At 37.3% G+C, this 133,206-nt stretch overlaps 3 protein-coding genes across 5 annotated transcripts; 2 read left to right on the top strand and 1 right to left on the bottom strand.

Moving 5' to 3' along the window:
- The first annotated feature begins 26,916 nt into the window (after positions 1-26,916).
- PLA2G10 (phospholipase A2 group X) lies at positions 26,917-39,569 on the top strand. Its single transcript, XM_059826254.1, has 4 exons — positions 26,917-26,980; positions 33,144-33,309; positions 35,726-35,832; positions 38,412-39,569. The coding sequence occupies exons 1-4, from the start codon at positions 26,917-26,919 to the stop codon at positions 38,555-38,557; spliced, it is 483 nt and encodes a 160-aa protein (XP_059682237.1). The 3' UTR covers positions 38,558-39,569.
- Positions 39,568-47,167, bottom strand: BFAR (bifunctional apoptosis regulator). The gene is made up of 8 exons (XM_059826253.1): positions 47,131-47,167; positions 45,265-45,595; positions 44,220-44,421; positions 43,674-43,843; positions 42,876-43,020; positions 42,453-42,623; positions 41,732-41,934; positions 39,568-40,835 (listed from the first exon to the last, which is right to left on the bottom strand). The coding sequence occupies exons 2-8, from the start codon at positions 45,528-45,530 to the stop codon at positions 40,643-40,645; spliced, it is 1,350 nt and encodes a 449-aa protein (XP_059682236.1). The 5' UTR covers positions 45,531-45,595; positions 47,131-47,167; the 3' UTR covers positions 39,568-40,642.
- Positions 47,168-51,509: 4,342 nt separating this feature from the next.
- On the top strand, positions 51,510-114,769 carry PARN (poly(A)-specific ribonuclease). 3 transcript variants are annotated; one of them, XM_059826208.1, is made up of 24 exons: positions 51,510-51,536; positions 51,930-52,007; positions 52,904-52,983; positions 54,764-54,831; positions 54,926-55,007; positions 55,746-55,806; positions 56,513-56,678; positions 56,891-56,956; positions 57,795-57,833; positions 59,728-59,770; positions 60,443-60,523; positions 63,420-63,476; positions 64,504-64,581; positions 65,768-65,811; positions 66,284-66,326; positions 68,038-68,113; positions 70,383-70,493; positions 70,579-70,648; positions 77,317-77,372; positions 82,022-82,108; positions 89,561-89,635; positions 104,678-104,867; positions 111,686-111,879; positions 114,617-114,769. In XM_059826208.1, exons 4-24 carry the CDS (start codon positions 54,770-54,772, stop codon positions 114,667-114,669), a joined length of 1,734 nt encoding a protein of 577 aa, XP_059682191.1. In that variant the 5' UTR covers positions 51,510-51,536; positions 51,930-52,007; positions 52,904-52,983; positions 54,764-54,769; the 3' UTR covers positions 114,670-114,769. The 3 variants fall into 3 exon arrangements, with proteins under 3 accessions (XP_059682191.1, XP_059682189.1, XP_059682190.1); XM_059826206.1 differs by having other exon boundaries at positions 51,510-51,549; XM_059826207.1 differs by lacking the exon at positions 54,764-54,831 and having other exon boundaries at positions 51,510-51,549; positions 52,904-52,964; positions 54,977-55,007.
- The last annotated feature ends 18,437 nt before the right edge of the window (positions 114,770-133,206 follow it).

Raw genomic sequence — 133,206 nt, 5'->3', positions numbered from 1 at the left:
AGCCCCAGGTCAGAACCAACCCCCCCCCCCCCGCCCCCGTCAATGCCCAGTTACATAACACTTCTACAGAAAACCTTTCTTACGATTTCTACTCTCTCTTTGGTTTTCCGTTTATTTACTCTAGATGATGCAGCGTCATGTTAGTGAAACTAAACCAAACTACATGCATTACCACTAAACCAAGCTCAAGTTCCACTTTGTCCCCTTTTAATAGCTTTATACTTCTTTTATTTGTTTGTTGAACTAGAAATAAACTCAAGACCTTGGTATATTTATTAATAAAACCCAAACTAATTAGAAAACTACCATTAAGTCTAATTCTAGAGTCTCTCTAGAGAACCCAACCACTAAGGTGTAATTAGAAGCAAAACACTACTGCTTTAATAATATCTGCCAGTTGACCAAGGTGAAAATCTTAGAAACTTCACCAGTAGCAAAGACTACCTAGTTCATTTGAAAAACTGAATTACTTTAATGTAATTTCACATTGTCGCCTCAACATTTCAATCCAATTTAAGTAGTCTGATTCAGTGATTTTTTTTCTTCATGTCTTTCATTTACTGTTTCGTTCAAGTTAAACAGGCTAAAACAATCTGTATAACCTTCAAGTTAAGGCTATTTGAAGTATGGTTTCACAGGTGCATGCAGTTGTGACTAATTGCAATACAACAAGAAAACTTATTTTTACAGAAAAGATCAGTAGGACAAAGTGTTATTCTGAAAATACTGAAATTCAGAAAAAGCTTTTAGATTGAAGAAATACATATTTTTTTGTGAACAAAATTACTTTTTGTAGGAATTTATAATTTAAAAATTGAACTGCATGCAGTACATTGATGTTAGTCTTGAAACCAAGCTAGAAAAGGCCAGTGTTTTGTGCCAGGTTACCATTTCGCATCAATGACGAAAGAATGAAAACAAAGTAAAATGAAAAACAAAGTAACGCCCAGCAAACTCAACAAAATCCCAACTGAGAATAGAAACTGGCTGGAGAAGAAACTCTACTTTCTCCAAATGATTTGGAATAATGAAACAATCTGAAGACCCTTCAGCTCTAATAATGATTACAAACCTTTCCAAAGCATCTTAAACGAACATATGAAGTCTACACCATTTCAAGAAGTCATTAAGAGTTAGTCTTATTGTAACACATTCCTAAAACGAGCATAAGAAACTGAGTAATTTTCTTAAGGTCACTAAGTAAACTAATGGAAGCACTCCAAGGTCCCCAGTTCACCTCACTTCCCACTGTGACCTCTAACATCAACAAACTTTAAAAAAAAAAAAAAAAAAAAAAAAAATCAGTCTGTAGATAAATATCACGGACAGCTACAATAGTTCACCAACATGAATTGTTCAGATATTGCTTGTTTAGGTATATAAATAGCATTCAGTAATCTACTCTCCGGAGAGGAAATAACCATGAACACCTTTTGTAACTGTTTTTCGGGTTATTTTATGCATCACCTTTTCTTCCACAAGTTAGTAATACATACTTTGCTTTGGCATATATATGAAAGACTTTCATTGTAAGGTAAATGTTTTAATGAATTACAATAGCATTTCTATGAAGAAATCTAAATATAAATGCCAAAAGGAAATTTATTGGGCATCTGAATATTTTTTTATTTTATCATTCATGGTTTAGGATTTAGAATTCAAACAAGGGCTAGTAAGAATAAGAAATTCTCACACTAACCTAAGACAGCAGCAATATCACAGCATATGCTTTTCCACAAAAATACGTAAGCTACATAAAACATTTTAATCCCTGAATTAACAACTGGCAAAATAATACCTTGCCAACACAGGAGTCTTGCATATGTCAAGATCTGGGCAAGTATTAAGATCAGCTTTACTCTACTAATTTTAAGCAACCCCAATACTCCACACCAACAGCTTGCAAAGACATGAAAAAATTCCAACACAGTAACAATTGCTTTTATTTATCACCTCTAGCATAAATATTAAAGAATAAATCACAGAATCATTAAGATTGGAAAAGACCTTTAAGATCACCAAGTCCAACCATTAACCCAACACCACCATGCCCACTAAACCATGTCCCACAGTGCCACGTCTACACGTTTTTTGAACACCTCCAGTGATGATGAGTCCACCACCTCCCTGGGCAGCCTGTTCCAAAGCTTCACCGCTCTCTCAGTAAAGAAATTTTTCCTAATATCCAGTCTAAACCTCCCCTGGCACAACTTGAGGCCATTTCCTTTCGTTCTATCGCTAGTTACATGGGAGAAGAGACCAGCACCCACTGCTCTGCAACCTCCTTTCAGGTAATTGTGGAGAGCGATAAGGTCTCCCCTCAGCCTCCTCTTCTCCAGATTGAACAACCCCAGCTCCCTCAGCCGCTCCTCGTAAGACTCGTCTTATGAGATATGATATATTCAAATGATACACTGAAACTTGAGGATGTGCAGATCCAATTTCTCCACAACAATGAAGTTAATGGAAACGTTACAAACCGGCATCACAGACAGATGAATAGCTAGCAAATGATGAACACATGTGAGTGGTGTAATTTATAATTCAAAGCAGTTTTCTATTTTTTTCCTACTTACTCATTTGCATCCATAAGATGTTCAGGCAAAAATTGTCTTTCCTTAACATAGTTTGACAGTCACATTGCCCCAATATTTGATGATTTTGCAAAGGATTTAAAATTGTTTCAGATAGCACCTCTAACAGCATCTCTCCCATCCAAATTATCCTTAGATCCTCTTAAGCAACCAGAGACACGTTAGACTCAGTTATATACAAGGCAAATAACAATCATGTCTTGACTTTTAATGTCATCCACCCACTTTCAAAGTTTAAAAAACCCACCCGTTTAGCAACAGCTTTTCTCCTCCATCTGCAGGGACAGAATTTAAAAAAAATATACGTATGTACATACATAAAAAAAGTTAAAATGTTGCTTTGTTGCTTGTAACTATTACTAGAAAAGCAAAGCCTTTACTATTGCTTTACTCCTGCAATTCACTGAAAGAGACAAGCTAAAGGAAAGGAAAGAAAAAAAATAGTATGGGATCTGAAAAAAAAAAGCAGACTAATGTATCAGTAATTAAGGTCATAGGCAGAACTGATTGTTGCATTAAACGTAATATTTCTACAACTGCTGCTACATGACCAATACAAGCTCAATTTACTAAATCTAGTAAAGCAAAAAAAAAAAAAAAAGCTGCCTAAACCCAAACAAGTTAAAGAACAATTCATTCTGTTTTATCTCTATCACAGGCTTCAGCTCATCCTGTTCCACAAAAGCCGAAGCCAAGTGACAGAAAGTACACAGCCAGCAGCCAATGTCACCTTTTCTGATAGATGCTGGTCCAGTTATACAAATCGGAGATACGGAGGAAAGCAGGTTTGTGCCAGCTCTGGCAGACAGGAATACCTACACTTGCCTCTTATACAAAGCCACTTACGCCTCTTACTGGTTATTTGCTTTCCTTCCAGCACAGGGCAAGAGAATTTTCTTGTTTTCTACATTTTGGCACTTCTGAGGCATTCAAGATAAGTTTTAAAGGACACGCACAACATTTAGGATATGCCTGGGATAATTCTTCAGGTACAAGGCCTTTGAACACAACTGTGAGACTATCTTGCAAAGCAAAATTGATCTTTGGAATGCAAGTCAATAAATCCTATAGAATGCAGAGAATTGTTTTCCTGTAGAAGGAATACAGGCCTTGGTTATTCTGAAAAGGAGGGTCACACTGCTTAAAACTTGGGATAGGCTGGCCTTTCTGTTTCTAAATTGCAAATCCAGGGAGCAAGTATCTACAGTTCATCATGCACACAAGTTCCCCCAGTTGAAAATTCAGTCCCAAAGGATAGGAAACTGGGCAGGACTAATCCTTTCTCCTGCTGCATACAGTTGTGCAGACAGCTTATTTACAGATGAATGGAGAATAGAGGAAAAATGCGTTATTTGGGGACCAGAACTACTACCACTGGGAATTAATGACCTTCAGCTGACCAAATAATTCTGTTATTGTTCGTTATTGACATTAATGGTTCCAGCTATTGTAAATACTTCAACTAAGCATTCTCTGCACCTTCAGGCCTAAATGCTGAAAACAACTGGAAGTCAGTGGTCCTCAACTGCAATTCCTTCTCCACACAGCTAAAACTTAAAAACTAAGTGCAGTGTATAGATGTGTCCTTTTAAGATACAGAAGTATATCCTCTTGCCATGCATCGCTGAGTTCACTATTAATACGATTATTGAGTTACAGGAATCTCAGGTTAGATCTTTGTAAAGTACAAAGCACATTGAAAATTTTATCATGATTGCTGCCGATAGATCTCTACCAGCCTCAGTGGTTCTGCTGAATTATGAACCTTAACCAGGATGCAAGTCTAGTGAAAATCACACTTAGGGAAGAGACCCCCTTTTGTATTCTATCATCAGCTTTCTCCCCCTCTTTATGACACAGGCAGGAGAGAAGGTAACAAACTCAAAATATTAAGTCAATCAAAAATTAAGCCACCATCTATACCACCATATGTCAAAACTTTGATGAGTAATCAGAAGTTGTGAAACCAGAAGTCTGTGTATAAAATGAGAACATGAACAGTTCACCGATGTTTCCATATAGGAGAACTGTACTCCAGAAGAGAGAAGTTACACCCTGGGTCCTAGAATAAAGGGAATACTGCAAAGAGAACGGAGAAAACTGAAACAGAACAGTAGGAGCGAATATATGACTAAAAGGCAGGCAGTATAAATCCCTTTTGTCTTTAAGAAGCAAAAGCCCATCTCTGCTGCTACCTCCTGCACCACTAACAGCAGCAACAAGCATAATGTGTTCAGGCATCTGGATCCAAAAAGCTATATAGATATAATTCCCACCCCAGGGGCACAAGAAAGCAGGCCTCTACCTCAACAGAGACAAGTGAGAGAAGGAAGTGGCACACATGCAGCTATACCCTAACTGCTTCCTAGAGAGATGTCACTGACAACATCATCTCCATTTCCCCCAGTTCGAACCCAGCCAATAATCAAACTCGACATCAAGCACCTGCCCGACATAGAACAAGCCTGACCCAAAGCAGACTTCTCAAAGTAACTTTATTGCCCATCCTAACCATCCAACAGTTTAAATGAGCAATTACAGATAATAAACTACAGTGCAAATTAAAGCATGCTTTACAGAGTTTGTAAACTGCTCAACAGACTTGGACTGGCATCAAGATAAGGAAGGGAAAATACAAATCTTGATAGAAAACCTTTTTAAAAATATCTTCCTCAGATAGCAAAGGCACAAAAGATTTAATATTCATGCTCATGCATCACTGGGCTGTTACATAAGACATTTCAAACATGTAACACGCTGGGGGGGAACAGGGAAAACAGTACACGACACATGTTTCAATAGTTTCGAGTTCATTCCTCTGCTTAATCTAATACTTCTGATCACAATCACACAATTCTGTTATGCCAGCTGAAAAAGCCACTTAGTAACACAAACATAACTGAGTTTCAGTCTTTATTTCTGTGAAGACAAACAAAATTGACTGTAGTTGAAATGAAATATCTAAATAAAACAAATGAAACAGAATATATAGCAACAGTTTAACACCTATTCATTCCACATTCTTTATTTACCTTAGGTATTTAGTTGCATCTCCTCCCACTCATTCCCTACCCACAAAATAATAAGATACTGTTCAAGGTTTGTTTTCTATTTTCATAGCTTTCCTACACTTTTTTTTTTTTTAATCCATGAAAGAAACAGGAGAGAACAAAAGACACTTTGTAAAATCGCTTCATTTCCCTAGGAAATTAAGGAGTGGGGCTGGGTTCCCTTAGACAATTCAGTAAAGAACAGATCCAAAATTCAAGCTGAAGAAGGAGCATCTTGGCAATAAATTCAGATTTATCAACAGAGGTTACACCAAAATAAGCTTTGGCAATGGATTTTGATGACTGCAATTGACAGCCTTTGGGTGGTTTTTTGTTTTTACTTCCTGTAATACAGTTATGACTTTCTGTAACAAAACAGGAACAGCGCTGCCTAACCGGGAATACTGTCGCAACGAATTAAAGAAACGGAAAACGGGCACCGTTTTTCCCTTTAGTTGGATGGACGAGAGCAGATGTCACAGCGCGCACTTCTCCGCGCTGAAAGCCCGAAAAACCCGTCACGCGCGAAACGCGACGGCGGCGGCCCGGGAGGGACACCGGCCCGCTCCCGGCCCCGGCCGCCGTCAGCGCCTCGCTCTCCGCTTTCCCTGCCAAGCGCCGGGGTTTTGTTCCACTCACGAAGCAACAGGAGAGCGGCCGCGGCAAACCCGCCGGCCCCGCGGAGCGCACCCGCCAAGCCCGGGCCAGGCCGGGGCTGAGCGGGCCCCGGGCCCGCCGCCGGCACCCTCAGCCCCTCGGCGCCGCCGCCCGCGCCGCGCCGGGCCGGGCCGGGCCGGGCCCGCCTGCCGCCGCCTTTGTTCGCGCCGACCGGCTCCCAGTCGCCGACGGAAAGCCCTCTCCAGCGGCACCCGCCGCCCGTCCCGGCCAACTTCGCCGGCGGAACCGACAACGGCCGTAACCGACCGCGCCCGCCGTCCCCCGCGCCGGGGAGGCACACGCGGCGGGAGGGCCGCTCCGCTCCCCCGGGAGGGGCGTGACGGCGGACCCCGCGGCGCGGCCCCACCCTCAGCCGGGGAGCGGCTGGCACCCGCGGCGCGGGGAGGGGCGGGAGCGGCTTCCCCCGCCCGCCCCGCCGAACGGGGCGGAAAGCGATCGGGCCAGCCAGGCGGCGCCGCCCGCGCCTGGGCGCTCAGGCGGAGGGGCCCCGCCGCGGGCGGGGGAAGCGGAGCGCGGTTCCGCCCCTCCCCCCCTGCCGCGCAGCCCCCTACCTGCTCCTCAGGCCCGCGGGAGCGCAGCGCCGCGGAAGGCGGAGCCAGCGAGCCGGGCGCGCGACAGCGGCGGCGGCAGCGACAACGACGACGACAACGACGACGACAGCACCGCCTCCCCCGCTCCGCCCTCGGCAGCGCCGCCGCTGCCGCCCTCTCCCGAGCGCGCCCTCTGCTGCCGGGAGGCCGCGGGCACCGCCGACGGGCGGCCTGACTCGATTGGCCGGAGAGCTAGCACTGCGGGCTTTCCCATTGGCTCGTCACCCTTGTTTTGGAAACCTGCACTTCTGATTGGTGGCGACTGGGAAACTATTTGCTGCTGATTGGCTGACTGCCTACGCGCCCCCCCCCCCCTTTTTTCTTGTCAGCTGGTTGGAGAGCGTAGCCCGCCCTTAGGCCTCTCCATCACCCTGTACGAACTGTGGCTGGTTGAACAGAGAACGTCCGCGCCACCAGTGAGCCTGTCGGGTGCTATCGCCCGGAGATGCCGCTCCGGGCAGCCCGACGCTGCGGACTTTTAAGTCTCCCACGGGTTCTCCCGGAAGCAGCCGAACGTGGGCAGCCTGCTCGCAGCGCCCCATGGGAGTCCTCGCGCAGTGACGTCACCCTCCTCCTTCCGCTCCGACGGAGGGGCTACTGCGCATGCTCCGGGCTGGCGCGGCACCGCCCCTCCCGCCTTGCGCGTGCTCCGGTGCGCTTGCGCCCTGAGCGGCCGCCGCCCGTGAGGGAGTGTGAGGCGGCTGTGCCGCCGCCGGTGTTGGGGCGGGGCGGTGTCCTCCGGGATCCGCTAACGGCCTTCGTCTCGCTGGGACTGGGCGCGGGAGAGGCGGCAGTAAGTGGGCCGAGGGTCGGTGTTGGGCGCTGCGCCGTCAGCCGCGTTGAAACGAACGCGGGGCGGGCCGGCGGGTGTGAGAGCCCGGCGGGAGCGGCGCTCGGTTCTGGGAACGGCCGCCCGGACGCTGCCTTGGGGCGTACGGCTTCCTCTGTTCCCACACCGCGGCACGGCCCGAGGTTTTCTCCGTCGCTCGCCTGGGATGAGAATTTGTGAGCCCGGGAGCTCGTTACATCTTCTGACTCTTCATGTGGGATCTCACAAAACACGTTTACGAACACTTTCGCCAAGTAATAAAACACGAGTACGCAGAAGCTAAAGGAACGTTGTTTCGCCGTTGCTTTGTCTGGCTGATCTCGCCCGAGGCGGGTGAAGGCAGCGACGCCCCGGGCGGTGTGCGCGGGCAGGCGTACGGCGTACCGGGCCTCGGGCGTTGCTGAATGGCACGTACCTCGAGTGCTCTCTCAGATGGGAAGGGCTGGGGTTTTTTCCTCTCTTACGGTGGACATAATTGACGTTCTAATAATACTATTTCCTTTTTTCCAGTAGCGTTAGTGATGGCAATGCCAGTAGTGCAGCTGGCCAGTCTTGTGCAGATGTTCCCGCTAATAATGTGATAAAAAACATTTGAGACGCTCATGTGGCGTGTATGGTAGAACTGTATGAAGAAAAGCTTTCCAGGTTTTAACATAGTATACAAATCATACTACCATTAATTGAGACTGAAAGGAATTCAGCCAATTAGTAGTTTTTCAGGTAAAGTTATGCTGATGGGAGGTTCCCTGACCTGGTGAAGCATACCTGTATTAAACAGTGTTCCACATTCAAGGATGCATTTAAACTGAAGAACTGACTCCTGCATTCCGAGAACACACAAACCACAGTCTAAGATTCAGTCACTGAAATATGCCCTTGTTGCTCTGCTGCTGGTTCATCGTATCTTCCAACCTTGCTATGTTTCTGTCTGTTTTCAGATTCAGCCAAGCTACAGCCTGAAAAACATGCAATCGTAGATTTATTTTTTTTTAATAGTAGTTATTAAGACAGAAGAAAATACATATTCTATCATTTCCACTGCTTTACAAGTAAATGTGTTCCTTGTTGTTAAATTATTATAATATCTTAAGATTTGTGATTGAGTAGTTAATTTTAAAAAATCCCTCATGAATTCCCTTGTTTAAGTAAAGTGATATTTTGAGCCAAGGAAGAGTTGGCACTTACAGAAAAAAGAAATTAAGGTATTTATGCAGATGCCTTTTTCAAAAACATGGCCAGCTTTTTAAACATTTTTTTCCACAGTAAGCTTATAAAACAAAACAAGCAAAGGGACTTCTCTTGAACTTTAAAAAAACTTCTGGAGAGGAAAAAAAAACTAGCCTGATTTTTATAATTAAAATGTTATAAAGTAAATTGCTTTGGAACCCATATTTATTATGTGCTCACTGAGGGTTACAGGGGGGTTATATAGCTGTGAATGATAGGTTTAGACAGATGGAAGACAAATAAGTTTTTTCAGTGCATTCTTTTATCTGCAGCATCTGAAGTCCTTATCATGCAACACTTTCTGACATTAGCATTACGGTTCACTGGAATTTCTGACGTAAATAAGTTATTTATGTGTAGAGATAATTCCAGGAATGTATTCCCTTCAAAACTGTTTTGGTTTTGCTGTTTTGAAAAAGAGTCCTTGATTCTTTCCCAGACCCAGAATTCTATCTCTCTCACATACATATCTGTATGATGACATTGCTTTCTTTCCTTAAACAGTGTTTATGGAATGTAACTACATATGGAATATATGGTTATTCCAGCTCCACGTATATTTTGGGGAGGAAAAAAAAGCATATATCTCCCTGAATAATTAAACCAGGAAATTTCAAAATATATTTAACATCTGTAAACCCAGTCAGACCCGAATATGTTATGTTTTAGCTACTACCAAAGGAAATATTCAACAACAAAGAATGTATACATAAGTTCTAGAAATACTTCACCAAGATAGAGCTGTATACAAAACAACAGTATGAAATACAGAACTCCTTCAATGAAGCCATGCTTAGGAGTATTAACCTGAATTAACCAGATTGAAACAGTTAGGCCATATTATATCTTTACAAGAAGAGAAACCTGCAGAATTAAACTGAACTAAATTAAGATTATGAACAATTCCCTTCCAAAGGCAAGTGACTTAACCAAAATAATGTCCTTTACTTTAAACAATAGTGTAGATTAAATACAGTTTAACGTAATCCATTCTAAAAGTCAGTCTGCAGTTGGTGTGTTTTTTGCTTGTTTGTCTGGGGTGCCCACACTATTATTTTTCTATTTTCTGCCAGTACTTGACACCCCTCTTTTTGCTTAGGATACCCAGAGATGAGTGAGCGTTGCTCTGACCAAAATAGGAAGACCTATTGCACCTTTTTGTAGCTGGCCAGCGTATGAAGGAGGCCTCCTGCTAAAGGTATTGCCAGTCTTAGGTTTTGTTTCTGTTTTTTTGTTGTTGGTGGTGGGTTCTTAATATCTTCATGACAAAACACTGAGTATTGCATGCGAGTTACACTCTCTGTGTTTTTTTATCTGTTCTGTCACGTGCGTACCATGCTGTTGAAAACCCTAACTCACTGCATTACTGAAACAGTAAAAGCTTTTCCTTTACAAATGTTTATGAAATTGTACATTGTCATTTCCAGGAGTTACTGGTCAAATTATGGGCTTGACCCTTGAAAATAAGATGAACTTCTTTTTTTTTAAAACAGCAACTACATCAGTCTTTTTTGAAAGCCATGCAAGAAAAGAATACCCTATACTAGACAACACATCTCTGTAGAAATAAAAAGGGTTTTCGTAGGGTTTTTTTTACTTTTTTGTTTCTTAAATGTTTCCATATTATTATTTAATTGCCCTTGGAGTTGAGCTAAACAGCATAACAGTATCTTCCTACACAGATGGCATGTTGCAAAATTGTGTTTGTGACTTGGTCCTCTAACAACGGTTTTTCGGATATAGTTAATTTACTTTTCTGCGTACAGGGGTAATGCCTTGGCAGAGAAGCGATTTCTGCTATCACTAAGAAATTGATGGTGGTGAAGGGGCAGCGGAGATTTGGAGAACAGCTACAAGGCAAGTTAAACTGTAATTTCTATGATACGAGCCTGATGTTAGCTATGAACATTTGTAATTTCCTTAGGAAACTACTTAGCTTTTTTAAAATTAATTTAAGATTTCTTGCTTGTTAGAACACTGTTGGAAATGGTTTAAGACAGTGAAACACCTGTGGGTTTTTGCACAGGAGTTTGCGCAGAAATCCATCCGTTCCTTGACATAAAAATGAAGTATTAGAATACAATAGAGAGTATCTTGGTTTTGTTTCAATGCCTCAGTCGTAATCCGCAGCAAAAATTAAAAGCTAGCGACCAGCCGCCCCGCAACGCCTCGCCGTGACTTCTGGTTGCTTCACTGAACGGGAGTCAGCGCTTCGCCTCCGCCGCAGCGGAGTCGCGGTCCGACAGGCCAGCAGAGGGCGTAAGTCCCGCTCCTGCGCTGCTGGGGCGTGGCCAGGCCCGCGGCCCGTGGGAGCGGAGCGGCCCCCTGGCGGGCAGCTGGGAGCTGAGGGCTGAGCGGAGCCCCGCAGAGAGCAGGCAGGCCAGGGTTCTCTTGGGGGGAAGGGTTCAACATGAGAAAGCGCTTCTGGAGTTAAAAGAAAAGCCCGGCCATTTCACTGCAGTATTTTAGCCCACAGAAAACTAATGCATTAAGCGGGGCTAGCTGAGATTTGTTAATGCCGGCCACCATCCTTCAGGCATCAGCTTCAGGCCTCTGAATAGCCTCTGAGGATAATCATGAGTAAAATACGTTGCAGCGTGACAAAGTTGTGGATGACTGGTCAAAGAGGATGTGAATGGAAAAGATAGCCATTTTCCAAAATGGGTGACCTGTTAGAGATCTTCTGTTAGCCAGAAAAAATAAGGGGGGGAAGTGCCTGTTCCTGCTTTTAACCTTCTCTTAAGAGTATTAAGGGTTATAATGAGCAGGTGGGAGATGGATCTTGGGGTTTTTTTCCCCCAGCTAGCTTTACTCCTTAAGGTATCTAAGTTACTCAGACCTCTCTTAGTATGTTTGGAAACAAATCAAAATGCACCACCTCGCTTTGGCCGGGGGAAGAAAAGGAACAAAAAAAAGAGACATGCTGGTTAGGCTGTCAGTGGTATTACAGTTTAGACTATTTCCTGATGTTGTCACACACATTTAAACAGGAAGAGTGGCAAAACTGGAACCACGTGAAGCCATACCTGAAAGTGCCACTCTTCAAGCACACTGTCCCAAAAATGCAGTAGTTAAATTTTTAATCATTACAATCAAGGTGCCTAGCTAAGATATCCTTCCTAAGTGTTAGTTGTCCAAAGTGTGTAAAAGTATGCAAATAAAACTTGTTGCTGGACTAGAAAATTCAATACTCATTTGCAGACCACACAGAGAGCTCTGAAAATGTGATTTAAAAATGGAATGGAAGACATAGGGCATTCTGTATTAATTCAGACAAGAAATACTGAACAGTAAATAAATTTGAGAGACTGACACAAGTAGAAGTTCTGCCCTGTAACCTCTCAGTAGATTAACTTCAGTTTTCCAGCTTGCTGAGCCTTGACACTGCCTACCCTTAAGATCTGCAAATCTTTTAAGGTGCTTTACCATTTTCTCAAGGGAGTCACAAATTTGCAAAATTTCTTATGATCAGACAAATGTATCTGTCTGGACATAAGGGCTGTATTTCAATAGGAAATTTTCATTTTGTTAAGCTTCTTAGAAAGAAGAGAATTGACAAATTAATACCTTCATGATGTGCTTTCCTTGAATCTCTGAAGTAAGGTAGTCCTTCCAGTTTCCCTAAAGAAAAGAATATCAGAACTTTTCCTACCCTTTAGAAATAATCTTTTTCTTATTATTTATTGTGGTTGAGAAGGTTTATATGTAGCAATCTATGTCCACTTAATTTATTGGATTATTTTATTCTATTCTATTTTCTCTATACTCTTGTCTTACTCATTTGTACGTTATAAATAGGCATTGAAGATTAAGATGAGGTAAATTACATCTATTTTCTGACCTGTTTGCTAATATAATATTTGCATCACTGTTGTAACTAGGTAACACATTATCATGAGCTTCAGCTGTTTACATCAGGTCTTAATTTTATCATTTTCTTTTCTGTAACTATGTCTGCACTGATTAATTTAACAATGTAAGGTGTGTCTGATTACTTCCTTTGGAAGACAGAGAATGTCACTGCATCCACTGTTAGCATGACTCTTAGGAAGTGTTTTATTCAATGTATCATGCTTGTTGTAGCTGTACTTTAGAGCTATACATTTTTGTTAGATTCAATATCTTGATTTTTCATCTCGGGAGTCCTGTCTTTATTTGCTTGGCTTTATATTTAGAGGTTAACTACAACAGGTGTTTAATGCTAGAGAATTCTAGTGTAACTGGTGTATGTTTCTTTCTCTGTCACTAAATACGAAACACTCTAATTCTTTTCACAATTTCAACAAAAAGAGTAGAGGCAGTATTTGCTTACAAACCTCTAAGCTGGCAATCAGATTATCCTTTTCGTAGGTGAGCTAAGTAGGTTAAATATTTTCAAAGCCTCTAAACTATCTCTTATATCCTGAAAGCTATTAGCACATCGGCACTGTGTCTACTTCCCTGCAGTCTTAGGTAAAAATGGCTAAACGTTACGCCTCTCTGCCTTGCTCAATCATATCCATGTGGCTAAAATAGAAAGTCCCCAATCATCATATTGGCTCTTATGATTTCTTGACTTTCTCCATATACTATGGAGGAAGCTCAGGCCCTTCACATAGAGAACCAGGCATCGCAATGCTCATTTATAGACCAATACCTTAATTCCTGCAGACAGTATAAGCAGTTATTCACCAGCTGATCTTAACTGTCATCCTTATTCCAAAAGGTCAAGCAGTCATCCAAAACTCAGATTTATAAGCACTAGTAAAAATGGCAAAGCATTTTCAAGCTCAGTATAAAAACACACTTAGGGAATTCTTCAGGTTTACCTCTGACACATTCCAAGGAATTGAAGTTTCAAGTCCTTGACAGTAGTGTTTACTTTTTGCTTTATATATATATCATTCTATTTCATGTTGGAGAACATACTGAAAAACAAAACCGTTTTAATAATGTCTCCTAAAACGTAGTGAAACAAAAGCCACATGACAAAACTAACAATTTTACATATGCACTGAAAAACTCTGGGTGAATTTAAATAAAAATTTAAGTGAGAAGTGGCCAGACTTGACTAGATTCTTTCAAAGAAAATACTTTTGACAGAAAAACAGGAGAACAAAGTTAGCTGATGCATTTGATCTATCTCATTTCTGTTTATTCCTGTTTTTATATTGCTGAGCATCAAACTGATGAGAGGCTTTTCTGTTTTCTTTACAATCACTACTGAAATTCAGGATTCAAAATACAACTTTTTCAGAGGGCGGGGAGAGAAGAGTCTTCCCACCCACCTCTCTGGATAAAATTTGCTTGTAGTATTCACCTTTTATTTCTTCCTGGCAAACTTCATTTCAATTCTTGATTTTTCTTGAGCAACAAACTATCTTAAAATACAAAGAGGCAATTACTTTTTTTTTTTTTTAAACTGCAGAAATTACTGATAAGTAATGCTGCTGTGTATCAAGAATTATAAATGGATACAGGAATATTTTGGCAATGTGTAGATCAGTTGTCATCAAAGGTCATTTCACTAAGTGATCTAGCCAGCAACTGAAACTTTAAAAATGTGTCAAAACTAGATACTAGAAACTTGTACATCTTCCTTTCACCTCTCACTTCTTTGGAGAAGCAGATTCTTTGCTTCAAATTAGAAAAAAGTAATAATACTTCATAACTGGGATTCTATCAAAAGAGAAATATTTTAAAACAGTATTTTAATTGTTGTTTGTCAAACTGGAAAGATTAGCATTTTAAGGAAATCATAGAGGTGGAGCAGAAAAGCATGAGAATGCTTTGGACAGGACTTTGAGTGGCCTGATCTGGTGAAAGGTGTCTCTGCCCATAGCAGGGGTGTTGGAACTATATGGTCTTTAAGGTTCCTTCCAACGCAGACCATTCTATGATTCTATAAATGCTGCCATAAACACCCTAAGAAACTATTTTCTTTAAAGAATCATACATTGTATCCCTCTGTCCAGCATCTTGGTATTCAAGCCGGTATAACTCTAAAATTATAAAATCTCAGGGATTTAATTGATTCACCACTAAAGTTGCTATGTAAACGACACAATCATTGGAAGTTAATGATTCCACAGGGAATTCTGAAGAAATTAATATCTGGAAAAATAAGGTTAGCGCATTTTCTTCTTATCTGAAAGAGTCAGTATTCCCCAGTATGCATACTGCTCAAGAATTTTGGGAAGCACGTGTAAACTACTGTGCTACTGCTGCCTAATTCAGTAGTGCTGACAGAACTTCTGCTGTGAGCCATATTGTAAGCATCTAGGTATATACAAATTACTCCCATAAATATATGCAATTTCAGAAGTGATAAGAGTTCCATGACAGTGGACCAAAACAATATACTTAGTTTCACGGAGTTCCAATTCTGAAGTATGGAAGAGAATCCATATGAATAGGCAGTTTACGGTGGCCATTACAAATAATGGCACTGATGGAACAGCAAGACCTTTCACAACAATCTCAGTCCACGTGGGTATTACAAGGCAGGATATAGGATACATGAAGTAATGGAGGAATGTTTTTAGGAAACAATTGCAATTGCAACAGAATTGCACTGCCATTAATGTAGAAGTTGCTACAACAGGCAGAGTCTGCTGTTTCTCATACCTTTGTGCTAATCAACTTTTCATTTATTTCATGTCTTTTAATCTGTTTTATAAAGCCATTTTTGTGTTTCTAACCACCTGTGCTTTCACTAAATTTGAGTTTTGAGGTCGTATGCTGTAAGACTCAAAACAAACCTTAGATGGTTGGTTTTTTAACTTGAATGCTTAATTCCAAAATGTGGCACTCCACCCATTGGCTGTATACAAAAGGAGGTTTTAAATTGACAGGAGAGTTAACATTTCTTCCAAACCTCAGTCTGGAGCATGTATAATTATGCTAAATCATTGTTAGAAGCTATTTTAAAAGGAAATGTTGCCTGCCTTCTGAGGTTTTTCTCTATGGATATAGTTTGGGCATGTCAGCCTCTCTTTAAAACTACAGCATTATTATTCTTGATAGAATAAGCAGCACTAACACACTTTAAAGCACGGAAAATAAGACAAGCAGCTAGGCTCTTCCAAGTTTATATCTCTACCTTGCCACTGATTTTTTATAGAGTTTCAGTTATCCTGGGTCTCATTATTTAAATTTGTAAAATTGAGCTTTCAGTTTTTAAACCTACGCAAGCTGTTGCAGTGATTATTTGTTTACATAAAAACGTACTTTCTTCTCTAAACTGCTGAATCTCAAGTATTAGATAGTTTTATACGTTTTTCTTTGTTACCTTTTAGAGATAGTAGGAATGTACTGGTTTAACTGAGGACAGAACCTAACCTGTAGGAAATACTGTTTACACTTTATTTACATTTTCTCAAGACTAAAGTTTCTCTGGCTGTCAGTTGAAACATTTCAGTATTAAACTTACTGCCATTCCTTCCTTTTCTCAGAGGCTCTCTCAAATTATTACCTCTAACAAATATTTTAGAGAATGAACCACCTTTTTGTTACTGAGGAAGAAACGTTGTCTTTATTAAATTTTATTTTTACTATAAAAACATGACCCACTTCAAATGTGTGTAGTCCCATCTTACTGTAAGTCAGTTTTAAATTAACCCTCTCGTAACTAGGCTGTCCCATCTCTACTTCTGGTGCCTACTCTTGATTCAACTTTTTTCCAGCCACAGGCCCCTTACAAGACGTTCTTCTGTTAACAGAACAGGAAGTTCCTTATCTTCTAAAATTGCATGACTCCAAATTTAATTATATGCTTTAAAGTGGATAGAAAATATGCCTTGCTCAAAGAGAAATGACTTGGGCTGGTACGAGAAATTTCAGGGCCTATGGCATACAAGTCAGATGAGATGATCTGAGCTTCAACTGTTTGAATAAACGACAAGTGACTTAAGAAGCTGAAGAAGGAAAGATGATGGGCAGAGGCCGAAACAAAGTGATGAAAAACAAAATTCAAAGACCCAAAAAACTTGAAAGAAGCAGCCTACCGGTAAGCAGTTAGACTTGTTTCAATGGCGACCCTTCTCTAAGGGATTGTGCTACTCAGTGTTCTCACATGTGTTCTAAGTCCAATATTTCGAGTAAAATTAGGACTGCTGCAGCTCTTCCTCTTCCTTCAACTTGCAGTCATAGTGATCATAAAAGGACCCACCTAATTCCAGTCCTTCCAGTTGTGGGGTAATCAGCTAATTATGCAGATTACAGAAAACTGAAGAGGGGATGCAATTTATGTGCTATGGTACAAATATTTCTTTCTTTATATTTTAGTGCTTCATTTCTATCCAAAGGAAGCATTTCCTTCCCTAGGATCAGGGGTGAAATCATTACAGAGAATTAACTACTTTGCTTTACATTTTAATTCTACTTCATTGCATGCATATGCAAAACACGTTTGCACACATCCATAGGCAAACTATTTGTTGCTTCAACAAAAATTAATAAATTAAAAATACTGCTTGATTGGAAGTGGAGAAAATGAACCTTCAGCAGCATCTCAACACACAATTATCCTTGAACATCCATACATTTGAAAGAGTGATGTACAGTATTGATTTTTGGTTTTTAAAATAAATCCTATACAGGTATTTTCTTTGGTGACTATCAGAAAGAACAAATGTAAACAAAAATTCAGTATAATATTTTACAGAATAAATATTAATTAGAATTGTTTATGTAATTAAGTTTGGGTATGCCTCCCCTTGACCCTCCATTCTAAATGAGACTTGGAAACAAGCAAAGATTATCTGTTCCCGGCAAATCCTTCCTAGGGATTAGGTGGTGCATAAACTAATAAAGGTTTATCTTTTCTTCTTTCTGAGCGAGGAAATGACTAGAGCAACATTAAAACATTCATGTGGCATTAAAGAATTCCAAACAGAATTAGGAAATTAAAAGGTTAGGATTCTCACAGCAATATCAAATCACCATTAAGTTTAAGTATGCAGATCTTATGTGCTGACCACACATAAAATTCCGAATACTCCATGTAGGCGCTACTGTTTTGCTCTGTGGAGTAAAAATGTCAAGTATGCATAAGCTGTTTATTTTCAAAGATAATCTGAATATGGTCAGCATAAAATTTTGTATGCAGCACCATATTATTCCTATTTTTTGGGGTCCTATAGTCACAAAGCAAAGCTAGACAAAATTTCTACAACATAATTTAAATGAAAATACTTAAGTAAGGTAACTGAGACACAATTAGAATGTGCTAAGTTTTACACCATAAGAAGGTAAAAATGTATTTAGTACTTGCCATCTGGAAGAGTTTGATGATCACTGTAAAATGGCTATCTGGGAATACGTTTTTATCTGTTTATTTCTGCAAGCTTTGGAAGGCTAATCAGTGAAAGCTACAACATAACTTTGAAACTAGGAAGTTACCAAATAAGGCCTCAGAGGAATGAACTACTTCGTTACTAATCACCTTTTGACTGCTGGTTCTTGAGATCACCTTTGACTTGATGCTATATATATATTTTAGGATAACTGCTTTAAAGAATTTAAATCCATTTAGCAAGATTCAGACCTCTAACAGTTGAAGAGAAAACTCTTCTTTTTAAAGCTTTGCTATGACTGATTCCTTGTTCCCCTGTTTTTTCTTGCTATCTTGCACATCCTGATGCCAGTTTGCAAGGCCTATTACATGCAGTGTAGCAAATTCCCTTATTCTGAAAATAAATGCAAAGAGAATGACAGTTCCATCATTGCTAGTACAAATGGGGTAGTTCATGGCATTTGATATATTAATTTTATGATGGCATCTCATATGCAGTTAAAACTTTTTCTCCTTTATACATAGGAACAAGATTCTTCATACATGTTACTTTAAAGCATACAGCCCTTGTACATGTTTAGGATGGTATGAACTTTACTAGTTACAGGACCTGTAGACAAGAGTTTTTCTAGATGGCTCTCTATGAAATTCAGTAGATACAGTATCACCATTAGGAATTTGTTATATTTAAAACCAAGGAAGCAATTTATGTATTTGGATCAGGTCATCTTCCTTGGTTTAAAATAAAACCAAAAAGAACAACCAAGGCTTAAGACTGCCAAACCCATTGGTGTCCTAGTTTTCAATTTGTACAGTGGAAATGATGCAACATTTCTGTATGTCTTTGAAGATTCAGTGAACTCTAAGAGTTACGTATCATCATCTTCCCTGAGCACTGTCATATTTACAAGGTACTGGGACTTCACTTCAGCAGCAGCATTCAGACTTAACTGTTTTCTTAGCTGTTTCTGACGAGTCTACAAGTCTTCTTTTCGTAAGTGTCCTGAACTTGTCTTCTCTCATCCATAACTGATCACTTTTAAGGGAACATAAAGCCCATAGAATCATAAACTCTTTCTTAGTTTTAGGAAAAAGTATTCTTAAGCCAGTAATTGATACTGCAAAGAAGCATAAGCTTAAGTCTTTATAATTACAGGGTATACAAATTGTTCTAAATTGTTTATATTATGTAGTACCCATGGCATTTGTTGCCTTCCAAATGCAGTGGAAAATAGGCCTACATAGAAAACTTAATAATATGTTTGTCATGACGGCACAGATTTGAGAATACATTTAAACTCTTACCTTTTATTGAGATGAGAGTCCTCCCTTCTCACTGGAAATCAAAACAGCAGCTAGTGCCAAAACAATAGCAGCTAAGCAAACGTTTTACTGAACACTGGCCTGCATGTTGTGCACTTACACTTTATGCATACTCCTCAGCAAATGACTATTACATCTTTTGGCTGATTTGGAAGTATCTGGTTTGCTTCAGGTATAGCAAATCATGATGTTAGTGCTGACAGTTCTCTGATTCAATTACTCTTAATCCCAACCACAGTGCAAAAGCAAAGAGTAAAGATGGGAGACAATCCAACAGCAAAGAAAGATATCCAGAGCCTGCTTGACAAGTGAGACATACTCAGTTCTTCAACACTATCGAGCCCCTTTTTGATCCCACATGTCTTAAGATACCAGATTTTGGGTATTCACTTTTTTCCTACTCATTAGTTCTCTAGCTATTCCCAACGTTCCCCATCCCTCAGTACTTCCGGGGGTATTTTGTCTCTCAACAATACATTCAGTAACTTCACAGTTCCCAAAGCAGTCTGGATGGCATTTAAGCTGTTTAAGGATAGATAGCTCTTGTACCGATTAGTCTGGAACAGACAAGGGCTACATTCTACTCACCTTTCCTTTGATGGACACATAACTTAGGGGTTTTATCCTCTGCCAAGTGTCCAATTGCCATAAAACTCTTCACAGCTGAGGAAGCAGACATCATGAACAGAAAGGTCATGAAAGAAAGCTGTAGCACAAGCAGACCACACCAATAGGGTGTTGCATCATTGATAGGATGAAGAACAAAACAATGAGAGGTGAACAAATAAACAGATAAGAAAAATCTGCATTTTATTTTTAAGCAATTTAAAAAATTTAGAGACAACGAAGAGCCAGTAGACATACTAAAAGGAAAAGTTACACAAAATCATGATATATGCACCTCTGTGTCTTCCCTCTTATTGGAATGTAGTCTGCACAGTCTCTATAAATCCATGGTCTATCTTCACCTTGAATACTGCATACAATTCTGCAGCTTCTGCCCCATCTCAGTAAAAATAGAACTGGAAGAAGATTCAGAAATGGTCAACAAGGACAAAGGCATAGAAATGGAATTTCAGAACAGTGAGTTAAAATGGTAGAAAAGTAGTTCTTTATGAAAAGGGCACTGCTTCTGTTTATGACAAAACTGTCTAGATAATAAATGTAGGCAAACAAAATCTCAACTCTCTTTGAATTCAGTACAGATTATTTCCCCTGTGCATTTGCACAGCTTAGCTGGTGATACGTGGAAAAAATAATTATCAATGAATTTGTTATTGCAGTAGAACAGGCCTCCTGCCTTCCCTGCCTGCCAAGCATAGTTTCATGAAAACTTATGGGCAAAAGGAAAGTGGTGTTGGAGCCTCATTCCCTGGCAGGGTGGAACAGCTATTTTGAAGGTATCTGCTATCACATCACAAAATCATAGAATCATGTAGATGATAAAGGACTTCTGCGAGTCTGAAGTCCAACTTTCTGCTCAAGGCAGGTTCCATTAAAGCAGGTTGCTTTGGGCCATGTCCAGTTGAGCTACGAATATCTCTTAAGGATGGAGTTTCCATAGCCTGTCTGGGCAAGCTGTTTCATTATTTGACTGTCCTTTGTTAAAAAAAAAAGTTTCCTATATTGAATTTCCCATGTTGTAACTTGTGCTCATTGCCTCTGGTACACCTCTGGGAATAATCTGGCTCTATCTTTTCTACAGCCTTCCATTAGGAAGCGGTAGACCGCAGTATGACCTCCCCTCGCCATCATCATCTTTAAACCTGAGTGAATCCAGCTCTCTTGGCTTCTTCTTGTCTGTCATGAGCTGCAGCCCCCTGCACAGCTTGATGGCCTTCACTAGCCTTGCTTTAGTATGTCAATGCCTTTCTTAAAACAAGACATGGAACTCCGGATGTAGTCTCACAAGTTTCAAATAGAGGGGAAGAATCACTTCCCTCCAAACCTACCAGTTATACTCAGCCCAGTATGCAGCTGGACACATTTGCTGCGAGAGCACACTGTTGACTCACATTCAACTTGTCCATCATGACCCCCAGCTTCTTTTCTACAAAGCTGCTCTCTATTCAGTAAGTTCGCAACCTGTCCTGCTGCGTGGGGTTATGCCAGCCCAGATGCAGGGCTTTGCATTTGCCTTTACTGAACTTCATGAGGCCCCTAACAGCTCATTTTTCCAGTCTGACTAGGTCCATCTGAGTAGCAGCCCTGCCCTCCAGTGTATCAACCACTCCCCCCAATTTGGTATCACCCACAGACTTGCTGAGAGGTCACTCTATCCCATCATCCTGGTCATTACATCAGCCATTTCAAGAATCCAAGTTGATGTAACCTACATAAAAGAAAGCAAGACAGACATCCTTCAAGAGATGTGCTAGAGACTTTAAATTTTGTTTTGCAAAAATGCAAGAGTTGCATTGCAAAGTCTCTTCTTCCCTAGATACAAAAATAAAAAATAGCCCTAGGTTCCACAGGAAGCAGGCCCTGGGTCTTTTATTGGGTGCAAATGCTAAAATGTGTAACTTGACTTACAGTGTGTAAGAAATCTTTTGGAAAGCAGAGATGACTGTAGAAACTTTAGAGCTAAGCAAGCCAGAAATTATTTATAGAGTCCTTCCCCAGAATCTTCCAGTCTGTGGCTTTGCTCAAAGAGAGACTATGAATTTCCACGTCATAAACATGGACAGAGTTGCACCAGTATATACATGGTACTCCAAGAACATACTTGCAATCTTGTTATTATACTTAAGGAGCAGAGGGTAGGATCTGGAACAGAACAAAACAAAACCAAAAAAAGACAGATGAAAGACAGAAAACTATAGGAGTAATTTAACTCCTCTGCATACATTATAACTGTAAACCAGTTTCAAGAACATTTACGTAATAACAACCTGTCCAGCACACAACTGTCTGTTATGGGCAGCTACGCACTAGCACAGTATTTTTGCAGAATGGACAGAATAACATTGCTGCCAAAGGGCATATAAAGGACAACGCTACAAACATGGTTCCCAAAATTCTCTCAGAACATATTATGCTACTCATAGGCTTGCTATTACCAGAGACATTACAAGTTATACGATAGGCTGGTGTATTCTTAAATGAAAGTTGGATTTTGTTCTGTATGCTAGAAAAAGATTTGAGATAATACCAACTACATTGGAAAATACTATAAATGGCTTAGCAGAATGTTTTCTGATCTTCCACATGGAGCTTGTCTCTCCAAACTATGCTCTATAACTCTCGTAGTTTTTGGAACAACATCTCCAACAACATGAGCTGAAGATTGGTAAACAGGAAGCATTGGTTTTGAAAAGGAACTAAGACAAGATGGAAAGATGTGAAAGAGAAGAAAGCCAGCCAAACCTCTAAAAATGGGAACAAAAGCACTGAATGTTTCCAAACAAATGCTTGAGTAAGTAAGGCTGGGGTTTTTTTAATGAAGACAACAGTGATAAAGAAGTTGATTGTGTGCTACTTGGACATTCAGTATCTGAAGGAACATATACTTGTAAGGGATGTATTCCAGGCCAGACCTGTGTCCCAATCCAATATTTAAGAAAATGTGGGGTAATTTAGGGACATTTGCCAAGTATAGCAATCAAGTAAATACAGTCAGTTGACTTACTGCTGGGAAGCAGCTCTTCAGTTCTAATTATTCCGATACCTTCACAGTGAAGCATGTGTTTTCTTTCTTTATTTTATTTCAGAGTCAGTGCCACAGAAGAACCCAATCTGGGACTTAAGCTGGGATGCAGAACACCAAGGTGCAGTTTCCCAGCTCTGCTACAACCATCATATAACTCCTTGAGCTAATCACCCCGCCTCCATTCCCATCTCTAACAATGGGAAAATAATTTCTTTCACCATTCTTTATTAGTTCATTAATTCAGTGGGGTAGCAAATATGCCATATAGCTTAATTGTCACATGTTTAATGCAGAAGGATCCTAATTTTGTAGGACTTTGTTTAGATACTTACAGACCCTAGTACTTCTATACTCATCATCATTACTACAGATCTTCGTAACAGCTGAATGCAGAGTATATATAAATTTGACCAAGGTAGGTGGTCAGTGCTTTTTCATTTCTCAGTAAAAATAACTGCTCTTACTAAATAAAAAGTGTTAATGGAACCAATTTCTTCTATTACTAGAAAAATACAGCTTTGCTGCTGTTTAGTCAGCAGTAAACATACTGTTACACTGCTCTCAAAATCACTACCTTCACCTGCTCACAGGGAAGTGGGTACCTTGCACTTACATTAACCATATTTTAGACTGTTCTAGCACTTTCCATCAACATTTTAACATTTTGGATTAATATACTCTCTGATCTTCCTGCATGTACAGAATCACGGACACTGAGAAGCCAGGATTTTACAACTAACTTAACAAGTTTGCCCGTAATATTGTTGTGCTGTGAGAATGTTCCTCAGTACAACGATGTGTCTCAATTATATTAATCTATTCCTCAAATTTAAAACAAACTTAATTAAAGCAACAATTGAGCACATGCAACCTTGTTTGAGAAAGTATATATGAAAAGCAAATGCTTCTCCCCACCCCTGCACAGCGCCAGTTGACAAAAAGAACTAATTCATCAGTAAGAAGGAAAATGCCATTTGTCACATATGACTTATACCAGTTACGAAATACTTCAGATAAAAGAAAACTACAAAAAGCAAATATGACAGGCCTGCACTGCCACATAAGTTTTTATTTAAAAATTTAAAGGGAATTTTAAATCTTGTAAAAAAAAAAAAAATCACTATATTGTTGTAATCCATATTAACTTCCAATCTGTTACTAGTATATTTTCTTAGCCATATACCATGGCAGTTAACTGGACAACCTAACTCCCCCTCGATAGAAGTATTCCCTTCTATCAGATTTCTACACCACCACCACCCCAATTTCACTAGATGTTCTCCTTTGAACTTTTACTGCAACTTACAGGAAACAGAACTCCTGACTTGCATTCCTTACTTCATCACTTCGTATAGTTTTTGTCACTTCACATCTTTGTCTGCTTTCTAATAGAAGCAGCTGTAGTCTGAACATTTCATTCTCACTTGATTTTTCAGTGGTTTTAAGAAGATTACTTTCCTTCCTTCAGAGAAAAACATAACAACTGCACTAATCCAACATCAAGTGCACTAACACGTTGCATCAGTCAGTCTCCTGAAGAACAAACATGAAATGTAATTCATGTTGCTCCCCTGGATACAGTTTTCATTGTCATATCCAATGGTATGCTGGATGGGATACTGTTCAGCTGGAAGTTTCACTAAACTGCTGTTGAACACTATTAAAACGTTCTAATAGGTGTGACTTATTGACCGGAAGAGTCGGTAAACAAATGCAGTATAAGTGACAGTATGAAAATAGAGTAACAGTAATTAGCGATGTGACTCCATGAGTAATAGGAAAATTGCTTTGACCCACTTGATGGCAGTAGAAACAAAATCTTAAAAAAAAAATTTTTAAATCTATCCCAAATAGATGGGTTTTCTATTATGACTTACTTGTACATCACCAAGACTTCTCAGGGTCATTGACAACATTTATGGTTGCCACAGATCCTATTTCGCTAGCATTCTAGTCCATCTCTGTTGGGAAACACAGTGGTAGCTGTGGTCCACTACGTTCGTAGCACCCAAAAGACGGGGATAGAAAGACTAGCCGGCAGCGTATCACAGCACACTGTATCAGAAGCTACTCGCTCTCTGTCAGCAGGAAGTCACAGTCACACACCAAGCCTTCAACGACTTCCATCCCTTTGCAGAATACAAGCTCTCGAGCTGGAAACCCTGCTGTCTTCTGGTTTGTCAAGTTCATACCATGATCCCATCTGCTTGTTCAAGCACCATGCACAGTTTTGACTGGGCTAACGTACCATTTCTGGTGTTCTGCATGTAGTTGCACAAAGGCATATCAGGTGTACAAAGGCCAATCAACATCCTACCTTAAACCGTTGTGCTTCCACATTTATCCCACGCTACCCTAACTTCAGTGCCAACACAAACATTTCATAGAGCGTGGATTAATGAGAGCATAACAAAAACAAATCTGATCTGTCTGTGCATCCTTTTTGTCTTTTGGAATTGGACCACATACGATTTTCTACTTCTGATTAAAAAGGAATGATATAACACAGAAATCAGCACATTTTAATGCAAAAGTAGAATTATCCTTCAGTATGCATATGAAAAAAACATTTTATTTCTTTGATGAAAATATCATTCACTACAAAAAAAATCCTACCAGCTGCTCTCCAGTAGTAAGATGACATGACCAAGAACCCGTTCTTGGAAAGTTCCGTAAAAAACCTCCTTCCTTATCCTAGCAGCGTAGGCCTCAATGGGATCCAATGGGGGTCATATCCTGGAATAAAATAATGCCAAAAAAAAAAAAAAAGGAAGAAAACAAAACAAAACACAGACACACAAAAGAAAAAAAAAATCAATACCCAAAATTTCAGGGGTCCTGATTGCTTGAACGACTGACAGGAAATACACTGGTTTCAGTGCAATAATAAAAGGTCTGATGAAATACTTGGAACACGTGAGCAAGGAAAAAGTAAATGGTGTTGTCTTGTGTTGAGAGGGGCAATGAAACTGTGATTGCAATATGGCATCTAGTTGTAGGTTTTACAAAATAATACAAGAGTTGGAAAGGGAATGGAAAAAATATGCAAAGATTACAGAATGTACAAAAAAATACTCAGTGTAAGACTCTATTTTGGTTGAGGGAAGGTTAAAAAGCTATTTTGATCAAGCTACAAATATCCATAACCAGTTTAGCAGTTGGTTGTCCTTTAGTCCTCCAAGAAAAGTAGCAATCGGGAGATGAAGTTCGGCAAATTCAGACTACAGGTACAGTGCATGGATTCAGTGCTGGTTATAATTAACCACTGAAATAACTTACAACACAGTTCACTGCTATCTTAACTCTTCAGATCTAGATTAAGTTATCTAGGAAGTGCTGTAATTCAAAGAGAAATGATAGCTACCAGAGCAGGACAGTCCTGGAGGAGCGGAGTGGCGGCCCCCTCATCAGAGACCGGCAGACAACCTGACTACAGGGTTCCCTCTGTGCCTGCACGGCGCTTCGCTGCCCGAGTGGCAGGTCCCAGCGCTCCCCAGCCCTTCCAGCGGCAGCTCCTCCCTTTGGCCAGACGGACAGCACAGCATGGTCTGCAGCTCCGGCTCCGGGGGACCTGACTCGGGGCAGAAAGCAGCCTTTTATAGCCGGCACGCAGCTGCCCTGGCTCACACCTACACGCTCCGCTCCCCGAGCAAGGCACTTCTGCCAGGAGCCCGCATCCCTGCCTGCCCCCGGGAGCTGCCCATGGGACCCCGCCGCCCGGTGCTGCCCCTGCGGCCGCCCCTGCTGCTGCTGCTGCTCGCGGCCGGTGAGTAGAGCGTCTGCGGGCGCGGCGCCGGGGCTCAGCCTGGGGCAGGCGGGGGGCTCAGCCTGGGGCAGGCGGGGGCTCCGGCGCCGGACGAGCGGGGCACCGGCGAGCCGGTCCTTCCCGGCCGGCGCCTCCCGGGCCGTGGCTGCTGGACGCGCTCGCCCCTCTCCGGGCGCTCCGCACCCTGAGGGACGGGGCTTGGTTGCGTCGGGGGAGTGGTAGGAGGGAAAGGGAGAGGAAAAGAGCGTTGGGAGAAATGATCACGGCAAGCGAACACCTTCACCCTTGAAACGAAGTACTTCGAAAGACTGCCTAACGCGCCTGGGCACAGCCTGGGTGTCCCTCGCCCGAACGGCGACCGCCGAGATGCCGGCGGCAGCTGCACAGCACGGCTGCGCTGCCAGCCCCGCCCCTTCTCGGCGTGCATGGGCGACGGGGGCGTCGGCGGGAGGGTCGCGCTGTACTTTTTTAAAGTGCAGCAGGAATGTGCAAGTGCGTTAAAAAGTTCAGTATTTTAAAACAGTCTGCAGAGTGCCTGTGAAATAATAATCCTTCTACAAAGCCAATACATTTACCCACGCTCTTCTCATGGGTATTAGAGAGAGCGATCTCGGAGCACTTAAGTTACAAAGCAGCTCAAAAGCTGGGAACTGCTAGAACTGAGATTGCCTACAAAACCATAACAGGGTTATTCTGAAAGAATGAGTCAGTCTTTATGAATAAGTTATGATGTGAGAAGGTAATTAAAGGACCCCTGCCTCATACCTGAGCATAGCTGACTACTCACTTTGCAAGTATTTAATTATTTTCTTTGTCTCCTATGTCCTATTTATTAAGTAGTATTAAAGACCAGTTGTAATAATTTACAGTCCATTTCCTCATAGGTTTTCTGAGGTATTCATCAGTACAGTATCCGAATGTACTTATTTCTTTCACACTTCTGTGACACTGTATTATCATCCCTCTTTTTCAGATAGGTAGGTGGGCTGACACAAAAAAGCATCTACTGATTTTAGGTTCCCATGGTGACATGTTAGAACCCGATTTTACCTATGACTACTTAAAATTACATGAAACTTCAACTATCCAAAGCCTGGCTCTCACTGAGTATTGCAGTAGTTTGGTACTCTAACCCCTGGATATTCAGCAGGCTGGGAGCATACTATTAGTAAACATTGGCAGGCATTGTTTTAAAGTGATTAAACTAACCTCACGCTGAACCTTTGTGACAGCTGTAAGGATAAAATCCAGTTTTCCAGAATAGCACTCAGCTGCCTTAATTAAGAGATTCTCTTTTGTCTTCTTGCACTTTTTTTATACATTCCTACACAGCTTGCAGATTCCCCAAACCAAATCTTGCAAATAGGAGGATCCTGAGGACAAGAGCCTCAATTCATTCTTGTAACAAATTCTATGCACATAATGAAGCAGGGTCGGGGGGGGGGGGGGGGGGGAGGCAATCGCACGATTAAAGACCACAAGGTAAGGTGCTTGCATAATGGGGCCAACTTAAGGTGCCACCAAGCTCGCTGCCCCAATTCTACTTCCTGACCTCAGCATGCCGCTATTATTCCTTCTGCATTTGATCATCCTCCAGACTTCATCCGTTGCACGGCACAAACCTCAGCAAGAACATTAAAGAAAGCAATGAAAGACTGTTCCACTGCTTCTGCCAGCCTAGAGTGATCATTCCAGAGATCCTGGCTTCAGTTGGGTAGCTTTGAGTCAGGCATCACAGTCACCCAGTCTGTAGGCAGCGAGGAGGAAGGGAAAGCAATTTACCTATTTCTCAATGCTTGGTCCACAGTATCAAAACAGGCAAATTTATCCTTTCAAACAATTTACGTGTGACCAGCTTGTGGAGATACTACATCAGTAGTCTGGGCAGCAAGATGAGGTGAAAAAAGTCTTTCCTGATGGCTTACGAAACAAGGAAAAAAATTTAAGGAAAAAAAAAGGTTCTACAATGCATACAGTTCAAAGGTTTTCACTTCCAACAAGATCTTGGAGATGCATCAGAAAGTCTGCTTATACCCAAGTTTCAAGTTCTGAACTACTGGAGCATTATGACTGTACAAAGGAAATATCACTATAGGAAATCTTACACATATTTAACATCAAAAAATGTTTCTGTACCCTCAGTCTTTGAAAAAATGGCTCAAAATTTCTTTTAAAACCCACAAAACATCATAGACTGTATTAGATGCTAATGATTAATGTAGTTATGTATCATAATTATGCAAAGCTATGCATCTCAATTAAAATATGTATCTGCAAAAATAATTATTATGTTTGCATTGTGCCCATTGCAAAGAGTAAAATGTTATGGGAAATATGACCTTTCACAAAAAATTCATGTGCTTGAAAATTTTATTTTTTTTTTTCCCCTATGCATATGGAAATTTAAGGGACTGGATTTTTAAATACTATTGTAAGCTGTTCAGAAAACTAGGGAAAAAGGAGAGTAGGAAGGTATAGGGGAAAACACCTTGCAAAGACATAATAACGTACAGCATTTAGCACAGTCTGAACTCTCAAGAGCTTACACAGGCAACAAACCAAGACAGTATGATGAAGTTCAAACTCTCCAAACATGGCAGAGCTCCAATTTGGGCAACAGGAATTACAGTATTAAAATAAGCACAAGACAAATATAACGTGATTACTTACTGTTACTTTCTCTCAGGCTGTTTTCAGTGTTTACTTACTTCAGAAAAATCACCTCATGGCTTTCGATCTCTCTGGTTTAGTCATTACAATCACAAAGACAACTGCATAGATTTGTTTGGGGGTTTTTCTTTCCCCATCTGCTATTTTATGGTGCCTAAAGTAGCCTTAGGATTGGTATGGTTTTGGTTTCCCTCCAACCTTTACTCTTAAAGCAGCTACATCACATCCAGTTAAATCTGGGTTTGCTGATGGACTAATCTCTTGTAAGTTTTTTTTTTTCCTCTCCCAAATATCTGTCTTTAAAGTTTTCTTTCAAGAATGAGAACAGTTGAAACTTCAACAAAGTTCCAATTCCTATTATGCAATAAACACTGGAATGAAATATTACAAGAATATTAAAAGCTGCAACAAGACTAGACTCAAATTGTCTAACTGTAAATTATTTTTGCACTTAGTTGGACTTATTTCCTATGGCCTCTAGATATCATGACAATGTAGTTTTGATTTTTTCCTACACATTATAAAGCAATGAAATTAAAATAAATTGCATTCGGGTTCTCTCCTTTTTTCCCCATCCACAATATTGTGTTTGATAGAGCTGCACTCAACGTGCATGACAAAAACAAAAAACAGCCTAGACATAGAGGGATGACACTACTCTTTCAGGAATGCAAAATCAAAACTACAGGAACACTTGTCCATAAAGATAAATGCGAAGTCTTCATAAAAATAAACAAAACTACACAGAGTACTTTAAAAACATACCTTACTCATGAAACACTTGGAAATACGCAGAATGTCACTTCACACTCTGACTGTATTCCACAGAAGTTCTGATAAAATACTCTGGAAATTTTATTATGTTGCTAATACACTAACGCTACCATCATCATACTGATACTCTTATTGTTTCCATAGTTCTATGCGTTCTAGGATGGTCTTTTGTCGCTTTTATTAAACTCAGGTTACAAAGGTTACTCAGGGACAGAGACTTTTCTTTCGGTCATGTTTAGAGTATCTACAGTACAATACAGTCTTGGTTTATACCTGGATGTCCAGATGCTGTAACACAAATAAATTGCACGGATAAAAAGTTCATGTCTTTTTCTTTAACTTACATGGCACATTTTAAAGATTTGTACCTGAGCTTCTCCAGGAGCAGACAGTTCATCACTTCTACTTTACATGGATTTAAATCGAGAGACTGGGATTTGTCCAAAGTTAGCAAACAATTCTCTGGTGCAGCCAGGAATATGACTTGGAAATTCTTAGTTTCCTCTTCCTGTCTTGTAGCTCTCCTACACCGTCCTACCCCATTTACTAGGAACTGAGACAGAATGTAAAAATTCTTCAGGGATTTCTTCAGAATCACTAACACCATGCAGAGCAAACCCAGCTTTGCCATTAACCACTAACATGATTCCTTCAGACATTACTGGCTAGCTACAAGAGTCTAGCCAAATCTTACTAAACATTTAAGAGTATAAGCAGTTGTCATTGTAATGCTGCAGCCTTACTGCAGTTTTTTTCAGCTGGGAATGTACTGAACCTGTACTGACAGTGAAGATAACACTTTTAACACTTCATAAAGATAAGAATATGGTTATACTCAAACGGATGCTTCTGCTACCCAGAGCTGAAACATATATTCAGAGCTGCAATGGAATGGGAGATGATCATGTGCCAGTTCCACAATGTGACTCTTATTCTGACACCTCAACCTACAGGTTCCAGAGTCCACCCAGTATACCTTATCGACCCTTTGGGAAAGCATGGGAGGATCTTTTTACCAGAAAACCTATATAACTGAACAGCAGATAGTATCCTGGAATGGGAGCCATGGCACAGTAGGTACTATTCACTATCTTAGCAAGGAAGTTTTGGTGCCAATGGAACAGTTTTTAAATGAAACTGCAAATGACTACATAGCCAAGGAAGCTTTATTTAACTCCTCATGATGCAATGGCTTTTAATCAATGGCCAAAGATGCATATGCAAGTTTAAGCACTCTTGTTTCAACATCCTCTCCTCTCCCTAGATCACGCGCCCACAAAGCAGGAGGGAACAAGCTCTGGGAGTAGTTGCCAGTCAGAGAAGTACTAAATATTGTCTTAGGAAGCCTAGCTATTTTCATAAGTAAGGATTAGCTACAAACAAAAAAAGCCTTTTTAACCGTTTTCACATACAAACCAATTGTATTTCTTTGTGAGGTGATTTCATGAGGTGTTTAAATCCCTTTGTTTCATGAAATTACGAGTGCTGGTGGTCACCAGCATCCCACGCATTTCAAGTTACTCAACTGTGCTGGGAACATCTTCCATTAACTGATTATAGTTAATCTTACAATCTATTACAATATATGTCTATTACTTAGTCTATTATAATAGATTATATGATTATACACATTATATACAAACTGTATAATCATATAGTTCTTCTGTAGAAAAATAAATATCAAAGCCTTCAATGAGAAAGTCTAAATATTTTTTCTGCTGTCTGTCTCTCTCTCTCAGGTATTATCAGCAGTTAAAGCTTAATGTCTTTCCCAATCTGTATCCAGTACTGGGAGTTAAGGTTTATAAACTGTTCTCCTTATACCAAAATAAATCAGTAGTTTAATTAGTAAGACAACTCTAATCAGCAGCCTTCCACTAATTTGTTTTGTACACATCCAACTCCTTAAAAATTGCTGCAAATAGCTTGGAGCCTGCACTGCAAGGAAATGCTGCCTATTACCATTCAGGATCTTTGATGCATTAGCTCAACCTGAAGGATGACATGAAGCCTTAAAAAAAGTCATCTGGTTTATCAACATTAATTTGCTGCCCTGGACCTACTGCTTTACTACTGACATGGGAAAGTTCCTAAATACAGTCTTGTTCTGGAGAAATAATGGTGAGAATCCCTTAAACAACAACAACAAAACCCAAACAAAATGAAACAGAAAAAATAAACAACCCTTCTTCTAATTTCCCTGGAAATTACTCCAAGCACCCTCCCATTTCCCTGCTCTACACCCACCCCACCACCCCTGCCAGTTATTTGGAAAAACAGAACCCCATCACAGAGGACATATGTGTTCAAATGTAAAGCATTACATTTTACAAAATAACAATATGGGCAAAATTGCATGTTATGATAGAGAAAATACTGTAATGCTTAGGGCATCTAATCTTAGCAGATTAGTGGACCTAGACCACAGAACACATGCTAGCCCTCGCCAGTTTTAAGACTGGAAATGACTGAAGTCTGCCGTTGTATGTGGCCTTGATGGGAGGAAACCACTGCAGCTATTCAGAATGTTGTTCAGTATTCTGGTCACCATAGATTGGGTTAAAAAGAGACTGGGTCAAGCAGCATGGCCCCAGAAGCATCAACAAGAAAACTGTATTATATTCAAATACTAACATTCATCGATGTTTAAAAAAAAAAAAATCTGGTTTATATCTGCATGTTTATCTGCAATAAAAAATAAAGAGTTTTTCTTCCACAGTTTATAAAGGCACTTTTGGGGAAGCCCATTTTAGAAATCGAAGAGGAATTCTTGAATTAGCCGGAGCCATTAGATGTACTACAGGTCGATCTCCTTTTGCCTACCTACGTTATGGATGCTACTGTGGTCTGGGAGGAAGAGGATGGCCCAAGGACAGAGTAGACTGGTAAGAGTAACTATTTATCTGAGTAATTAAGTGCTGAATGTATGCAAATGACAGAGTAAAAGGACTGAAATATGAATTAAGCCTATTTAACATCACTGAGGGAACCAAGTTTAACACATCTCAGACTGCTAAGAAAACTCTGAAGCATTAAAATTGTGTAACTGTAGATCTACATGCGTCTTACTTGCCTTTAACTCAAACTCTCATTGCATTCGTATTGGATTCATGGCACAATTGAGTTTCTTTGCTGTTGCTGTTTGGCCAAGAGCTGAAGAACTAAAGTCTTCTTGGAGAAGCTTTAAAGCTCAAATATTCAAGCAATCTATAAAAATAATAATTTTTTTTTAAATTGCAATTGAAAAAATCTTTTGATTCTACTGCCATCCATCCCATTTTATTAGTATTCAAAATACATAGAAATTACGCAAAATTCAACCTGTTGAAAAATAACTTTTGAATAAAAGAAATTATTGTTACTAAAATAATTCTAACACCAAACCTTTGTATTTAGTAATAAATCTCAGCATATTGACTACCATCAATTTATTTTATAATTGAACATTAGCTGACAGGAAGATGATTTTCTTGTTACAGTACTTAAATAAAGGTTTCATATTTTGAAGTTTATCATTATAATGATACATTTCCCAACCGTATGTGACATCTCAAGTTCTGACTTATCAGACAGATAATTGTAAGTTAAAAGGAAAACAAACGTCTGATACTCACATTCAGGGTAGAATATATGGAAAGTTCAAATCTGTTTTTTTGGGGGGGTGGGGGGTGTGTGTTGCATAAAGATTTTAGTCGTGATTAGACCTAAAACTTTTAGAATCTTTGCATACAAACATTCTTACCAAGTTTGATGTCTTCAAGTTTTGAGCTACATTGTGGGCTGTTTACATTCAGAATTATGCCTGAAAGCAAGTTAAGTGCAAATACAGAAATACTTCATCTGAAGTAAGAACGTCTGTAATGGAATTTTTCAAGTAATAGTTACTGCAATTTAGATGTTTGCCTGCCACATATGAAAATAAACTTTCAAATGGAGACAATCATATATTGCTTTCGTAAGATTACATGTAAAATCCTTAAGCATCTAATATTTAAAATGCTTGAAGGGGGACTAAAGTAATTCTAAAGATTTTTGTAAACACATGAAGATAGACTGCACAATGGCGAAAGAAGCCGTATTTCCTGGTTTATTTACCTTAGTACTGCTACAAAGACTCACTAGGATTCAAATTTTTTTTTTATTTCTGCGCACGGAATGGATGTATTGAGCTACTTCACAGGCATGTGCTGTTCAACTGTTACTTACTGCAGGATCTTTAAATGGAGATTTGTGTGGGATTACCAAGTAATTACTTAATAAGCATAGGAAAAAACAGTAATTGCAAGTGAGAACTCATAGCATTAACTTTTTCTATTGCAGACACAAAATCCTCAGGCAATCTAAACACCATCTAAACATCACATGCCTACTGTAATATGATGGTTTTAGGCTACCAGGAGGAAACTGAATGACTAACTGCAAAGAACTCGTGCATACATCCTGTTCTTCCACCAAGTCAAAAAAAAAAAAAGTTAGTTTGCAGCAAAAACTTAAAACTTACAAGCTATCTAATTTCAGATCCTTGTTACCCACCCCCCTTGGACTGTAGAGTCTTGCAATGACTCTACACCAGAAGAGTAATTCCTTTTTTAAGCATTAAAATATGCCATTAATGCTTACCTGTACTGTTCAGTTCCACAATGTGACAGAAAGTCTACGAATTCATTGTCCCAATTATGACAAGGATAATTTTGAAAGAGTAACTTTTGGCAATTTTCCAAATTTTCTCATGACACTGAGCAAACAGTTTTAGTTATATTACGGCATTACACAGCACCCATGCCTATTTATTCCTGAACATTTCACCTGCTCTCAGCTTTTCTGCCACCAGCTAAAGACTTTGCTATAAGATGACATTATGATAGTAACTATTACACTAGCATCAGTAAGTGGCAGAAAAATACATCATTCATTATCTGACAGACTATTCTGGCATTTAATCTTTTTCTTGGAAGGGGCTAAGAGAGAGGCATACCCACAGAAAAGTTTACTGTATTTAAAACTGAGAATGCTTTAAAGATTCCTTGTATTTTCATCTATGAGGAAGTTCAACTAGGCCAATGCGTATCAGACATTTTCCTCACCACTGATTACATGAAAGAGTAATAATTTTTTCCAGGTGATCTGTTAAACAATTACCTTGCTTTGATTCCTGAGCAGGTAACTGTTTGTACATTCGCATACGTTGACTGTTTTATTATTTCACAGCCTGTAGAAACACGCTGATAAAACCAACCCAGATTACGTGACCATAAATCACCACAGTATGAATTAAGGCAAGCCCATTTCTGTTACTTTCAGGTGCTGCTTTAACCATGACTGCTGCTATGGTAAGGCAGAACAAGCAGGTTGTCACCCAAAGATAGAAAGTTACCACTGGGAATGTGAAGACAATGCTGCTGTGTGCGGTGAGTGAACAGTTCTAGTGTTTGGTTTGTTTTCTTGTTTTTTTTACTTCTACTGATTGTCTCATTGAATTCATAAGAACTGTAAAGTTCTTATTTTACCATCCTTCCTTTTGTGACTTTTTTTGCCAGGGTAAGCTGTGCCTCCAGAAAGCACAGCTATGCCAACCAAATGAATGCAGTTTCTTCTTCTTAATCCCCACCTACTGACGTACATAAGCAAACAAAATTCTGATCTACAAGCTTCGAATACCCTTTCAGAAAACTCTACCACCCCCACCCCCTCTTTTTACTCGACATTTACATACGTTGAAGAACCCATGTTATGCTACTCCCTGCAGGTCTCCAACTGGACAGCAACTACAAACAGGAGGCAAGAAAATTCTGTTTAAAAAGCAGCCTTTTTATACTTACCAGAAAATATTTCCCACCATTTATAGGTTTATGATGGACAAGTTTTTGGCATACTTACCACTGATCGGTTGCACAGCCCACTGCTAGTGGCTGCAATTTATGAATGAATTCATAATTACAACGTACAATTTCAAACACTGAGGTAATAAAATATTTGATGAGTATGTTTATTTATGGAAGTAACATGTCCACAAGCCATAAAATGTTAGTTTGAAAATGTTTACATAATTAGTGTACAAGTTGCAACAGATGGCTTACCACATCCTGATAAATTTTGTTCGATTGCTCTGAAATACGAATGTATTTGCCACACTATAGTATAAAAGGACAAAGAAATATCAAAAAAACAAACAAAAAATGTTCAACAGGAAAAAGCAACATTTCTTTTACATTACGTGTTCACAACTCCTTAAGTTTTAGCAAATATTTTCCAATACATTTCAAAGAGTTTTTGAAACTATAACCTCTCACAAGCCCCCAAAGTTTGCAGGGTTTTTTCTTGTTGTTAGGTTTGGGAGTTTTGTTGGTTTGTGGATTTTTTTGTTTGGTTTTGGGTGGGTTGTGGTTTTTTTTGGTTTTTTGGGTTTTTTTTAATATCAGGTCCTAGGTCAAAGTTACTTTGCATGTGATTTTATGCTACTAGCTAGAATGCCAATTAGCTTGAGAATTGGTTATTATTTGCACCACAAAAATGCAGACCTTTATATGAACTTGTTTACAACAATGAGTCTGAGCTTCTGACTACCATAGTTTAAAAGCAACACAGTAGGCTGCTCTGAGAAAACACAAAAACCTCTCAGTTCATAACTCAATTTAGAATTTGCCTGACCGGAAATAAAAGTTTTTGACAATATTTCCTTTCCTCCTTTTCATTCAACCTTTACTTAGCTCAAGTGTCTATCTCATGCAGAATCTCTACTTGCTGATTTCCTCCTCTGCTCCCAAAGTTCTAAGGGTCTTCTCTCTCAAACTACCTGGTTAACTGTCAAGTTACAGTCCACCTATATTTGGCTGTAAAGGTTCTGCTCCTGTTCCAGTCCAGAATCTGACAATATTTTAAAATACTGGCCAAGATAGTAGGCATGTAATCAAGAAACATAGCTGAAACAAAGTCCCTGGCATATCATGGAGAAAATTAAGTTTGGAGCAATAACAAGAGAAGGAATAGTTCTTCTCAGTTAATGCGGGGGTTTTTATCCTATCATGTTGTTTATGCTACTTATACTATTGAGTAGTTCTTAGGGTAGCTAGTTGCAGCATCAACATACATACATTAAGAAGACTTCCATTTCATAGCAGAATTTGAGTTCATTCATGAAACTGAACACTTGTTCTTCTCCTAGACAAATCTCAAGCAGAGATTCAGCTAAGCTTTCAAAATGTTAAATACTCAAGCCAAAATATAATCAAGGATTTTTCAGTTTACAGACAGTTGCAGAGAGAAAACACACACACTTCTGGGTTGGCACAATAAAACCAAAATATATTGCTGTAGAAGAAAATGTTCATGCCAAGAAGAAACATTGATGCCAAGAAATCTGTTAAGTTACAACACTACAATTATAAAACAAATATGACCAGACGTGGATTTTATCATCCTTAAACACACTTAGTCCCTAACTTCTTACTGAATAAAAAAAGGTGGGCAATTTAAGCTGAACATGGAATATCTTTACATCCCTTATTTCACATACATAATTTTAATGCTACATCCATTAGTAGATTAAAGCATATGTGAAATGGAAAATATCTTCCCAAACTCAAGTTTCACTAGAGCAACAGGGCAGACAGGGAGGGTCACATACCACTTCCTAAAGAGGAATCAGTTATCAGCATTCCTTTATTGAAGAAGGTGAAGAAGAGTATTTAAGTCTTTATCCAATTATTTTATTTTCACCTGCCAAGATAGTTCCACTGACTATCAACTGCCACTAAACCAAACCATGCTTGTATATTCTCTGTTGCTGAGATGTCCTAGCATGGAGCTCTGCCTAAAGAACAGGAAACAACTGTAAGTCTTACTAAAGCTCAGTACAGTTCCTATTGCACTTGAAATATAAGAGCCATTTATATGGCAAATATGGAACATGAGGTAGAAGTTCTTGGTATTATATTTGGTATTTTGAATTACTTCAGACTAACATCAAACTTACTGTGTTTTCTTTCAGAATCACTAGAAGACAAATGTCAAAAAATGGCCTGTGAATGTGACCGTGAAGCTGCCAAATGTTTTTCTAAAGCTCCCTATCACACAAAATACCTTTTGTGGCCAGACTTTATGTGTGGTGAGATTCAGCCTGTATGTAGATATTAGATATACAACATTAGTCCTTATGAAAACTCTGTGCGTATTTAAATCCAAAATTACTTTTTTTTTTTGTCACAGTAGTGACAACAAATGATTTTCCCCTTTCTTGATCCTCCTTCCTACCACCTCATCCTCTTCACCCCAGAATGGCCAAAGTAAACATTTATCCTCTTATTTACCTTCTACAGCGCATGGACTAAAAGCAAGTTCATTAGTTCTGCATAAGCTTTTATTGACTAAATAGGAATTTGAGTTTACCAGCTTAAGGAGTAACTGACTTAAAATTAATTTCGTTTACATTCAGATTCACAGATTTTGCAGATTTATAATATCACTCACTGCAAACTTTTTATCCTCCCTCCACTGGCTACAAGATGCAAATCAAACTTTTCACTAACATTTACCCTAACATTTGTTAACTTCGAACTGACAGGAAGAAATGCATGAAGTGACAGTGTCAGCACAGAGAGCCCTCTCATCTATATTAAACATTCATTATGATGCCTAATATGACTTTTGCATCTCATTCACCTTAAGTAGTCCTAACTGTATTAAAAATTGCCTAATATAATTCTTTTTTTCTAGTGTTTACTTTTTAAATAGTTTTCTAAGAAGTTGTTCATTTGATATGGCTCAAGTTCCTTACTCTATGTACACCTTGAGTTTCCTGTAGGCACAGGAAGAAGCTCTACCCTTAAAACTTCAGAGCCAGATTTAAAAGTGCAAATGCAAACCATCATCAAGACAGATACATGAAAAAGGCAGCAGTTACTGGGACCACCTGCCTTTCCCATAAGCATGAGTTTGCAAAGTTCAGAAGTGTATATACCTCATAAGGATGTAAAGATGGTTTTAGCTAGGGTCACTTCATAATTTTTTGAAACCTTTTGGGAAGAGAAATCAGTAACACGAATTGCTGAATAATACACTTTTTCATAACCGGTAATTTTAGCAGTTTAAGAACCAGGAGTGGTTTGTTTCTACTTTCACCCACCTAACTTAAAGCTGCAGGCCTACAGAACATATTTACACAAATTAATGACAAGTTCTTCAATATTAAAAAAAATAACAACACTTCTTTAGGAAGGACAAAGATTTCAAGAGATATCTTTAATCTTTAAAGATATTCATAGGCAAATTTTAAATCCATATTAATGATACAAATGAAAAAACCCCCCTCAATGTAGAATGCAAGGGGTCAAAGCTCTTGAAAAATCTAACTTCTGCTTCAGTCAAAAAACATACATTAACAAATGGCAATCCTGTTTAAACAAAATAACTTTCCAGTCAATATTTGCTTACAGATTTAGATACACACATTATACTGCAGTAAGACGTAATTACAGTGTCAAGTCACTTTTCCAAAACAATCCTTTTAAGAGATAACCCTGAATTGAAGAATTAGCAACCAACTTCAAGAGGAGAGCATTAAAGAAGCTACTGAAGAAGTCTAACTGATCTGAATAAAAAATTTTGAATAGCAATCACCATATTTTCCAAAAGACAAGAAAACTCAAGCAGTCTTTGCCTTTCAACAGGGGGAATTTTAGAAGAAACTGTACTATGAGACTGTGTATTTGACAGTCACAACTTCACATGTAAAGCAGACTGAAAACACTGAAGTCGTTTCAGTATCAAGCCTATCCAGGAAGAGCTTTCCTTTGGCAAACTTAAGTTCTGAGGAACACACTGCTGGTATGAAATGCTAAGTTTAAAAAAAAAAAAAAGTCACTGTAGCTGTTCAGAAGACACTGATTTTAAGGCAGTCTTGAAAATAACCAGAATGCTCAAGACAGAACAGAGAAGTTTGATTTGATCAAAAATAGGGTGACGTGATTGTGTAAGTTTTACATGGCTAAATTAGGAATGCAATTTTTTTTTTGTTTCCAATAGAAAAATCCTATCAGATAATATAGCCCATCCTCAGAGTTGGAATCAGCTGCTTTAAGAGTAACTTACCTTAAGGCTTTATTGTATGTTTAAGTTAATATAATCCACCACTTTCACTGCCATGTATATAAAGAAGAAAACCAAAGCTTATTTCAAATGTCCATATTTAGAAGCTAAACAGCTCAAAAGTTCCAATGCCAGTCATTGCACTTGTGTCTCCAGATGCCTTACTTCTTTAACCACAAGATCAATGTTTATAATTGGGTTAAAGTACAAAGCCCAGTAAAACAAACAATTGCAGACAAACTGAGGAATAAAAGGCCAAAAAATGGCAACAAAAAGACCCTGGGTTGAGACTTTCCAGAAATGTCTCCACATTCGGTGAGGAATAGTCCTGTGAAAAAGGAAAGGGAGAGGCTTAGAGGAACTTTCCGTTTGGTTTTTACCCATTCTAAGAAAAGCTAGTATGTGCTGCAGCCTCAAATTATTTAGCACTTACTCAGGTACCTGTGAAACATCATTTTGCACTCCAGAAAAACTTCATTAAAATACAGTAATACTAGATTTTATATGAGGAAGCCTTAAGTCCATTTATTCAGACCACAAAGCACAGCAAGTTAAAGTGGTCGAATTCCAGATTTGTCACAGAGTACTTCCAGGTACCCTGTTCTCTTTTGAACATGTTCTGCCCCCTAGCAGCTGGCAGAGGAAGTGACAGCCCAGTATACACCAAAACAAGAACTTCTCCCATGCAAGTTCTAAAAACTATAAATAAAAGATGGCAGCAACTATGAAGTAATATTACTACGCTTGAATTAAGGCTAAAGCAGTATCTGGAAACAGCAATTTTGATCACCTATCAAATAATATCAGTGTAAACTTGTTAAGAATCCTGAGGACTCATTCTTTAATAACTATATTGTAAGCATATCATGATAAAACTTAGTTCTCAGCTGACAGCTAATACCAGTTACCGTAACTCTTACCTTGAGAACTGCCTTTTAATATTTACCCAGTGGTTAAAAACATGCTTATTACCATTACCGCATTTGCTACATTGGATCAATAAAACCAGCTGTAAGAAATCCTTTCAAGTATTCACAAAAAGAAAGCTATTCAAGAGTGAGTACTAGTATATTTGCAGATTCAGATTCACATGTTCTTATTAACCTCAGAGTTGTGGTTAGACACTGTCATTTCAGTAAGCAACCATGAAATCGTAAGACTGTTACCTTCTATTTATAAGGCCATGCACTTCCTACCCGCTTCAACAAGCTCAGCAAGACTTACTTCAATTCTCTTCTTGACCAGAGCCTCCAAAAGGAGAATAATTCCAGAACAGAGAGCAACATGGCATTTACAATTATAAATCTTGATGTCCAGTAGTGCACATCCAGCCAATCCCAAGCAAATTCAGCTATCAACTGGTATGGCAAAAATAGGTACTTTACAATGAATTCCCTCCACTGTTTCCAAGAAGGATCTTTAAGGTCCTGTAAATTAAAATAAAATGACTGTTAATCAATTTCCTGTTAAACAGACACAATACTGGCTTATTTCTACTACTCTTTTGTGGAAAAATTGCTTTTTCATACATTGAAAGCAGTAATTTATCTTTACTTTACTTTCTGGTAGATAATATTATAACCCAGTAATTTCCATTAGATGAGAATAAAACATCATAGACAGCCAGACCTTACAATGCCATTTGTTAAAATACAGGTATTTTCAGCAAACAACCTTTCTATAGTCATGTGAACGTCAAAAAAACCAGTTTCACAGATTTAAAGTCTTAAAAGCCTAAAATCAATCTTACTAAAGGTAATGGTCACAACACTGGTGATCACATACAATAAAATCAAGGAACCACTTACTTTGTGGGACTTTTTTTTTTTAAGTTGTATTGTAAAGACATGAAATGGTGAATAATTACTTCACGTGTTTTTACAGTGCTAGTCTTAAAATTCTTATAACTAAAGCAAGTAGAATATTTAATGTTTTGAACACTTACTAGTAATTTTGTGACAATATCTTCATACTTGTCGTCTTGTGTAGGGCAAATTGTGTGGATGAAAGGTAGGAAAGCTTCTGCATAATCAAACAAATACAGGTATAACATACTGAGTCTTGGAGAACTCTTCATTGCATACAGAAGAAAGAGTGATTTTCCTGGATTTACTGCCTGAAAGTTATCAAATTATCAAGTTTCAAACAATGAAAAAGTAAAATAAAAGGGGCATGCCAGTTCTTCCATTTTTCTGACAATCATTTCTCAAAGGATCATTTTTCAAATACAACAGTTCATTAAACTGAGCAGTTTTTACAAGGGTAATTCTGCTACCTTAACACTTCTCCTGGCTTTAAGAGAATTTTCTTTTAAAGATATTGTTTTAAAAATACTTAATATACATGATGGACTTCATATAAAATTTACCTTATATTCCCAAAGGTTCTGTGGTGGTTTAACACCTAAAGTTTTCACACATTCCAGTTCTGCCATAATAGCTTTTCTATGGTTACTGTTCTCTATACTGTAAGGCTCTTTTGTGAAATCCTCCTCTGTCAGTGTTAGAAGCAGTCTACAAAAGCAGAAGGATTCAGAATGTAAACAGTGTGTCTTCACCAAAAAGATATGACTAACAAATTAGCCATTACATGCTGAAACAATAATCTACTGATAGAAGGTATCACCTTTTGGATTACATTCCGTATCAAGTGTTCTGAATCAACTGCATCTCAGAGCCTGGGTTTTAAATATCCTTCAAGTTTTCTCTTGCCTGCTTTCAGCATGCAAATTAATCAGCTTGTTGGCTATTACTGAACACAGTTCTTCAGTACTTCACAGATCTAGTCTGGTCTCTTGAAATCAAGCCTAGAGCTCTTGGGTGGAATGCAACAATGCACATAGCATATGCATATTTTCACAAGAAAGAAAAGGTGAGAGGGGTGGATAATACATTAGTAGACTTTTACTTTCAGCATCATTTCAGTCTGCATTGTCAGCATTTAAAAAAGTTCTTAGAAAATTTTCAGTTAGCTTGCTTAGTATCTACTACTAAAGTTTTCAACCGCAAGTGTTAAAACTTCCCCGGAATTTTATTCTGATACATCAACAGAATATTTCCACAATCTATGGAATGAAGTACGGTCATTTCACAATATACCATCCCTAATGAAAGCTATCCAGTAGTTCAATCAAGTGATAGCTGTTCTTGACAATGAGGCCTCTCACCTTCCATTCACTTTCTCCAGTAAAAAACTTTCTTTATAATGTGAAGCCCACGGGCCCAGCTGCTCTAGCCAAAGTATCACTTCCTCAGCAGTCCATTTAGCAACAGGCTTGTGGACAAGAAGATCTTCTTCAAATTCTCTGCTACTCCAGTGATATCCAAGTAGAACCACCTATAGGTAGGTTTAAAAAAAAAAAAAAAAAAAACACAAAAAGAAAGAAGAGATCCTTTACCTGCAAAGCAAATATATTAATGATACAAATAAACGCACATTAAGGGGCTTGACATGTAGAACCTTCCATTTTATGGACCCTAGAATAACCAGGTTATAAGAAAGTAACTTGAAGTTCTACCCAATTTGTCTAACTTCTGTTTGCTGTATATTGCAATTGTAGTTCCTGACAGACAACTCTGAATGCTACCTTATTTACTCTGCTCAGCTGAAGTCTTTTCTGTGCTGACATGCCCATTAAAAAGATCGTAATTTATGTATATTTGATTGCATGCTTAATGAAGTAAATATGGAAAACCAACCAGATGAAACTTACTGCTACACAAGTTAAAGCTGTCAGAACACCTGAGAAAAACCCTCCTCCTCGAGGATTAATTCTTCCTGTGTTCGGAACTGTAGGAATCTGGTCATTCCCATATTTTTGGAAGGTTGCTAAGCTGCGTGCTACATCACTGTTTTGTTGAATATCTTCTTTTCTTTGTTCAATGGCATCAGAAAATAGCTTTTCAATAACATCCCTAATGGGGAAAAATATTTGTCATTGTACAGTAACCATTGAGGCTTAACATTCACAAAAGGGACTAATTTTTAGATTTTTGTTTTCCAGCCTCTACTAAAGACTGTACTCTTTGAAAGCAAGAAAACACTAGTTATTAATACTTAGTAAAGTTAAACTTAAATCAATTACTTCCAAACATTTTCCTTAGCTTCTAAAGATAGAGGAAGTTAAAATATCACACAAAAAAATATAAATCCTTATTTCTTATATAAAACTAGAATTGTGTGTGCTACTGGCAAGCTGTGATTATTCAAAAATGCTACACAGAAGACAACATAAAAGCCTACCATCAATCCTACCATCTATTTATTAAAATATTATTAACCTAAGATAAAGTATTATTAACACAAGAACTTGTGGGTAATTCAAGACAGCATATTGATATTTCTAGCTTTGTTCTGCAATAAGATCACATTTTTTCCTATAAATAATTCCTATTAAAAAAATAATTACACAATTATCAAAGATCATTCTAACTTAGAATTATTAGGAAACAACCAGCTGTATTAAAAGATGCAAGTGTCTCAATACTAGAAAAGGATCCCTCCTCTCCATCCCCCAAAAAAGTAAGAAGGGAAAAAAAACCCCAAGCCCAAAACAAAGCCAACCAACCCACCCCTTAGTTCCATGCAGAAAAATGTGCTTGAACAGTTCAGCACAAGTGCAGAACACAGAAGACTTCAGGATTTAAATGTCCTTGCGACAGACTACCAATAAACTATGAAAATCTGCAGCAAACTCGAGAAACCAGACAACTAATTTCAGTGGTTTTAGAAATCCAAAAATGGCATATTACACTCACCTGAGGAGGATGTTGACTTTGGGGAATCCTTCCCATTTTTCTCTGCATTCAGGGCATTCATTCTTCTTGGATGATACCCACCATAAGGCTAGGCAATGTCTACAGAAACTATGCCCACAGTTCAGGGTGGTGGGATTGACCAGAATGTCATAACAGCAGTGGCAAAGGAACTCACTAACTGATATCTGCCGACCGATCTCAGGAGTAGCATGCATTTCAACTTTTGCCCTCTCCGTTTCAGCTTGTGAAGTCTCATCTTCTTCCATTTTCTTTTATGGCTTATGCAAACCGAAAGCTTTCTTAGATCTTCAAACCAGGTAAGGCATTACTTCTGCAAAGCAACAAATAAACCTCATTATGAAAAAAGTTACTGTAGGAGTTTAGAATTGCAAGCAGTATAATTTATCACTGTAGATTTTTTGTTGCTCTGATGGTTTTAAACTTAGCTCTCCACAAAATGAAACATGATCTTCTACTTTTTCAGCATATTCATTGCAAACTACAATCAAAACCAGATTCTAGATGTAAACAGCTGGGCTTGATCGCCCTATACTTTCTTTTCCAGTGTTACATAACACATCAAAGTGAAACAAAAAACCTCACTATGATTCAGATGACTTTTGACAGTATCTTTAATCAACGTTTTAGTAAAAGACACCAATCAAAAGAACTATCATTAGAAAATACCATCAGAGAATACAAAAATAAAACACCAGTATAATGTAATGATCTAATTTACTCTATCACTATTACTTCCAAGCATATGGAATAAAACCTGACTAACAAAGGTCAACGCTAGACATTGCTGGGCAATGTTAAAAAAAAAAAAAATAAAAATCGATCCACAGTCATATGCTTCAGAATTACAAGGGATTGATCTGCTAGCCATCTCTGAATATGGACTGAACTCCGTATTAACTTTACTGGTAATTACTCTTTGCTAGTATTCCAGAAAATGCACGAATGAGAAGAGTTTAAGATTGTTCCAAGCTTACTAAAAATATAAACCTATTTGTGTGATGTTCCTACTATATTCTCTCAGGTGGCTTATCCAGTTTCTTAAGAAAAATCCAGATCACGTATCAGTCATGATGTGTTAGAAGCTATCAAAAACTACACAATTTTCTCCCCAGGCACTACCAAACCAAAGTATGCTTACACTCTCCCCCATGTGGCTCCTGCTTACTCCTAAGTTACCACCTTTCCATTCAGATCAAAGCACAAAGAGGTAAGTATGCAAGTTGGTAAAGAATAAAAATAATAAAAAAAAAAAGAGCAGTACAGAAATACAAACCAATAGTGCAACTAGGATCCTCAGACTGCTTACAAACATGTCTTTCCCCAGCAAAGAAAGATTGCTGGCTTTCTAAAAGACAAACCTGAAACATCACTTACAAAAGGAGAAATAAAATCAAGGTTTTGCACCGAAGAACATTCCTCTAGTCTTCCTAGAAGAAAGAAGCAACAGGATTTCTGCGGGTGCAAAAACGTTTCAGCACTCAGTCTCTGCACCAAATAAGAGAAGGGGCAGAAGTAAAAGCTTACTAGCTCCTCTCCTACCTCCTCTTTCCAACTTCAGCCCGCTTTCCCCCCTCTGCCCTGCTACCAAAACCGAGGCACGGATGGTGCGGGCCTGCAGCGACGCGACAGCCGCTTCCTCCCGCCCAGGCAAGGCAGGGCCCATCTGGAGGGAGTCACCAGCCCACCCCCTCTACGCTCCCAGCAGCGGAGGGGAGCCCAGCGAAACGCCACCGCCCGGGCACCCCCAGTCAGCAAGCACAGCCGAAGGCTCCGCCGCGCTCCGCGGCAGCCCCGCCGGCCGCAGGCAAGAAGCTGTGCCGTGCCCCTCCGCCCCCGCCGACTCACCCGCCGGCTGCCACGGGCCCGCCGCACCGCGGCCTCCCCGCCACCGCTTCCGCAGAGCCGCCGCCGCCGCCCCGCGGGGGCGCGCCCGGCCCTAGCGCCGCTGCTCCGCCGGGGGCTGGGAGGACCGCGCAGCTCCGCGGCTCTTGCCACCGCCCCGCGCCCGTCGCCTCACGGGAAACGCGGATGAGCACCGTCCCGGCCGGGGGGGGGGGTTTGGCTCCCCGCGGCCTCCCCCCCGCCCGGGGACTGCGGGAGGAATAGGGCGCTCCCAGGTCCCAGGACAGGCTCCACAATGAGGAGGGCGCTCTGGGAGGGGTAACCGCCACAGTCTCCTCTTCTGCGGAGCAGCGGCAGCAAGCTTATCGGTACAGCCTATGTAAGCAGAGCCCGTTTCTGTTTTATCTTTAAGCGTTGTATTTCGAAGCCTTTAAAATCACCGGACAGGAACACTGCTGCAGTCACGTTTTTCTTAATACGCTCGCTTCCATATTCGTGAGAATTGAGCTACGTTTGCTGATGTATGGCTACACGTCCAGGTAATCTTCCTTCCCAGAAACTTTGTTCAAGGTTTATTTTACAAGTTAAGATCTAGAGGTCTAATCTCAGAAGTAAACTGGACTTTTAGATGCTAATTCGACTGCAATGCTAACACATACTGCACCAGGTTGGTTCACACAGAGACTACTTTTACCACACGAGAGTATATCTATATATACACACATTCAAAAGTATTTATATCAGTCTCTGTTCCTTTGTGGCTTTTCTTTTTGACTAGTGTCCAAAGAAAATTGAGTGATTTTTTAAAGTACTGTTGAGATGTATTTTTTCACTGTGCAATAGTGACATTTTCTTCAGGTTCTTGTTTCAGTTTGGTACAATCTACAAGTCCAGTTCAAATGACATTTGAGTTACCAAAACCAAATAATCCACTTTTTAATTATTCCAGCCTATTTCAATAAAGAAAATAATAGTCTCTCAGTGTTTCCTCTCCCGTATTATCTAGATTTCTCCAGAGGACAATTATTACTGTGCTGACACATACATAGCTCTAAGCAGATTTCTATGGGACAGAAAAACATGCAGCTGAAAAGTTTGTCAACTGTTTGTATATCACACTTCCATATTTAGTTGTTTTACTTAACAGTTATTGCTTCTTTACTCACACGTGGAGTTCTGTTAGCAAGACTGCAGTATTATTGCTCAGATCCATCTGTGACAAAACAATCAAGACCCAATTCTGCCCTTCTTTAAAGTAATACATTGAAGGTCCTAGACAAATTTTCGATTGACATGGAATAAACAGGCATTTATGCTCAAGTGTACATGCCATTTCAAGATTTTTTTGAACACAAAATTCTAGCTATAACAGTTCAGGGATCATAGGAATGATTATGGATTCCAAAGCAGTTTTCAGCTTTAGTCAAATACAAATTAAAACTCTGCTAGCAGCACAGAAGTGCGGAGAAGCAGGTAAGTCTGTACAAGCTAGCTTCCAAGTCTTATTTTATGAAAAGATCTACCAACCAGCTCATACTTAAGTTTATTTGTAGTTTTAATTAAATATTTGAAGTTAAGTCCCAATCAGCAAATCCTTAAACTAGCCTAGCCTGAGAGCATTAAACCTCTTCTAGATCCGAGGAAATTCATCTAGATCTATCCTAATACATGTGAGGTGAAAATGTCGCCCAGAATACTTAGGCCTTGTTCTAAAATCTAGTTTTTTACTACTTTTTTGTGTGTGTGTGTTTTCACTTAGCTTCACATTGGATGTTCAGTAAAGTAACAACATACAAAAGTATTCGATACAGTCTGCACTGCAGACTTACCTGATGTTGTGGAAATGTAGCCTTTTTGTTCTAGTTTGTAAAACTTCCATGTATGAAAAAGCAACATAGTCTTGTAACTAGCTGTTTGTATTGCTCTCTCCCAAGAGTACCAGTAATTTGGAAAGCAGCCAACCTTTCTGGTGTCATTTAAAAAATGAGAGATTTGAAGAATTCTGATTACAAACTATATATTCCTAAGTGCAGTTGCTTTAATATATACATGGAAGAGAACCAAGCAGGTACTTAATTAATTAGGCAAATATGTTATCTTCTGAAACTAAACAAAAGTGAAGATGTATGCCCCCTGAAACATTTCTCGACATATACAATTACAAGCAGAAAACTACACAATAACGGGTATTAAAACTTGAGTAAGTATCATGAGAGTTCTAAATTATTCTTAACACGTAATAGCATTTCCTTTTTATTGCAATATATTATCTAAAGGAAGACAGTAAAGAGGAGACTATTCCTAAAGAGGAACAAAGCCAGAGAATGAGGCACCTGAGCTGTTAAGTGCACCATCAAAAATTAGATTTTTCTCCAAACCAGATCTTTTCAGAAAGCAAAAGGAAGGCAAAGTACTACCATGTATTCAAACTCTAGTTGTGCAGTTTGGGACACTAGTAATGACAGTGGCAAATGCAAACAGAAGTCATCTAACAGGTCCAAAAAACCCCTAACCCAATGCAAAGGTAAATCTGAGGGGATTAATTGGACATTAGACCTTCAAAGAGAAAAGATGTCTAGTATCAAATGGTAGTGCTGACTACTATCAACTAGACAGAAATTGGTTGAGATAGATAATTGTCATAATTCAGCAGAGTACTTTGCTGTTATTGTAAAAAATTACCTTGTAACCTATATGCAGGGCACATTTCCAAGATGATGGCACCAGAAAAAATCAGAGCATACAGTACTATATCCAAGGTAAAACTGTATTAAATTGTAGATTATTGCACTGCATAAATATTTTTGGAGCTACTAGCATCAGAGTCAATGCTAACTCTAATTATGCTGTTTTAGTCCTGCTATTCAAGTTCTTTATACTTTTTCTCCTTCCAAGTTAAAAATACCTTTTTTTAATAACTGAACAAAAAACCCCAAAAGATTCACTTAAGTGTTTCAAATTTTCCTTCTAAATACATAATAGTACACACATGTTGAGGTAGAAAATGTCTAATCTGTAACACATAATACTTCAATTCCTATTAAGTAACTGCACTTTATTACAGCATCTTACATTTCTACTTGCAGTTTAGCTTTATCTGGTAGGTGAATGAAACGGAGTTCCTGGATTTGTCAGTTGCTTGGGGAAAAATGTCAGATTTCTAGAACAGCCATCAAGCACTTGAACTAGAAACTGCAGGAGCATTTCTTAAACACTAGAGGAGTAAGATGAAAAATTTAGGCTTCAGCCCATTTACTGTGAAATAGAAAAATCTACTACTATTTTAACTAACCTCTTACATGATTAAATAGTGCTCAGTATGGTTTGCTGGGAGTGCATATAGAATGAATTGCTTATACTGAAAAGGCAAAATCTTGAGGAATCTTTACAAGCTCTCTCTGCTCAGTCCTGCATAATTCTCTGTCTTCTACTCTATGCAGAAATTACCTCCCACTTTATGGAGAATTTTCCATTTGTTTTAATTCTGCTGGCATTCTGGAAAAGAGTCTTCATTTGCTGTGTGAACTCTAAACCTGCAGCACGTATGCTGAACTCTGCATACTCTCCTTGCCCACAACTTCTGCTTTCTGCTCTTGTGCAACACCTTATCACTTGGTAGCCGTTTCCTTCCACAGCACAGATGCGGGGACATCTTGCTGAGCATTGAGCTTTGCTTACGGTTATTCTAAAACGATGTGTGAAAGTGCCGCTTTTATCATTTTAACAGGAAGACAAACGCTTCTTTTGTAATACTTCAAGCCTAGCAGTTCCTCTGGACTTTTCATCATTCAGGCATAATCACCAGTAGTTCTCCACTATCCTTCTGGTATCTCCTCAGCAAATTCCCATCCCTTCTTTCTTGCTGGTGATAGTTCTGCCTTTCCGGTCCGAAAGGCAAAGACCATGTTTTTCAACATCTGCGACATTTCAAACCCCCCCACAGAAAAGCAGCTGGTTTAGGACTCCTTTTCCGCTGGCGGCCCTACTACAGCTTTTCCGCGCCGCAGCGGCGAGCAGGGCTGTCCTCCGCCGCTGTTACACAGGGCGGCAGGCAGCTGAGGGGCACTTTCCAGGCCTAACGGTCCGCTACAGCAGCGGCGGGTCTGCTGCCGTTCAGACGCAGGCGGACATGCCCTCCCCCTCCGGGAGCGGCTCCTCAGCCGCCCCGCGGGCCCGGGGCTGTGCGTAGGAGCAAACGACCGGCACGCTGAGAGACCAACCGCCGCCCGCTACCAGCCACCGCCCGCGGGGAAAATGGCGGCCGCCCCGCCCGCCGCTTCAGGGCGCTCACGTGGGCGCTCACGTGCGGCGGGGCGGGAGGGGCAGTTTCCGGAAGCGCTCGGCGGCCGTTGCGGGGGGTGCCGAGCGGGGCCGAGCTCCGGGCAGGCTGGTGCGGGCGCGGGATGGAGGTGATCAGAAGCAGTGAGTGACCAGCCGCCCCTGCGCGGGTCGTACCTCGCGGCGGGAGGCTCCGAGCTGGCGGCGCAGAGGACGTCCCGCTGTCCCGGCTTCCCTTCCCCAGGCTGCCGGCGGGGTCCGGCCTCAGCCTCTTCTTCAGAGGCGAAGGGGGGCCCCGCTCCTCCCCGCGCTCGTGAGGGACAGCCCTGAGGGGGAAGGTGCGGCGGGCGGGTCCCCGCCCTTGCCCCGGGGCTGAGGCTGCGGCGGGCGGCCCCCGGGGCGGCAGGCCCCACCGGCCCCGCGCTCGTTGGCAGGTGCGGGCCGCCTCTGCTCGCCTGAGGGGCGGCGGGCTGCGGTAGGAGGTCGTTAGTAGTCTCAGGTGTGTTTTACCCCTTTACCCGCAGATTTTAAGGATAACCTAAACAAAGTTTATGAAGCCATTGAAGAGTCGGACTTCCTGGCCATTGATGGGGAGTTTTCAGGTACAGTCACGCCTGTTTTGTGATTGTGAACTGTTGGCAATATCTGTGTGGGGTCCCAGGTGCCCGAGTTTGCTCACGAACGTATCTCAGTGTTGGCTTGAAAAAGCTAAAGCTAAGGCTACCACAGAATGATTAAGCCACTCACTATATGTGCGCTAGCAAGGTTTTGGTCAAGGAACGATACGTGTCATATTCATGCTGCTTCTACTCCCTCCCCACAGTACTCTTTCAACATGTTAATTGATTTTCAGCTGCAGCTCAGGAAAAAAAAAAGATGATTTTATGCATGTCACAAAAGCAAGAGGTTGGGGTAAATAAGGGAGGCCCTGCAAGTGTCTGGAGAGGGAAAGGCAGCAGTGAGAACTTTTACATTTGTAAATCCCAGAGGGTCTATGCAACAGAGAGATGCCTTAATAAGTGCTTTAGCTTTGGGATATGGAGTTCAGTCAACCATGAAACATAAATGTGATCAAGATTAGGTTTTGTTAGATGTGGTGCTTATGGAAATACGATTGTTGTTATGTATTGCTTAAGGTGACTAAGTCATTCAGTAAATCTATGGACAGCACTCTTCCCATTTTTAGTTTTACTTTGATCCTTCATTGTGTTGTAAAGACCCATCAACATTATGTTACTGGTAGATTTTTTCACGTTACTATCATGTCGAATAGGAACCAGAGCAGCAGAGCTTTACTGCTAGAACACTACCATTAAACTGGGGTGGCTTTTATGCTAAGATGCATACTTTTATGCAGTAGAAGGTCTTTCTCAACTGAAATAATCTTAACATGTACTTTAAGTGAAAACGTTTTTCTTAAATTACTAGTTGGTACATTTCTTTGCTGTGGCTGATTTTGAAAAGCTTACCCAAACCAAAATATGTTCTACATTTTCAGGGATCAGCGATGGGCCTTCTGTTAGTGCATTAACCAATGGCTTTGACACTCCAGAAGAAAGGTATCAGAAACTTAAAAAGGTAAAGTGTTTACCTTGACTAAAATGAAAATGCTGGAAAAAAGTTAGATCTCCTTAGTTCAGAATGGAGACAATGTAGGGAAATATGACAGAGGTCTGTAAAATTGAGTTACATAGAGCAGACAGGGATTGCTTGTTTCATTGTCTCTACCAGCACAAGAATTGGGGAGTGTTGCATTAAATTTGCAGAAGTCATGGTCAGAACAAACAGACAGCCATGATTCCTCACACAAGAGTTAGTAGATGTGTAGAACTTATTAAAGGATGTCGAGAATGTTAAAATTTATCAGTTTAAAGGGGCACTGGGTAAGAGAAATTCAGTGGCAGAGAAGCTACATCAGAGCTAGGGTCCTTCCCAAACTACCTCCCTTACCAACATGTACTGCCCCTAACAGAAGTTAAATGCCAGCTGTCACCACCAGCTCTGCCTCTCTGCAGCACAAAAAAAAAAAAAAAAGGGTGCTGGAGGGCATCAAAAGAGTTACTGAAAAATAGCCAAATGACCACAGGAGACAACATATGGTGTGTGAGGGTCAAAGGGTCAAAACTGTGATGTTTTGGGTTGTGGGTTTGATTTGGTTTTTTTTTTTTTTTTCCATAAGAAATGCTAAGGATCTCGGCACATGCTGTTTCTTGAATTGTCCAAGGAGTCCATAAACACTGTTTACTAATATTGATGAGGGAATTACTGGTTAGTGCTCCTACTGAGAAACTAGGACAACAAATGGCAAAAACTGGGGAGGAGGCTATAGCTAAAAAAAGAAGCCCAAACACTAAAGGAGACAATAAAAGTAGAGACCAGTCTCTGAAGAGTATCCAAGAAGCTAGAGGATGCCATATTCTGTTCATATGGCTGAATATGAGCCTTTGAGGGCTTCAGGGTAGCTGATGATTCAGGCTCTGCAGGCACAGTCAGTCTCTGTTGCTCATTGTAAGAGGTCTGATGTATCGGAAGCCAGCCCCAAATTCTTTGTTGTCACCTTCTTAAAACTTAACTTTTACCAGCTAATAAATTAACTTGATTATTGATATTTTTGATCTTTATGCTCAAAGATAAGAGGACTAATTTTATATGTCCTGTTGTCACCCATGTTTTTTCCCCTGTGACAGAATTGAATAATCCTATGTCTTCTTTGTGTTAAAAATGGTTGTTTGGCCCTCAGAAGGAACGAGTCTTTCAATGAGACCTCAATGCTTGTTTATTTTCTTGTACACTTGCAGTGGTGTTAAGTTTCCAGTATTGATCCAACAATTGTGAAACACTAGAGGATGTGATGGTAAAGCGCCTGGTGACTATGCTAGTACTTCTATCACGTTATCCACTGTTAGCCATGTGGATTAGAAGAATGTTAAATGTATTATTATGTGTATTTGAGAACTATATACAGCCAGTGTCCCTCACAGCCTGCTCCCACACTATGAGGGATATAAATGAACATTGAGAAGGAGGACTGACAGCTGTTTTAGATGCAGCATCTCTTGTGTGTGAGCAACAGGTGGAGAGAGATGGGACTTCCCCCAGTTCCTGTCTTGTTTAGGGAATGGAAGTGCATACAAGTCATCTTTGGGCAATAGTAAGATGATTAAATGGGAATGAAGACTAGTTGGAAAGCTCTGATGTATTTTCTTCAAAATTACCAACAGAACAAATGTTGTTTAAGAAGATTCAGATTTGCTTAATTTTGAAGTGGAGAGAAATAATATTTATTGTGGATGCACCCCAGTTATCTTTAAATATGTACAATTTTTATTCTCATGCAAAGTTTTTGTTTCCTTTCCAGCATTCCATGGATTTTTTGCTCTTTCAGTTTGGCCTTTGCACTTTTAAATATGATCACACAGAAGAGAAGTATGTTATTCTTTTATTCCTTATTTTCTGAATTGAGGAATTTATGAAGTAATATTGATCAGCTGTATTGACATGCAACTAATCTTTTTCACAGGTATATAATGAAGTCATTTAATTTCTATATTTTTCCAAAACCCTTTAACAGAAGTTCACCAGATGTCAAGTTTGTCTGTCAGGTTAGTAGAAAAACAAGTTTGATTTTTTTGTTTGGTTAAGGTATACCTGCAGCAAATTTCTAAAAAATATTTCTAGGAAAACTCTACATCATTGTAGAGGGAGAAGTGTACAGTTCTTTTAACAGCTTAAAAGGCAGATAAACATAAGTTTCTGGGATTTGGTTTTTTTCTTATAGAAGAAATAAGCATCAGTTAAGAGCAATCCCTAAAAATGAGCTTCAAGAGAATATCTTTGACTTCAGTTTTTAAATCTTGTTATACATTACACTGTGTGGTTTCTGGAATTGGAGATAATGTTCCAAACTTGGCAAGATGATTCTATTTTTTTTTTAATTCCTTTCTTGTCTGACTTCCTGCTGCCTTGCTTTTTCTGTTTGATCCTTTATTCCCATCTGCTTATCTCACTTCCACTGCTTCCTAGGCTATTGCCAGCATTTTTCTGGTCTCAGATTTGTTCTCCTGAACCACATTTTGCTTTCTTTAGTTTCCTCTACACATAGCTCGTTCTTTCATCTTTATCCCTTTAGTGTATTTATTGTTCTTGTACTTTATGGAAGTTGAAAATAAGTAACGAAAGTAGCATAGCCTAAACTTGCTGTGGCTTCTTTAGGGTCACAAACTTAGTTGCTCTTGACTTTGAACCTAGTATAATTTCTTAAGAAGTGTAAAAAAATAACTGATCTTTTTATGCCACAGATGCTCTTGCCAATTGTGAAGCTGTTTTTTTTTTTGTTGCAGAGTTCAAGTATAGATTTTTTAGCAAACCAAGGATTTGATTTTAATAAAGTTTTTCGCAACGGTGAGTTGTTTTGGTTTTTTTCTTTTTTTCAATGTCTGCGAAATTTATGATGACATCTTTCTTCATTTTCTGCAAAAAGAAAAAGGCAGCCACTCATGATACTCTCTTAACACATAATTAAGTTCTTAGAATCATTCTCCTCTGATCTACAATTGTCCTGATAGTTACTCCCTTTCCAAAAATTCATTGTATAGATTCAACAGGATAGAATTCCTATTTAGATAAGTGCTTGGTTGTTTATTTTTGTTCAGTGGCTAAACATAAATAGATAGGTTAACAAGTTATGTAGCTGTGTAATGGATCAGTAGTGACATTTTAGAAAATGATTGAATCAATGCATTGTAATAGGTGCTGCTGCAGTCTATTATTCAAGTGATGCAGATAGCAAGGAAGAGGAGTGCTAAATATTTTTGTGACTGTGATCTACAGCTCTGCAGGCCTCAGGCTCATGCCTTGTGCAGATGAGGCATATAGCTCTTGAGTCCAATGGTACCAGCTAATCTGGCATATGCTAGAAGGAAGCCTGTATACACACAGATAAAGAATGGGGTCTAGAACAGATGACTGAAAGGGAAGGATGTGTTTTGAGCCTTCAGGGGTGTAACACTGGCAAATGCTTGGTTAGTAATAAGTCTTTGCTAAATCATACATCGCTATTTTGTCCTAATTATGATGAGCTTTTAAATGTGTGGGTTTTTTTTTTAAGGAATTCCATATTTAAATCAGGAAGAAGAAAGACAGCTAAGGGAACAGTATGATGAAAAACGTTCTCAGGCCAATGGTGCAGGATCTCTGTCATACATTTCTCCTAATGCCACAAAGTGTCCTGTAACAATTCCTGAAGATCAGAAAAAATTCATTGATAAAGTAGTGTAAGTAAAATTGTTTAATATCCTCTGGTGTTGTTGAAACTAAAGCATAAGCAGTAGTGACGTGTTCATATGTTGAAGCTATTTTTATTAGTTCACTAGTTGTGAAATAGTTCTCTTTTTGTTAAGAAATGTTTTCTTGTCTTTTGCGGAGAGCTGTAAACATAGTAAAAAGAAAATGGTAGATATAGATGCAAATCATGTATTTCTTCCAGGGAACAGATAGAAGACTTATTAAAGAATGAAGAAAATGAAAGTTTGGAACTGGAGCCATGTACAGGGTCAGTTTCTGAAATCACGTATCTTATTAAAAAATTATTTATTTTGGCCATACAGAATTAGGAGAGTGACAAGGAAGAAGACTATCTTTACTTGGGTTAACTGTAGCAAAATCTACATTTGACTAATGTCTGAAGGTTGACAAGATGTGGTAACTTATATGAATGTCATACTCTGCTTTATGAGCCATAACTTCTGCATGTAGAGACAATATATTTAAGTATAGCCACGAAGTGTCTTGCATGTGAGCCTCCTTTTGCTACTGCTGAAGTGCTCTATAAGCCTTGGATATGCGTTTTATAAACAAATTTCTCAAATCTATTGAGCTATCAGTTATTCGTAGTTGACACTGTATTGAAACTGTTTTTAGTGGGTCTCCTTTCCAAAATCTATTTAGCTTTGGAGTCCAGATGTTTGGAGAGTACGGTTATTGAAAAAAATAAAAAACAAACAACAAAAAATTGAATTTAGAAATACTAAAATACATTGATAGAATATATATATCTATTTATTCTATAAGTAGAAGAATATATATATATGGAATACGTTGTGAAGCTGGGGGTAAGGTAACATCACTGTATCTATATTCAGTAATCATGACTACACAATATTTCCTTATGAGAAGATATGTGGATAGCTGTAGAAAATGGTGTAAATGGCTTTAAAGCTTGGCAACTGAACATCAGAATTCCGTAAAACCCTTCCAAGCCTATAGGTTCTGGTGGCAGTGACTTATGCTTTAAGAATCTTTCTACAAATGAATGGCTTTAACTGAATATTAATAATTTGAAATGCTTTTGTAAGTGGAGTATTAGTAACACAACTGTTTTTTTATTTTAGATTTCAGAGGAAATTAATTTATCAGACCTTGAGCTGGAAGTAAGTTACTGGTAATACTGCCTTACTGTATATTTTTAGTATTTCTGATAAGAATCTGGCTAAGATCTGATCTGCTTAATCTCAGAGGTGATTCATTTAGACTTTTTTTCCTTTAAGAGAAGACTTTTATAATTTTCTGAAGATAAATTGCATTAAACTTGATTCATTTGAATATTTTAAAGCTTAGTATTTATTTTATCATTCCTGTCTAAAATCTGAATAGAACAGCACAGCCTAGAATTATGTAACAAATGAAACTTGACAGGTTTTTAGTGAACAGAAAGTGCGTGTGCTTACAGAGATAGTGGGCTTTACTTGAAAAACTACTAGGTCTATAGTAGGTATTGGTATGTTTATAGTTTTCTGTTATATGCCAAGTATAAGCATTTCTGATGACTTAAAAATCCTAATTCTAGTAATAATTCCTTTCTCCTTTCTTGGCTTACTTTATCGCTCATCTTTGCCTAAATAGATCCCTTAAGGCCTTAGGAGAAACTGTAAGGCTGTAGAGATGAGATTTTCATTGTTCTGACTGCACGAATAAAATGTGGAAAATACAGTGGAAATCTTTTTTTGTGCATTTAGTTAATTCAGTGTTGCAACAGTATCTGGCACTCTGTTACTTCCACTTCTCTCTATAAAATGGAATCTCAAGAAGTGAGCTTGAGAACTAATCTGAAAAAAAGAGAGTGTTTTCAATAATTTTTCTATGTGGATTTTTTTTTAATATATTGATAGAATATCTCTATTTTCTAGTAGCACATAGTGTTATGTTTGTCTGACGCTTATTCTTGCATCTTCTCTCAGTGGATGGAAGAGTGTGTTCACGAATTGTATTTTTTTAACATCCAGCTGTGTTGCTTTATGTGTAGACAGTTGTGTACACTGTGTGTGTATATTAGCAAGAGAAAGCAAAGTTGTGAAGTTAGCATGGAGATAATTAAAGCAGAAAACAGTGAGGTTATTGATTGCCCTTGTGTCCTGAACTCTTCACAGGTCATTTTCTCTATTGAAGTGTTCTGTTGTGCAACAGTGTTTCGATGCATCCAAGGTTTGTGACATGAAAGAGCTTGCAAGTGAGGTGTAGGCTCAAAATTGTGTGAGAAGACAGGGTGGAGAGGAGACAATAGTACTGTAGTATGTGTTCTCTAGTACTAGTTTTAATAGTAGCCAGAGGATGAAGGAAACATGCTGGTTCTGTGGTGGTTATATAGTTGTGGCTAGTTTGTTATAATGGGAAGATCAGAGTAATATCTACTTGTTAAGCAGTGAAAAACAGTATTTTCCAAACTTGCTATCGGTTGGATGCTCTGTGTGTGGTAGTACTTTGGTAATTAAATGTGATTGTGACGGAGTGATGCAACCCTGTAGCAGAGGTAATGACATTTGTATTAATATTTCCTGTTAGAGCTTACTGTTAACAGGAAGTTCAGGGTTGTTTATAAATCCTAGAATAAGTGACATACTAAAGGCATGCAGTTACCAAAGAAGCTGTCTTGTGGCTGCAAGTAAATGAGAGCTTTCTCACCAGTTTTTTGGTTTTTGGATTTCTTGAAAGCAAAGATTCTAGATTGTGATGAAATATCTAGATGATGTTTACTTAATATTACTAAAATAAGAAGTTATAGGTTCCACAGCAATAGGATGGGAAATTACATAAGAAAATACATTTTAGTGCTAGTTCCATTAGGTAACATAAGGAGGCCTGTTTAACTAGCCTATTGCTTCAAATCTTCCATTATTTTAAATTAAAAAGGAACTTTTAATAGTTCTTTTGCACTTAAGGCTTATAGTAATAATGAAACACGAAATTACTGAATCACTGTTCTGGTTTCAATATACTAAATGTCAAATCAAAAACTACTTATATTCACTTTTCATTTCTTTGATGTAGGTATCCAAAAGGTATCCATGTTGAAACTCTGGAGTCAGATAAGGTAACTAGGCATGTTACTGCCTGTAACATTTGTTCTGTTTAAAGGAAATTGTATTTCTCAATTTTACCAACTCTCCTAACTTTTAGATCTAGCTTGAGCTTTGTTATGCAAAGTGCAAAACATTTTAAATGAAATAAAATGAACTAGTTTCTAAACCTTAAATCTGACCAACATATGAAGTGTAAGCATGTATTTGTGTGGCTTAGTATTATGGGTATTTTAAAAGCATACTAAAGGATATTTTAGGATGTAGTGGATCTATCGTTCAGTTTTGGTGAAAAGTCAGTCTGTTGGTGAAAAGTAGATCTTGGTGTTAGAGGAAAAATAGTGGCATCACATGTTGTATCCTCACTTCCCAGTACAAATCTCTGCTTCAAAAGATATTTGAAATCCACTATTTACAAGGAAATGCTGATAACCTTTACTCAGAAGTAAAAAGTGGATTTAGTAAAAGTTAGGTTTGGTACATGAATGTAACACAGCTTTCTGAAGTAGGCTTTCAGGAGTAGGTGATAAAGTGGTGCTTTCAATAGAAACAGTCATGTTGCCAAGTAACTGCTGCTGAGGTATAGCTTAATTTTCTTTACAATGTAAACTTACAGAGACTTGCAGTGGTCCTAAATATGAACTGCTCAGAGCCATTCCTCAAACTATACATTTTTTTTATTTCAGAAGGAGAGATATCTTGTTATTAGTAAGGTAAATGAAGAAGAACGAAAAAGAAGAGAACAGCAGAAACAAGCAAAAGAACAGGTAAATAAGTTCCATTTCATTAGTTTACATAGAATAAGGAGGGGGAGAATCTATGACTTCAATCAGCTGTGCAAAATTGTGTAATACAGTTTGGAAGTATTTCCCTTTTGTTTGGCTATTGTCTGAAATTGATCCTCCAAATTCTACCAGATAACTTGGGCTTTGCAATAGAGCAAGAAGAGTTGCAAGACACTCTACAAAATTTTGTAAAGAATGAGTAACTGTAGAATACTGAACCAATACTCTGGAGCATATAAGACATTCCTCCTTATAAGAATCTGCTCTATCAGAGAAGCATGGTCTAGTAATAGGAGGCATCAGTTGATTGGATTTATTAGTGCTTTATAACAACAGTCATTGCAAAAAGTCTTGCAGAAATTCTTGAGCAAGTTTTCACAGTATTTGCATTCACAATTTGTCCTTGGACAAGGGGGTTTTTTTGGTAGTACTGAAAGAAGAAAGCCGAAGCTACTTGACATGGTGCAGTCATCAGTGCTGCTAGTTCAGGGGTGTTTATTGTTCCACAACGATGTATTTTCAGGTTTTAGAGACCTGTTTCAGTCTTTCTTTGTATAACCCATTAATGGTTAGCTATAGGGCGGGTTTAAGGGCCTTATGTTCAGTGATTTCTTTGTAGAATAATAAATGAGGTAGGTATTTAACAATCTTAAAAAAAAATCTGCTTTAAATCATTCCCATTTGTCCTGTCTTGATTTTTGAAATGACTTGGATCTTTTCTGGAATAGAAACCTGGACAGGACAAAAAAATAACCCTAAGTCATTAAAAAAAAAGACTACCATGATATTTTATTGAAGTTTCATGCTGTGCATAAACATACAAGTGATTAAAAAAACCCAAAAAGTCATGCATGATTTCTACACTATTTGACCACTTTGCAGGGAGTTAGAAGTAGTTACTAGGATCACACTTAAGACAAATGCCATCATAAGCAAGTTTCAAGAGAATATTTCAGCTGAACTTCAAAACAAGAACCAAAAGCAATTTGTCACACACCTCTACAGCATTAAAAAGTTTCAGTATAAGTTAGAGGTTAAGAGAAAATAACTCAAATTATGGTGGACAGTGGTAAAAACTATATACCAACCACCATTACTTGAGCTGAAGTAAACCATGGTTTCATAGAAAAAAACCTTGTCCTTTGTAACTCTGTTACAAAACTTGCTTGTTCTTACTGAGTTAGTGTCCTGTACAATTAATACGTCATCTGACTTTTCTTGATAGAAATGTGCTGTACACAACTTCTGTAGTAAGAAGTTGACTGGAAGGTCATGTCTGGTATATTCAGGCACTCTCAGCATTGTTTATGGGACTTGATATTTTTGCTTAGTGAGTTTAACGCAAGTTTCAAGAAGTCGTAAGACTTGAATTGTGGGAATTCTTGATCACACTCTTGTGATTTGTGCTTATAAGTTTCAAGATAAAGTCAACTTGGGTGGAGCAAATAATACTTGCATGCACAATGCCTCTTAAGAGGGAAAGAGATATCTAACAGAGACCTCAACTAACATGACATCTCTTTTTCCAAAAGGCAAGTTAGGGACAGTTTACTACTACAGTAGATTTTTCTGAAGCAGTCTTTATAGGTGTACTACTCACTCTTGACTAGTGGCTGAACTAAAATAATAGTGAATGATTTTATTGAATTTAATTTCTGGTTGAACAAAGACAAATAATGCAAGGCAGAAATTACTTCCCTAGACCTGAAAAAGAAAAATCTGTTACAAAAAATTCCTTAAGTGAAGCTAAAATAGATGCTGTAGTCAGATCCCCCAAACCCATCTGAATCTGTTTAAAATGTGTAGCTCACATTATATAGTATTGTGTATATATAATACTATATATTATATATATTTTTTGTGTAGTATTGTAGTTATATAATATTTCTTATTTTTGTTTATATAAATGGTGAAGAATGTTTCCTCCCCAATGTCAATGTTAGCATAAAAATACAATCTGATTTAATAGAAATAACAATCAGGATTCAACCTGTTGCATGTTATAACAATGTATGCAAAAAATATGGGTGAGGATATGCAGCTTAATTTTAGTATCTCCTTCAGCTGTTTGCAGTCTCATAGCTGTTGAGCACTAATGAAGATACTGTCTTGACAATGAACTGACTACAGCTGTATTGATCTGGCTGGGATGAAATTAACTTTCTTCATAGTGGCCCATATGTTGTTGTGCTTTGCATTTGTGGCTAAACCAGTGTTGATACCATAGAAGTGTTTTGGGTACTGCTGAACAGTGCTTCCACAGTGTCAAGGCTTTCTATCTATTCCACCCTCCCCCAAAAGCAAGTAGGCTGGGGGGGTGGGCAAGAGGTTGGGAGGGGATGTTTGTGGTCATGGTGTTTATCTTCCCAAGCAACCTTTAAGCATGCTGAGGCCCTGCTTCCCAGGAGATGGCTGGGCATCTGCCTGCTGATGGGAAGTGAACAAATTTCTCTTCTTGCTTTGCTTGTGGATGCAGCTTTTACTTTTCTTACTAAACTTGGCATTATATTGATCCATGAGTCTTTTTGCCTTCCTTTGAATATTTTTTTTTTTTTGTGTCCTTCCTATCCCCTGGGAAAGGGGAGTGAGCAAAAGGTAGAGTGGGTGTTTGGCTTCTGGCCAGGGTCAACCCACCACAATAGCTTGTGACTTGTCCTACTTTATGGTGAACTAGAGCTACATATGAAACTGGAATTCTGTCAGCAGCATCCTGCTTTGACCTTGTGTATCTTCCAAACATAGGCATGTCCTCTGTGGTCTGGTTTTGGCTATATCTGAGAAACAGTCTGAACAAAACTGGTGTGTCTGCCAGGTCACAGGTATAGTTTTGACATTATTTGTATTTATGTTTCACTAACGTCAGAATCTTTGCTTGCAGGAAGAATTGAATGATGCGGTAGGATTTTCCAGAGTCGTTCATGCCATTGCTAATTCTGTAAGTTAACATGATTTTTAATGCACCTTTGGTGGTAAGAAAAAAAATTAATTACATTTTGGAAGATAAGATGAAATCCAAGTTAAAGTGGGTTTTTTAGTTGATGTTGCTTCATGTTTTACAATGATTGAGTATGGTAGGTTAAGTAAGCTCTTAAACTAATGACATGAACAACCTCATTATCTGTAAGAGTCAACAATACCAATTTCTTAAGGCTCTTAAATAGATTCTTTTAAGTAACTAAGTTTTGAGGGCTTTTTTTCTCTGTCCTGAAAAGATTGTTGGGTTTTTTTTCTGGCAGTTAAAGGCTTAATCAGAGAAGGTCATCTGGTTCTCTTCTACTTCCACAGTTAAAATAGGCTATAGTTTTACATCTGTCCCCTTCAGCCCAATTATTTTTGTGTAGTTGTTACAACCTGCTGTGTAGAAAGAAAAAAAAAAAAAAACCCAAAACAAACCTATGCATATCATTTCCTCTAGCAAATGGAGGATGTGGAAAAGCAGAAAAAGTTGTTGTGTCAAATGAATCAAAGTTAACATTTAAAAAATTTCTTGTACTTTTTCAGGAAGGAACTTGCTTGTACAACATCTGGCATGAAAGGTTCTGCACTGTGAGAAGCCAGATAGTGCCCTTAATAGCTATCATATATTACAACTGTAAAGCATATATTGTGAGTTGTTGTACAAGTTGTAAATTAAAAGGTAGTGGACTGAGAAATCACTTGACTTCAATCTTAAATAGATTACATTTGGAAACCAAGTTGTAAGTAACTGTTCTAGTGCATCTTCTCAATGTTTCAAGCTGCTGCTGAAGGCTGTGGTAAGTGATTGGGAGTAGAGGAAAAAGGAGTGGCTGCTCTGAGAGAATGGAGGAGTCTGTAGGGCAGGCAGAGAGCAAATGGGGAGGTTTGATTTGTATTTGTTTCCAGCTGCCCTCAGCTAGCGTCTGGGATAGGTACTTTTCACAAACTGCCCTTGCCATGGCTGTGATTGGAAGTGTAACAAACATTTCATGTTCTTTTCACAGGGCAAGCTTGTTATTGGGCACAATATGCTCCTGGATGTTATGCATACCATACACCAGTTCTATTGTCCCCTACCTGATGTAAGTAATCTTCTGAGTGTTCAGATGATGAAATAAATGCCTTAATTTATTTGTCTTTAGTCTTATCTCCAAACTTTCTTGTGAATGGCAGCATATGACAGTCTATTAAGAATGACAGAAAAGTATTTTAAAAAGAACACTTGCTACTCCTGGGCTACTGCCTTATTTTGTTAAATCTTCATGTGGAAAGCTTAGTTGGATTGAATTCTTCTCCTTTTCATTTTTAAAATGTTCAAATTAAATGTTGGAATTGAATTGTGGTTTCTACTCGTATCTGTTAGTCCTTCAGAAGCTGCTTGGATAATGGCAGGTAAATTTAACTGACTGACTTGTTAAGATACTGGTTTGGAGCTTCAGCATTATTGCGTGGCTTTTTTCCCCCTGTAGTTTACAAAGTGGGAATATATGTTTTTATATAATATAGTAAAATTAATAGATAAGAAATCTTGTAGCAGGATGATCTTCATTGGGGTGAAGAGGTGGAATGTCCGAATAATTGGAGGGAGCATACTTTCATGGCTGCAGTAGGGCAGTCTAACAGTTCATGACTGCAATAGTCTAGCAATTAAGTTAAACTAAGCAATGTATTGGCACTGACGACATTGTCTGAAGAAGCCAAAGGCCTCATTGGAAGGATGGCCCTCATGATTGTTGTATTACTTGCAATCCTCAAGGGCTTATGGGTGTTATGAGAAGGACTTGATTATGACATGGGAGAAAAGTTTGGGACCTGTTTGGACAGTGCTGGAACATAAGCAGATGTCAGTTGTTCCTGCATTTTTGATACTTGGAAGATCTAAACCTGTAGGCAGTCAACTGTCCACCTGGAGCGACTGCTTATATTTCATTGACATATTTAATGCTGGGAACATTTAAGTAAAAGTGTTCACACAGCTGGAATTAGGGGTAGTCTAGGTTATATAATAGGATAGGTTATTGGAAGTGATAGAACATTTCTCTTATAAATCACAGATAAATCAGAAATAACCAGTCTGTAGTTCTATGTAATTGCAGGTGGTATTTATGGTAATGCTGACAGATACATCTCTTACGAGATGAGAATTCAGTCAGTGTATCTCAATTTTAGAAACTGATTGGATAATTGTAGCTATTGCTATCTAGTGTCCTGAGACTGATGAACAGTTAACTTATTTGGATTTTATCTTCTGGTTTAATGTTAAATTAGGACCTAAGTGAGTTCAAGGAAGTAACATCATGTGTCTTTCCCCGGTAAGTTCTTAGTTAAAACTTTCAGCTGTTTTAGAATTGTTTTAGCAAGCTGATACTGTTTGTCTTCACCCTGTAACCTAGCTGTTACTGGAAATAAAAAGTTAGATAAATATAGTTTTTAAAGTATTCTGTAGCATCTCTTTTTCAGAAAAGCAGTGCTATTGTTCTGCTTCTTGGCAAAAGATGTAGCTTTGCTACCCCCTTGGTTTCGGCATGATGTTTTGAATCTGCACTACATCTGGAACAAGATTTATTTGCTACTTATTGTTTGCATCTCTTGCTGTTGCTTAGTTGCTGTCCTTTCTCATGCTGAACAAAGCCAAGGAGTGTTTTGGCTACTGTAAGGTCTGAGAGTAACTTTTTAGTATGGTGAAACTGCTGTTTCCCAGCTAATACACCAAAATATTTTTGAGGATTTGGCAAAATGGACATTCTTCTGTTTCAACTTATTTAGCTCTTACTTTGTTTCTAGGCTATTGGATACTAAACTGATGGCAAGTACACAACCTTTTAAGGTAAACTAATATAATATTATAGAGTTATTTGAAGATACAAGTTTGCATTAAGTGTGTATTGAAACAAATTAATTTTTTTAGAGAATTTTTTTAGAGAAAAAGTCTAACTATTTTCTGTGATACTTTTTTTTTGTAAAAGAATGATTTTTTCTTAACCCCTTATCTAAACTTACAAAATTTTTAGAATACAAATTTTTGCTTTTGTATAAGTGACTTCTGTGTTTGTTGCAGTTTTAGCTTAGCAGCTGTGAATTCCAAAATATGTACAGTTTTTGCTACTGAAAACGTGATTAGCAGATTTTTTTTTGTTTTGTCGATTAGCACAAGACTGCATGTCTTCTCAGGAGAAAGAAAAGAACAAAAATGTTATTAATGAACAAATAGGACCTGGAAGCTACTCAAAGCTTTAGAATATTGTGAATGATGACTTAGATTTGTCTAGAAGAAGATGCTTGAACATCATCATTAGGTTCTATTGTGGCCTGCTGTTCAGTGGGTAGTCAGCAGGAGAAAAAAATTAAAGCTTTCTCTTAAAACCTCTTGCAGCATGAGTTTTATTCTTCCAAAGAAGTATTGAGATAAGTGATCATACTATTGCTTTCCAGTGTGCCTTTGGAATGAATTAATTAAAAAACATGCTTATGAAGCAGCATCTATCTTTCTGCATACCTCTCTGACTTTAGAGCATTGCATAACAGAAAATCTCATTAAAGCATACTTAGTAGATATTTTCAGGTTTGTCTTGCATACTGCTGTAGTAAGAATAGAGGCTTTTGTATTCGGAAAACTAATAATCCTGCACAAGTTTTGGTACGGTTATATTGATATTTGTAATTTTTACAGTAGATGCTTGGGTTTTAGGCTATTGTTATCAAATGGTGCTTTGGGATGCAAATATAATGCATCATTTAAGCTTGCTCATTGTATTGGGTTCTTGATAACTTTTCAGACTGCAGACTTGATGATAACTGTAAACAGCTGTCTTGATTTAGAATCAAAGGAAATTTGGTCCTCAAAAATTTCAGGCAACTTTAAGAAAGATCATGTGAGATTTTTGGTTATCTCTTGCTATTGATTCTGCATGTTTTTTCTACTGTACTGATTGACAAAGTATATTTGATTATTCTGGAAGTTTGGTTTGAAGACATTAATAATCTATGTATCTTTTTTGCGACATTTTATATATGCATATGTAGATTCAGTAAAGCTGAAGTGTGGGAGCAGCTTTCTGATTGTCAGGCTTCTTTCAATGTCTTCGTATTACTTTAAATCAGCAGTATTTGCACTTATAAAACTGTTCAAGAATGTCCAGTCAGCAAGCACACTTCAATACTCCCCTTGAATGCCTTCAACCATTGTGATCAATGTTTAGGATATTTTTCCTTGCTGTTTGTGCTGCCTTTTCCCCTGCCACATGTACCATGCATGGAGCCAGATTCAAATAGAGATACTACTTTGGCATAATTTTTCATCAAGAATTCTGAAAAGTATTAATTAATGCTTGTGACTCATTATGTTGTAGGTGAGGCAAGTTAACTTTTTAAAACTTGTCTTGACATATTTCTCTGGTGTATTAGTTTGAAATGAGGCTATGTATAAATCCTTAGACAACACAAGGTGGCAGCAGTAAATACTTGTTTTATCCTATTTGATTTCAGTTTCCAGGGAAAATGTGCTTGGCATTGGCAGTTAATGGTGTCTTTTCTTGCAGGAGATCATTAATAATACATCCCTTGCAGAACTGGAAAAGCGTTTGAAAGAGGTTCCATTCAGCCCTCCTAAAGTTGGTAAGGATGTATCAAAATGGTTTTATTTCTGAAATGTTTTCCTTTTTCAGAAGAAAGTAAGCATTTTGATTATTTTTGTTCTTGGTCTGAAATGTGAAGTCCCCTATTAATACGAAGTGTTTTGATGAAAGGGACTCTAAACATGGGCAATATACGTATAGTGCAGTTGTGTTTAGACCTATTAATGGAAATCAGTAGGAATCCTTCCACTTTATTTCAGGTAATAGAATGGATGTGAATGGATGTATTCAGTGAACAGCAGTTTCATCATCTTCTAATGATGGCATTTTCTTTTTTAGCTTGATTTTCGATGAGTAACTTGAAGTTGTTTTAAAACTGTTTCATTTGGTTATTATTGTCCTTCAGATCAAAATCAGAGCACTCTAATAGGCACTTGGGCAAACAAAACCAATAAAACTTACACAGTAGAGACTAGTCATGTGTGCTCTAGAAATTATTAAAGTTCCTTTAGAACTTTCTTTGCTTTGAGGTAAATGAAAGGATATTTAATCAAAGGGCAAGCTTACCGCAAGGTTCTGGAATTTTTCTTAAGCTGCTGATTTTAAAAAGGGAGGGTAATACTGAACAGTAGAGTATGTTGGAAGGGAAAGTCTCAATGCTTAATCAAAAACAAGGTGAGTAATACTTTTTTATATTGCTGAATGTGCAGAGCAGATGCACTTAAGCAGTAGTAACAGGACAGATAATAAGACAAATAATCTCCAATCTTCTTGGACAATAAGCAGGAGCTGTTGGTGCCTAGACCTAAGTAATACCATGCATATGGAGTGTACAGTAATTGCATGCAGACCTTTTAGTGGCGTATCCTCTGTAGCTTCTTCTCAGGATGTAATATAATTTAGTAGCTGTCAGGTACTATTTTTTGGTGATGTAATATAAAACAATAATTTTAGAGATTTATTTTTTTTTTACCTTGAGTGAAATATGACCGTAACGTTTAACTGACTCAGAAGTGTTAATATTTAATCAGAGATGATTAATGAGGTTCAGAACATCTAAAGTAAAGCATGTTTAAAAATACTAGATACTTCTGTTAACTGTTAATTTATGTATTCTTTTGGATATATATCTATTTAAAAAAAAAAATATATATATATAAGCACTAAATGTCCTTTCCAGCTCAGCCAGTATAGCTTAACATTGTCTGAATCTCAGACAACTTTATTTTTTAAATAAATATTACAAGGGCTCATCTGATAAAAGGCCTGATGTTTTGCTACTCTAGTTTTATATATAAATTTTGGATTCAAGTTTCTTTTTACAAAATACAACAAGTATATATATGCTTACATATTTCCATTGTATAAGTTATGCTAGTATTTCTGTATCACTGTTTTAAGTCCTGGGTGTGTTTCATCATTGTTATAGCTTCTTTTGCTAGGTTAAATGCAATAAATTAAATGGAATTAGAGTTCACTTTTCAGTCTGTACCTTAATGTAGGGGTCATGATTCTGGCTTTTTAAACAGTTAATTTTGGTCTTCCAGACCTATTCTCAGTATAACTTCTAGAGGAAAATGAGCCAACTTTCTAGAGGTTGAGAAGCTAGCTACAGAGGTGAAGTAACTTTGATGTTGGGAGTGGGAAAAATTTAAATGATAAAGAAAAGTGTGATGTGCACATATTTCTCTGTTACTGAGACTTGGGCACTTTCGAACACTTCTCTTCAGAGAAGTGCCTATTAAGGTTCCCACTTTTAGAGGTGATTCAAGGGATACTTCTCAAGGTCTTAATGTAAACACCAAGTGTGTTTGTCAATAAAGTTGTCAATAGAGACATCCTTTAATCACTAAGTTCCATCTTCATCATTTAGGTACCTTGAAAGATCTGACCATAGGTCAATCGGGTGGTTAGCAAACAGGTTAATAGTAGAGTTTTCAATTAGCCTGAGTGTCTGTTCTTTTAAATGCAAGACAGTCAGGAAAAAAATACACTGTGTGGGGCATCCTGCTGTCATTGTATTAGAATTAATACTCTGTTTTGGCTAAGCAGGTCAGTGGATTAATAGCTTTTCAATAGGAAAGAGTTTCTATCCTAGGAGCCTATTCTTATTTAAAAATACAAAACAAAACTGTAGTTTTTTTCAGACCTTCTGAATCTTCAAAACTTCTGAATTTTCAGAAATTCTGAAAATCGTATAAACTTACCCAAATGATGTTACGCTCTGATGCAATAAGTGTGTTGGTAAGCATACAGCGCTGCCTTTAACTTCTGTGATAACGTGCTTACAAATTATTTCTTCTCCTCAGAAAGTGCAGAAGGGTTTCCAAGTTATGATACAGCTTCTGAACAACTTCACGAAGCAGGATATGATGCTTACATTACTGGGCTGTGCTTCATCTCCATGGCTAATTTCCTAGGTATCTGTGTAGTCTTTTTCAAACCTTCACTTTAGTGCTATCTGTAACTGCTTATTACATACTGAATTTCTTCTTCATTCATCAGGTTCATTCCTCAGTCCTCCGAAAAACCATGTGTCTGCTAGATCAAAACTGATTGAACCTTTTTTTAACAAGTAAGTAGTTGTTGTATTAAAAGACCCGCTAAAACATGTAAATGTTACACTAGCCTTAGAGTATGTATCTCGAGCCTTAGAATCGGTGGCTAACTGCATTTTTATTTACGCTTCAGTTTTGATTGGCTTTCTGGTTCACATTAGTAATGCTGCAGAGAGGCCAGAATTTGTAAAGTAAATACCTTTCCTTTTGAAGAGAATGGTTTACTTTCTGCTAACCTGTAAAAGGACACTTAGAAGAGTACCTGGACTGCTTTAATGGCCTTGTCCATGAGAATACATTTACAATTTAGAAAATTATTTTTGGAGTAAGCTTTGGGAGTAAGTGGAACTGAAGAAAAACTAGTCAGGTGTTCTTTATGTTGTAGGACACTGTCCAAAACTGGTGAGAGTTAAAACTGAGTATGCTAAACAGTCTTGAAAATCTAAAATATCCCTATTGTAGTATCAATCTAAACAACACAAAACTATTGTATTAACGTTATCAGGTAACCCATTTTTAAGAAGGCATAATAAACATATATGATTAGTAGTTTATGGGATGATGTTATGATGAGTGTTTTGCTTTTGAATTGGATCTTCATGCAAATTACTTGAACAAATTGAAGTGAGACTTGATAAATCTAGAAGTCTTTATGCACAGATTTGATTCTTTGCGTATTTAATCTGTACATTTTACCTTATGAAGCTTCTAAAGATAGTATAAACTGTCACGTAAAGGGAAAGGAGTTGAAATTAAAAAGCTGTTAGTGCTTTAGTCAGATTATCTGTTTGTTTAAATTCAGGAGAAATTCTGTCCTTTCAAACCCTATCATATAGGAGTTGGCAAAAGTAATTATTTTAGCTTCAGGTGGCCCACACAAATGAGGGAATAATCGTGATCAATGGCTTTCAGCTTTCATTGGTGTGGAAACCACATTACTATAGTGACAGCAGTTAAGTGATTCTCTTGACACTGAGGCATGTGAGGCAGTAACTCCGTATATTCTAGCAGACGTTACAAATTGTACGTACATGCCTTAGTTTGAACATGGACCCGCAGTGACCACATGATTTGAATGTGAAGGTGATGAAATTATGCTGATCAATTCTATCACTTTAAGATAGGATTTGTCACAGGGTTGTTTTCAGTAACACCAGCGCACACACATGTCAACTAGTAGATGCCTATTGAGGGGGTTACTTTTTCAATCATTAACCAAAATGCTTTCAGTTCTTTCTAGAGATGCATATCTGCAACAACTACAAACTGAAACTTCTAAAACTGTCACAATAATAAGCTAAATTTAAGCTTTTCAAGTTAATTAGTGTACTTCAAATGTGACATTCCTCTAACAGTGACATTTTGAAGTTTTGAGAGGAAGCCTGCCATGTCTATTCTGGCTTCAGAGTTAACACTGCCTAACTGTAACTAAAGGGAAAGTTAACAAAAAAATTGTAGGCAGAACAGCAGCTTTGCTTTTGGGGTGGTTTTTTTGTTTTGTTTTAGGGGTTTTTGTTTGTTTTTTTTTTTTAATCAAGAACTGAAAATTACTATCTAGAAGAAAAAAAGGAAGTTTATCCATTCTGTCATTATTCAGCACTTGTAGCTTCTTGTTTCAGAAAACTTATATTATTTTTAAATCATGAAAACTTGGAAGACTTGCCATGTCTTACTTTCACATGATCTTAGAAGCTTTGCCATACTCTAACATCTGCCACCTCACCTCAGTCAGAGCTTGGAGGTGAGACCATTTCACCTTTTCCTTATAGTGAGCAGGCCAAGGCTTGTATTTTTGAAACTATTTTTTTCTTTTACTATAATGCAAAATAACAAACCAGAATAAGACAACTCTATTTATTTAAGTTTTTTTAAAAAAAAGAAAAAAGATTTAAGTACATGTCAGAAGTCGGAGCTGTTGGATATTTAAATGAACAAGTCTTTTGCTCTGTTCAGTATGTTCTTGCAGACCAGACGGCTTTTCTAGCACTTGGTCTGTTCAGCACCTGCAAGTAGCACCCAGGGCTTGTGCAATTTACATAGTTACCTTAAGGTCCCCTGTAAGTATGTTGCTTCTGGGGCTTTTTTGCAGGTATGCTCTGGGCTGCCAGCTAGCTTCCTGTTGCACCTAGTTTTCTCTAGTTTGTGGTCTAGAAGCTTTTCCCTAGCTGAGCATCCTCTCTTCCTCCTGGGGAGAAAAAAAACTATCTTCCTCCTTCCTCCAGAAGTTCTACCTGATCCTGTGGGCAGCAGTCAGAACAAGGAAACCTTTTCCTTTGTGCTGTAGTCATGTTCTTCAAGCAAAACACAAACTACAACATGCAAACAGTAAGCTAAACAAATGAAAGTTATACTATCTGTCACAAAAGTTTTTCCTGAAAGCAGCTGAACAGAGTAGTTTATTATAAGGCAATTATTTAGAAGCAATGTTTTCAAGACTATTATCAAGATAGTCTTGAAAATGTTCTTTAAAAGACACCACTTTATGATTCTTTGGGTTGCTTATAAAGTCTTAATTTCAAGATCTCTGAATACTAGGTGTTCAAATACAGTTCAGAGATTACATTTTTACATGATTGGTGTGACTGATAGGATTTCGGAAATGTTTTCTGTTTGATTAGACTTGTCACTAATGTGAATAGTGGGAATAAATTTAAAACTGGAAAACCAAGCTTTGATTTTTACAAACTTAGCCTTCAAAGGAAGGTAAAGCTTTTTTCAGTAGTTATTTTGAACTTTCATTATGTCAGCAAAGTTATGGAACTTCCTGGCTTCCTGTTCAAGAGTGGTGGCCAGCATATAGGTTAGTGTTCATATAGGTTAATGGTGAACATAGGTAAAATCTTCAGTTTCAACTTCTTGTAAGAGTGGAACTGATTAAAAACAGACTTTGCCTTAGGGTTGTTTGGCTCTTTTAGGCATAATGCGGTAAGTTATATGATAAACAACTCAATAAGCCAAGAATTCCAGAGACATATTTCTGTAATCTTTATGCTTCATTGTATATACAACATCTTTGAAAAATCATGTTCATGTGAACAATCTGCTGTGAGTAATCCCTGATGAACACTTAGGAGTTGAGATGATGGGACTTTTTGTATTGTAGTATCTAAACTCTTATGTGTATGATTGGGATGCTATATTGTGTTATATGCTTTGGAGTTGATTTGAAATTTTTTGACCTGTTTTGTTTAGAGCAACATCTCTTCTCTTATTCCGTACTTCCCTGCCCCCACCAGCAAGCCCCTCCCAAGCTTTTAATGGCAACATTATTGCAGATCTCTTTGGGTTGTTTGAATGTTGTTGGTTTTTTTTTTTCTTTTGTTGTAGAAGGAAGTAGGGGGTGAAATAGGTGTAGAGAAATGAAAACACCATGTTTTATTGACCTGAATAGCATGATGGTCTGTAGAAATATAAATTCTCTTAGAAATATTTTTTTTCGTACAAAGGGATATCAGAAACCAAAATTCAACAGGGAGCTAGGGTCTCTGGCATGTATTGCAAATCAGTTAATTTATCCCTCTGCTTTTCTATATTAATTTAATTTTCTTTGCAAAATTATTGCAAAAGAACGTCAGCGTGCTTTTCTGCAGTTTGACTGATAGCTTTTCAATTGCAGCGTAGGAGTAAACAATTGCTGTCCTTGTGCTTTCAGCCGCATGTGGCTGTACTTGTTACTGGGTTGGATTGGTAAACTGATCTGGGTTTAAAAAGATGCCTTTTTTTTTTTTTCCAACCAAATCAGTTTCTCTACACATTTCATCACACAGCTGTGAAAACTTTCATCCTAGCTCAGTGCAGAGGAAGAATGTTGACTACTTGAGACTACTTATGCGTTGCTGTGAAGTGGCATGATCATAGCCTTGCTCCCCTTATTTTACTTGACTTGCCACAGAAACAATTGTCTTCCAAGTGGGTGTCTCAAAATACCTCAGAGTTTCTAGGATATTGTTGTATATTGAGAATTAGACCTCTGTCCTCTGACTATGTAATCTGGCTGTAGCCTCTAAACAGTGTATGAAATAACATATTTTAGCTTGGTCAGTATAGCTTTTAAATAATTGTGAATGACTGTAGTGAAAAGCAGTGTTATAGCTACAACTTCACAAATCTAGCTAATTTAATATAAAGTAGGGTTCATGTTGTCATAGAGAACAACCTTATTAGTTTAAATTTTCTGCAGATAGATGAGGAATCTTACAACCATAATTATGGATACTTAATTATGGATTATGCTTCAACTCAGTGTTCATAATCTATGTGATATAAGTTAGTGCTACACCACGCAGTTACTGCTGTAATGTACTTTATGTGCACTTAAAATCAGTATTTATGCTATCTCTTTAGGGAGTGTGTGTGTGTATGTGCTGTTTAGAGACATAGCTCTTTGACCAAACAAATAAATGTCAGATTTGTCTCAGAGGATAAAAAACTGATCTTAATTAATCTCAGGTATATGCATGGTTTTGGCATAAGGTCTGTTCTTGCTGTTGGCCATTGTATTGTTTTCCTCAACACGATAACCTGGGGGAGGGCAGCTTAACTAGTATTCTCCCCAGAAGTTTTTGTTGCATTTTTAGCAAACTTAATCTTTATTTTTATGAAAACTGCTACCTAGGAAACTAGTTATTTGAGTACTTCAAAAAGTAGGTGGTTCCAAGAATCCTGTGAAAGCTTTTTCTTCAGATAGCTCAACTTAAACCAAATCTGCCTTTTTTTTTTTTTTAACTTTTGCTATCCTGCATGGATGATGGACAACCTTCATCCAGTGAAGACTAAACTGCTTTTACTGACTAGCTGAAATACTGTATATTTAGGCTATGCGTATCCCTTGCACTGGAGTCCAAAGAAGGCTGTGGCTCCTACTATCATGACATTTACATTATTTCAGATGAAGACATGAGCACAAATCATAGGTAATAAATGGAACTGAGCATCTTTCGACAGTCTGAAGTGAAGCCCAGCTTACTAGCAGAGCATAGATCCCAGACACCTGCATGTTCTTTCCTGCCCAGCTAGGTGCTCTGTGGTGGTGGTATGATCCTGCCTGATGTCTTCCACCAGAGATGGAATATAGTTACCTCTCCCCTGTTCCTCCTTGGAAGATGTGTCCCACGCTCCCTCTTTGTATTCCTCCTCCCTTTAATCTGATAAAAGATACCCTTATGCCCTGATCACTGTGTCTCCTGTCTGTTGTGTTCTGGGTGGACAGCTTTTTTCTGTTTCTTTTTTGAGCAATAGCACTGCATGTCCTGTCAGCATTACCCTGGATCTCTAGGAGATGTCAGAGTAAGGACGTTTTCCTCTGTTTCCTTGTGCAAGCTGTGTTCTGAAGCTAGCTTCGTTCTCAGGATGTCACTCCTGTCCTGTTTAGACAGATAGCTATAATGAAACCAAGGCTATCGGGGTATGGCACCTAAGGCTAAACATTAGAAGAAACTCTGGCTCCTTTGTAAAATATCTTCATTACTCAGTGCTATGCTGGAATTGTTGAAGTTTCTAAAGTTAATTGGTGCTGATGTTTCTAATTTTTATTGATAAAATTCCTTTTAGGTTCTGCAGTGCTCAGGGGGACACAGTGCACATTATACCATATCTTTCCTGAGACTCAGGAGGAGAAATTAGATGAGACAGTGTATATCACAACTGGTGCCAGTTCTCTGAAGACCCTCTGGCTCATGTGTGAACATGTCATGTAGTCAATTTTCTCCCCAGTGTTTTTTTTTCTTTCTCCTGAGTATTTATAATACAGACAAGTTATCAACTGCATTCCAGTAGACTTTTCAGTGATACAAGTAATCGTAAGGACATAATATTCAAACTCTTAAAAACTAATAGTGAGTGTGGTATGATACAAAGAATCTGTAGGGAATTACAGGTCAGTCTGCACACTTAAAATGTTTTTATCAGCTGTTTATATCAGTTATTACTTAGCTGAATACTGTAACTGTAATCTGATAAGCATTTTAGAAGCTTTTTGAAGTTATGATAGAAAAGTTATTTATTTTAGCCCTCTAGTGAACACTATACACAGCAAATGTTTTGTAACAGCAATGTGGCATCTATACCTATGACAGGATTTTAGGCTACTTAGCTTATTTTGGAGGGAAATAGTTTTCAGAGCTGAATATGAGGTTCTATTGAAAGCATTTCTTGAATGTTTTGAGAAACTCTTCAGTTACATGTTAAAGGGCAAAATACTTGTCCTGGTAATCTCCACTAAAGTGTCACGATGGCTTTTGCAGTTTTATGGTTTTAAGATCCGTTCTGTCTAAAGCATGATGCAGCGCTCAGAAAATGGGAAAGTATATGTGTATTTAGAATGACAGCTTTTGCACTACCCACCATGTAACTGACTCTTACTGTGCAGAGCTGCTACTCTCTAAATGTTCATTTCCCCACTTGTTTTAATTGTTTTTAGCAGTAACAGTTTGGGGCTTCTTTGTTCTTGTTTTGTCGAATAAGTAAAATGACTAGCATGATGCCAAGTAACTTTTTTAATCTGGATTGTTAGATAATGGATTGGACTTAATTAGATGGTCTCTTTGTTTTAATATAGCTTAAGATATGGTTGGGATGATTAATTCTGCTTCTTCAGAAGCAACATCTAAAAAAATATAAAAAGGAAAGCTTATTAAAAGGTCTTCATGGGGAAATTTGCTGATGGTGCTTTTCCATTTTGCTTCAGGCTATTTCTTATGAGAGTAATGGACATACCATATCTCAATTTGGAAGGACCAGACTGTAAGTAGCTTATTTCATTGTAAACATATTACAATTCTGACAAATTTCCTGGAGGAGGAAGTGTAAAGATTAATTATCATATATCTAAAGCATGGGACATTAGCTGTGTTTTGGTTATTAACCACTTATCAAATAATCTAAATGTTCCCCCTTATTTTTGAATGAAACAGTAAAACCGTAAGTTCTTCAACTTTACCAGAGAATCTACATTATAAAGGGGATTGACTAGAATGGATTAAACTGTTGTAACTAAATGTAACAGAGTTTGAAGTTAACAGGTTATTTTGGGTCACTATTCTTACATACCATACAACATATAAAGTGGGGTCTTAACACTTTCCCCTCTCCCCTCACCCCAGCAGTAAATACAGGATGCAAACTAATGAATAGCAAATGGTTCTGAAAATCTTCTGGCCACTTCCCTTCACAATTTGCATGCAGCAGTACCTTTACTTAACTTCAATCAAAACATCAGAATTCTTTTGCCACATGAGATTATGATTACATAAACGGAAAAATGTTACTTGAAATATTTTTACATTTCAAGTTATTTCAGGTTACAGACCTGGGGCTGTAATAAGTTGCTAATACATTTAAATGAAAACAGATTTTGCTAATATAAAGGTCCTTACTGTTATGGGATGTTACACTGTGAGGGGGAAAACTTCAGATGGGTGTTACCACTGATGTCTTGACTTACAAAAATGTGAAGCCCTGGAGGTCAATCTAGTCCTCGACTAGATGAAAGCTTAATTTTATACTGTGAAGTCAGATACACGAATGTCTTAAAAATGATACCCATCTGGAAGCAATATTGATGTGAAGACATTTTCCAGTCCATGCATCAGAAAGCTCAGACTGGAGGATGACCCTTTATTAGATGCTAGTTTAATAGTAACAGAATGCAGTTCTAGAAAGAAGGAAGTAACTACTGGAGAGGAAAATACATGCTGTAAGGGCATATATTTAACTTCTAAATGCAGTTAGGTGATCAGATCACTGAGCTCTGGCGCTGTGGATCTGTTGGAATGGTTATCTAATTATGTTGCGTACTTCTTTCCCCAACTGTTTGATATCGAGTGGAAGAATGGATAAATACTTTGGGTCATTGAGAGAATGCCAAAGCTACTAAGCTGTAAAGATGCTCCTTCCACTTGCTAGCCAATTTACAGGATTGTTTTGATACTTTGCCAAGAAGAGTTGCCAAAAAAGAGCCTGCCTCTGAAAGTCTGTCTCTTTTATCTGAAAGCCACTCCTGTAGAACAGACTGATGCAGATGTTACAGCAGAATCTGAACTGGGAAGACTTTCTAAGCTTCAAAACAGAAAGTACATCTAGGGTGGCATGTTTGGCTGGCTGTTTTAGAAACTTTTATTTCTGTTCTGAGATTTAAACACTGCTGTAGGTTGAGGAAGGTATCTGGTGGTTTATTGTCTGTAGGGGGCATTTTTGTAGAGAAGTAAAGCCACGCAAAGAATAAGGCCACACTTCTGTGGTTGATACACTTGGAGACTGTATTTAAAAAAAAAAAAAAAAAGCTGAGGTGCAGCTAACTAGGTGACTGTCATAAGCTTTGTGTTTGTCAGTTTGTTTGTCCTGTAGTGTTATAGCTAGTTTGTGCAATTTTTCCAGAAATAATGGAGTTTGGTAAGATATGCTAGGTCAAATAGTATTGAATATGTGAAAGTGACTTTCATCATCTTCTTTTGTTACTTTGTATTAAAAACTAATTTAAAAAGAATGAAGTTGCTACACAAAATGACTGCAAAGCAGAATATGAATCAAATATTTCTCACCTGAATAGGTAGAAGTTGTAGAATTTTATCAGAGGATTGAAAGTGAATTTAAGAATAAACTGATACTGGAGGGTTAGAAGTAGTTTCTTCTCTCTAATCAATAGAAAAAGGCTGTTACAACATCCGAAACTGGAGTTGCTACAGTTACAATTCTCTACTACTGGATTGCAAATACTTCAACCTTTGAATTGCTAGCTGTTCAGTAGGCTATATATCAAAGAATTGATCTTCATTGGCTTGTTAAGGCAACTTGTGGGGTTTTGGTGTTTGGCTTTTATAGTGTCAAAAAAATTGGATTCTGGTGCTTAAAAAATTTTGTGTCCTTTTTGATTTTTTGAAGCAGCAGATTTAAGGAACAAGACTTTCCCCTGTGCTCATGAGGGGATTGCTTTCTTTAGCTACTTGTGTCTCCATCCAATCTGATGCTCAGGTGCTCATGCAAACCTGAAACTTGTTAGCAGGGAGTTTTCGAATAAACTCGTGCTAACCCAGCTTGTTTGGAGTGAAAAAGATTGAAGCATTTACAAGCAAATCACAAGTGGCTGGAGGCTGGCAGCTATAACATCTTCAGTTAATACTGTTTCATCTGGAAAAGGCTATGTTCCTCATGCCTGTCTCCAATATCAATTTCATTTCAGCCAATATGATCAGACAGATGAAAAATTTACCCTTTTCTAAGCTGCATGGGTTCTACCAGCTTACCACAGGATCATGTTCTGGTCTTCCATTTTTTTGCAACTGAAAAGCTAGGTTCTTTACTTATGTGGAGCAAAACAAGTAGTTACTCAAAACAAAACTTAGTAAACCTGTTTTCCCCTGACTTCATTAAGCATTCAATATTTCAGTTACAAGATGCTGAGTTATGACTGTATTATTTTTACTGTTGGTATATGCATAATGGTGCTTTTGTGAAGTTTTTTTTTAATATTATAATTGAGTTCATGCTGCAGTCTCTTCCTTAGAAGATAGATGCATTTGGAAATCTCTGTCCTATTTTCATGACATGTTTTGGTTAGGAATTTGTGTTTTAGAGGCCTCTAAGTAACTGTTCTGTTGAGTTTACACAAGATGTTAAAAAATTATTTGGTAATAAAAATTCCATTAACCCTTTGGGCAGGGGTGGGAAGGCTTAAAACCAAAGTGCATAAAAATCTGTTCTATCTATTCAGGAAACACTGTAACTGTTGAAAGCTACAGTTATCAAGTTCATGCAAAAATGAAGCCTTACTGGTGGAATGGAGTTATACCTAGAAACGTATATGCTTTCTACTATGAAGTACATACCAGGCTGAGGACACTACCACTTACTGTAATTACTAGTCATGACTAAATTGTAGTAGTTGCTAATGTTTAGCTGTATTTATGAAATTAACAATTCACAAGGCTTTCATCAGTAAACAGTGCAAAGTTGCATCTTAAACAAACGTGGCAAAAAACCCTAAGAGGCTTGCCGTTGTATAATAGGGTCAAGTACACATGAAAGTCAGATATAGCAATAACAAGTGGCTAACGGTCCAGTTTTGGAAACGTGCTCCATGAATGAGATCCACCTTGAAAAAGTCTCCTAAGATCAGAAACTAGAAAAGTTTGTATCACAAAGGAATTCAGGAGGGTAATTCACTAAGATGAAAGTCAGTCCCTGTATCTCTCTACCCAAAGAAGAGAGAAGCTCTTCCTGAGAGTGTTTCCATGTGGTCAAGTTAAAATCTGATCATTAAAGCTGTGTGTAGTTAACCCGTGAGTTACCTTTAACAAACTGGAGCACTAAATTATAAAGTGGAACACTCCACTTTGATGTTAGACGGAGGCTGAACCATTAAACATAAAATGACAAGGGAAGATCTAGCAATGTGTCATGCATAAAGACATAAATCTTTGCCGATACCTGTGGATAGACTCAATTAATGACTTGTAAATAGTTTCATATGAAAATGGAAAATATTTCAATATGTTTGCACCTTAAAATTAAGTATTCCACTTGCTGCTTTTTAAAATATGATAGGAATTCACAGGTTCTAAAAGCTCAAGCGTCTAGTGAAAGGAACTGCAGTTGCATGTAATTGTCATGATCTCTTATATACAAATGATCTTTACTGGGCGAGGTCAAAGGTCCATCTTGTTCAGTAGCCTGCCTCTGATGATGAGCAATACCAGATGTGCAGGGGGAAGTGTGTAAAAGTAAGACAGATGTATAGTGACAATTTCTGCTATACCTTGTCCAGCAGTTTGACTTGGATTCTCTCTCTCAAATTCAGAAAGCTCCAAATAACTTCCAGTGTACACCAAAGACTTCTTTTGCACTTCTTCTTTAGATGTTGGCCTTTACTTTACATGCTGTTTTTTTCTTGGTGTAGTTTTTAATTTAAAAAACCCCAAGTCTGTCAGCATGTATATTCTAGCTTGTACCTAATGTTATATGAAAACTGAATTGAACATTGTTTCACAGTAAGTTTTTTATTGACAGAAGAATGGCAACATTGAATTATTGCTAAGAATTTTTTAAAGCTAGAGCTGGAGCATGAAGAGGTTGTTAGCTTTTTCTTCTCTTCTTGAATTTGGCACAAAGGATGTGAAAGACTGGATTTGTGGGCATTTCCCACTGCATGTAATGCTGTTTCAATTTCTTATACAGATGATCTAGTAGGATTTAGTATGTTTATTTCATGCATAATTGCAGGCACATTTTTGTTGGTGCCTGATGTGGTTTCATAGATCTTGGTCTGTTTTTCTATTAAAAAAAAAAAAGGCAGGAGGAAGCTACATGACCATATTGGATAACTTTTTTTTTTTTTAGGATATTCTAAAGATACCAGTAGTAACTCTTAGTTTAACAAATCCTGTTTTGCTTTGCAGTGCAACCAAAACGAGATCATGTTCTTCATGTTACTTTTCCCAAAGAGTGGAAGACTAGTGACCTTTACCAGCTTTTCAGTGCCTTTGGTGAGTGATATAGTCTATCCTTTCTTATACATTTTTTTTTTTTTTTTCTCTTTGTCATTAGTAAGTACCTCTGTTTTTGTTTGTGGTTTTTAATCTGTGGGTGCAGACTTACTCCTAGTATAGGTAATGATGAATAGCCTTTTGTAATTTTTGAATGGTGTCCTTTGGACTTTCTTTGTAATGTTGTGTTGAAAATGTCTGCCCTAATGAACTGCTCATTAGAAATCTTTTTATGTGGTGCTTGTTGAATATTGCGGACCTTTGATCCTTTTATTTACAGCCTCTCCTGGGAGGAGGTAAGAGTTTATAGAGGTGGGTAAAGGGAATGGGGATTGGTGTGAAAGGCAGATCAAGGTTTTGGGAATAAGGTTCATCCCGCAGTCTGCTTAAAGCCAGACACTAACTGACATGAGTCTAGGCAAGCAAGCAAGCTTGAAAATAGCCAATTTGATTTCAAGATTGTGAACACCATCCAAGTCAGAAGAAACAACAAAAAAGCTATCTAATAACTGGGGACTAGCAGTCCTGTTCCTCTGTGAAGTGTTAGTATATAATGTAAGGAATGGAGAGCCTAACTAATTGACAGCGATCTCCTGATACCTAACTCTTGCAGCAGAAAACAGTGATTATGCTTTGTATCCCTGAATCAGAACAAGAATGATCTTTCATACAGCCCTGTGTTGGATGTTGTTTCCAAAATTTTTATTGCCGATTGGTTTCTAGTTTCTTATTGCTAGGTAAAGTAATGCTTCAAAAGAGATCTTTCGGGCTTGCAGATAATCTTAAATTATTTTTCTGTGGTGTTTTTTTTTTTTTTCCAAAGAGGTAACTTCTTTCTGTTTCTTAAAACGTTTAATGTAAAACAAAAATTATCACTCTTATTAAAATAATTTTTTGCATGATTTTCCAGAAATATTTGCTTGCAATACTTACATTACTGAAAGTAACTTATTAAATGTTATGTATAACAGACATTTATGCATCTTGTCTTCCTCAAATTATGTAATGAGGATTTTAATGGGAAGTTGCTTTAAAAAAAAAAAAAGGCAAGCTATTTACCAAAGTGTTTATTGGGGGGATCACTTTCTCATTTAAAAAAATAAAATCTTTGCTTTATATTGCATTAGTGTTGGCAGCTCTAAGCCAAGCATGTAGGACTGAATTTGTAATTTCCCTATTACTAAAAATTTTCTGCTTGGCACTATAGTTTGCCCTTTTTCCTGCCCCTAGTCTTGCTTCAAGTCCCAGTACCAATTTTGTCCATTGGAGTATAATTGCTGTAAAAACTGTGCATCTTTTTACATGTGTTTCTAAGCAGAGAAGTGACTAGTTGGCTCTCTATTATGAAATGGACCTTTCCCCTTTTGGAGACAAGCAAATGAAGAGGTGTCTGTTTAGCTAGTACTTGATCAGTGTACTGCAGTTGTTTCAAAGTAATAGAATCACAGAATCATTTAGATTGGAAAAGACCCATAAGATCATGGAGTCCAATTGTTAACCTAACACTGCCAAGTCCACCACTAAACTATGTCCCTAAGCACCTCATCTACACGTCTTTTAAATACCTCCAAGGATGGTGACTCCATCACCTCCCTGGGCAGCCTGTTCCAATGCTTGATAACCCTTTCAGTGAAGAAATTTTCTGTAATATCCAATCTAAAGCTCCCCTGGTGCACCTTGAGGCCATTTTCTTTCGTCCTATCACTTGTTATGTACCACACTTAAAGACTTAAGTCAGAGTTTGTGGTGTGACAAACGGATTCAGGGCAAACCTGAACCTAACCTCTGTTGAAATAATTTCTGTGGTATGCATAAGGATGTTTAATCCCCAGTAAAAGGAGGGAAGTCCTTCAGTGTACTCAGTCTTGCCACTCCTGTGCTTGCTGTGGGTCACCATGCTAGTTTACAGAATGATACTGTTCTTTTCCTCTTCACCTAGAATTATGACTTGGCAGTCTGTGCAGGGTCTCTGGATCTATATAAAATTCACTCAGTTCCTTCTGAATTTTGATCTGTACTGCAGCATGATGCTGGTCTAATGCTGGGTAGGATTTAATATTCCTGATTGGGAAATCTAGAACGTGAGAATATTCTAGCGTTGCTATTACAGGGGTAAGAAACAATGCAGTTTGGATGTTGTTTCTATAGGCTTTTAAAGACTCAGCCATATATTCTTTTTCTTACTTTATCAACTCCTCCCCTTCAGTCTTGTGAAACGCAAGCACAGATCACTACCACCAGGGGTCATACTTACACATCTCAAAATGCTGTTCAATTTTGAAAATCCCATTTCTCTCACTTCTCCAGATTTCGGAGCTGAATGTTTTCATACGTGGATTTACAAACTCCTGGTATTTGGGTAGTACTTAATCTATATTTTGTGTTAGGTCTTATTGCTATAGTATCTCAAAACAAACTGCAGATTGTTCCTTCCAAAATTCTAGGAGTACCCATGCTTTTTCCATTGTAGCTGGACAGAGAGACAGAGAGTGGTGCAATGTGAGGTTAAGTGATTTGCGAAAAGCCAAACAAAAATGGCAGTAACAGACGCTAATTATCCCGATTTATTACACCAGTTAAACAAAAGTGTTTTTAAATTAAGCTTTTACCTAGATTAAAAATCAATTGTTAAATTGAATAGCAACATTAATCTGACTTTATAGAAAAAATATTTTGATTTTGTTATAGCCTAGTATGAATTGAAGCAGAGTTGTAATCTTCCATGAAGCTTCTAATGAAAGCAGTGAAACAGCTGAAGGGACTGCAGTGTCAGACTTGGAACTGTTTTACTTTTGCTACTCTAGAAGGAGTGTTCATGATTTTGAAGTCTTTCAGTACTGCATGCATACCAAGTGGACACCTGTTCATGCAAGATGTTTTTATAGTCTCATGGGTGAATGTAGTTTCACTGTACAAGTACTTGCAGTACTATGTAGTCTCTTAAAACACTTTCTTTAAATTCTTGTATTTGTGTAGTTTATTTGGTCATGCTGATGTGAAATACGAAGGTATTAAAATAGTATTTGCTGGAATACAGCTTTAGTATATAGCCTTCACTTCTACTTAAATGAATGTCTCTGATGGGCTTTAGTTAAAACACATATTATACAGTATTACAAAAACTACCACTTAAAAATTTTCCAAGTGAGTGGAGCCAAACCTATGCATTGTATTTTGTGAGAGTCGTCTTTAAGAGGCAGGTGAACACTGATATAGTTCATGGAGTCATAGTGATCTTGAAGATGCATAAATTACTTTTAAAATGTAGCCAGTCCTTTGTGTGTTTAAATCTTGTTATAGTAGTCCAAGCTACTATATAGGTGAGTTTTAAGTGACTCTTAAATATTTTTTTGAGACTCATTTACAAGTTCCATATACTATGACATCTGTTCCTGCTAACCACTGTACTGCAAACTCAGTTTCACTTTTCTTAAAAAAAAAAAAAAAGAAGGAAAAAAAGTGGAGCTTGAAAAATGTCCCTTTCAAAGGTTCAAAATCTAGTTTAAGGAAAACTTCTAGCACACAATATATGTATTAAGTATTCTCCTGAGCTCATGTTCATACAGACATGTGAACTTTGAGTATTGTTTTTTTGGTTTGTGGGTTTGGCTTTTTTTTTGTGTGTGTGTATTTGGTTTTAGTTGTTTCTTTTGGTTTTGGTTTGTTTGGGGGGGGGGGGGGGGGGTGTTGAATTTTCTATCCTCTGCATTTCTGGCCTTTCCTCCTCCTTCTCATGCCATTGCTTCCTTCAGCTGTTCTTGCTTTCATTGTACCCTGTCTTCCTGCTAGAAAGGTGGAAGCTCTGTTAACCCTTCTCAATTATTCACCAGAAAAATGTGGTTTGTGTTTAATATATGCTTCACCCCTTGCTCATAGACTAAAAGCTTCAACTATTTCTGTTGTCTGATGCAGTCAGTGTCAAGAAACTGTTAGCAATTCTATCATGGTGTCAATGTGGTCAATTTTTTTTTTTGTTGTAAGAAAGTAGAATATATTTTAAAACTTTTTTGGTTAAATGAAGGACCATATAGTCCTAATAACTATCCTAAGTGTTTAATTGCCACTAACAGTTGTTTAGGAAATATATAAGAACAGAGCCAAAGTAAAACAACTTTCCTGCCTTCTAGCAATCTGTAACTTAGGGACTCATGAGCTAGAGGTCATACTTGCATCTTTTAGTTTGAGCCTTTCACAGCTTTCTGTAAGTTGGTCTAAAATAATTCTTTATCCTATATATATTCTTATCATCCACAGTACTTGATGGCAGTTCCTTAACTGCAGTTAAGCATTATGTGAAAAATTCTTTTGGTTTTAAAACTTCTTTATATTTTAATAGATGTCCCTTAGTTGTTCTATAATGAAATAGTGAAACCCCTCTGTATGTCTTTCATGTAATTTATGTTCTCATATCTTCCCCGTAGACATCTATAGGCATCTTCCTTAGAGTTTTCTTTTGAAGACTGAGTCCTAGTTTACTTAGTTTGTTATACAGAAGCCTTTCAATATCTTTGGTTATTGTGGTATAAAAACCGAAGGAAAATCTGTTTGACTGACATAATCCATCAGTATAATTTTATTCTGTGGATTTTAATGTTGTTTGTATGTTTATGTTTATATATATAGAATTTTCAAATTTATTTATAGAAAAAAACATGGTACTTTGTGCCTTCATGTCAGAAGCCGCAGATCAGATTTTCATCTACTCCTGTTTGGGTGAAGATGTTTTATTTCACTTGATAATTCTTTACTTGATGTTACCCTTTTTTTAGCAAGGGACGTTGTTTGACAGTGCACGTAGTAGCAAATAGACAAGGGGACATATAGGCTAACAGTGGTGTTCTTCAAACTATTGAAGACATTTGATCTATTCTAGAAATGTAGAGAGAGAAATTTTCTGTTTTATTTCTCTTCAGCTGGTATTATATTACATTGCTGTATATGGCTTATTTGGATTAGCCTTGCAGTAAGTTGGCATGCGGCTATGTTGATTACTAAATATTGTACTTGAAGTGCAGATGCATTTGCTTTTCAGCTCCTTATTGCCCTTTCACCATACTTTTGAAATGCACAATATTTACTGAGTGCTTAGCAATATTGCTAAATGATCTAATTTATTAATCTTGTCTCTCTTAAATTCTTATTTCTTAATGAAATGTGACATAGTCTGAAAAGAGTATCTTTTAAGCATGGAGAATTGCATAAGAGCATTTGTTGCAGTTCTCTTCAGTTTGCAGCTCAGTGTCCACTATTTAATGTTTGACTTATTCTTAAAATGTATAAATCGGAGTATAAAGGCAGCATATGTTGGCAGGTATCAAAACCCTTAATTATCTAAAATACCAAAATCACTTAGAGTGCAACAGCCTTTCTGCAGCAATGAATAAGTATCTGATACTGAAATGATGTGCCATCAACAGGTTGGATTTTTATTTATTTATTTTTAATTGATACTTAGTAAAAACATGGGCACTGTAGTCCATTTGAGTAGTAACTGAACTCCTTCAGGATCAGTCCATCACTGATCCTCTTTGATATTTTACGCTAAGGGCTCAATTGCAAGATGTTCGGGAGAATTTTTCTTTCTGATCTTTCTTTTGGTCCGTTCAGGGTAGATATGGAATTAATTAACCATATATGTAGGAAAGGGACAGAATCTGGACAGCACTTCCATGTTGAAGAATTACAGAAGCATATGGTCTCAGATGTCTCAAATGATTGTTTGGAAAATTTTGTAATTAGTAATGCAAGAAAGGAGGACTTCGTACTCCAACAAATTCAGAGCAATAACTTGTCAATGCATTTGGAACAGTGTTATTGTGCAGTAATTTCTAATATTTAAAGGAAGCTCGGTGTCAGGGTCTTACCAAATGTGCTATCAGCTTGGGCTTTTCCTGTGTTGTGAAATGTTAAGTGTCCTGGCAACAGCAAGTTCTCCCTACAGTGAAGACCCTTACCCATAGGCAGCAAAGATCTATGTTCTTCAGAGACTGAATTATTAGCAATTGAATTTATTTGCCTTACAAAGTGTTTAAAGAAATTCTAATGTTTGACTTCTCACTGTAGGCTCTTCTTAATGGCAGCCTTTAGCATAGGGAAATGTCAGAAACCATACTGAATTAATTATGGTTTTGGCAATAATCAAAATTGTTATAACTTAAAGTCCTAAATAGCTGGCTACTCAAATGTATAGCATGCAAACTAAATCTGACTAGGCTTTTATTTTTTATAATTAGAAAATCTGTTTATTATCTGGCTGGATTTCAGAAGAGACTTCTATAACTTTGTAACCTGTAGGCTAAATTAGATTTAAATAGATTAAACATCTGAAAATAAAATGCATTTTAAGCCATTTTGCATCATTGTTTTTAACCTTGTGATGTCTGAAGGTTAAATGGTGGTGTAACATTATATGTAACTTGATTTCCTAGTCTGCCTGAAAAAAATTGCACCAATTTTCAATATCTGAATTGTACAAACAGTAGAGCAGTTAGATGAGGACAGGAGATGTAAATGGATTTCAGACTATAATAAGACCTTGTGTCTGGAATGGGAATCGTTTCCTCCACTTTTGCCTGGTGATGAGCTCTTGTAGTGCTAGTGTGACACTTTAAGCCATTCACATAGAAAATGGACTAACTGCTTGATGAATGGAGGAACTTATTTCCAGTCACTGTTCCATTGTCACAGCTTCCAAATGAGGTCCCTGATTTTGTGCATTTGTCCTCATATTTACTCAAATTAAGTTTTCATTCCACATCCAGGAAATATTGTATAGTGTGATCCAAACAAACCAGAGTTTGAAGATTCAGAGTGTTGCAATAGCTGGAGTTCTCTACTTGTGTGAGCAATCTTCCCCACCCTGCTCCATTCTACTGGAATTTCTTATCTTGGGTGTCCTTACTAGCAAAGGAACAGTGAGTGGTAACTAGAGCTTGTCCATGCTGTGTCTTTAGGAAATGCTGCAGTTCTGAAGGATGGATAGGTTTTAAAACCCAAAGAGCTGTTCTTTATTTTGGTACAGAGCTGAAATTTCCCAGAAAATACAGCTTCAATTTTTGTTGTAGAATTATTTAGAACACATGAAGGGGACTAAAAAACCCCGTAAGATTACTTGAATTACAAGATTTAAAAAAAAAAAGCTATGAAGAAGCAGAAGAATACTCTGGGAGTGAAAAAGGTATTAGATGTGTCTCTTTTTCCTTTTGGCTCTTACTGTAATGGGTCTGAGGGTATACAGGATGTATACGCACCCCTAACAGTTGCTGCTTTCTGAACAGTTCCAGGCTCATGTACAACTGTGTATGCACTACGCACCTTTACAGTGGACAAAAGCCTTCTCAGGTGAAGTTACTCTTAGTTGCCTATCTTCTTTTATGTCATGGCACATCAGATAAAATCTGTGACTAAGCCTAAGATAAAAATAGTCATAATCATTTCTTTTGTCCTTTCTAGGTAACATTCAGGTTTCATGGATTGATGACACATCAGCATTTGTATCATTGAGCCAGCCAGAACAAGTACAAATAGGTAAGTGTTACTGAGTTTACTTCAGTATCAAGACTTGGCTTCAACTGTCTCCTGTAAAATGGTCTGAGCCAACAGGATCTGTGATTCCAATGGCAAAACTACTGACTTGGTTCAAATGCTACAGGAGGAACTAAACTTTTGTACTGGCATGTGTGTTGCAGCAAAGACAAGCCCAACGGGACTTGGTTGAGAGAGTTTTGTGTTTCATTCCATGACCCTCTAAGTACCTGAACCTGTAGGTAAAAGTAATGCTAGTTTCTTCACTTGATGCAGTATTTATTGAGGTTATTTACTGTTACTTTGCACAAAGCAAAGCTATCAAAGACTTTTACAGTATTTGCCTTCTTAGACCCTTTGGAATGATATACATGTTTGGTTTGGTTTACATTTGCAAGTAATAAGTGCAGTGGAAAGCCTTTTAGTGTGTTGTAGAACACATGCAAAATAATAGTCTCCTAACAGTCTGGGCTGCTGCTGTTTCTACAGTTCGTGTATTAATAATACGCAATCTTTCCAGACCTTAATTTTTTAATTTTCTTTTGAACTTAGCTCTGAAAAAAGTTAATGAAAATATACCTGTTTAACTTTTTTCTTGAAAGTTGATTGGTTTGGGATTTGTTTTTTTATATATTGCTTCTTGGTTTGGATTTTAGGAGAGGGATTAGTTTAAATAAAAAAATTTGCACATGACTACATAAACACTCTCACTGAACCCACATTGCTAATTCATGTAATTAGGACAGATACCAATATTTTACTATTTACAATTGTGCAAGGTACTCTAGAAAGAACCAGTATAAGAAGCTGACTGAAAGCATAGAGCGAAACCATTATCTAGGTATCATAAGAAAAATATGGAATAAGTAACAGATTTGAGAAATCAAGAATTAAGTAAAAAACATAGGAAGAGACCAACATCTCTGAATTTACTGAAAATATTGCTTCTAGTTATGAGGAAACCCAGTCTTTTTGGGGTGTGGGTTTTTTGGGTTGTTTTTTTGTTTGTGTTTGGGTTTTCTGGTTTTGTTGCTGTTGTTGTTTTCGTGGTTTTGGGTTTTGCGTTTTGTTTGTTTGGGTGGTGGGGTGGTTTGGTTTTTTTTTTTTTTTTAGGTTTTTGGTGGATTGTAGTTGGATCCACAAGCTCTTAGTGGTTTCTGTAGTTCTTTTGGGCATATATTTGAGGACTGACCCATAAACTTACTGCTGAGAACAATGACTGGAAGTGGACCATTATATATATATCATTGTTTGGGGTACATGATGGTGGTGTCATCCCTATTTAATTAAATGCTTGCATCAAATGCTGTGGTGCCAGTAAGAATAGCAGTATACATAGCACTTTTGATTAAGTGGCTGAAATTTTGTTGCACTTAGGAGCTATCCTGCCAGAATTCCCACGATTAAGTTCTGAAAAGAACAAAACAAATTAGAAAACCCCACAGAGTTCACCATCATCTATCTTATGAAGTTCAAATAAAGAAGCTTTCAGGTTCTGGATGCATAATCGGTGCATCTCTCTAATTCCTTACTGATATTATGTGAGTGTTTATCATACTTCCTCATACATACATATCTCTGTAGAGGATTTTGAGTGCTTGCTAGCAGCCTCCTTAGAGCAAATGCTCCATAGCAGCAAGAGCCATTGTTTCCTCATCTATGTATAGATATAAGGACCATATAATTTCTAGTGAGAAGTTCCAGATAAAGAATTATGTCAAAATAAATGTGGCCCTATTTGAGCTAGCTCTGTAACTCAGGAAAGTATTGCTAGCACTTCTTGCATGTGTCATCTTAATTTCTTACCTTTGAAGCATTTATGATTTGTAAACTGTATGTATTATAGTTAGTGGTGATACCAGCACACCATCAAAGGTTTGACGTTCATCAAACTGTTCATGCAGGGACGAGTAGATTACAAGATTGGAGGGAATAAGCCTTAATCTAAATTATCTTAAGTAAAAAAGTACTCTGAGCTGTGCAATCACAAATGATATGTTTGTGAAGTAGCAACTTATCTGAAGTGTCTGAAGCTTTTTGTTTCAAACCTGATTAATCTAATTCAGTTTGGTCTCCATGTGTGAGGTATAGGCTGAGAAAAAGTTGAATAAAGGATTGGAATTGTTCCACCTTTTTTCTTTCTAAGAGGATTTGTCTTTATGGTGAAATGCAATGAAGTTGTGTTTTTTGCTTTTTAGTTCAGATGCCCTGATGTACAGAGTGTCTGTAGGTCACTAAATTCATGTATCTGTGTGTTTTTTCCTTCCTCTTTTCAAGCTGATTGCTTGTTTCTCTGAGTGGGACTTGCAAGACTATTTGTTTTCTATAAAAAACATGTGGTTTATGCCATTTCATCAGCTGAAAGCCTTCCTAGATGCTGCTACAGTAACTGCCTCACCACTGTCACCTCAGTTACTTACCTATTGTCTGAATGCTTGGCATACACATTCACCACCACTCTTCTTTTTTTTAATTTTTATTTTTTGTTACAGCAACTACATATAGTGGAAATAACTGAATGTCTGCAGAATTTTTAAACAATCTTTGTGGCACTGCTCTGTGTGTGTGTCTCTTTTATGCTTTGACGAACAGGGAGGCTTGTTCTGTGGCCTACGTACTAGGAAACAAGTTATTTGTTTGAAAGCTCAGGTAATGATAGTCTTTCATAGATTTTTATGAAATCAGGTTAGTAATATCTCATATACTGAAAGCAGTCAGCCAACCAAACTATAGCAACCTCAATTACCAAAAAGCTGTGTGATTTTTACTGTAAAATCGCTTAAACTTCTTGATTATTTCTTTTTTCCTGTAATAAATAGTTCATAAAATCAATTCTGTTATTCTATTTCCTGATCTTAAATTCTTTAATGAACTGCTTTGGCAATGAAAGTCACTATTTGTACTTCTGATTTAGTGAGCTGTGTTTAAGTGAAGAACCTAGGAAAAACTGTGGCCTGTTTTTTAACCTGTTTATATAAATATGTCTGCATCTTCTGGACTATATAAAAAGCCTTGGAGAACTGTCAAACAATATGATACAATGCAAGATGTTGCTGCAGACATACGTTTATGCTTACCTCTTAAAGATGTTTCTGGCTTTGAGCTGGTATTAATATGTGTAGTTAACAAAGCACACATGTGCTACAAAAACGTTTATGGAAAATAAATGGATTGAGAACATGAAGGGTGTGTGGAAGTTTCCCTGTATTGATGAGGTGGTCAGATTTGCATCATATATGAGTCTAAGCACTCTAAAAATATCTAGACTTATTTTGCATGCTTTTAATAAGGGAACTGCGTGGGGAAAAGCTATGAAAATAGTATCAGTTTTGTAATAATCTGGATGGAGTGTTAACTGATTCTAGGTCTACTAAATTTTTTTTGAAGTCAGTTCAGATCTGCGAGGTGTCTTAATTTTTCAGTTGCAGCAGTGATTCAAATACTAAATATTTGGCTGAACTAATGTAAAGTTAGAGAATTGAACAGCAGATCATTTAAAGACTGATCTGCAGTCATCCTTTGACATACATACTCAGGATAACCTGTTGATTAACCTGGCTTGTTTCTTAAAAACTTTTCTCCAATGCCTTTTTATTTTGTTCAGCCTTGTAGGTGTTAAAGCAGAATTTGAAACATATGATTTGTCCATATTACTAGTAACTGTATCTAAGGGTTGTATTGAAATGTGATGGTTTTGTGTCCTAAATACAGGGGGTTTTCCATGCTGCTTTGAAAACTGAAAAGTTTTGCTTTTCAAGATTAATTTTTACCTGATTAAAAAAGGTGGGGGGGGGGGGCGGTTGGAGGAGAGGATTTTTTTTCCTTCAAGTTGTCTTTGACATTTCAGATAATTAATTATAATTAATTTTCATCCTTAACCTTTACATCAAACAAATGACAGATCTCTTAAAATGTGACCCTTTGTATAAGCTGTTTTAGGCTGTTTCTGTTGCTTCTAACTCTCCTGGTTTCAGGTATTTTAAATGGACTAAAAACTTGTTCATCTACACCCTGGGAATATGTTGGATTTCTCATGTTAATACGCACAGAAATCCATTTTGAATATGTAGGTAATAAAATGTATCTGTTCATCCCCCAGTGCCCTTTAAAACAGTGTTCCTGAGTTATGTAATATCATGGATGGTAACCATTAAGACCTAGTCAAAAAGTGATGGATAAAACATTGGTCCATATGCTTTTCTGTTTAAAAAGTATAAATCTGATTAGCTGAATTAAACTAATGAGTAGCTGTTCATATTTCACATGGTAATCAGTAGTGTGTATGTAGCCAGGAAGAATGCACATTCCAATTTTTTAATTGCTGAAGTGTTATCCTGAAGGACCTATGAATCTTTGCATAGTATAAAGAGACTTGTTCCCTCTTCCACTTATTTCCCTCTGAAAAAATAAGTAGGGGAAAGGGTAGTATTTTTATAGGCAATTTTGGAGCTGCTTCTACGTTTCAAACTGAATATGGCATGCTTAAAACACATAAAACAGAAACCTCGAGAAACAAGAAGCAAATCCCTTAACCTTCTCATTTTCCTGCTTATAATAATGTCCAAGAATCTTCACTTTATTTGGTTATTCATGCGACTCACATATTGGCAGACTCTAATTTAGTATGAGTAGAAAAGGCTTGTTCATGTATAAAATGATATTACTCTTTACAATTAGAACATAAACTTCAGCTTGAAGTGGAAGCTGCATCAAGAAAAATGGTAGTTAACCATTTCATAATCACCATGGAGTTAGGTGGCTGCTGTGTCTATATATGCAAGTTGTACCTGCGTATTTAGTGGGGGAAGACTGTTCTTCAGTACTAGTGGGCTGTCTTCTCTGTGTCATCAGTCATCACTGTTGAACTACTATGTTGTCATGTTAAAGCCAATAATGAGTTTGTGAAAGTGGTGGTTTAGATGGCTCTAATTTGTCGCTTTTTGCAATACTCTCTGCTGTAAGCTGATTTCCAAGTTAAAAGCACCTGAAGACAATAATGGAGAATAACCACAGTTTATTTTCTGTTGAGGTTTGCTGTTCAAGGCAGGTAATTAATAAGACTTTGTTAAATGGTTGCTATCCCTTTAGTTGGATATCTGGGAGACAAAACTTACTGTTGCCAAATTGTACTTCATGTGGTCTCAGCATTTCTGTCAAACATGGAGCACGTGCTTTTTAGGTGTGTGACAAAAGGTAAAGCAGTGTGCACTCTTGTAGTTGATAAATACAAGAAACTTCAGAACAAACTTTTGGTGTACAACTTCGGGCTCTTACGACTTTCAGCTTGCTAGATAAGCTTGCTTTTGGATGCTGTTCAGCTTTGTATGTTTATAAAGACGGCTTTTCATCTGGAAAGGTTAGTGTGAAATAAGTACTATTTCAATGCTTCTTGACTTATAGGGGTCTAGAATTCATACAAATAGTGTGGAAAAGGTGGGGAAGACGGGAGATAATTCAACTTGTCTTAACTTCGAAGTAAACCTGGTATTTTATTTTAATTAATAGACGTAACCTGAAGTATTTCAGTGTTTCAACCATTTCAGTATCTCAACCATTCTGGGCAGTTAACTTGTTTGTGAGTCCTCAATTAATGCTTTGTATCAATGATAAGCTCTTGTTATTCATGGTTTCCTTGAATTTTGTTGCCAGCAAACTTTCAGTGACTATCTAGGTCACTGGTCTAAAAAGAACCTAGATGCACTCTTAAAGGGAGGTTTCTTTATGGAGTCTTTATAGGCCATCTAAAATGTACTCTTAAAAATTGCTGTTACATGAGGGTGGGTTAATTTCTAAGACATGGAAGAAGTCTTCTGTTAGATTTTTAAAGTGCTTGAAAGTAAAATCAGGTTTCTGTTCTGAGACATTTGACATAGTTATAAGTTAATGGAAATAATGGACAAGTTTATCAGTGGTACTTCAGAAAATATACCTGGTTTATTTTCCCTTAGCTGCTAACGCTTGCTCTTCATTCTCTTTACCTAAGGCTTAGGTGCAGTTTAATAACGTCTGTGTTCTGATTATAAACAACTTCTACAATATTTTAAGACTGCTGGACTTAAGAGTAATTTCAACTTGAGAATCTTTGTGAGAATTTTTTTCTTGCTGTTTTAAAATGCGATAAATACACTTAACATGAAATTTTAAATACATGTGAAAAGCAACTGCTTGACATAAATGGCAAGCATTGAAATAATGTTAAGTTTTTCCATGTGTTAGTGCCCTGATACATGAGCTCATATAGAATTTACTGTGTGCAAGATATCTTCTTCCTCTAGACATTGAGTAGACCAATGTATTTAGACAGCAGGGGAGCAATGGACTAAAGCAGGTGCAGCAGCTGAAATTGTGATGGCCTTTCAATGATTCTTGTTTAAATCATCAATCTTTCTGAACTTGTGAGTTTCTTAGACAGGGTTGGACTTTATGGTTTATTAGTGTTTTATAATGTTTACTGTAGAACCTTCTACTTAGCATGAATGCTTACCACCAGAATTCTAAAATATACACATGTATTTTGAGATTGCGTGGGTATCGGTCTCTTCTTACTGAATTTGGGGAAATGGCAGGTAGTATCAACTGTATTAGCCAGATTCTTTGAAAAATTCTATTTCATATGACTGTGTTCTCACCAATAAGATAATGTGACATTCATGTCAGTTACATACTCCGGGCAGGAAACTTCCTCAATGTAGACCAAGGAAGCTGGAGTCATACTGCAGTATGTCTAATCTCAGCCATTACTGTTGTTACTTTTTATTCAAATTATGTGCAGTCTCAAACAGCTTCTCTAGCTTTTTGTGATTTCCCCTCTCCTGCCCCCCATCAAATTTTGAATTCTTAAGATCCACAAGGTTTTTACGGTTTAGGAAAGCTTGGTTTAAATTTTGCATCAGTGGCTTGGTATTTCTCATGTTAATTTTTGAGTGGCTTGAATTCTCCTGCTGCATCAAAATGGCATTTAAGACAAGAAACTAATAGTTGTAATAATTGTAGCAAGATTTAATCACCTTGTAGATGTGTGCTTTTACGTTATTTTAACGCAGATTGGATTCTTTAAAAACATATGTTACCCTGAAGCTGGATATAGTTTTTCAAAAGATCGTGATGATTTGTTATATGTGCCTGTATGCTATGTAAGGACTTGAATGAAATGGTTTCACTAAGAAGACCTGAGCAGTTAGTCTGTAGGTTTTGCACTCCTCGTGGGTAATAAGGGTTATCAAAATGGAAAAGTTAAAGATTAGTTTTATTTGGAGTACCTTTTTAGATGGAGACAATATCAACACACTTGTTTGATGCAGTAGTGAATATGTTAATTCTGGCAATGGGGTGTAATCATTCCTGTAGCAAACTGTATCTGATAGGCAAACTCATTATCTGGATAGTTCTTTCTGAAGCACCAGACATGTGGAGTATTAATAGATGCTTCAGTTAAAAATGTCTCTGTTAATCTTGAACAGTCTTCTGGACAACACTGCCATGAGCATGTCTCCCAGCTCAGCTTGCTAGTTCTTGTTCTGAAGTTCTTAACAAGTGTCAGAAATACCATCAGATTTCACAGGACTGTGGTTCTGTGTCCAGAAAAAATAATAAAGGAAAATTCCTGCTGGTTCAGTGAGGTGAACTGGCTCATCAGCAGGTCAATAAACGCCAGCAGCAATGTAAAGGAGGGCATGGGGACCAGGTGGCTTGGAGCAGGGGCGAAGGAATGAGGAATGGGATTCTCCCGTGTGGTAACAAGCTGTTAGACTTAATCAGCTGTCTAGTCAGACCATGGTTTCTGTTTGTTCCTGAGAAGTCTTTCAGATCTGAGCTCTCTGTGCTTTGAGTAATAATAGACATTGAGACCTTCTATCTGACTAGAAAGGAAGTGTTTTGTACATTTTAACTTTCAATTTGTAGATTAACAGGTCTGAACACTCTACTAGTACTCCTGGAAATTAAAATTCTCCAGTGTTGATTTAAAAGCATTTCTGTACTAGTAAATGTAGGGAATGAGATGTGGTGAATTTCTACTTGTGTTGTTCAGGAATCTTGACTACAACAAGAAAGTGAATTGCTGGCTGATATATTCTAGTCATGGTTTTACAGTGGAACCTGTGGTATAAATCATAATATAGATAACCTATTTTACAACTTTTGGCATTAGTGATGCAGAATTAAGAGGACGGATTATAGACTTGCCTTCAGGCACCTGCAGCCATATTTTTCTCATCAGTTAAAAAAAAAACAAAACAAAAACCCCTTGTGCCCTGTAAGTTTGAATATAGTAGTTTTTTTCTTAAGAAAATGTTGGAAGTCTTTGGACTACCTTTTAATTTGATTTGGAATTTTTGAGACAGGTTAATACATTTCACAGCTTTTGTTTCAATTACTGAGGTATTTAAACAGGGTGCAAAGGTTAAGTAGCTTGAATTATTTCAGTAATTAAAAAAACTGCATCTGTAAGAAAGTTGAAATCCTTTATAACAATCTGCATACATGTGCATAGTGTAAAATGTCTCAGTGGACTATACTATCATCTGTGTTCTTTGTCAAAAGAAATTTTTTGAGTTTAAAACATTGTGTAAGGATCCTTCCTCTTTTTTTGCCATGCTTTGTACTTGGCAGTTTTTTCTTTCTCCTGTAAAACCATATTCTTTCAGATCACCTGTTCATTTTCCCATTTTCTCAAAAATGGAGAGTGAAAGACTTACTTTGGTTTGCTCTCTGACTAACTTGCCATCCTCCTTTGCAAGGTGAACAGCTGCTTTGTCACCACATTGATCCTGCTCCCTGCTGGATTCAGATGTCAAAAGAGATGACAATCTTTGTAAAACAGTCTTTTTTTAAAAGTCTATTTTAGAATCTGTATAGGCACCTTCCGCTGTCTTAGGCTAATACAGGAGAAGAAAACAGAATGAGATGGTCAGCACCATGTACCAGTTGGAGTTTTCAGTTTTGATACAGCCTGCAGGTAGTTGCTATTATCAAATATAATTCAGAGACTATGGATCCTTCAAATTGTTAAATTACTTTTCTCCATCATACTCTAGTATACAGATTCCTTGGAGCAAGGACATACATCTTCACCAACCTTAATTTGTGTTTCTGTGCAGTGAGTATGCAGCTTGTGAAATTAGGTACGGCGTTAACTAGCAAAGTTGATCTATTTTGTAACTTGGAAAAATGTTGTCCTAGCATAGTGATTTGTCCTTGAACATTTTGTACTTAATTCTGTACCTATGTCTTGGAACAAAATTGTTGTTTTACGAAGTTAAGATTTTCTTTATGGGTGCCAGAGAATAACCTGGTATTTTACCTCAGTTGTTTTGTTTTGGTTGGATTTTTTCCTAAGCAAAAATTTTTAGACATCTAAATTTCTAAGCATGTGAAAATGATCAGTCAAGTATTGTTTGTTTTATTTTAGTAAATGCAGTGCAGATGATTTCAGACAATTAAGCTCTGACTTCCACATGTTTAAATGTTTTTTTAACCAGCAAAAGAAATTGCAAGTGAATTTTAATTATCTCCTGACCTTAGAGCAAACCAAGACTTTCCCTTCCTGATGCTTCAATGCAGGATGATCCTAGAGGATCTTCCATGAAATACTGATATCTTGTTTTATTTATCTTTTTTTTTTTTTTTTTTAAATAAACTGTTTGCAGTGAGGGTTTTTCTTCTCTTTAACCTTCCTTGAGGACAAGGATGTTGAGAAACACACTGATGAAGTGTCACTTCATTCAGTAATGCTGGGCAAGTCTGCTGTAGTTACCTTGGCATGTGCAAAAGGGTTTCGATGCAGCAGCACAGCTATTACGGAAAATGGAAAGCAGGCAGTCAGGCTTTCTGTAGCTGAATTAGCAGTTATTTTTGACTCTCTTCATTCACAATGTAAATACTTGTTTGACTCTATTAGAAGTAGACCTGTGCAGGATACTTCTGTTGAAGGTGGAGAAAACTATTTTCAGGATAAGGTTTCATCTCAATAAAAGCTTTAGCAAAGGGTGTGCTGAATGCATCCAACTCTGCCAAACAGCTGCATTGCTAGTGTGGGTTGTTGACCAAGGCTTTAAAGAATTCTGTTTGTCATACGTAGGTGTCTTAGCCTGGCAAATTGATGAGGCCTTAGATCAGTTTTGACAGTAACAATGTTAGATGGGTTTACTCTCCTAAAACTCCACTGTGCTCCTCAGCTGATTGGTGATGAGTTGGTGTGAGCATTCCAGATGAAAAGAATTAAAAAACAAAACAAAACACCTCAAAAACCCCAAACCCACAAACAAAACTGCAACACTTTAAAAGCAGGATTTAAGGAAACATTCCGTTTTTTCTGTTGAAATACAAATGAATTTGAATCCTTCTGACCTGCTGTCAAAAGTAACACAGTTTAGCTAACTTTTTTTTGTAATCAGACTTGAGAAAATGGTCTAGTCCATTACATTTAGTTGTTTTTTGAAATTATTCTTTTGTCAGGGCTAAGAGTAACATATTACAAAGGGCACTTATTCCTGGGATCACTTCTTTACTGCTAAGGGAACATACTTGTTTTGTAGTCTTCCAGATTCTTCTACATGTGTGTGAAATTTTGAAAATCACTGAATAATACAGTAAAGTAGCCAGCTAGTTTAGAACTTGATTCTCTGTATGTGCTGGGAGAGAAGAGAGCACAAAGATTGTGAGATTGAATCTGCGCTATATTTCTGTATTTGAATGAGTGCCATTCATAATTAACTCTGGGGTACTACATGGACTTACTCCAAGTGAAGAAACATTAAGAAGGAAAACTAAACACAGTAGTTTATTGGTAGGAGTCAGTACAGCCTGCCTCCTTCCTAATCCTAAAGATTGCTCATAGTTTTAAAAACTGTTCATTTAATCTCGTGGGGGAGGGAAAGCTGTCCTGGTGCTGTCCTTGTTCTTTACAGTGTTCTTTACTTTGGCTTTCAAACCAGACTATTTTAAGAAAAAAAATAATGGTAATGGAGTAATTTTTATCATATGTTTTTATTTGCTTGTTTGGGGTGTGCTGGTCCTTTTAGAGGTGGACCAAGGTTTCATTTCACCAAGGTTTTTTGTAGGGCTGCATAGACCAGCGCATGGTTCCAGCCCCATTGCCAGCTCTGCCTCCTTGTTTTAGCCAAGGGATGGCCAGGGGACTCGTGAATGGGGGTGATATTGGGAACTGATTAGTTTACATGTTCAGATGGAGCAGAGAGGCTGTGATTGGACCAGGTTTAAAAATAAACTGGTTTGACGCTAAAGAGAAATGCATTTGATAAGGACTACCCTGCATTAAAAAAAACTGGGATAAAGAACCAGAAAAGGATAATGGGATGTAGCTTGGTTAAATTGGGGAAAACTGGTGCCTAATGGTAGCAGAGACTAACAATCTAAAAAAGGAGGTAGGAGTACTGCCTTGCCAGAGAAAGTAGGAAACAGTGAGTTTAATATTGAAGAATGCTTAGGGTTATGATAGATTGTAAGACCAATATGAGATAAAGACACACCCAGAAAAGACTGAACTGGGAAAAAGACAAATTGGAGAGGATAGGGTATGAGCAGAAATCAGCAGAAATGCAGGCTAATTAGTGAGAATTCTCTCCAAGTTCATGCATCTCTTTCTGAGAGAAGCCAACAGAGAGTGTGCCCAATGCTTTTTATATTGAGTTGACACTAGCAATGATCAATAACTTTTATAATTCTAGCGGGAGAGGCTGGAGAAGTGCATTTAAAATTTCTGGTCCAGCTAATTAGTCGTGTGTGTAACAGTGGGATGCCTTGCAGCAGAAATTGTCCAGGTATGTTTAAAGGTCTGAAAACTGCATATAGGCTAAAAAAAAAAAAAACCCACAGAAACAAACATCAGTGAAATTGGCATTGCAATATTAATATTTAACATAATATAGGTGAATTATGCTTATTCATAGATAAAGTCCCTGGCCATGTGATCACATGCTGTTTCTTTTGGAGAATTTTTATTTATGGCTTCTCTGGGAATATGTTAATATATTTGCTGTATAGGAACCCAGCCCTGATTGAATGCTCTGTGTAGTGGACAATTTAATTCTATTTAGGTTCATTTAAAAGATACCCTCTAACTTGGGATATTGAGTTTTCACTTCTGCTTTCTGTTTATAAAATAGGCACATAGCACTGCTGCTTCAGCTTAAGAGCTTTACTTTGAAACGCTGGATACTGCCATGATGAAAAAAGTGCACATGCAAACTTCACATTTTTTAAATGGAGCATGAATAGCCCTAGAAGTCAGTAAATAAAGCTGTGGAACCATACAATGAGTAATGAGAATAAAAAAAAATACTGAATTAGCTACTCAGTAATTGAACACTGTCGATCTGACTGAAGCAGCAGTCCCATGTTTTAAGTAGTACATGATCAGGTAAGACTTACACAGCATCTATACAGAGGTCACTTTAAGGCTTCACAGGTGAATTTTTACTTTAGTATTTCATAAACTTGCGTGTTTAGTATTGCAGCCTTAATCTGTGTAGTTCTGTGTATTTATTTTATTTGTACATTGTGGGTTTTTTTACCTACACAGTTCACTTAAATATTTGTCTATTTATTAAGAGACTTAATATTGTCAGTGGCCATCTGTCAGGATTTTGCTCTGTGTAAGAGCAAGGACTTGGTGAAAGAGTATCTTTGCACACATTCCTCTTGGATCACTCAACATCAGTCAACCAGTTTAAAAGCTTGCCTGATAACTAGGGAAGATGCCATACTCTAGAAATGTTTTTCCTAAAATAATGTGCAATTACTATCATTCTACTATAAGACAGAAACTTAACTTTACGGTTGCAACTAGTGTAATGAAATGCAGCCATGTGGTGTTGGTTACTAGGTCAGGTTTCTCACAGAAGGGTTTGTCTTCTCTCCTATGATTGAAATAAATAAATAAACGCCCTAAGTTCTCTTTAGTTTGTTAGAATTCACAAAGTGTTCTAGCGATGCATTTCTTCTGTTGGCAATGCAGAGCGATGTAACTGTATTTGATTTGTTTGGCAATATGGACAACATTCATCAAAAAAGCATCAGAGAAAATGTATTTTAAACTTTTACTGGGAGCAGCTCTTCAGTTCAAGACCATGCAAGATTGATTTATCTGTGTGGCTCTGTAGAATTCTCCATATGCCTTCATTTCAGTTGTTTAACGCATGAAGCAATATATTCGGCATACAATTTTTTATATTAAATAGTTATACATATATATATGCATATATTTGTGTGTGTATGTGTATTATGAATGGGTTGCTATAAAACATAGGCCTTATTTCACGAAAGCAGAGTTGTGTTTGTTCAAAAATACTGCCTTTCGCACAGATCGATTTTAAAATTATCTTTAGGCTGCATAAGGGTGATTTCCCACCCACCCCACCCCCTTTACATACAGGCTGGGTCTGTCAGGGAATTAAATGGAATAGCCATAACTTTGGGTCTTTGTTTATAGCAAACCAAATAATGTGAAACGGTTATTGTGTTTTAACAAATCACTATTTATCAGATGATCCATGGTAACTATGTGCTTGATTTTAGCAAGTAAAAACATGCTTGAGTTTAGCTAAACAAATTTTACCCTGAGGAATGTCGGCTGGCATGCAGTAACTCCAGTGAGCATTATTAATTCATTCATGATGCCTGTGCCATAACTTCATGGGCAATAAATATACTCCTAATTCTTACAAACAGATCCTGTAGCTTCACAGTTCAAAACAAATATAAGGGGTGTGAAAGGAGGTATGCATAATATCTCTTTGGTTAGTGCAGCAATCTCATGAGGCTTTTAATCATAATTGCTGGTATCTATTCTTGGGATTAAAATGAAATATACAAAGCTGTTGTCCAGTTTTATGTATGTTTGAAAGACTTCGCAGCAGCATCTGTATGCTGTGACTGATATTATAGGTAATTAATTTCACAGTAGCATAGCCGATATGCAGAAGAGATGATCTATTCTGAAAGAGGAAAAAACCAAATCCATCCATCTGCCTCATCTTTTCTGAATTGTTGGAGCTTGCTATTTCTAGTGCTTGGGCTACAGGTAATATGGAATACCTGTATTCAAGATGACCACACTTCAGCTAGAATCAGGAAGTTGGATACATATCTGAAATTTCTACAAAAACATTGGAAGGACATAATGAAATCAGAATTTTGGTCTCCACTACAATTATGGTATTTTAAAATGCACATCCCAAGTATATGAAAAACAATCTGGGTTGGTTTTTTATATATTTAAACTGGTTTACTGGTTGGTTTACAATACTTTCTTTCCATGGGTTAGGCTGAAAACAGCAGAGGACACCAGTTGACAGTCAGTTTAATTTGCTGATTCATCTGTTATAGTGATGGCTTCAGGCCAGAATCTGGCTTGCAGACTAAAGGCTGAGAGCTGTGAAGATGCTCGGATTTGAAGGAATGTTGGTAAATTGTTGCTGAGTGAAGGCAGTGAAAGTTTTTTCTTTATTTTTGAAGTGATTCTAATTTTGCATTGACAGAAATCCTTCTACCTTGAACTTGCAGTCTTTTTTAGTTAAATGGAGACCAAGCATTAGAAAGATACAAGGATGGAACAGCTGGATATTAGTTAAGTGCTGCTTCCACGGATATCTTGTGCAACCAAAAATGCAGCTCAAATAAGCTTATGTTTCACAGCAATCAAACAGAGTTTTGGCAAAGGCTTTGCAAATGTCGTCTTTTCCTGGCAGACTTGCAAAATAAACCTGCTGGGTTAAGTAATGAGACTAAAAGGGAAAAAATCCAGGAAATCTTTTCTTGCCAACAAGCAATCTGGAAGAGGGTTACGACTGAAGAATTGATGGTTTCTAATTTAAAAGAAAAGTCTTAAGTACACTTAACCCTTTTTGTCTGACTCTGAGAATTTCTTTTTTTTTTTCCTAATCACTAACAATGGAACTAGAAGTCATTTATATGAACAGAACAAATAGCTCACTGCCTTCTGCTTTTCAAAATAAGTTATTTCAGGAGACGGCATGCTGTCATTTAACAGTGTTTTGTATATAACATAACTCTTCTTCCCCATAGCTGTAAACACCAGCAGGTATGCTGAAAGTTATAGGATCCAGACATATGCAGAATATGTTGAGAAAAAACATGAAGAAAAACAGGCAAAGAGAAAATGTACAGAAGATAGTTGGAAAGTGATGGAGAGAAAGCGATTAAAAACTCAATGCACACCTTACGTTTCCCAGAGTCGATACTACTGTGTTAACAGGTGAGACTTTTCCTGCATTGCCAACTGTTATATTTTTATTGCATTTTTATTAGAAGTCTAGCAATTTTCAGGTAGTTGTTAACCAATAGGTGACTTTTTTTTCTGTACATATTTCTTTGCATATAAATCAGTAGTGGTACATTAGCTGTCACAAGATCATAGGTAAAGGAGCAGAGGGAATTTGGTCACAAACATGATTAGACAAATTTTTAAAACATTGGGATCTTGAGGGCAGGTCAAATTGCAACTTCTAAGCTTTTGATCTAGTAGCACCATTTCTTACAACCGAAAAAAATATTTCCTTTATTCATTTGACTCCTCTGAATAGCTTGTGTCTTCTGGAAACTAGGCTGTCATCTTATACCCATGTAAAGGCCATCTTGTTTTTTGGATGACTTTCCATGGTGATAATACTGCCACAGAGAAAAGTATAAATTACCATCTTGAGCAATCCTGATGAAGTTGTCCTTATGCTTCAGAAACGCAAATGATGATATTTGCATGGCTTTAAGTTTTTGGAATAAAACTTGAAAAGGGTTTTAGTTAATTATTTAAGGACAAAATTAAGTCAGGACATGCCAGTTTTGATTCTGGTACAGTATGTTGCTGTGTGTATTTCTTGTTCCATTTTTACCCTCTCATGTTAATGACAGGTTTTAGATATGATGGTAACAGGAGGCTTCTTTCTCAGTCATCTGTGTAGCTGTGAATGGGAAGGGTCTTTTAATGTTAGTATAATTATATATCATTAACCTATCAAGTTATTACCATTCTTTCTCCCTCCTCCCCCCCCCCCCCCCATCACCCCCCATGCCGAGTCTATCAATTCTATATAAAAATAAGTTTCAGTGGAGTGCATAAGTTACATATAAGGTGGGGTTTGGGGGCTTTTTATTGCTTGTTTCTCCCTGGTTAGACAGACCAAATGAGATGGTCGTAAAACCAACACTGAGATCTTTCTGCTTTATCTTGGGAATGCTATGATAAGTTCTAGCTCTCATTATATCTTCCTGTAAATGTTATCTGTCATGTAACAAATAAACTAAACTTGTTCTGTTCTTCTCACTTACATGAGCTTATGATTTGTCTACTTTGCAAAATTAAATGCAGGTGTGTATTTTGGCTAGCTGTCAAATTTTCATGGCTTTTGTCATGGTGAGAATTCTGAATGTGTTAGAGACATGTTTGATCCCTAAAAAACATATGGAGGAACCTGGTGTTAAAATCCATAGTCAATGAAGTTAGTTTAATTGAACTACTGTACTTAGCAAAACTTTCAAGTGCACCCTGTGAAGAGGTGAGGAGCTCTAAAGATTGTCCTGATACTAGTTTACATGTGGCTACAGTTTAGGTCTATAATGAAGTCTGTGTTAAATAGTCTGAAAATACTTACCACATCTTGAGTCTACTGCAAAGAAATACTAAGTCCTATTTTTATTTCTACTAGAGGAAGTATCTCTCCTCAATGAATGTTGTTTTTTGGGTATCTTACAGATTCTAGACAGATGGTAAGAGAGGCAGCTTATGGTTTGAACCATAGACAACTTATTCTTTTAACATATACTTTGGAAAACAGTAAATGCAGAAAGCTGATTTGTTGTTATCTCACAAAGAAGTTTGAGGACTACCACAAATGTATTATTTGGAAAATTGCTGAATAAAATTTTCAGTGAATTCTTTCCTTAAAATTACGATACACCACAATGAGTTGTATGCCTAAGCGCTTAATCTACTTGAGAATTTTTAATCTTTTTTTTTTTCTAGTGTTGTAAAATTCCACAAGAAGCAGCCTTGTTTTTAGGTGGTCAACACTTTGATAGCCTTGGATTGCCACCTTTATTTTGCTGATAGAACTTCTTTTGTAATTGATGTTACATTAATTTTTGTTGTCTTGTTATTCCATTAATAAAATTATTTGGTTCTGTTCGAAATTCCTTTTCATGCATGTCTTTTGACATGTTCTTCTTAATTTTATTTTTATTTGCTAGTAGTTAGATTGTGTTCTCCTATCAACTAACCTTTTGTAAATGTTTCGTCTTAATCTGGTTAGGTATAACATGGAACTGCAAACCTTGTGGTCTTTCAGTTCACTCATGATGAATATTTTCCTTTTGTTCCCAGACAAAGATATCTTAAAAATATTTATTTATACTTTCATATATAACCATTTTTATATAAAAATATATAAAATATAACATAATAAAAATATTTATGAAGCAATCAGGACAAATATATGTGTGCATGTGTATGTGTGTATATTTGTCCAGATTAATTTGAATCATATATAGTTGAGCATTCAACACTGTGATGTGTCTAGCAGCTGATCTCTTATAATAGCTTCACGTTACTATATCCTTTATTTATTTATTATTTAATAAGCTTACTGCTTCAGTTTCTGCCAGGGAGCACAGCTGCAGAATAGTTGTTCCTCTCCATGATGACAATATATCCTGCCTACTCTTTCATTCAGTAGTGAAGTTGTTGGGTATTTCTTGTAAGGAATTTTTGTCTTTAAATTGACAGATTGATAAGTATGTAACAAAGGTTCTTTAATTTCTGTCTTAATAAAAAAAACTATAGTCCCATATTATAGAGGAACTACTCTTCAGAAAATATAGTGTAATAGTATTAATAGCAGTCACAAGGTAAAATCACTTATAATTAACATATACTTCTTGCATATAACTTATTACTACTGTTAGATATCAAAATTGATTTTAATGGAAATATGCCTGATTATTAGTGTCAGATACAGAAGTTGAGGAAAAACTGATGCATTTGACAAAACTTAAGTAGTTAATAAGATCCCCTTGTCTAAAGCCATTCACTATTCAGAATACACTTTCGAAATGGATGGATCACGGCCTCTTGTGTATTATACAGTACCGGCTATGTTGTGCTTAGCAAGTAACTGCCTGCCAGCTCTGTCATGACTGCTAAATGCATGGACTTAAGATCTTTTCCTTAGCAAAATAGTGTTAAACCATAGCATGAAAAATCAAATAGGGTATGTTCTATGTAAAACTAGATACCCTGCTCTACTTGTAGTCACTTGTCCCATTTTTCCTGATCATCATCTGGGCATGAGTAAAATAAAATAAGGCCAATGGTGAAAGACCTACACTAGTATGAAGTACAGGAAGGTGATACGTCATTTTGCCTTACAAGTTTTCTAGCTAAAACCAAGAGTGTTGCATCTTCTGTCAAGTCAGGGTCCTGTTTGTAGCACCACTTCCTTGAATGTCTTTATTTTGCTGAAGATAGTTTGCCTCATTTTTGAAATGTTCATGTATTTCTGATGATGATTCTTTTGCTTTTTACAGAAATGGTTGTTTATAGTTGTTTATTACTAAATAAAAGATAAGAATTGGGAAAAGCAAAGTCATTAAAGATACAGATAATAAATATTGCAAGCAAATTATTATATCCACTATTCTGGTGTTATTTCAGATTTCACCTGCTCTTAAGCTGAAAGGACTGATTTTTATGATGGGACAGTAACTATTCCCCCCCTCAATGTTGTTCAAAGTGGCAAGAAAACACAGGGTTTATGTTTTCATTTAAATGAAATATACTGAAGTTGGAGGTCTGTATATATCCAGGCCATTTCAAGATGCTCTGTTATGATGGAAGTAAGTGGTCTTTTAAAAAGTAGGACATGCTTTTCCAAAACAGAAAATGTTTAATGCTACATCATCATAATTTTTTCCCACCTTTTGCTCCCCCTCCACTTGCTGATTCTGTCAAAATAATTACCATAGTACTAGTTGGATTACTGCTATTTAGTAGCTGAAATGACATTACAAAGTTCATGGGCAGTTTAATCAGGTGGAGTCCATGCTCTTTCTGGCAGTAGAGTGATACATAAATCCTCCATATCCTGTTGATTCATCTAGTGCTAATGTTGCTAGTCATACTGCTGGAATTTAACAAAAATACTGTATTCTTTGTTGAATACGATTGTACTTAATAGGAAGAGAAATTCAGAATAAACCCTATGTTTTCTGTTTCTACCACCTGTCCTTCAGTGGCATTCATCCTGCTCAGGTTTGCCTGTGGGCTGGCATCAAAATAGGTCAACAGAAGGGAGAGGTTGAGGAAAGACTAGTGGAAACTGCCATCACTGAAGACACTTGGAACCCCACCTACCATCATCGTTGACTGATGTGAAAGTTATATTGTGTTCACTAAGTAGATTTGCCAACTGGCAACGTATGATAGGCTTTTCGTGTGGTTTTGGTTTTTTGGTTTTCTCCCTACCCAAAAAAAACCCCAAACCCAAAACCCCCACACTTGGCTAGTAATTTTATTTTAAAAGTGAGAACGATCTCATTTCAATATACAAAAGAAATTTCAGAACGTTCTTAAACATATTCTTAAAAAAAAAGAAAAAAAATTGTCTGGATGATTGTTGTACATGTGTGTTTTGAAACCTAAGTGCTACGTTTGTTAATGGCTGATGTAAGACTCCATCTCTAAATGGTTCAGGTATCCAAACAGCTGAGGATCCTAAACAAGTATATCTGAATTGGACAATTACTGATAGCTATTACCTTATTTGATTCTTTGACTTTAGCTGTTTCTCAACAGAGTAAGGAAATTGAGACAGAAATATGGACTTACTCCAAAATAGCTGGTATAATCAGAAAACTGAACTTTGCTCTGAGTAGTGCTTTAACTTGTATATACAACCATACTGATTTGCTACTATTGTTAAGTGAATAAATAATGTTGCTGTAGTCCTCGAATCTTATTTTAGGTCAAAGAAGAATAAGACACAAAAAAAATCAACCCTTCGCCACCTAGAATCCATGCAATCAGTGAATGAATGTAGAATAAAATTAATATTTTGGGAGAAAGCAAGAAGTCAGCAGTTTTTAATTATAAAATATATATATTTTGGATTTTGTGCTGCTATTTTTTTGCTGGGTTATTTTCCCTTAATGTATCTGCAGGAAGAACTTGAGGCCTAAAATTAATTTTTCTTTTGTACTTTGGTACACAGCTAAATGCGCACTGAAGGTCAAGAACTTGTTTCTCTTTATTTGCAATAACTTCTCAAGTGTCTAAGTTGAAAAAAATTAAACTCAGCCATAAGACCTTTCAAAAAGGAAGCTTCTTCCTACAGTGAGTGCAAGTTCCCTTCTAAGAGTCAAGTGCTCATAATATGTCTAAGAAATCCTGGGATCATAATCTATGGCTCCTGAGTTTTTCTTCCTTATGTATTTTTTAGAGTATCTTTCACAAAAGTAGAATTCTTACAAACTTTTCTAAACAATGTTTTAAAAAATGTGTAGAGTTATTTTTCATTTTCTAAATGCTCTTTCTTCACTAGACCTTTTTTCTTTCCAAACCTAGCTTTTGCCTGGTTTACAATATTGAAGTGTGTATGTAGGCTAAACAGTTCTACCCAGCTTTTTGGCTTGTGTCTTTTTATTGATGGTAGTTGCGGTGTGATTCAAAATGATGATTTGTAAGAAATGATGCAAGAAGGCCGCCTGTGTGTGAATGTTTGGAGGAAAAGCCAGCTATTCATCAGAGTAAATGGTGTTTGCGCTCCTAAAGTGGAAGTAAGAGCATGAGGCGTAATCATATGTTTCATGTTTGTTTATTGCCTTTGGACATCCCAGAAAGAGTCTGTTTTAAATTGCAAAATGTTCAGCTGAAAAAATTCCATTTCAAAGCCAAAACTATACAGCCAAATTTAACAGTCCTTTAGCTGAAACCTTGTTGAAACACCATAATTCCCTGCTATTATTGATTAGAAAGAAAAAATAAAATAGCTTGGAAAGCTTTCTTATATAAGTTCTATGTTAATTTTTGTTTAAATAAAAGAATAGAACATGTTTTAGATGCATACAGCCATTTTGTGTACTTAATGAAAAACTAAAGGTTTGTAAGTCTAAAACTACCTTTTTTTTTTATTTGGCTGTTCTAAAAGAGCATTAAAATAGACATTTAAGTAGCTGATATTCACATATCTAGAAGTTTGTAATGGGAATTATTTTTTTAATTAGCCCCTTTGATACTGCATTCTTTCTTATACTCATGCTAATTTGATTTTAATATTGTCATTTGTCTGTCAGGGAAACTTAACAATAGCATTCCAGTCAAATGAAAATCTATGCAGTGTTATTTCAATGTATGCTGAATGAAATGGAACTCTAAGTTCATCTTCATACTGTATTAGTCAGGCTTCATTCAAATACGACTTATGAAATGAGTGTGCAATTTTTTGTGCTTTTTATTTTACCAGCTGGATGGATAGTAGGACTCTTCACTTTAAGGCCTGATTTAAAGTTTATTATATGGAGCTTGGTGGTTTTCTCTACCTTTATATAATAGAAATAATTTTAAAACTGCATATAGTTCCAGGACAGAGGACGAAGTTGGCATGTAGAGTCCTTCAATACCAAGATGTGTGTTTGAGGCTTAACAGTTGTATATAACTTAGTGTCTATTGAGAATGCTTTACAAGAGCTTTCGTAACTAAGAGAATAAAAATTAAAATTAAGCAGGGATAGAGAACAGCTTTAATTACATTTGAGTTGAGTGATCTTATCAGAATAGCAGCTAAGCCTGAGACATTTATAGTACAAAGAATGAATACCTTAATCTACCTAAGATTGGATTAGATAGCCAACTTACAGAATTTTATAGTTGTCAGATCTTCCAGATGATGTAATTTCATGGTACACCACTTACTACAGCTTATTCTACTACCTTCATAAGCATTTAATAGATGTACAATAGCTAGTACCTATGTTATAGTTAGTTATTCTTGACTTGTTCATAATCATATTTCTTCTACATTTCAGTTTTACAGGTACCAGTACGGTGGGAAAGAGAAGCATGAGTCCTATTCAGGAAGAAACTGGTTCTGATGATATGGAAGAGGGAGAAGGCCAAGATCCAGAATATGATCAGACAGACTCCTGTGCAGACTCCCTTCCAGATGGTAAGAAGAGAGCCAAAAAGTTCAAAAAGATCAAGACAGAACAAGTTCCAGCAGGTAAGCACAATGTTTGTGCGCATGGTTTTCTTTTCTGTTTGGAACTGCCCTAAGACTGAACAGAACTGAAGTTGTTTTCTTAAATCTCTTAACTTTTCTGGACTTCTATGAATGTAATGCAATAAGTCACTGTTATAAGTTATTTAGCAGTAAGTTATTTAAACTGGAGATTGCATCATACAAAAATTGTAAAAACAAAACCCACAAAAACCCCAACAAACAAAACCCCACAAACAACCAGAACCCCACCTGAGACAAACCAAAGGAAGCAGGATGTAGTTGATATCTTACTTGCTTACTTCCTTCCTTAAAATAAAGCTCTTTTAATATTTTTAGCTATTTTCAATCTCTCTTTTTTTTAAATGTGACTTTTAGTTAAGGTTACCCAGTATGTTTTGCATATCACAAGCAAAATTGAAAGAGTTCTGGAAGTAGGCTTCTAGACTAGATTTCCCTGTTGATCCAGTACTTTATAAGGAAATGTAAGGTTAACTTAATGTGGACATTTTCCCTTAAGCTTGATTGGACGGAGTCATGGCATAATTGAATGCACATAGCTTGACATGCCAGATGTGTGTCGTTAGACAACCTCTGTTGCTTGCAAATGAGTCCAGTTTTAATAAACGTACCTGCTGCCCTGAAAGCTAATATTAATGAGCACTTTAAGACTATATATCCTTACAATATTGCATTGACATCCCTTATTTACAGTTATTTATGAGATATTTCTGTAAATTGAGAAAACAATGGAATTTCTCAATCTGGTCAGAATATTATTTACCTCTACAATTAAGCCAAAACTTTGACAGTCTACCTGCCTGCCCCTCACCACTCTTCTGGCACACCTCTTGCCACAGTGCTGTTTTAGGTTGAGTGCAGTTTGACCTAGTCAGACTGCTGGTTTATATCTCCTGGTATAAATAACCAGGCTGCAACTCTACTGAAACGGTTTCCTCTCTAGAACATTTCCTGAGAACGTGTTGGCTTTCTGAGACAACTCGATGAAGGAGTAAGCTGCCAGACAGGTGCTGATCTACTGGGGTTTTAAAAATGCAGGCCTTCAGCTTTCTGGGTGCTTTGCATTTATGAATCACTTAGTGGTGGTTTTTTTCTGATAACACTTGGCAAGCCAGTGAGGAAAAGTGAATCTGTTTAAAATCCTTTCCAAACATTTTGGACAGGTGGATCATAGTCACCCTTAACAGGTCTTGCAGTCTACCACATGCTCTGATCTACCACATGCTCTGAGTAAGCCTTTGCTTGTTTGAAAGGCTTACCGGACTGTGAGCAGATCATTCACATTTTATGGACTGCTGGTTGTTGAAACTTGAGGAATCTCACTTTCAGGAGATGCAGATTTTGAAAAGTAGAAGAAATAGTAGTTTTTTGTTGTAAAAGTGTCAAGTTGTGGATTTGCCCAAGTGATTTTTTTTTTTCTTTCTTCTGTTATGTATTTTATAAATTTTCTTTTTTTAATCTGTTTTAGAACTTGTAATGCTTGAAAAATCCGATAGTGTTTCTAATACAAATTATAAATCCAAATAATATTTTTCTTTCTTTTAAAAACTGTTTTGATGTATACATTAGTATATGCAATATTCTCTGTGGTTTTTGTAACTGTAGCCATTATTGTTCTTTATTTGGTTGAAGACTTTTCACCTAGGGTTGGTGTAAGGGGGTTTTTGCAGATTTTAATACCTACATATATTTTAGCCAAAGTACTTTGAACTGTATCTGACTGACTAAACACAGGCAGGTGACAATCAGATGACTATGGTTTCACCTGATATTTTTGCTATGTTGTGTGAGTTATTGCAGCCTGTACAAAAAAAAAAAAGTAAATAACCTTAGGTCATATGAATTTAAACCTCAAAAGACTTTGATTTTTATTGATCTAGTTATTGTTGATTCCATTTCAACTTTTGTTAGTAATTTCTTGCAGAAATGGATTAGACTATTTTAAAAAATTTAGTCATATCTTAATTATTGGTCATCTGGAGCACTACCTGTATTGAAGTGTATTCAGGTATTAATAGTTAAAAATTCGTTTCAATATCTGCTCTAGCCACTTTTATCCAGAAAGTGGTATTGTATACCAAGCATCCTTCCTTCTGGTTTGGTAGAGGAAAATCTTTCTTAGCTGACTCAAAAGCTGTGCTTGGAAGTTGCTTTCTTCTTGTAGTTCAATAGGGCAATTGGGCCATGCAAGCATATGCAAAATGACAAGACTGCTGTAATTCCAAGTATAAAATTCATGCTCTGTATTTGGCATTATGGAAATATACATTATCGGTATTAGTGTGATTCATCTTTCTTCTCCAATTAATTTGGGCTGGAAATATTCTTCACTGTCTTAACTGCCTTAAACAAGAACAATTGCAGGCACACTTGGGAAAATAGTAGTATTTAACTTTATTATCGCAGTTGTTGCAAAACCAAAATTACTTGGATTAAAAATATTCATTAATTGCAAAATATAATATCTACCATTTGGGTAAGAAACTTGACATTAACCTTTTTTTAATTTATTTTTTGAAGTGCCTACTCATAAACTATCATTTGGTTTCCCTTTGTAAATATTGATTTGCCAGTAATGTATATAGAGCCTTACTTTAGAGGAGAAAATATGTCTTTGTATGCTCTGAAAGAATAAAAAGATTCTTGATTTAATTCTTATTCCTTTCATCGTTTATATGTTGAAGTCTTTAATACACTGTTCCATGACTCTGTCTTTTAGGAAGCCTCACAACTAGTTCCACTGGAATTTTTGAAGTCCCTGAAACATGGTAGGAAACAACTGCCTTAACAAGTGGAATTGATTGAAAGCAGTTGCGAGAATACACCTCTTGGAAGCCATACTTTATTTAAATAAAGTGGTGTTAAAAAAGCAGTATGTGTCCTGAAAATCAGTTTAATGATTTTAAACTGTTTATTGAACAATCACTGTCAATTTTACTTGTGTGTATATTAACTAGTATATGATTTGTTGTTGATCATGTGAAATCCTTGCTGTCGTAAATGATGTTAGATTTAAGAAGCAAGACTAAATGTATTTTGGTCACCTACTTTGGCATGCTGGCTATGAAATGTACAAAAAGAACTGGCACTCCATGATTTCATGCTAGGCTGTTTCCTGTGCTTGAGGGGAGTTACCACAAGTCTCCTAATGTTTAGCAATTTTTTTCAGGCAATATCAGTATGCTGTCAGCATTCTTGAAACAGGTAGAACTACAGTTTCGCAGATCGCTTTCTACCAGTTACTTTATCTGTAAATCTTTTTTAGCTTTCTGTTCTCTACCCCCACCCCCTGTGCAGCCAGTATTCATCTAAATAGCAATTTCACACATACCTTATCCTTTCAAAAACCTGTAACTTATAAATTTCTCAAACATTAATTTCCTGGTGGGAGGTAGTTTTTCTTTGTTTTCACATCTGTTGCTGTTTTCACTCAATCCTGATCTGTTTCTTCCCCAGCTTGTGGGGTTTTTGTAAAAATGTTTTTTGGTACCTGTGACAAACCTGCTAACTGCACCAGCCCTTTATTTGTTTAAAAAAAGATTTGCGTTGGTAGATTTCAGAAAATGTTTGATATTTAACATTTTTGTATCATGGAAATAAAATCAAAATATGTATTTCCATAAAATGAAAATTAAAGACATTTTCTTAGGAACTGCTTTATTTTTATTTGTTAGCTTCTGAAATGTTTTTAGTGAACTCTTCTTTTTTCTTCATAATATAACAATTCTTTTGTCAGCCTGTGTTTAGCAGACCGTTTTGGTCCATGGACTACTTTCAAGATACTTGTGAAATGTAACCAAGAAAAGCAAGCTTGTTGTCATAAGATTTAAATCGCTATGCGTTTCCCTTGGAGGGCGGAAAAAAAAGAAGAGAGTTCTGCAAATCAGCGAATTTAAAACCATTGCTGTGGAAGAGTGGAATATTAAGAAGGCTTAATCAGATTGTATTTACATTAGAGTGGGAACCAGTCATTTAAACAATGCAATAACCTGTTTGAAGGTATGCCACAATTTGTGGGTTTTTAAATGATTGTGAGAGCTATCTTGAACTTGCGTTGCAAATGGGAAAATAATTTAAAGATGTTAAATGTGAAATGTTTTATTTCTAACCTTGGAATGCTACCAGAAGTAGTATAATTAAGTTGTTGGGTTTTTTTAATAGCAGCCATATCATCACATTCTTACACTAAAATGTGGGAAATATGACTGTTATTAGTGATGCAAGGGGAAATTAGTAACTGAACTCTTCTGCTCTCAAGGATCCAGCAACTTTTCTTCTCTGAGACTCATGACCTTAGGAGTAAATACTTAAATCACTCTTATCTTGAGTATCCAAACCTATAAAGAAACTGCAAATTTAGTTCTCAGTTATATGCAACACTTAAAGAAAAATTATATAAAATACTGATCTCTTATGGAGATGATTCAGGTAACTTACACAGTGTTCCACCCAAATGTTGGGGGGATGTTATTATCTATATGTCCTAAAGAACTGGCATAATATGATTTGGGAGGGAGCTTAGAGTCACCGTGTCAAAAGGATGCAAAAGGATTGACAGATGTATAGGTTGAGGCAGGGAAGTACCTGCTCAAGACCTATAGAGGCCCACACTGTTGTAGAGAATCCACCTGGAGTCTGTACCCTGAGGCTGTTAGTATCTTTATGGTACTGACTTCACTCTTGAACAGCAACACTTACATACCTGCAGGGAAAATATGTCTTCATTGCATTACAATGCAATCCCTTAAAAACTTCTTTTTTCAGAATAGGCCATGTATATCCTTCTCTAAACTACAAAGGTTAATAGATACTCCCAGTATTTCTACCTTCCTCCCCTCCTGCATTGTCATTTTGAGGAGCAGGATATTATTTATCTCTACCTGTAATTAATACCTCTTAAGAAAATAGTGTTCTTCCATTTTCTAGTCCTTACATGTGTTGAATTTGACCAATTAACACCTAGGTAAGCTAATACAATGTGACCTGATGCGGGGCTATAATATTTCTAATAACTAAGTGTGGGTGAGAGCTGTCAGGGTCAGTGGCTGGTGGTGTCCCAAGAAGGAACCGGCCCCCTTGATACTGCATCAAACCTCGTTATTCTGTGGGGTTTGGGACGCTTCCCTTGACTTTAAATGAAATCATTAATTCTAGAAGGGAAAGAATGTAGCTTTTTAAATTAGATCCACGTTTGTTTCCTAACGTATGTTTAAAATGTGTGCATAGAACTTAGATCTTTACAGCATTTGTTTCTGAAAAACAAAGCTGTCATCACTAGTCGTCATGGCTGCGGAGATTCCTGGGTCTTGCTCTCCGGGGGTTTGATGTACTATTACTCGACTCCAGAGGTGTGGCGAGGCATCGGTCTGGCTGCTTCGTTACGGAGCAGGGATAGCCGGTAAGTTGCTGAGAGGCTATGTTTTGGCCCAGTAAAAAGTCAGATGCGTCTGTGTAATACTCTGATTGAATTACTTTTGTTCAATTACTTTTTTTTTTTCTTCATTCCCTTTTTCCCCCGGGGTGGGGGGAACCCACAGATCTGTTCGATTTTAGAGCTATTGTTTTGCTTCCTATTTGGAGGAGCAGCGATGGCTACTCTTAGTTCAGCGTCCTGCACCATTGCGTCTGTCCCGGGCCAAACCGGCCCTGGGCAGGAGGGCCCTCTTCGGTCCCTTCGATTTCTGCTGGCGGATGGCGGGCGGGCGGCGCGGCGCGGCCTCCCCGCTCCCCTCAGGGCCGGGCGGGAGGTGGCGAACCCGCTCCCCTCCGCGCCGCGGGGTGGCGGGCCGGGGCCCGGGCCGGGCTGAGGTGGAGCCAGGGCAAGGTGAGCCGTGTGGGGCCGCGGCTGCAGCCGCCTTAAGGGTCTCGATTTCTGCCTTCCAGTTGTATAAAACAGCCAGCATTACCTTGCTGTTAGTAGTACTGAAGTGAATGATTTTCTTCAGCAAATGGCCACGGGCTTTACTGTAACGGGGTGTCCTGTGGAAGGTTGTGCTTGCTTGTGGTGAGAAGTGGCCTGTTCCTCACCGCTGGCTGTGAGGGGAAGGGAGCTGGGAGGGGTCGGGGTGGGGGGGACGCTAAGGGGGATGTTAGAAGCAACAAGCAACGGTATATGGAAGTGCTGGAAGCTGGGGTTGAAGAAAATGAGGAATTTCCTTGAGAAAATGAGGGAATTTTGTGAGTAGCGTTGAGGAGAAAAGATGAGAACTTGGGAGTGTAGACCTGAAGGTGTGACGATCTGAAGCAATGGTGTGTAGAGAAACACGGGGGAAGTCTGTCTCAGCAGGCAAATGACGTAGGTGGGCTGAAATCCTGCCTCTTCAGAGGAATAAGAATGTGTTTATTTGACTGAAACTAAAACTTGACAATGATGATGTATCAATGGTGATTGAGCGCTTCATTGTTTGCATCAGAAAGCAACTTAAAGCTGTATCTGAAGTAACTTTCAAATCCATCTCGAGCATTTATGGGTGAGAAGTATTGACGTGTGTCAGAATGCACAGGAGTGACAGCACATGGTATAGGAAGTTGCCGGTAGACAAGAAATCTGGAGAAAAGGGTAATCGTGTAGTGAGAGTAAAAGGGAAGAGCTTGAGTGTCCCTGTAGCATGGATTTGAATAGGGACAGGTAAGAAGGAATTAAGACTAAGGGAATATGAACTATCCCACATAAAATTGAGATTGCTGGGAGTGCAACAGCCTATTCTTGGCCTCAGTTTTGAGCTTATGGTTTGGAGCAAAAAACTAAAGGCTTCGGATGATTTAGGTGGAGGACTAAATTTAACTATCCATCCAGTGGAGAAACCAAGAGAGTAGAAAGCTAAAACTTCTGGTGATTCTGGGGAAAAAAAAAATGTTATAACTCACTATTTCTTTCTTTAAACCTTTGAGTTCTGTCATGGTGCCCAGAAAATGTCTGGTACCCTGGATGTGTTCTCTATCTTTAAATCATAGTAAATGTAATGCAGACAAAAATGTCCTCTGCAACTGAGCTTTAGAGCATACACAAGACGACTCCTGATAATCAAAAGTTCTTGGCTTCTGAGGTGTTTAGACTATTGCCAGCTGACCAGATGTGTACATTGAAGAAGATTCCTCAAGTTACTCCGCAGTACATTTAGTAAACGAATAAACACTTACTTGTCTGTATTGTACTGTTGTAGCTTTAAACTTGACACTAAACTAACAGTCCCTGTGTGCTTTACAGAAACACTGCTACGCTTTCATTGGATGAGGAGCAATAGATGGTGGGTTAGGCTGGGATTTATACGGTCAATATACTCATAATTAAGATGTTCTTTTTGCTTTAATAGGTATGCATGAAGCTTCTTTAAAAAAATACTTTTTTCCAGCAGAATAATTATTGGCAGCCATGTGCTTCCATGAGCACTATAGCAGCTCACAGGTCGGTCCCAGCTCAAGAGGAGTTCATGTGGAATGCATCTATTCATAAATGAAGTATAGAAAACATTCAGCCAAACTGTGAAAAGTTACATTTCCCTGCCCTTATATTAATTTCTTAAAAATGACTGATAGTTGTATTTGCATATGAGCGGTCTCTAGTCTGCAAGTTCTTGCAAACAATTTTCTGGTTTATTACCAGAGTGACCTTATACGATATGATTGGCATTAGTATGCAGTTGAACATGAAAATCTGGAGGTTGTGGCTGTGCCAAGCCAGTTGCATCCTAATCTATGATCTGTTTACAACCCATCAAATGACTGAAAATACAATTGTGTTAAAGCTGATTACTTCAAATTTAGCATTTACCAATTCCTTAGATAAGCCTCAAAAAAACTTTGCACCATTACTGTGGTAAGAACGCCTATTTTGTTTAATTCTAAAGACTTTGTAAATGATTTTCTCCCAGTAATGAGTGTAGGTGTTCGTACGTAAGTATGTATATTTTAAATTTTACCTTGAATATCTTTGTCTTTTTCAAATGTGATTTTAAACTTAGAATGTTCAAGGAAGACCAAACATCTTTAGTTCATGTATATACTCAGTTGTTTGTTGTTTTTTTTTTTAAATAGAAGTTAGATTACTTCATTGTGGGCTGCTTCTTACTCTTCAAAAATAAGTCTGCTCCGAGCATGTACAGTATGCATGCCTGTAAGTCTGCCATTTAAAATTTTTGCGTTAGGGGAAGTTGCTTGCTGCATTCACAATAAATAACTGATACATATTTTCTAACAATTCCACAATAATTTAAAATTGGCCCTCCATTTTGTTTGGAAAAAGGCTACACTTCAACTTTGCCTTTTAATTCTCTTATATGCTGGATTTAGTTTCAGTTACCGTGTTTCTAATGTGCTGTTGAGAATTTGCCAGTTACCAACAGAAACTTTTTACTACAATAGTGTCTGCTCCTATGATAAGCATGTTGTTTTCGGCTAATAATGCAGTGTTACAAAGAGATGATTTACCAGAGAATTTCACCTCAATGTTACCGGAGTCCTTCGCATGTAGACTAATAACCGTTTCCGCTAGATTGTACCATACTAGCCCTCGGTTTTTAAGTAATTATTTTTACTAAAACAGATTAAGGAATGGTTATGGTGGTACTAAATGATTAGTCTGTGAAGAAGTTAATGGGAAGTGTTTGTACTGGTAAATTTTAGGAGGTAAAGGAGGTGTTGCTTGGAATGTTTAGTATTCCATTCTCCTAAAACAGATCACTGTATTTTCAGTACTTTAATCAGGTTTCTTAATTGAAGCAAATTCTTCAGTCTCTCAGAGGGTGCAACTCTAAGGTGTTCTAAAGTGCTTATAATATATTAATAATAATTTCTAATGTATATTTGCAATTATGCATGGAGGAATGTTTGAGACTCACACCTTTGGTTTGAATTATGTCCAAGAGCAGGGATTTAACATCTAATTGATCATCTAATACATGTCTAACATGAAATTTGGGGTGAGTGCTCAGTGGGTTTGAACAGAGCAACCTTTTCTTCCTGTGCATCATCTCCTCACATGTCAGCAAAACAGTTCTGTCCAGCAGTTTTTTGACCCTTGTCTGCAGGCAATAGTGCAAACCTCCCCCTCCAACCAACCAACCAGCCTATGCTAATATGGCACATGTGTAGTACATTAGATACAAACCAACAAATGTTATTATCATGCTCCCATTCAAAGGCCTTCAGTTTAGAAATCTATTAGTCTATAAACTATATGTATATGTAAACATAGTCCAGTTGTTCAAAAACAAAGCTAAGTGTACGGAAAGGAACACTGCATTTACAGATCGTTAGTTGAATAATAGTCTGATAAAGGAGGTGCCTAAAGTAAAATGGAGATTCAGTGGCAGAATCACTCATTTAGTACCCTTTAGTCTTTTTTTTGCCTTGCTTTTTTAGGAGGAAAGAGCTAGAAGAATTAGACTAAATATAAACTAAATACGAAACAGTATTTTAAACTGACAGTTTTAACAGATACTTATTTTCCTTACAACTACTCTGAAAGACATTTTTAAACACCTGTGATGACAGTAGTAATATGCTGATTGAGTATGAGTACTAGCTCATACTCAAATCTAAATTTATTGCAGCTTATCTTAAAAAACCTTACAATAGCAGCTACACAAACTTTAAGAAACTGTTTGAATATGCATGTTAAGAAACTTTAGTCTTTTTATAAAAAGACTAAAGAATAGAATGATGCTCAATTTAATATATTTCCATACTAGTACCACACTAAGATTAGCAAGGTAGAGCTATTTTTTCCCCTTGGAAGGAATCTGTAAAAGAGATGCTTCTAAAATTACTACTCCAACATATAAAATAAGTCTAACAAGTAAGAGTAGAAAGTAGCACTTTTCTGAGGAAAGTACACTATTTTTCATGGCAAAAAAAGGATGCAGTGTTATGAGAGGATTCCCAGTTGTAGTCTGACAATTTTCAAAGACTTGATGAATGCACAAACTCAGGACTCTATTTTTAGAAGATAACTTGTCTGGTTTCTTTTTGTGTATATGATACCTAATCTTAGGGTTTGTGTGTTAACGAGCATGAGCTAGAAGCTTTTATACGCTTGTTCCAGTATCTTAAAAAGCAGGCTTTCTTATTCTGTCTTGCCAAAACGTGCACTCAGGCCAGTGTGTTTTAGTGGAACAGAAGGTTTTCTATGAGTAGATGCTTTTCAATCTAGTGTAGATGTTTTCTCAGTTTAAACAAGGAATTTGGAAAGTGCTGTGTTGCACTTCTACACGAGTTCAGACGAGACAGAGTTGTGATATGTTCTGAATTCCAGTTTCTTAGATAAAGGTAGTTCCCTGCTTTCCTTCCCATGCATATTTCAACAGTTTAAGTTAATGCATGCCAAATTTAACTATGGCTACCATGTTCTCATCTATTTCTATTTACTAAACTGCTCACTCATGTTAAATAAATCAAATGCTCTCTTTTTCAGGAAAGTATTCAAGGAACAACACACGCACACACATAAACACAGCTGTACTATTGCATTCAGAACTCTTTGGAAAATGTTTCATGTTTACACTGCATGTAGTTTTACTTGTGTGTATATTTCCTTTTTATTTAGGAATAAATTATTGGGATAAAAATACTCTTTTGAATTGAACATAGAGTACAATTTCAAATGTAGGCATACAGTTGAAGGTAGATTTGTGAACTGTAATCAGTATTTAGATCTCCATTACTCATTTTGGCAAATAGATTTCAGCTTGTTTCCCTCTGCAAGAACTGAAATTACCACTGTGTTTTGAAATTGCAGTCTCTACCTCTCACAGGCTGTTTTATGACTCAGGCAATCTGTGTAATCTCAGTGTATTAATGGATAGAGCACTCCATTTCCACATGCAGAATTTTTACATGAAATGGAACACAAAATTAATAATCTGGCATGGTGACTATTTAACGTACTGCAAAGGATTGTGGAACCAGTGTGTGGCTGTTCAGCCATTCTACCACCAAGGCAAAGGAATTCCTGCAAGCCAAGGCTGAAGCCACTGGCAAACTGCTTATACAACAGCCTGAAGAACAGCACATTGCTAAACATTATAAAAGCTAGAGAAAACTGGAAGAGTTTTTTCCTTGGAGGCTGAAGGCTAACCCAAAACCTAAAAAATCCTAAAACATACTAAAAGAAAATGGACAAAGGATATCAGTAAAGATGAGAAGTTAATTAGCTGATAGAATTTTGAGTACATCTGCAGATTTAAGTTTCTTAAATAGAACTGAAAAGGCTTGTGCAAATGTAGGCCGTGTTCAGTGATGCCCTTTGATAAGGAAATGCCTAGTGGAGATTTAAATGTGACACTAGATTGAGAAAATAAAGGATAAAAGTGTTTTCATGTTTTGTGGTATAACATGCAACTATATTAATACTGCCTGTAAGTGCTGAGTACTCAGCTGGACCGCGGGTTATAGATATTCTACACTGGAGCAGAATCATACCTTCTGTTTAGGTGTCTTGTCCTTGTTCGGGGCAATTAATACATAGTCACTCACATATTCTGTAACTGGTTACATAGATGTAGAAGTCTAAGAAGCTCTACGGTTACAAACTATTTCACATAGCTTTTCTGTGAAATGCCACTAGTGTGGTATTTATATCACAAATCTTTACGAAGTATGGGGTTTTTTATGCTAACAAACAATATGCAAACATTTAGTCAAATAGACATTAGAAGATGAAACAACCAAATGGTTTGTATTATACAAATTCCTATCCTTGCTTCTTTGTACATCCTTAATAAGAACCTGGGCACCTCACTTAATAATTTAATTTCAGTTTGTAAAAGTGAGCAATATTTTCTTATCAAGCATTCCTGCTAGGTTTACTATCTGTATGTTTCTTTGAGACAGCTGGAAGATTCTATATATACTCTAAGTTTTTCAGTTTTCTGCTTAATTTTTCAGTTTAAAGATAATTACTGAGGGTGTTACCAGATTTTGCAGAGAGGCATCACTACAATAAGACATGTTTGTCTTAGCAGTCGTCTTTGAACAGAATATTCAATTTCTATTCCATTCTGGTTTTGGGGGGGCTTGATTCTAAAAATAAAATATCAAACTCTGTTGTCTAGCTCTAAATGTAAGCATTTGATGACTGCAATCCAATGGGTATATAGTATGAACTGGAAGAATAAGGCCAAGCACTGGCATGTCAATACTGTGGGAAACAGAACAGAGTAAATTATCTTTTTGGCCTGTAAATCTGACTGAAGTTGTATTCGCTAGCAGTCCAACTGCAGAAACTTCTGGGGAAAAAAGAGCAGGAAGCTGATACTCATCTAGTATTCTGAGTAACTTAAGGGCTAGCTAACTCATGTTCAGGAAACTTGTTTTTTGTGGTTTTTTTTTTTTTTTTAATGCTAAAAGGTATTTGTATTTCAGATAGATTTAGAGTTGCGTCTGACAAAATGGTCAGATGATTTTCAAGTTTCGTCTAAGGAGAAGTGAATTGCTTTCCAAGTTTAATATAGTCTAACCTACAAAAACAAAAAGTAAAAATATGTACTGTAGTGAGATGTAAATACAGGGACCTTTAGTACATGAGAAAAATTTGCAGGACTCTTGCCTTAGCTTTTAAATTTTTTCCATTACTGCTCTTGCTCTGTATATTCTGAACCTAACAGACATAGATGTTTACTCCATAGATTAGAGGAGCCTTACTAAGATCTATCCACATTCAAAGCAAAAAAAAAAAAAAAAAACCACCACAATGAATTTTCAAAGCTTGTAGTGCAAGCAGCATGGGGTTATCATTGCAGATAACAAACTGACAGAGTGCTGCCATGTTCCAGACTTTTTTCTGTGGAATAGAAATTGGAGTGAATGATTGTAAGAGAAAATCTGAACTATGCCACTGATCCCTCTGGGTGGGTGGATCCATTTTAGCATGCTCTGGCTGGCTTTTAGGTAACTGAAATTAGTACTGGAAACTGGAATGGAAAAAATGGGTAATATAAATAAGTTAAAGCATCCATAATCATAGAGACACAGTATCTCCTTAATAATAAAACCAAAGCAAGAACTTAACAGCCCTTATAAAATTCCAAATATCCAAACAGAAGAATAACTGGAGAATTTACATAGTTGAGTTGAAAATCTTGAGTGCTTTACTTATATTTTATTAGAAGAAGGTAATGGCTTAGTGATTAAATAATATTATACCACATTCAAAAGCACACTCTCCCACTCCCCCTTCATTTCCTGAAGTTTGAGTCCTCTTTAAATCACTGTAAAACTGCTTGGCACTTAATCATATTCAGACATGCCAGTTCATGCACTTCTTTGGGATCCAGCTCACTCTCACGTGTCTGCAACTGCCTCGCACCTTTCATGCTCTGAAAGACTTTTTTTTAGCTCTGAGTTGACTGGGAGCTACAAATGCAAGCCTTGGAGTTTAAGCAGCTGCATAAGTTCCCTTGTACAATGCTCAATTCTCATGCAATACGTGCTGCTGAATATTGTATTCTACAGAATCTGAAACTTGGAAGCTGAAAAGCTGCTAGAAATCATTTGTCTGAAACTATAGTAATTCTTCACAGAGTGATTTGTCTGTATTCCACTCTGGGATATTTATCTGAATTTTAACACTGAAATGCATGGTTGGTGGAAATCTGCCAACATTTGGATCTGTGTTTTTATAGGCGCTTACACCAGATTTTGTAACAAATATGAATAATAACTTTTCTTCTCCTTTAGTTCATTTGTATTTCCGCTACTCTGTGGAGGATTATACAGCAGCACGCAACTTACCCTGAACAGTTCATAAATGTATTTTCAAACAGTGTGGAATAGGATACAATTTAAGGGATTTCCTACTTGCCTTTACCGTGCTTTTAATTCTTGCAACACAATCTTACTCTCAAAAGATAGACATCTTCTTTGATTACTGGAACGATATGTAAATAGCTATGGCTGAGAGACTTTACTAAAGTAAGTATCTTCTGAAAATCCTTATAGCGTGTAGTTAATATTTATTAAGATCTAAATTGTGTAATTGGTACAGATAATGGTGGCTTTAAACACGGATTTTTTTCCATAGTAGTGATAAAATGTTGCGAGGATTTATTTTCTATTTTTAAAAAAATCAGACCAATCTCAAAGATTCAAGATTTTTTTTTTGGTACCTATATTTAGCCATGAGCTGGATAAAACTTCCCTCCTGAGAAGTTTGCATTTTTATACTCATGCTGCTGTAGCTCATTTAAGTTAAGCTAATATTTTCATTATTTTAGACTTAATTTTTATGAATTTCAGACAGAGTTTTGACATTGTTTCTTCCTGACTGATAAAATTCTTCTGATCTTAACTTACTCTTTATACAGCTTCTGGGGTATATCTCAGGACATTGATTTATGTAGGGTTGGACAGTGCATAGAGTGAAGCTCAGCCATGCAAACCTGCATAGGTTTAAAGTGTTTTGTAAATGTGAATTTAATATGGTATTTAGCTAAAGTTTCTAGTTGAGGATAGTTCTTTAGCGAACCTGTAAAGATTTACAGCATTATGAAGGGCAACAGTACAGTATTTCCTATTTTTGCTAGCTCTATCTAGAGTAATTGTTCAGGCAATTTTTCTGGCACTTCTTTCAGTTTACCATAAAATCATATCACAGAGAACTTCACATTTTCCCAACAAAATAAACCCAAAAATTTTAAGATTTTGATAGATCCCTGGGGTGGACCGACTCCAGCACTTAATCTGATTGATATTGTAGAGCTGTTTTACTGCTACAAAAGCTAGAAGAGGCTGCTCTGCTTAACTTTTATGTTTCATTAGTGTAATATAAGTGTATTCTTTTGGTTTGTTTTGTTCTGTTTTTCTTCCCTTTAACAGCCACCTAAAAGGAACAGCCACTGAAATGCTAAAAATGAGGATGAATGACACATTGTAAGGAAAGAGGCTGTATGCCAAATTCCACACACTTACACTGCCAACATTTTATCCACAATGTTGGCAAAGTGGAGAAACACTTCTCAGCTGCTCTGTTATTTATGAGACAGATAACTCCCCCCGCCCGCCCCCCCCCCCGGCCCCCGCAGTAGGACAGCACAGGATAATGTGATTTTTGTCACCGTCAGCTTAGCCACCAGTTTTTAGCATGACATTGGGCAACTCACTTTAACCCATCTGTGTCTCTAGTTTCTCCATCTGTAATACAGAGGCAATAGTTATGTATCTGATATTAGTACTCTGAGACTGAATTAAATTAAGATCCAGGAGTATATTGTATTTTTATGTGAGGCATTATTACTTATGAAAAGAATCATTACTTATATGAATTTAATGAGTATTTACTCAGGATGTTGTGAACTTTGTCACAAAAGCAATACATGGGAATTAAATGTTTTTCCATCTATTAATAAGTGTTTGACAAAATCAGGTATGACAGGTTTCTTCAATTTCATTTGACAGATATGACCATGCACACTTAAAGATATTCTGCCCCATTTGTCTTTCTGAAGTCATTCCAGGATCTGTCTTCACTGAGAAATACCATGTTTTACCATCTTGATCCTTTCCCTCCCCTTTGTATCCCCAGTGTTATAACTAAACTGAATTATTTTGTGTCCTAATTAAATGTATAGGGATGGTATTATGTTATAGAGTCTTAGTTTATGGAATGTTTGGACTTACTAGGACTTCTAAGTAAAGGGTAAAGATTTTTTTTTGAAGGTCACATACATTCTGCCAACTAAGAATATTGTTGGTGAGCCAGATATCTCCAGGAGAAGGCTTATAAAGGTGGCTTGAAAGTGTGGGGGGTTTAGAAACCACACAGTATAGAAACTCATAAAATACATGATTTATGCAGAGAGGGAGAGTTCTTTGAGTCTAGAGAAAAAGTCTCTGGGGCTCAGAAAGAAAGGTAGCAAACGCTAAAAAATATTTTTAATTTGCTCAGGGTATAATTCCTTATGTATTATATGCATTGCCTGCAAAGTGCAGTATTTGACTCTGAGAAGCACCTCAAGCAAGTCATTACTTGAACTTAATTTGGTACAAAATAATTAATTTAGCCAAATTGAACGTATGTAAGTCACTTATACTTTTTAATTTACAATGTAAACTTTAAAAATATTTTGCTGTGATATAAATGTTGAATGTGTACAATGAGAGGGATTTTTGTGCAGACTAACTTTAGCTTTTATAGTTTCCTGACTTTCAACTGACTTTTTTTTTCCAAATTGCAGTCTTAGACTGCTGCAACAGAAAATCACCTCTATAAACAGAAAAAACTTAATTAAAGCTTCTGTTTAAAAGCTTGTAAAATCTTTGTGTACACAGTGATCTCAATTTAAAAGGTGAACAATTGTTAGTTTTTCACATTATTTCCCTTGTCCTGAAGGCAGAAGTAACATCTATTATTTATGTCAATGAGATAGAGGTTACAAAATTTGCAATCCCTCCCTCAGCTCCCCAGGAGCCATTGTAGTAAGTGTTAGGCATGGATAAGCTTTGTGATGGGCAAAGTTTATATTTCTTTCAAAATTTTAAATTGGCAAAATAAGTTATCAAATGTTTTTTTTCTGCATTAATTTGTCTGCTGTTTCTGAGGATGAGAAGCACTTAAACATCTACTCCTAAATAAAAGACTGAAGTACTCATATTCCAAATATAAAAGAAGGATTAATTTTGCTGAAACATCTAATTAAAGCTTCATCTAGTTGAAGCTACACATCAGTTTCAATAGGAACAAACCCTTCTGGAGGATGGTTCATCTTGTGCTAAGACAGGTTTTGTCTGATGAGAATGAATAGTCGTCTGCAGCTGCCCAGTTCTTTTCCCGTCAGCTGCAGAGCAGAAGCAATGCTCAGAGCAAACTGATCTTACCTTTAAATGACAATTTATTTGAGAGGAATCTTACCCAAAGTGCCTAAACGGGATTTAATCTGAAATGGTAGCCATGGTAAAAAGCTCAAGTCTGTGGCATGTAACAGTCAATGATTTTAATTCTGTCTCTGAACTAATTAATTAATTTTTGACTCGGAAGTAGTGCTTCTGCACCTATAGTATGTCAATGAGAAATATGTGTGTCTGGGAAGTTTGGTACCTTCTGAGATACTGGGACAAACCTGAGTAACAATTGATTCTTGGTAAAGTACAGGAGAAGCCAGATGGTATATGCTCTTCTACACTAGTAGCAGGGGAAGAATATAACATAAGGAAATAAATTGAATAGTGCTGGTTCTTTCTCCTTTATATTTTGCAGCCACTTGTAAATCACTGTTAATGCAAAGAAAGTTAATTTGTAACAGATTATAAAAGTGGAGAGGCACCTTAATCATCTGTCTGCTAAGGAAAGACTTTTGGCAACTCAGGAATGTCATAAACATAAGTGAAACTACAGAAAAACAAGGTAGAAAAATAAGAACGGCAACTAGGCATTGCTTTTTCCATGTATTCTTAGTATTACATTTTTCAAGAAACATCTTTGCCTTCTCTAGATGTCATTGTTTCATTCTAAAGAATGAATTACAAAATATTGGGAAGAGGAAGAAGAGCTTTTTTTGCATGTTTACACTTGCATGTAAGCAAGGAAGTGCCTACAAGGCACCATTATGGAGAAATCCCCCAAACCCTCTCCAGGAACTCAACTCATGTTGAGTTCCTGGAGTGCCTTTATATACTAGTGCACACAGTATGGGGAATAAACAGGATGAGTTAGGGATCTGTGTGTAGTTGCAGGGCTGTGACATTGTTAGGATCACGAAGACGTGGTAGGTTGGCTCCCATGACTGGAGTGTTGCAATGGAGGAATATGGGATCTTTAGGAAGGACAGGATGGGAAGATGAGGCAGGGGAGCTGTCCTTTATGTGAGAGAGCTGCTGGAGTGCATGGAGCTCTGCCTGGGGACAGATGAGGAGCCAATTGAGAGTTTACGGTTTAGGATTAAAGAGAGGACAGATAAAGGTGACATTATAGTGGGTGGCTGCTACAGGCCACCTGACCTGGAAGAACCAGCGGATCAGGCCCTCCGCAGACAGGGAAGAGCAGCCTCAAGTTTCCAGGCCCTGGTCCCCATGCAGGACTTCAGCCACCTCAATATCTGCTTACACTCATGTAAGAAGCCTGTGCATTGACATAGATTATTCTTGAATGTTATAGGTATATGATTTGTACTGTTGCTGCGAACAGAGGGGCTCATTTGCTTCAAGTTTCAGGTTTTGTTCTTTGTACCTGCTGAAACCTGACCGAATTAGTAGTATGTGGACGTGCATGTAACTTTACTATCACAGGAACTTCTAAGGAAATATTTATTTTCCTAGTGCTGGCTGTTGGACCCTTGTGCGACAATGGGACAAAAGGCATTGCCGGAAATAGAGTGTGGATGGGAAGCAACTTGAACAGCTTGCGAAGCCTTGGAGGTAAAGAAAGGGTGGGATAGAAAAGACAAGTGTGATTGAGCCAAGAGTAATAGAATTGCAGTATTGAAACACCACCTAACGTACTTGCTTCAGTTTGAGGTTATTTCTGCTTAAATATACAAGAGAAGACGTGTTAATATAAAATAAAAACACTTAGAAATACCTTTTTTTTTAAGTAATCTTTAGTTAGTTTCTTTAGTGTAGATCACATAAATGGGATCAAGACACTTTCCAAGATCAGGGAATAAGATGATGCTACAAACTGTATTGTAGGAATTGTTCATCTTCTGTAAAGGAATAGCTACATCTTAGGTGAGCTATTCCCATTACAGTAAAAACAGTCAGACTAACCTTTGACCCATACAAACACTGAATTATTTTGATTTTATGGGTGCACATATGCAACAGAGTTGGACCTTGTGATTGATAATTCACTACTGTGAATTCAGAATGTTATACATGAAATCCCTTATGATAAAGGTATACATCAAAATGTGAGTGTGGTTAAAACATCAGACTGATTTTAAATAGCAAGCTTTCCTTTTGATTTAAGGTAGCAGGCAGGAAAAGTGTATTTAAACCACCTATTTTAAATAATTTTTAAGTACAAAGAAAATTTTCCTTGACAGTCTGATTCTTAACAACTATTAAAGCACCAAAATATGTAATCAATACATGGGAATTAAGAAAACATCATCCTCACTTGCAGAAGAGCTAAATGATGTAAAAAGTTACTTTTTATTTCAGGGTGACCTAATTAGGACATTAAGCCCAGGGTTTCTAAAGATTCATTGGTTTGACCTTCCTGAAAATTTTTACTACAAGCACATGCTGGTTTTAATGTTTCTTTCCCAAAAGCATACTTCAGAATTTTTAAATGGAAGTCAAAGAAATTAAAGTGCATCTTTGTGGACTTTGGATGTACTAAGTACATAAATGCTTTTTATTAATGCATTTTAATAAAAAGACAAAATTCATATACAAAACACCCAAACCAAATGTATTTAGGGTTGAGCTTAATTTTACTTTTGCACAGACCTATGTAAACCAATAGATCATCAAAATGACTGCGTTAATAAATAACGGTATTTAATGAGATATTTGGAAACTAAATCAACTTCAGACAATAAGTTAGAGTTCAAGCCTTGTGCAAACAGGTGCAAATTAAGTGGCTTGAATGGATTTGATTATTGGCATTTCTTAGGAGGCTGAAAGAGACTGACATAAAGCTTTTTGAAAGGCTATACACAAGGGACAGTTGCCAGTGTGTTTCTCCCCAGAATTTTAAGACATCGGTTTTACCTCCTGGGGAAATTTTCTGTTTGAGATGTTATAACTTTGCCATTGTTACACTTAACGATGTTGTGTCACATTTGCAGCATGAAATCTACTAACTTGCTGTGCGTTAGCTTGAACTGTTTTGCACATGCACAATTAGAAATTATTAACTAGGGTTTCAGTTAAACAATCTTCCCCTGGCAAGCTTAAGCAAAATTTTATTTCAATAAACCAAACCATTAGGAAGCCATCTGTTTGAAAATTATCTAGGACTTTGAATTTAATACTTGTGTCTACATTACCTGTTGTTGAATTGTTGACTCTTGTATTCCTAATTATGTGAAACCCACATGCAGGGATATATATATCTTAGGATTTATATACTAACTGTAATAAATTTTTGTATTTGTTTGCTGGTGTAAATTGTCAAAACAAGAATCGGTTGGTCTCTTAACTCGCAGTTCCCTGAAGAACTGTGATGTACACAGTCTTCATCACTTTCCTAACCCTGAATTATTTTTTTTTTCATAAGTGGAGAAATAATGTCATACACATGTCAAACTGTTAAAAAACTCATGTTTTGTTACCTTTTATTTAGCAGTTTCCCATTTGGTACTTTACATTGGATGGTATATAAAGCCAATAAGCAGGTGGAAATTGGGTCATAGGAATCCTTCTGGAGCCAAAAAACAACTTAATGGAAATTGTTGCGCATAGCTGTATTTTCTAAGGAGCTTTTCTGTCTCATCTGATTTTTGGCATAATATTCTGTATTATGTGTGTTTGAAACAATTGTAAATTAATGCTGAATCCATTTGGCTCTCATCAGCTCCTGTCAACAGCAAACACATTTTGTACAGATATATGTCCATTGGAAATAGGAAATCTTTTATTTGAAATGTTACAGCTTTACTTCTACATTTTTATGATTTTTAAATTTCAATATTCCTAACCTAGACAAGAGCTGAAGCTGTAAAACTCCAGGCTGTTTTATTAGGTTAATGCTTACTTTGAATATTATTAAATAAAAAAAGGTTTTGAATGGGACTGACAGTTGAATGGGTAGATTATATACATGGTCTATTTATTTACCTGGGTGGTTTTTTGGTTGGTTTTTTTTCTTACTATCTGTCTTTCTCCAAAAAAATTACCATTTGGTAATCACTCATGGTTCTACAGAGATCAACAGAGACATTGTCATTACGTTAGTCACTATGAAAACCATCTTGAAAGCTGTCATTAGCTATAGCTAATTCAGAATAAATGCTTAGTATTTCCCAAATGAGACCCCTGACAACTGTCTTTCTGCACTGGTCGGAGCTGATCAGCATGGTTGTTCCTTTTCTCTCTGACTCAGACTCTACCTAAATATCGTATGTTGGCAAGGAGCAGGGAAAGATCAGTCCAGAATTCATCCATGTTGCTGACCTTATGTCTTAGAGACACCATTCTGTCCCTCCTGGGAAGAGTATGCTTAATAATGCTTGGGATGATTTTTATTTATTTATTTGCCTTTGATCCATAGATGTTCAGCTTGCATTATTCTGAAAAATGTTTAGATGTCCAGGGAACTTTGTACTGGTAATAACTTTAGGTTCCTACAGATGTCAAGTGATTAAAAGGATCAGCAGAATTTTGGACTTCAGTATTCAGCTACACTAAATCTTTTTGTCCATCTAGGCCTTA

This window comes from Gavia stellata, chromosome 18 (assembly GCF_030936135.1).
Source record: "Gavia stellata isolate bGavSte3 chromosome 18, bGavSte3.hap2, whole genome shotgun sequence".
In the NCBI taxonomy this organism is placed as follows: domain Eukaryota; kingdom Metazoa; phylum Chordata; class Aves; order Gaviiformes; family Gaviidae; genus Gavia; species Gavia stellata.
Note: the sequence above shows the minus strand (reverse complement) of the source record. Positions and strands in the feature narration are given on the sequence as shown.

Coding starts and splice junctions, on each gene's coding strand:
- PLA2G10 (XM_059826254.1), top strand. CDS start 26,917: ATGGGACCCCGCCGCCCGGTGCTGCCCCTGCGGCCGCCCCTGCTGCTG. Junction 26,981..33,143: donor GCTGCTGCTGCTCGCGGCCG/GTGAGTAGAGCG, acceptor TTTCTTCCACAG/TTTATAAAGGCACTTTTGGG. Junction 35,833..38,411: donor AGACAATGCTGCTGTGTGCG/GTGAGTGAACAG, acceptor GTTTTCTTTCAG/AATCACTAGAAGACAAATGT.
- BFAR (XM_059826253.1), bottom strand. CDS start 45,530: ATGGAAGAAGATGAGACTTCACAAGCTGAAACGGAGAGGGCAAAAGTT. Junction 44,422..45,264: donor AAAGTCAACATCCTCCTCAG/GTGAGTGTAATA, acceptor TTTCCCCATTAG/GGATGTTATTGAAAAGCTAT. Junction 43,844..44,219: donor CAGCTTTAACTTGTGTAGCA/GTAAGTTTCATC, acceptor ACCTACCTATAG/GTGGTTCTACTTGGATATCA.
- PARN (XM_059826206.1), top strand. Junction 56,679..56,890: donor AAATTCATTGATAAAGTAGT/GTAAGTAAAATT, acceptor TATTTCTTCCAG/GGAACAGATAGAAGACTTAT. Junction 56,957..57,794: donor GAACTGGAGCCATGTACAGG/GTCAGTTTCTGA, acceptor TTTTTATTTTAG/ATTTCAGAGGAAATTAATTT.